General features: G+C 41.0%; 1 protein-coding gene across 6 annotated transcripts; it reads right to left on the minus strand.

Moving 5' to 3' along the window:
• Nucleotides 1–11,194: 11,194 nt before the first annotated feature.
• On the minus strand, nt 11,195–100,774 carry cep43 (centrosomal protein 43). Of its 6 annotated transcripts, none has more exons than XM_080200256.1 (19): nt 100,419–100,772; nt 83,051–83,104; nt 82,113–82,167; nt 77,024–77,112; nt 72,612–72,749; nt 67,247–67,273; nt 65,156–65,212; nt 56,071–56,141; nt 55,902–55,963; nt 48,949–49,010; nt 46,602–46,685; nt 32,935–32,994; nt 31,510–31,718; nt 29,220–29,291; nt 28,553–28,636; nt 16,016–16,137; nt 13,171–13,207; nt 12,053–12,155; nt 11,195–11,635 (listed from the first exon to the last, which is right to left on the minus strand). In XM_080200256.1, exons 1-19 carry the CDS (start codon nt 100,497–100,499, stop codon nt 11,558–11,560), a joined length of 1,545 nt encoding a protein of 514 aa, XP_080056382.1. In that variant the 5' UTR covers nt 100,500–100,772; the 3' UTR covers nt 11,195–11,557. The 6 variants fall into 6 exon arrangements, with proteins under 6 accessions (XP_080056382.1, XP_080056381.1, XP_080056383.1 ...); XM_080200255.1 differs by having other exon boundaries at nt 13,171–13,213; XM_080200257.1 differs by lacking the exon at nt 67,247–67,273 and having other exon boundaries at nt 13,171–13,213; nt 100,419–100,774.
• Nucleotides 100,775–123,198: the final 22,424 nt, after the last annotated feature.

Consider the following 123,198-nt stretch of genomic DNA (forward strand, 5'->3'; position numbering starts at 1 on the left):
GATGGCTTGGTTGTTCTCTCCCTCCATTCGGTAGGAGAGCTCACCTCATTGGAGCCTCAGGTCCCACAGAGGACCTTAATGAGATCCAGGGAAAAGCTTTCCCAAGTTTCCTCCCATAAATTAATTAAGAACTGCTAATCGTCACAACGAGTAATCATAAAAATCATTCACTTCAGTGTTCGTTGAAATCCGTAGCTAACAAAATTGCCATGTTTGCTTTGATTATATGGAAATATTATTAACCTTCTGTGATAGAACATATTTGATTTGATTTATTATTGTCTTATGTATTGGGATACAGTGAAATGTATTGTTTCTTGCATGCTATGCAGACAAAGCATACCATTCATAGAGTACACAGGGGAGAAAGAAAGCCTGCAGAATATAATGTTACAGTCATAGAAATAAATAAAACATCATCAAAGAGTTTGAGTACAGTTTTAAAAGCATAGAATGAGAGTAATAGATAGAATGAGAGTGTATGTCGGGGACAGCTCGCAAGAAGTCCCCAAGCTCTGGTGCCATATAGAACTAAGCATTTGAATTATACCTGTGACATCAGAACAGTCATCAATATTACTTGTTTTCCATTGAACAGTACATTACCATCTCCCCACCCACCTTTTCGCAGTATAGCAGTTGTTCTCATTCAATTACTGCTTCTCATGCCCACAAGAACAAATACTTTTTGTTTATTTTACAAAAAAGAGAGATACTTTGATAAACGTGTTGTCCGTTCAGCTCTCTAAGTGTGCTCCATCATTTTGATACCAATCCCAATCCTTTACTTTCTCTCTTTATCTCCTAATATCTTTATTTTCCAAGTATATATATCTGCCTCTTATTCTCTGATGTAGTGAATTCTATTCTCTTAATCAGTTCTGTGAAAGGGGTTTCCAAGCATTCTTTGAATTTTCTTTGAATTGCATTTTCAGAATAACAGAAAGTAGGTCAAAACTAAATGCAGAGAATCTATGATCAGATTTGTTAAAACAATTGTATCAAGGGAAGAAAGAGTATTATTGAACTCAGCACTGGGTAAATACTCACCAAAAGCATTTAACATAAAACTCTAGTTTCTGCTAGCTGATGAGATCTTTGGTAGAACGTTTGGAAAAATTATCACACTACTCTTCGCGGTTTACCTCAAGACATATTTCTGGTTTGTATGACTACAGATTATCGCAGCATGAAACCTCACAGTCAGATTTGGAGCTGAAATGCCTTGTCTGCCTGGTGAGACCAGATGAGTCTTTGCTCGATGAGGTGACCTACATTTACTTCGACAGAATTTAATAAAATTTGTGCGTTTGCCACCATTATTACATTATATTCAGTGGTCCAGAATAGAAACAAAACAGAATGGAAATGCCATTTTAATCTGGGGCTAATCTGTAATTTATATAGATTACAAGGTCCCGCTGAGGTTTGTCAATCCCGACATGCATCATGTAACAGTGTGGAAGACAGTGACAAAGTATGAAGTATCAGAAGTAATATCTTTTGGAAATGACAGGTTTATGTACCAAAGCAGGATTTGAAAGAAACTGTTCAGTGACACATACATTTATTGTAATACAAAGAACAGCTTTGTGCCAAAGTTTGCAAAGATTGGCTGAAAAAGCAAAAGAACTTGAAATGTATGCGCTAAACATATAGAAAGAAAATAAACTGAAATGTATGTGATATTTTCTTACATGTCTTAATAGGCTCCATCCTGAGCTCAATTCATCTTTGTAATGGAGCAGTCAAATAAACTTTCATTGATGTACTAGTTGAAAAATCTGCCGTGGGCTTTCTCCTGCAAACCCACTTTCACTGGTCAGTACACACATTGGATTTTTTTATAGCTCTATGTGCTTTAAGATTTGTCTTTTTGGCAATCTTGTAAGTAAGGCCCAAGTTATTTGCTCACCATGTGAGCTTGATGCTGAAACAGGTATCACATCAAAGATATCTGGCAAGGTAATGGCTACCCCAAGAAGGATCATTTGGCACAAACTTATGAATGGCCCAAGACCCATTTTAGCCCAGAAAAATGCCCTGTCAACCTCAGATTACCCTGGAAGGCCAAGATATCTCAAAGATTTGAGCAACAGGTAAAGCTAGCTGTTTCCTACTGCTACTGTGCAGTGGTAACCCGACTGGTATTCAGCACTAGCAGGATGCTGCCATCAAGTCAAAAAGACAGTCTGCCAATCACCCATATGAGTAATGTGATATATGAAGTGCGATGCTAGGTATGTAGGCTGTACACCCCAAAGACTGGTGGATTTTATCAAACGGTTTGTTCCTTCCAATGTTCACAATGGGCAAGGTACAGGCCATATCCCACCAACCTGTGCTTGCAAAACTCAAAACAGTGTCCCAACGTTTAATTTGTCAGTCACCATCATTTTTTGTGTTGTCCATAGTAAGGGCTCTATCAGAGTGTAAATGCCAACCAATCAGCACTGTCTTCTCATACAGTATGAATTTGTTGATTCCCTTTGCATTATATTTTTGTGAATTGTCCTGATGAGTGCAAGTTGAAAAGCTTTGACAAAAACATTTCTTTTCTCAGCAATATCCAAGTTCTGTGCTGCCAAATGACTGTATCCAATTAGTCCCACTATCCCATTCAATACCATATCACTATATTTTGTTTTATTTACAGGCATATATTGAATTTGTTTTTGAAAGCTGACATTGAAGTACTTGTTTCCACCATCCTTTTGGGCTGTGCTTTCAAGACCATAACAACTTACTGCTTAAGAAAATTACCCCCTCTGGTTCTTTTGCCAATTATCTTAAACCTGAGGTCTTTTGTCTTTTGCTCTCCTGCTAATGATGGTTCCTCTTTCTACTCAACAAAACCATTCATCATTTTGAACAAAAGCAAAGGCAAAATACTGCGTGTGAATGCTGGAAATCTGAAATAAAAACAGAAAACACTGAATAGACTCAGCAGGTCTGGCAGCATCTGTGGAATGAGAAACAGAGTTAATATTTCAACTCCATATGACCCTTCTCCAGAACTGAAGGGGGAGAAATGTGGTGAATGATATAGTGGGAGAGGTGGAGGAGGGTGGGGCACAATAGAAGGGTCAGAGCAAAGGAGAGATTGACAAAGGTGTCACAGACATGCAACAAAAGGCTGGGGGGTGGGGGGTGGGTATTGTTGATGGTGCCATATTTGAATAATTTTGAACACCTCTATCAACATTTCTCTTCACTTTCTTTGCTTTACCAAGAGCAATCTAAGCTTCTCAGGCATCTCCAAATAGCTGAAGTTCCTCCTGAAGCCTACCACACATCTAGCTGTTTACTGAATTGCCAAGTTTTGTGTTACTGCAGATTTTGAAATTCTGCTCAGTATATTTAAACCCAGGTCACTAATATATATCAGTAATTGGTGTGGTCGTAATATATACCCCCAGTGGAAATTAAATCTCCTTGCATAGCTGACAAAGTTGCGATGCCAAATGTATTTATTCACAAAATGAATTTTGGAGCATTCACCATGATGAACAAAAAAGGTGATAGCAACTGCTGCTTTCATTCCCAATAATTCCATTCATGTTTCAATGGCGTGACTTCAATTCTCATTTCCAGATGATGAGGTATAAACACTGGTGGGGAGCTTTGAGATATCATTTATTTCTCATCCATGCATAATCATAAAGAACAGATCAAAGATGAGTCATCAGGCCAGCCCAACTGTGGGATATCAATCACGAGAGGAATTGTGCTCTGCATTTTTCTTCCTCAAACAAAGGGCCCCCAAAATATTTTATCAAGGTGAATCTATGTAAATCTCTAACATCTGAGCTTGACAGACTGCAAAAAACTGGCTAATTCCATGCTTTAGCCTTTCCCATAACTTATCGTGCATCTGCTGTATCTTGTATTTTTGCAATGACTAATTCTTTCCTTGACCAATGTACCACAGCATCATTAGATCAGAGAAGCAGTTATATTCTCATTTTGGATGACGTGCAATCATACACCCCAGTTTTAAATTAAATTGCATGTTGTTAAATCCAACAAATAATGTAAATTAGTCACACAGAAATACAGAAAACCACAGCACAGGAAGGCCAGTCAGAAACAGTCCATGCTGACACCATGTTCCACTTGAATCATCTCTCATTCTTCCTTATTCCCTTCTCCCACATTATCCAAACTGAACACCTTTGAGATGCACTCAACCACCAAATCCAATGTTCTTGCCAAGATTTTCTGTAGGATTCTGAGCATGGGCCAAGAAGTGGGATGAAAACAAGAGTCCTTCTTGGATTTATTTTCTCTCTGTTTGTTTGCTTTTTTGTTTGGCTTTCCCCATTGAGTATAATTTTGGAAATTCACACCTTCTGCTAAAGAGAAACCACAACAGTGAGAAATGAAATGGAAGTGGTTGACGGGTGGTGTAGGCATTTTAGTTAGCTACATATTTACGACTGTGGTTGCACATGGTTTATCTCATTGGGAGGAAAGGAACTTATGTAGAATGTGAATTTGAAAACAAAAATGCTTTGGATTACCTTTTGCAACAGGTCAGATTTTGTGCTGTGAAAACAAACAGTTCCTTTTCTGCCCTGTTGATGTTAATATATAAAGCGTTTTAATATTAACCAGACTAGTATAAACCCCTTACTTCCCACTTCATAACAATATTTTAATTAAAATGCAAATCAAAGTAAGAACACAAATTATATGAAGATACTCTTAGAGGAACCTGTTTGATTAAAATGAACCAAAAAATTCTCCCATTATCTATAAATGCCTTAGTGGAAACTGCAGGGCTCCTGTTATGTGGGAAAAGAATGATTAACAGGCGGCCTGCAAACTTACAACAGTAATACACATTTCAAAAGCAAGATGTGACATTTGTATCCATATTCAAGTTAATTGAACCAGATTCTAATCCCTGCCAATACGCAAATTAGAGGTTTAATCTGAATGAGAATAATGATGCCTAGGAGAAATGCAAAGTCTTTCCTGCAAATTTTGACAATATGTGACACTAGTATACCTTTAAGAATTTTTTTTTTAAATCATGTTCTCTGCTGGTGTAAGCAGGCCTTTTGGTTTCATTGTTGCCAAGCTGTCTGCTAAAAGTCTTTTGATTGCTGCTTCAATGGTTTAAATAGGGTTTTGTTTATGGGATTTGTTTGGTTGAAATGGTGGTTAGCTGTTAAGGTTTATACAATATCCTGATTTTTTTTCTTGTTTGTAACTGGTAAAATGTATTGCTAACTTTCTTTCTATACATGCTAACTGTATTCTTAAATAAACTTTATTTGACAAAAGCTCCCTAGTGGGTCATTTGAATCGTACCTAAAGTGAAGCATCTCATGATTACACCAGCCAAATTCAAATTGCAGAAAACTTATGGTCTAAGCTGGTTTCATAAAATACCTTGGAATTTCTGACCTAGATTATAACAAATATCACACACCAAATTCAGTTGTCTGCACAGGAGATCCATTAGTATGTTACAAGTGGCATAAATTGTATATCCTACTAATTTTTGATTATGCCATTGGTTAGAAGACACATCAGTGAATATTTCAGTCATTTGGAAATATGGAAACTCCACATAGGCCCAGCTATTCAATGGACAAAATCTCAGGAGATAGTCTCTTTAATACTTTGAAAAAGGCAGTGACTGATTCATTACTATAACTACTGAATATGCCCCTTCTCCTTGTATGCAAAGTGGACAAAAAGTACTTCACAGGCAGGAAATTCTTTAGTGGGTCCATTGTTCAGGTTAGAAATTGGGGGGTAAAGTAACAGGATGGTGAGCAAGCTAGCTACAAAACAGAAAACAGGGAGGAGGGTTTCACAATAGTTATTCAGACTTGCAAAAGAAGAGAGTGATATTCCTCTTTATCTTTGGTAGGCCTGGTCCAGGGATCACTGCTAATTACAATTTACATAAACTATTTGTATTGAGGAATTGGCAATACAAAATTGTGGAAGGCACCATTTAATAAACTTGCAGAATGGAAATGTGATTGGTGATTCAACACCAATATAAATAAATGCAAAGGGGTACAATTTGGTAGGAGGAATAAGGTGGCTGCATACAGAAAATAAATGTTTAAAAGGAGTATAGATCAGAGGGATCTGGGCGTTCAAATATGCAAATCACTGAAAGTTGGAACACAATAAGGTCACAAAAATAAAGCACCAGGGTGTATTTCTAGTGGAATAGAACTGAAAAACAGCCAAGTCATTAAACTTGTATAGAAATTTCATTAGAACATACTCGGACAGTTTTGATTTCCAGATTTTAAAAAGAATAGAGGCACTACAGAAAGCACAATAAAGATTTAATGAGATGTTATGAGAACTGAGAGATTACACCAATCAACAAACATTGAGCAAACTGTGGATCCTTTCTTTATGAAAGGGAAGACTGAGGGGGTGACTAGACAGAAGTCTTTTAGATTATGTAAGCATTTGATATAGAAGATATCTCCACTGGTGGGGGAAACCTGAACTAGGGACCTTAAATGTAAGAAAGGCATTAATAACTCCAACAGGGAATTCAGGGGAAACTTCTTCAATACCACAGTAGTAATTAAGATGAATAGCAAAGATGTATTTAAGGGGAAGCAGAATATACAGAAGGGAAAATAGAATAAAAGAATATGTTGATAGGTTAGGTGAAGAAGGATGAGAGGAAGCATGTGTGGAAAATAAGCAGGATCAAGGACTTGTTGGGCTGAATAGTCAACACTGCGCTAAAAATACTATGAAATCATTTGCTAAATATATTTTCAAGAGAAATAAGACATGAGCTGTGCAGGTGTAGACAATCCTATAGTCAGAAAAATGAGGAAACACTACATTCAGAAATCAGGTTAAATGTCTTCCTCATTCAGCCATCACGTACAGACTTAGAGAAAGGATATAAATCGAGCAGTGTTTGCATTGAGTCCAACTCCCGCAACAAAACAGAAAATGTGAAAATACACAGCACGCCAATCAGCATCACTGAATGGAAGTGGAAAACAAACATTGAGTATATATCTTTCATTAAAATGTTAACATACTGGTTTTTAGATAACAGGCTGAATTTTAACTTGGAAAGAAACATGGATGTGCGTGCAAGGGAGACGTTAAATACACAAAAAATGTCAATCTACCAACTTCTGCATTTGCTATGTACATGCTAGGTTATATTTGCACAACCTTCTCAGTGCAAGCTGTTTGTCAATTAGAATCACTCAGTTCCTGGCTTGGTTATAGAAATTGCTAGAATGACTTACTTGGACTTCAGTCCATATTTGGGTTTCAGTCCAGTTTTTTTCAGGGTTTCTTTCTTTCGCCTTCAACTCTCCTGAGGTACCCATGAGACCATGAAGCTATTCACCCATAGCTGGGACAAAAACAGAAAATGCTGGAAGAACTCAGCAGGTCTGACAGCTTCTGTGCAGAGGGAATGGAGCTAACATTTCGAGTCAGGATGACCCTTTGTCAGAATTGGAGTTTGGTCCGTGAGTATCAGGGCATGTTCACATGCTCATAGATCTGCACATTGTATTTCTGGGGGACAACCCTCCAACAAATTCCTCTAAAACTTAGCCTGGAATCATGAAGGATCCAAGAACAGAAGCTTCACAATGAAATGTTTTCTCAAACACCCATTTGCATATCCTTGTGTAACTACAAAGTCTTACTATTCCTTTTGAAACAATTCTTACAGCATAGACTGCTCCAATTCCTGCTCTGACTGATGTCCTCAGGTTTTTGGAGAAAGTGAGGGCCAATCTACATGCCACTTCAGCTGCATTTGAGTAGGATCAGACCCAGCTATCCAGTAGTGAGGCAGAACGCAGGAGACTGACAGAGGTGGGCCATAGGTGAGAAATGAAAATGCTTTGAGTAGATTCAGTCCCCATTACCGTGATTCCTCTCGTCATTCATCTTCTCTTCACTGCCATCACTGCTGTGCTGGAACATACTTTAGTGCAGATCAGTTTTGCACTGAGAGGCCAAAGTTTTTAATGTGAAACATGCTGACGTCTGGATTGCGCATTCTGATATTAAGATGCATAGAATCATTTAATTGTAAAATAAGACAGTCCAGAAGAGGTGTAGGAGCAAGATAAATGGTAGGTGTCCATACTATGGATAGAGTGCATTTTATGAGGTTGACGAGAAGGCAGATGCATGATGTTGGATATAATGTGGGTGAATGGGTGTGGTGGCTGACACGATACAAAAGAAGTGCATCTGGAAGGTAACTGGGTGTGAGGATTGTTGACTTGAGAAGATAGAGTGAGTGGTTAGGCTGATGATATACACAGCAGCAATTTGGAGAATGTGGCAAGGTTCTCAACTTTCCTGACCTTAAATCATTAAATTGCTTCTTAAATTGAATCTACTGCTGAGCTACTCTGCTATCTTAGTCTCAGTATCAGGCTTAATAAATGGAACATTAGAAATAACTTCAATGTTAAACTCTTTAATTTAAATCCTAAACTCCTGTGGCAAGTCAAATAGGATTTGAGCATGTATGACATTTAGTGCAATGCATCAACTTAAGGGGAGCAGGAGACAATAGAAGTTGAAACCTTCAATCCTCTATGTTCCTCCCTCTTGATTTTACCTGACTATACCTGGTTTATATTTCCACGTTCTTGTATTGCCAGAGACGAGCTGTCCAGCATACCATGTCCTAATCTCCTCAAGGTCCATGGGTCCTGAGATCCCACTCTTCCATTAATCTCTTATGTCCAATGCAATACTCTAAGGCTGTCTCCACCCGTGACCCCCCCTCTCCCCACCGTCCACACTCTGCAGCCCTTTCTTACAAGACACCACTCCTATTGCTCCCTAACCCAGAATCTCCATCCCTGTCAACACGGAGCAATCCTTTCTTCAATATTCCCAGCGAGTAGACATTATCATTGCCATTGGTTTACACTGACCAAATTAAATTGGTTTTATCAAATTATATTTTTGGGTTTGAATTTCACAACTCTGTTTTTCAATGAAAACTGCAAAGTTGAGGCCATGATTATTATATGTCCTTTTTGACAGCACTAAATCTGATCGAATTCCATTGTCAAGGTTCAAGATACAATGCAAGGTGGTAGAAAACCAGGTTGAAGGTGGATTCCTGGAAATGACCACTTCCTGTTCTTATCAGGACCTTTACAAGTGCAAGACAAAAAGCTTTGATAAAAAAAAATTTTTCAGCAACACTAAAATATTACAATTTGCCTTTTTTTAATGCAGTGGATTATCTCACATTGAACTACATCACCGTAATTTGCCCACTCATTATAACCCAAACATTTCCTTTAGTAACTTCCTGATTCTATAAACACAATTCACTGCCCCTCCCAATTTAGTGTTATCTATAAACTTGTATATTCAGCTCCGTAGTCATTCATTTGTCATTGAACTATATGGTGAAAGGCGGAGATCCCTGTACAAATCCAGCGAATACTACTTGTCACATTTTCTTTACACATACCACCCAACAAATAGTGCCCAATTATATTTACATTAAAAGTACAATCGAATCAACACATTTCGTAGGTTTCACGTCACTTTTTTCTCAATTATTGGTTACTTATGAAAATTTTAAATGATGAGAAAATGAAGAAATTACATTTATATCTTGTCCTTTATGACCTCAGGATGTTCCAAAGTGCTTCACAGCCAGTTAAATAACTTTGAAGTGCAATATATATTGGTGCAAATTTTCCAGTCTCCAAGACGTGCATCAGGATCTTGTGAAGGCCCGACACATGGACCAAATTGGGAATTGCCTGAGAAAGTTCAGTTTCCAATGGGCAATTCCCCTGCTCCCTGTGCAAATGTCTCCAACTCTGAGTCGTCAGAGACTTCAGAAATTTCCATAGTACTTACTTGGATAACTATCCAGGAAATGTTAGATAGGTTAAAACCTAGTCTAACTCCTGGGCAACTACACAACTGGCCCCAACAGCCCTGATCCCTCCAACTGCCTAACATCCCCCAAGTAGACTGCCGTCCTGACCTAACTGAATTGCCCCCTGTCCACCCATCCCCAACCACCATCCTGACCCAACTACACACATCACTCACTTACCCACTTCACTCACCCTAATTACCTCACCCACGCACCCACTAGACCATTCACTAATTTACTGACATTCAAACGGGACCTTTAATCTTACCATGCAGCAACTAGTGCTTTAAAAAAGGGGACTTGTGTTGTTTTTTCCCCCTGACTCTGCTCCATGTTGGCAGAGTTCTCTGAGGGACAATGCACTCCACATTTCTGGAAAAACCAGGCTCAGAATATCCCAGAAGAGGTGTAACAGATGACTGTATTTCTCAATGTTTGCGATATTGATTGAGGGTGAGATATTGGTGAGGACAGCAATAGATTTTTCCTGTTGTTCTTCGAATAGTGCTGAGAGATGTTGTACTTTTATCTGAAAGGGTGGCACAGTGATTAGCACTGCTGCCTCACAGCACCAGACACCTGGGTTTGATTCCCAGCTTGAGTCACTGTCTGTGTGGAGTTTGCATGTTTTCCCCATGGGTTTCCTCTGGGTGCTCTGGTTTCTTCCCAGTCTGAAAGATGTGTTGGTTAGTGTATTGACCCAAACAGGTGCTGGGCTGTGGCGACTAGGGGGATTTTTACAGCAACAGTTGCAGTGTTAATGTAAGACCTACTTGTGACTAATAAATAAACTTTACTTTAACTTTAAATCTCTCACCTGCATCATTCCTTCAGTACTACACTGCATAACCAACACAAAGACCCAATTTTAATTTTAAGTGAATGGATTTTGAAGAAGTTAAATTCTTGCCCCATAGGGCAGGGGTGTGTGTGTGCGTGTGCATGTGTATGTATGTGTGTGTGTGTGTATGTGTGTGGAGCTCTGTCTGCACCCACCATGTTTTTTCCGTTCTGTCTGTCTCACAGTTGTGAACAATAGCGTTTATATATTTTCACTGATGGTTAAATACAGATGATATTCAAGATAACAAGTATGCTCTGACTTGCCAAATAATTCTGAAAACAATCATTTAAGATTTTGTTACAGAAGCTTTCTAGCTTTAATATTGATACATTCTGGGGAATTATGCACACAGCACATTGCTTAAGATGCATGACACACATTCAGCTCCAAAAAAGCTACACAGATTCTTGATGAGACTTTATGCAATAAAAACACGTGGAGCATTCAAAAAATAAATTTGCATTAAAAATATCTTTTATTTGATATATTTCTTTACACATTACAATCGAGGACCAAACTGATCCCCTCTAAATGAATTTAGGCCTTTTCTACTGGATCCTAGGAGATAATCTGAAGAATCCATGCTCCTCCTGACTACCCTACTGGCACCAACCCAGTACCATTGCATTCGTTCTTAGTGTTAAATGTGGTCTTTGGTTTTCAGTTGGATTAACACAAGAAATTCAACCAATTTGTGCTATCCGAGAGATCCATTAGTCCAATCCCACCTTCATTGGTTCAGAGTTCCTTCAGAACAACAGAAGCAGCAAAAACTACCCATTTACTGTATACTGAATTATATATTAATGCCCAAGTTACTCCGCAACCTCCTCTATATAATCTGCCACGTCACTGCAGTGTGAAATGGTGTGGTCCAGTGTAAAATCATCAAGCTGCAAGGAAATAATCAAAACAAGGATTATTAAAACATTTTAACAAAAATAATCAAAATTATCACAAAATTAATTAATATAAATCTTAAAAATGACATAAAATATTCTAACCCAATTTGGGGAGAAAATATCAAGTTCACACCAGTTTCTTTTTCTATAAGAATGAAACTAGATTAAAAATGGGGTAGGCATTCATAAAAATGGCCAAAGTTATAGGCTGCCATTAAAGTTTGCAATAAATGTTTATTGGATTCTTACATTCTTACTTATTTTCATTTGCATACTGCATCTGTCACCATTCCATTATTGAGAGCAAATTCTGAATTTGTTTCTGGATGTTCCCTTTTCTGGAACTTAGAAAGTTGTAAAACACTCCCAGTTCTTCAATATTTTTTACTAAACCTCAGTTCTACAAACCTTGTCATCTGGACAAAGATCTTCCGCTTCCACAGAAATATCCTCTTCAATTTCTTCACCAATGCTCACTTCACTCTTGGTTTTATCTGAACGCTGACTGCCACTAAGCCAAAAACATATTGGTGGTGATTACAACACAACTCGAGAATGAAAATTAATCCATACCGAGAACCCAATTTAACGGTGCATAACAAATAAATCTTACTACTAATAGTGTATGTCTATTTCTTCAAAAGAACTTAATATAAGCATGCATCACAATAGCAATCAACTACAAATTCTCAAATATAACACAATCTTAATTTAGATGTGTTATATCCAATTTGTTAGTTGAAGACAATAAAAAAGCAACCAAATTCAACACGTGTTCAGCTGACACTACCAGGCTCAAACACCTGTGACCGCTAAGCAAGAGTGTTTAGATTTGACAAAAAAAGAACCTCAAAGCATGGCTAAAGGAGCAAGGGTATTCTCAAACAACTCAGTTTGAGCAATGTGGTTTGTCAAAAAGTAACATTTTTTATGGTGTTATCTAAGCAGTGGGATATAGGTGAATACTGTCTAAAAGTTTCAAGTATCATCATGTTACTAATTCTGATTTGCAAGCACGTTTTCCCTTTTCTCTTTCCTCATAAATGTTTATCTTTTTTACAAATATGATGGCCAAACCTGAACACAATACTCATTATTTAACTAATTTACCATTTTATGAATACATGCCTGGTTAAATTTACAAATCATCCTACTGTTAATTTTTTCTCTACCACAGTAGTGCTAAATTAACCAACACTTCCAGCATATGGTCAATTACTGACTGATTTGATTTACTCATTGAAATTTTTCATTCATCCTTATTTTTAGTGCAAATAAATATTAGCATACTGTTCTCAAAACTGAAGTCTGTTTTTAATTCACGTGCCTAACTGGAGATATTTTACTTTTTACCTTCACAGTTCAATAGCAGACTCTAATGACACAGAAACCTCACTGCATTTTGAAAACAATTCAGGACTGAAGCATTGTATTGGTCTCAATACAGACCAAACTATGTAATCAACTTCTGAAAATGTCAATATACCTTACTGACAGAGTATAAATTATGATGAAATTTGCTTTACCTGATAAAATCATCATCATAATACTCTTCTTCATTCCCTGTTCCTAAGATACAAATTAGAAATGAGAATTTGTGCAATAAGTCATCATTTTAAAATATTGTTTCTATTGACTGCTTATGCAACTATATTGGATTGCTCATATTATTGTTACTGGCCTGGCGCCTGTGAATTTTTTTAATTCATTACATTAAATTATAGCAATTTCAGTAATGACTATTTGCATCAGCTCCTGTAAAAATGAGAAATATCTAAAGAGCAATTTTACACAAATTAGTTCTGCAATGACCAACGCATATTAGCCATTCATTCACCATGAGGTAGCATGCAATTTTCATCACTTATGTACCCAAAATATTATTAAAATGTGAACATGCAAGCTAGGACATGAATTTTTAAAGACTGATTATATTTGTCAGATCAAATGTTTGAGAAAGTTAGGACAGAGAAAGAGAGAACGCTCTGTATATATGTAGAGTAGTTGAGTGGAAAAACTCAGCTAGAAAGGAGTGAAGGAAGAAACCATAAAACAGTTAGCAATGACAGCATTATAGAAAATAAAAACATGAGGCTCAACATTAACAGGATGAGGATGTGAATTTCATTGTCTCTCAATTAATGATGAATCAATTAGCTGTCCAGATGACAAAAAATTGAGGAGAAATTCCCTTTTAACACATCCAAAAAGCAGCTTTAGTTTTAATGAAAAAAAACTAACTTCAGAGGCGACAACAGAACGTTATTTTCAAATTGGTATCAAAAATCAAGAATAAGAAATCAGCCTTCATGAAGTTCAACACACCCCTTTCCCTCGCTCCCTCTCCTATTCCCTGCTCTGCCATCATTCAAGAAAAACATGTAAACTTATGTGAGCTATTCATATAGCATACAGAAAATTAAGAAAATAAAATCTGGACTCTTAGTATTTTGATACACCATGGACCCTATTTTACCATTTTGATTATAAGTGCTGAATCTGGGCGCAATTCAGATCAACTTGGGAACCTGTTCTCAGGCACCCCCATATGCACTTAGCTGGAACAAAAAAAAATTATGAATCTGAATTGTGCTGTGGGCACAGTTTATTACACCTGAAACACTGCTACTCTGATTAGACCTTTGAACTGCGCATACACAGTGAAAAAAAAATTAAAAACATGCCTCTGTCACATCGCTCTCAGGCTACAAAAAGCGGATAACGCGGCCGGCAAGCGATGGCCCCTACAGACATCGCCCCACCCCCACAACGTAACTGTCCCCTTATCACCAACCTCCCCTGCTACCAGACCGATTGCATCCCCTGCCCCCTTCCTCCCTATCCATCGCCCGCAGAGTGGCAGCGGTCTCCCTCCCCACCCACCCCACCAGAGAACAATTGGGCCTCCCCCCACACCCCTCACCACCACAGAGCCATCGCCCCCCCACACCAACTAGAAAAGCATTTGGCCTCCCCCCGCCACCACCCCACAGCAGAAAGTCATCTGGCCTCCCCCCACATCCACCCACCCACCCTGACCAGGAAACCATCCGGCTTCCCTCCCCCAGCCCCCACCACAGAATGATTGGGCCTCCCCCCTTCACCAGAGAACTATCTGGCCTCCCCCTTCCCTCCCACTCACCAGAGAATGATCGGGCCTCCTTTTCCCTCCCCCCACCAGAGAATGATCTGCCACCACCCCCCTCTCCCTTCAACCAGGGAACGATCAGGCCTCCCTCCTCCAACCCCTCCCTTACTGAAGAATGATCTGCCCCCCACACCAACCAATGATCTGAGTTAGAGAGCCGTTGGAAGCTCTGAACTTAGCTCTTCAGGAGGTGGAGAACCCGAAACAGACTTCTGCCGAGCATGTCTGTTTAGCGCCAAATCTGGATAGGCGAACGCGATGGTAAAGGGGGATATGCAGTTAAGATTGGGCATCCAACTCATTAAGTCAATTTAAATGCATGTGGTTCCGATCGCAGCCTTTTCAGGCCTTGGTAAAGTGGGAATCTATATGGATGTGGGCAGGGATCGCACTATTTACCTCATGCCTGATTTACCAAGTTTTCATGCCCGAAAATGGGTGCAACGCAATGGCAAAATCGGGCCCCATGTATAGGATTTTCTGATGACAGGGTTTTCTGTTCCACCATGTAAAGGGACAATGGAGAATACAATCCTGCTGATACTGGCTGTGGGTAGCCCCACAGTCATTTAACGTCTGGAGCGGTTGCCACTGCTGACTACAGTCAGTCCCACGGCAACAGACGCAGGTCAGGGTTGTTCACAGGGCAGCTGATGGGGGCCTGGTTTGAGTTTCCAGGTGCCATGGATGGTGTATGCATGTGTGCGCGCGTGTGCATGCATGTACGCGCACGTGCACTGTCGATAAAATGGCAGTGGAAGCCAGTTGAGGCACTTAAGTGGTCATTCATAAATCACAAAATGATAAGTACAAAGGGCCTCAAAAGGTCCAAGGTGGGTGGGCTGTCCAATGGCAAGTTGGAGGTGGGCAGGTAGGTTGACAGGCAGATCACCCACTGCATTTTACAAGTTTCCTGTCTTCAGATCCACTGGATGAGCCATGAAGTTCCTGCCATGGTTTTAAAGAATAATCTTTGAAATGTTACGTACTTGAAGACTTTTTTTTTCTTTTTGTGAGGCAATACAGGGAGAGACAAAGACAGAGAGAGAGAGAGACTGCATATCTTAGTGAATTAGAACATACATCTCCAGATTCTGTGTCTGAATATAGCCCATTGATAAAATGAGATCATAAAAGATGTTACACAGTGACAAGATTCCAGACTTAAATATTTAATATTCTTAGCTACCACAATTAAAAAAGGCTAAATTATTTCTTGCTACCTTTTATGTCAGCTTCTTTTAATGGGGGTCCTTTTGCCAGGGACTCCAAATTCGCAGTCAAAGGAGGAGCATCGGAAAGGGACGTAAGACCACCTGTTGGTTTGCTGTTCAAATCTGTATGCCTAGTCACCAAAAAAGATCAAAAACATTTTAAAACAATGATCGGATTCATTTATTTAGAAACTTATTATTTCAAAAACAAAGAATGAGAATTTATCAGAGTTTCTGGTAAATAGGGAAATTTCAAGAAGTTACCACCGACTACCATTCCAGTGTTGTAATTCAACCAGTGAAAGATACTCCATCATACCTTCACATAGTGCTTCCCTCAATTGGCTTAGCTAAGCAGAGGAACTCTGGTTTGGGAAAAGCTCAGGACCTTAACACTTGTTAGTACAGCACATCAGAGAGTGCAAGTGTAATGCACTCTGGAATACTGAATGGAAATACAATTTAAGCATATGAGAACTGCAGAATTTCATCATAAAATCCATTCAAAACTACAGAACAGAGAATCTTTAAACTGAACCAAACTGGTTACCCAAAGCAAGTAGCAATTAAACCAAGATAACAAATATTGAAACCTTCTGACTCTGCAATTGCCCACCATGGTAATGATAAGCTGAAATGAAAACTATAATAGCGACTTTACAGTGCACTTAGAACTCATTTTAGTTCTAAATGAACATGATTGCCCCAAGATTGATGGCTAAAGGCAATTATAATAGATTGTTATATAAAAATGATAACTTGGCAATGATAATAGACAGCTGTTCCTTTCAGGGTTTTGAATATCATGAACTGCAATAAAGCTCGAAAGATCTCTAAATCAACTAAATTTCAAGAAAACATACAGCCTTGAAATCACTCCAGAATGCAAACATTTTAATCCACTACATAATCTCCCATGGCATTACTGAAGAGCAAAATTAATAAGTTTCTACTGCACAATTAGAAATCAAATAAATTTATGCACAACTATTTAATTACTGAATTCTGATTTGCAAAATGTATTCCACATAAGGATTTTGAAATAACACCAATTGTTTGCACTAAATTAATAATTAAATTCAAGAATCATTACCAAATGGATGAAATAAATGGCAAGATTTTAGTGAAAATGCTTTTGCGTTACAGAATCAGTGCCTTCTACATTTGGTAGCTGCAGAATTGTATTCAATATGACCACACATGTCCCTCCCCCTAGCACTATTATCAAGCCAGTGCATCAACTCTGGTTCCATGAAGACTGCAGAACAGCGTGTTATGGAGCAGGGCCTGGTGAAGCTGTAACACAGCAATGTGCATGCTAAACAGCAGAAGCAGCATGATATAGACAGAGCTTAGTGATTGTTTAAAATTCATTTATGAGATGTGGGTGGATCACTGGCTAGATCAACATTTATTGGCCATCCCTAGTCGCCCTTCAGAAGGTGGTGGTCAGCTGCCTTCTTGCACTGCTGCAGTCCCTGAGGTGTAGGTACATCCACAGTGCTTTCCCAACCCAGAAATCAGATCAAAACTCTGCAATCCTGCTACACCCAATTGTGAATGAAGGTGGTGGGCCCAAAAACATCTCCATGCTCATGGCAGAGTAAAAGACAGGGCTGACGCATTTACAACATTTTCAGCCAGAAGTACTGAGTGGCTGATCCTTCTCAAGTCTTCTAAGTTCCCACCATCATAGATGGCACTCTTTAGTCAATTCAGTTCACTCCAAGTGAAATCAAGAAATGATTGAAAGTACTGGACACAGCAAGTGGGCCTTAACATCCCAGCTGTAGTACTGAATACAGGTGATCTACAACTAACTGCATCCATAGCCAAGTTGTTTCAGTAGTCCAGCACAGGGATCTAACTGATAATGTGGAAATTTCTCAACAATGACTGTTGAAAAAAGGCAGGGTAAGTTAATCAATTACAGTTCCATCAGATCATTTGGAATCACTAGAAAAGTGATGGAAGATGTCATCAACATTATATCAAGTGATACTTACTCAGCACCAACCTGCTCACTGTTGATTAGTTTGGGCTCTGCAACTGCAGACCATGTTACAGCCTTGGACTAAGCATGCACAAAAGAACTGAATTCCAGAGGTGAGGTGAGTGTGTTCACCCTTCTATTATTGGTAGCAGCAGTATAGTATTCAATATGCTCACATATATCCCTCACTCTAGCACTATTATCAAGCCAGAGGACGAACTTTGGTTCCACAAAGACAGCCCATAGAAAGCATTCTTTCTGGTTCTATTACAATTTAATATGGCTCCTGCTCTGCCCAAGACCACAAGAAACTACAAAAAGTCGTGAATGAAGCTCAATCCATCACGCAAACCAGCCTCCCATCCGTTGACTCTGTCTACACTTCCTGCTGCCTCAGCAAAACAGCCAGTATAACTAAGGACCCCACGCACCCCGGACACTCTCTCTCCCATCTTCTTACATCAGGAAAAAGATACGAAAGTCTAAGATCTCGCACCAACTGATTCTTCCCTGCTGCCATCAGACCTTTGAATGGACCTACCTTGCATTGAGTTGATCTTTCCTTACATCCTAGCTATGACTGTAGTAACACTACATTCTGCACTCTCTTGTTTCCTTCTCTATGAATGGTGTGCTTTGTCTGCACAGCGTGCAAGAAACAATACTTTTCACTGTATGCTAATCCATGTGACAATAATAAATCAAATCAAAACCTTGACATCAAGACAGCATTTAATAGGGAATGGCATCAAGGAGTCCTGGAAAAATTGAAGTCAATACAAATCGGGAGGGGGGGGGTTGCTTTCCATTGTTTGGAGACATATTTGGTACAAAGAAAGATGTTTGGAGGTCAATCAACATGGTCCCAGGACATCACTGCAGGGGTACCTCAGGGCAGTGTTCTAGGCCCAACCACCTTCAGCTGGTTTATCAATGACCATTCTTTCACCATAATGTCAGAAGTGGAGATGTTGGCTGATTGCATGTTTTTCAATACTATTTGAAAGCCAAGTACAATAAATCCCATTTTAATTTGTCTTGATTGACATTGTTTCATTTCAGTGTCATGGATACATAGGGCTAGTATGCATAATTAGTAAGATTCTGCTTTACCTTTGTTTCACAACTGGCATGAATCTGAACCCCAATTCTCTCCCACTCTCTGCTTTCCTTCTGACTTTCCCACTCACCACTTCCCACCCGATTCCCTCCTGGTTGCCACCTCCCTCATCTTCCTGCTTCCCTCATTAATCCTCCCACTCATTGTGCCTGTTGTTCGCCTCCTTCCTCATGCTGCCCATCTCCCTATCCCTTGTTTACAATGATGGTTTAGGGGAAGAGTGGAGAGGTCAGCAAACTGGAGAGAGTCAGAGAATTGGGGAGGGTGAGAATGGAGAGTGCAAGTGACAGTTTGCAAGAAGAAAGAAGGGAGAATGAGAGAGAGAGAGAGAGAGAGAGAGGGAGAGATGAGGAGGAGGAGAGGGGAAAGGGAATAAAGTAATTTAGGAATGCACAGTATTTCAACCTGTAGAGGACAATCTTTTAATTTTTTAAATTAAAAACGGTGTTACAAAACCTAATGGCATCTTTTACATTGGTAGTGGTGGTAGTGGGAAAAGCTGTTTCGATTAAGTTGTTTCACTTGTAGTTGCATTTCTGCAAACCTTAAAGGTTGTATGAGGAATTATTGTACTGAAGCACCTTCAGCGAAATCTGGGCAAGTGCCAACATTTAACAATATTACCATTGCTAATTGTTCCATCAAAAACACACGGGGGTTACTATTGATCAGAAACTTAATTGGACTGGCTATATAAATATCTTCACAACAAAAGCAGCCAGGAATTCTGTGGTGTGTATGCTCCACACACAAGGTATAAGCCAGGAATATGATGTATACTCTCCACTTGCATAAGTGCAGCAATTCTTGATACCATCCAAGACAAAGCAGCCCTTCTTATTAGTACCATCCACCACCTTAAATATTCACTCCCTTCACTAAAAGTGCACAGTGGCAGCATTGTGTATTATCTACAAGATGCATTGCAACAACTCACCAATGTTGCTCCAATAGCACCTACCAAATCCACAATCTCTACCAAGTAGAAGAGCAAGGGGCAGTAGATGTATGCAAATACCATCACCTGCAAGTTCTCCTCCTTCTATCTTGTTGTGAAAGTATGGGTGGAACTTTCTTTTTTTGCGTCAACTCAGGTGAGAAAAGTAGTGTGAAGCCTGCCAGCTAAACTGTTGGCTTTTCCTACCATACTTCTTGACATTATTAAAACAAATCCTGGAGGCATGGCCCAAGATGTCACTCTGAATGAGCATACCCTAATAGCAACATCGGTCAAATTCTTGGAATGCCCCCCTAATATCACTATGGATGTGTCTATACCATATGGACTGCATTTGTTCAAGAAAACAACTCACCACTACCTCCAAGGGCAATTAGGGATGTGTCCCACCATCAGCCATTCCAACATCCCAAAAACAAAAAAAGTCACTGTCTGGCTTAATGCAACCTCATGTTGGATCCAATGTGCTGCTTGAGTTCTTCAGTTAAAAAAAAGTTGTGAAACTGGCAGCACAACAGTGTTTACATATCTGTGGAGCACCCAAGACAATCATGGGCTTAGTAACAAATAGGTTGTTCATATGTTGAGAACCTGAAGCACCAGTACAGTCCAACCCACAAATTAATTACTGATCAGAACATAGTGTTTAAGATAATAAACTCTACATATTCAAATCCTCTTCATACATTTTCCAAAAGCTTTCCCTGTTAAAATACTTAAATACTTAAAATACTTACAATAGTCTGCATTTATTAAGCTAAATTGTTTTACTGCCCTAAAGAAGATGTATTAAGCTCTCTTATTTGCCAGTCATTGTATTAATTCTTTCTTTAAGCATTTTTGTCTAAGTTTAAAAGTACCTCATGACCAATTGTGATGTTTCCTTTCCTGTCTTATTAGGTCCTAAGGTTCAAGCACTTTTAGCAATCAATGGGACAAAAAGTAGTTTAAGTGTGAAAACTATTTTATCAGATGCTGATACCCAATCTTTGTGACTCTCATAAGTGACACTGTGTGTCAGTTTGTGTGCCAGTTTTACTTTACACACGCAAAAACTACTGCAGAAACAAACTGGGCTGAATTTTAACTTGTTGGTTTGCTCTCAGCAGTGGAGGTCAGCTGCAGGTCGTAACCCTGAAAGTTCACGAAACAGTTTTATCATGGCTCTTTAAGTGAACCACAGCATCAGCATCCCACATCCTAGTTTCCTGGCCAATTGGAGTGGGTGCTTATGATTATGACCCACCACTGACTTTTGAAGCCTCAGTAATTAGAGAGACCCCAGACAGAGACATAATGGAAGCATTCTACAATCCTGCTGAGAGACAGTAACTGGATTGATGGAGTCCAAAGAAGGGAAAGCTGTCCACTCTGGTTCCCCAAGACATCACTGGAGTTCCTGCTGTGGATTGAAAGGGATTGTTGATAAATATTATTCCCTGTGGACAGGGTGAAGAAATTGGCTTCTGAAACTAAGCAGACAAGGTTAGAAATCACCAAGGAGATGGTGTTCTCTCACTGATGGATGCAGTGCTCAAGAGGTTTGATTACCTTATCAGGGCACATCATATTGAAATACCAACTCTCTCACCCTGATTTTCTCAGCCTTCTGCACACGTGTCTCAGACCAACACACTTCGCATCCCTCCCTCTCTTTCTCTCGAGGCACCTTCTCACATATGAGCAATTAGCACTAACATTCACCTTCATCTTGTCAATCTCATCCAAATCCCTCAGTTAGCCTATGCAAGTGTTGCTATTTAATTCTCATACACATTCCAATCCTCACATTAATACTTCTTCCTATAAATAAAATGGAGAGTGCAGAATATCAGAATGAGGCAAAGAAATGGAAAGGCATGGTAGTGGTTAGCCCCTTCAATCATGGACACACATACAGGTGCAAAGGATAAAACACAGGAGATAACCAGCTTCAGGATGCATAACAAATGCCAATGGAGAGATGTAGGTCTTGCAGTTACATGGTGACTGAATGCTATCACTGAGTGCTGAGTGCTATCACACTACCATCTTGGCACAAAACAGTTGCTTGTATTAACTAGATGTCAACAGCCAATGAAAAATTATATTCAGCACTGTTTACTTTGGATTCTTGTACCTTGTGTGAGCAATAGGTAAAGATGTTGTTAACACATATATTTGTAGAGCATAGAGAAATAGCTTGAAGTTAAATAGATTGGATATAGTTAGGTATATTGATAACCCACTTTATGGAAACAACTGTGAGTTTAGTCACAAACATAGGACATAGGGTTCGATGCTGCTAACACAGCAATAATTAGGGATAATAAAAAGACTGCCTGTAATGTAGAGATAACATCAGAGATGTGATGTGCAGTGAAGCATACACCACATCCTGCAGGAATGTAAGAGGCCCACGTTATAAAAAGCAAATGGTCTGCAAGATGTGTTGTTTATACAACTAAGCATAAAAGGGGGAAGGGGTCACTGAGATGGTTGGGACAGCAGTGATTAAGTTGGCAAAGGATTGATTACCGCCAATCTGAACTGGACATGTAACAGTATTGGATAAGATGGATGAGTTTGCTAATGCACTCTTGTGATAACAGGAGACATTGTTAGATGGGATAGGAACTTAGGGCACCTCGAGCCAATAGGAGAATGTCAACACATAGATGGGACAGGGACCACCAATTAGGAGAGAACATCACATTGCAAAGCCATCACAATGCTTGTAAAAAAGGTATAAAACGTGCTGTAAATCTATGTGAAGTGTGCCTATTTCGCTAGACACCCGGTCTTGCAAGAACGTCAAATAAAATCTTGCTCCTTCAGAACTTGACTTGACTAAATTGTTTAACTGTGAGCTGTGTTTCTCACACTTGTCAGTTCCAAATTATGAATTTCATCTCCCACAGGTTCTTCATGCACCACTCAGGAATTAGTGATGGGGAGGACAAAGACTCCTCAGAAGAGGGTCATACACCTTCCAGGGTGAAGGATAGGATGCTGAGAGCTGCAAACAAATTCCTTTTTGTTGTGGAACCTTTTTTCGATTATTCAGGGATCTGGTCATATTCTACATCTATTGCTGCGTCAGTTGTGACACCTCCAATGACAATCTGTTTGGAAACATTGAAAATAGGCAGGAGGAGGCCATTCAGACCTTCAAGCTTGCTCAGCCCACCATTCTTATTATTACGGGTGATCATCCAATTCAGTAACCTATTTTTTCTTTCCCTCCCCTCATATCCTTTGATCATGTTAGTCCCGGGTGCTATATCTATCTTCTTGAAAGTATACAATGTTTTGGCCTGAACTGTTTTCTGTGGCAGTGAATTCCTCAGGCTCATTATTCTCTGGGTGAAGAAGTTTCTCCTGATCTCAGTCCTAAATGGTCTACCACATAGCCTCGGTCTGTGATCCCTGGCTTTGGACTCCCCTGCCATCGGGAACATCCTTTCTGTATCTACCTGTCTAGTCCTGTTAGAATTTTATGGGTTTCTTTGAGATCGCCCCTCATTCTTATAAACTCCAGCAAACACAATTCCAAGTGACTCAATCTCACCTCATACGTCTGTCCTACCATCCCAGGGATCAGTTTGCAATCCCTCTATAGCAAGAACATTCTTCCTCAGGTAAGGGACAAAAACTGCATATAATATTCCAAATGTCATCTCATCAAGGCCCTGTATAATTGCAGCAGGACACCCCTGCTCCTGTACTCTAATCCTCTTGTTATAAGGGCCAATATGCCATTTGCCTTCTTTACTGGCTGCTGCATCTGCATGCTTACTTTTAGCAACTGGTATACAAAGACACCCAGGTCTCATTGCACATTCCAGTCTTTCAACCTATAGCCATTCAGATAATTAATAATTCTGCCTTCCTCTTTTGTTACTGAAATGGATAACCTCTCATATTTTACTGCAGCTGCCTTGAATTTGCCCACTCACTCAGCTTGTCCAAATTACTGAAGCATCTCTGCATCCTCCTCATAACTTACCCTCCCAACCAGCTTTGTGTCATCCGCAAATCTGAAAATATTACATTTAGCTCCTTCGTCTAAATCATCTATATTGTAATAGTTGGGGTTCCAGCACTGATCCCTGCAGTACCCCACTAGTCATTGCCTGCATTTGGAAAAAGATCAGTTTATTCCTATTCATGTCTGCCAACTCCTTTTCCATTCATCTCAATACACTACCCCAATCCCATGCACTTTAACTTCACACGCTAATCTCTTACTTGAGACTTTGCTGAAAGCCTTCTGAATGTAAGCCACATCACTGGCACCCCCTCATCTCTACTAGCTACATCACTGAAGAATTTCAATAGATTTGTCAAGCATAATTTCCCATACTAAATTAATGTGGACTCTGTCCAATTCTGCCACTATTTGTTAAATGTTCTACTATTAAATCTTTTATATAAAACTTTAGCATTTTCCCCAATACCGACATCAGGCTAACGAGTCTATAATTCCATTTTCTCTCTACCTCCCTTTTTAAGTAGTGGTGTTACATTAACGACCCTCAAATCTGGAGGAATTCCAGAGTCTATAGAATCTTGGAAGATTCTAATGCATCCATTATTTCAAGGATGACTTCAAGTACTCTAGCATGTAGATTATCAGGCCCTGAGGACTTATTGACGTTCAATCCCATTAATTTCCCCAACACCATTTCCCTACTAATGCTGGTTTCCTTCAATCAATCCCTCTCACTAAACCTTGTGTTGTTATTTGTGTCTTCCTTTGTGAAGACAGAATCAGCCATTTCTTTGTCTGACATTATAAATTCCTCTGTTTCTGAATATAACAGGCCTACGTTTGTCTTCATCGATCATTTTTTCTTCACATTCCTACAGAAACTTTAACAGTCAGTTTTTATGTTCCCCGCAAATTTAGTCTCATTTTCTATTAATTCTTTGTCCTCCTTTGCTGAATTCTAAACTACTCCCAATCCTCACATCTACTGTTTTTTCTGGTCAATTTGTTTGCCTCTTCCTTGGATCTAATATTCTCCTAATTTCCTTGTAAGCCATGGTTTGGCCACCTTTCCTGTTTTATTTTTTATTTTAAGTAACATTTCCCCTAAACCATCAATACCAATTGGTGCCTCAGACCATCATAGTATCCTTTATTTAAATTCAGGATCTTAATATAGGATTCTCCAAACTTGTCTGTGTCCGGCCCACTACCAGCAAGAATAGAGAATTTGGCACTCAGCCAAAAATCCATTCACTGCAGCAGCACCTAAGAATCCTAGTTGCGAATGAGGTTGGAGGTCTTTGGCGCTAGTCTCAGAATCAAGTACCTTACTATTCATCTTGATGAAGAATTCTGTCATATTATGGTTGCTCTTCCCCAAGTGGCTTTGCACAATGCCAATTATTCATTTCTCGTTACACAATATCCAGTCTAGGATGATTCCTTAATGAATTGGTCGAGGAAACCATCCTGAATACACTCCAGTCATTCCTCCTGGATGGTACTGTTACTAAATTGATTTGCCAAATCTAAGTGCAGATGAAAGTCACCCATAATTACAGACGTTCCTTTATTGAATGTGTCTCTAATTTCCTGTTTAATGCCATTCCAAAGATCACCACTGAAGTTTGGGGGTTTGTATGTTTTTTTGGCCCTTGTGCTTCTATCCAAATATTGGAGCTAATATCATCCTCATTATTGCATTAATTTCCTCTTTAACCAGTAATGCCACTCCACTGCCTATTCCTTTGCCTGCCCTTCCTAAATACTGAACATCCCTGAATGTTCAATTCCCATCCCCGGTCATGTAGTTGGGACGTAATGAAAACCTAGGGTCATGGGATATTCAGAGAGCCTGCATTCAACTCAACACCACAACCCACACAGAATTACAATGGCAAATTGGCCATGGATTTTCAAGGTAATATCTTTTGTAAATGTCATTGTTCCCTGTGGTTTGTGCAAACTGATCTTTCTTGATACAACTTTGGCACAGATTTTTAGGTGAATCAGTTTAGAAACCTAGTTCAAAAGGAAATCTCAGGAATATGACAAAAATCAAAAATAAAAAATAAAAAGTGCTTGTGGTCCGGGGACTTTTATCCTGCTTTTGACTGACAAACTGATGAAACCATAACGTGTAACCGCCCCTTTTGCCCATGCGACAAGCATGATATAACCCAGACAATGTAAAATCTTGGTCAATAGGCTTTTTAATTGCTTTAATTGGCTCTTCAATTGTTAGCGGCCATGTCTCCTATTTCCATGCGCACCCATCGACCTCAATAATACGCGCATGACTGCATACCCGTTGGATATGCGCCCAACTTTGGAACATAAAATTCAAGCTGCGATTTTTCCCTTTTGTATATAAATCTTTTGAGAATAGTCGCATGTTAGAACTTTGACGGGAAACCATGTGTATACTTCTTATCGAGAAAAAACGTTGTCCCATAGGATTGATCTTCTGCTTTTGTGGTGATTGTCTTTAGTGAATCGAATTTCTAAGATTTCTTAAGTGAGACAGAAGGTAGAATCTTTGAGGTGATACATTTTTATTCTTTGACCAAAATGTCCATTAAATAAACCAGCATGCCAACGTACCAAAGACATGTTGCCAGATGCAAAACTATTCAAATACGTAGATATGCACAATGTATTCTGAGGAGGATTCTATACCAAGACATTGGGATACAGATGAAAATCGTTAAATTAATAATGACTTTGTACTTATATTCTCTTAACTGTTTTCTTATTCTGTTTTCATTATTGAATCAGTTTTGATTATTTTGTTCAATTTTGAGATCAAGTGGTTTTGACTTCTTTATTGATATAATAATGACAAGTCAATGAAAGTGTATAAAGAGATGATCAACAGTTGAGCATCAAGAAATAAAACAGTAATCTAATCAAGTGTTAGGAGTTTAATTTAGATAAACGCGAGGCATTTTGGTAGTTTGAACCAGGGCAGGTCTTGCTTAGTTAATAGTAGAACACTGGGGAGTGTTATAGAAAAGAGATCTAGAAGTACAGGTTCATAGCTCCTTGAAAGTGGAGTCACAGGTGGACAGAGTGGTGAAGAAGGCATTCGGCATGCTTAGTTTCATTGGTCAGAACATTGAGCACAAGGGTTGGAATGTCTTGTTGAAGTTGTACAAGACATCGGTAAGGCCAACTTGAAATACTGTGTACAGTTTTGGTCGCCCCATTATAGAAAGGATATTATTAAACTAGAAAGAGTGCAAAGAAGATTTATTAAGATGCTACTAGGACTTGATGGTTTGAGTTATAAGGGGAGGCTGGATAGCCTGGGACTTTTTCCCTGGAGTGTAGGAGATTTAGGGGTGATCTTATAGAGATCTATAAAATAATGAGGGACATAGATCAGCTAAATAGTCAAAATCTTTTCCCAAAGGTAGAGGAGTCTAAAGCTAGAGGATATAGGTTTAAGGCGAGAGGGGAGAGATACAAAAGGGTCTAGAGGGGCAATTTTTTCAGAGGATGCTGAGTGTCTGGAACAAGCTGCCAGAGGTAGTAGTAGAGGTGGGTACAACTTTGTCATTTAAAAAGCATTTAGACAGTTACAGGGATAAGATGAGTATAAAGGGATAGGGGGCAAACGTGGGCAATTGGGGCCTGTTTAGTAGTTTAAAAAAAAGGGATGGTCTAGATAAGTTGGGCCAATGGGCCAGTTTCAATGCTGTAAACCTCTACAACTCTAAGTGGTTCAGGCCAAATCTCCAATGGAATTTTTGATTTCTAAACATATGTTACAAGAAAGTCTTGAACTTATTTTGTTTTGTAATCATTTTAATTTTAATTTATATATCAAGATTGTATTCGATCTTATCAGTTTCCATGTCAGAACACTGTATTCTGCATTCTTGAAGTTTTTTAAAGAAATAAATTGTATTTACTTATTCTGCAAATCAGTGTATTGTAGGAATAGACAACAGATACAATATGTTATGATGCTGCTTAGTCAGTAGTTAAATAAAATTAGAAAATGATACATATAAACTCTAGTATTTTTCCAGTCATCTAAAGTTCAGCTTGAGGCAGTTTTTTAAAAATATAAATGTATTTTGATATGTTTACATTTTCAAGGAATTACTGCTTGTTATCATACGTTTTCATTGCTGACAGCAAAACAATTACAGCGACCAAATTTTCATTACACATCATGTAACAGGAAAAGGTGTGCAATATATTGCAAAACCAACCAATTGGTATAATGAGGTCAGCTGGGTTTAACAGAAAAACAGCTGTTTTCAAGGTACTGAGCCTTCAAAATATAGATATAAGAGTTTAATTCTTCTGACATGATCAAATTTAAGGACTGCTGAGATTGATTCTGTTTTCCTATCTTGCCATTTAAATTTTAAATTCAATGATTTCAAGCTGTATTTATAAGCTTAACGTTTTTCCATCGGACATCCCCTGTTGCATTTCAAAAAGTCTCCATCAACAACAAAACCATCAAATCATGCTGGTGATCTCACCTTTCTAGAGAATTCGGTCTACCACCTGCCTCTATAAAGGGATCCTCTGCATCTTCATCGGTATCACTGTTTTTAGCAGAGATACTGCCTCATGAGAAAGCAATAGAGCAGAAGCAGAGTAAAGGAAAAGAAATAAAAACTTGACAATTGCGGACAGTGAGATGTCATGCACATTATATTATATATTATAATAATCATTAACTAGAGGTATTGCATCAGGAAATACTTAGAATCTTTAAACCTGAAACAATTCAAATCAGACTAAAAAGGGAGTAGCTATGAAATTACTTTTCAACTATATGAACTTGTAAGGCATATAACTGAAGTGTGGTTGAATACTTTGATGCATCATACACAATACCAAATCCATCCATTTAAGAATATCACTTAAATTCATATTCTTTAAAAATCTTTCAAATGACAATGCAAAAATTAAAATTGATGTTCAGCTCAAGAAAGAGGTCATTAGAAGTGTGTAAGCCACAAAACTTTGAATATTCAGTTCTGGGTCTTGACCTGACCTGACCTGATTTTCAGAGACTCAGAGGTGATAAGTTTTTTTTGTTCTTTTTGCACTTTAGTTCTACTTTCAGATCATTGCTCAATTCTAAACTATCGCTACATTATGGATTACTTGCAAATAGGTATGAATGAATGATGTACTTACGCTTTTTGAATGCCATTCTTTTTGCTATCTGAAGAGCGCAACCCTGAAACACTTTTATCTCTCTGTGATGGACTGATACACCACAGTAAAAAAATTAACAGGATAAATGGAACCAGATTATGCAACAAATAAGAGAAAAAGAGCAGAACAATAATGAGGTCAGCTGCTACAAGATATCTAAAAAGTTAATAACAGATCTTTAAATTTATAGAACAAAAAAGGTCTGGGGGTAAGGTTCATAGCTCTTTGAAAGTGGAGTCACAGGTGGACAGAGTGGTGAGAAGGCCTTCGGCAAGCTTGGTTTCATTGGTCAGAACACTGAGTACAGGAGTTGGGATGTCTTGTTAAAGTTGTACAAGACATTGGTAAGGCCACACTTGGAATACTGTGTACAGTTCTGGTCACCCTATTATAGAAAGGATATTACTAAACGAGAAAAGCGCAGAAAAGATTTACTAGAATGCTACCGGGACTTGGTGGTTTGTGTTATAAGGAGAGGCTGGATCGACTGGGACTTTCCTCTCTGGAGTGTAGCAGGCTGAGGGGTGATCTTATGGAGGTCTATAAAATAATGAGGGCATAGATCAGCTAGATAGTCAATATCTTTTCCCAAAGGTAGGAGAGTATAAAACTAGAGGGCATAGGTTTAAGGTGAGAGAGGAGAGAAACAAAAGTGTCCAGAGGGGCAGTTTTTTCACACAAAGGGTGGTGAGTGTCTGGATCAAGCTGCCAGAGGAGGGTAGAAATGGGTACAATTTTGACTTTTAAAAAGCATTTAGACAGTTAAATGGGTAAGATGGGTATAGAGGGATATGGGCCAAATGCAGGCAATAGGGATTAGCTTAGGGGTTTAAAAAAAAGCGTCATTGACAAGTTGAGCCAAAGGGCCAGTTTCCATGCTGTAAACCTCTATGAGATGTGCCCCTCAAAAAAAAGTGATCTACTCCCTGCTAACCAGGGGGGCACCACCAACTCCTCAGCAGCATCCTCCCCTCCCAAACACTCAAATAACAAGTCACCTCCTCAAAACTATGTAGGCATGAGTGTAACCCCATCTGACCCCACCTTCCTCCTACCTACCTAACCACCCCCCCCCCACCACCAAACCTCCACTCAGCTGCCACTCCCCCCCCCATAGGGCACAGTTTCAATCCAAGGAGGTGACCATTTAGGACTGAGATGAGGAGAAATTACTTCACTCAGATATCCCAGAAGGTTGTGAAATGCTTCATCTTTGAAAACATTTAAGGCTGGGATAGACAGATTCAAGTCTTTCAGGGAATAAAAGAGTATGGGGGAATGGGCAAGAAAATAAAACTGAAGCCCAAGATCAGCCATGATGTATTGAATGGTGGAACAGGCTTGATGGGTTTTGGTCTATTCCTGCTCCTATTTCTTAAGTTCTTCTGTTCCCAAGGACTATAAATAATGGCTTCAATATTCTTCTACCATGGAAGCACTGGATAATGTCAATGATATGTAGACTTGGGAATAACCAAGCAATATTTGAATCATGTGGACCAAACATTAGGAAGGAAGCAAAACGGTCTGTGACAATAATTTATACTCAGGGCACAAGGAAATTAAGGGACTTTTCATGCAGGTTTATTGCCTGAAAATATTCTGAAAAACTATTCAAATGCAGTGGACTGGCTGCCATGGCAAGTCTGCAGCTACACTGCAAAGCTTCACAGTATGATTTCAAATTCATATATTGAAAATAAATCAGCAAAAACAAGGTAATAAATATATTGCTCAACTTCTACCCTCCATAAATCTGACTCATTCCAAAGCTCTGCTGCTCATATCCTGATTTGCACCAAGTCCTGTTCACTCTTTACATCTGTACTCAGTGATCCACAATGGCTCTTGGCCCATCAATGCTTCTATTTGAAAATTCGAAGTGTTTAAATTCCTTGATGGTTTTGCCCTCCTCATCCCTGCAAACATCCTCCAACCCACCAGCTCCTCCCATCCATGAGCTAAAAGTGCTATTTCAATGCTGGCCACATGTGTATCTCCCGTTTTTATTGCTCCATTATTGGTGGCAATGCCTTCGGTTGCCTGGCATCTAAGCTTTGGAAATCCTTCCCTAAATCTCCCTGCCTCTTGCTTTTAAGTTGCACCACAAACACATCTCTTTGGCAAAGATTATGGTCATTTGTGCCAATAACTCAATGTCTGTGTCACATTTTACCTGTTATCACTGCAGTGAAGCGCCTCAGGATATTAAAGGTGTTATATTAATGTAATTTTTTGCTGCATTTAGTATGTCCTTAGTTTTGCTTACCAGCCATAGATCTTCATTTGCTCAGGCAATGGGTCATCAAAGAATGAGTCTTCATCATCAAGGTATAGCTTTTCATCTTTCTTTAATTCTGGGAGACTGGTGGTTGTGTTGGGTATCAAGTCTTGCTTTGGCTCACCAGTAGACAGATTGGTTGCATTTTTAATGTTATCTGAAGTTGCGCCAGTATCTCCAGGACTGCTGTCAGTGATCTTTGGAAAAGTAAATAGAAAGATAATGACTGTAGAAAAATAACTGATTATTGTATGAAATGAATATGTTGAAGCTCTCATATATAAAGCAGCAAAATCCTACAACCTACTGCTCTTAGATTAACTAGATATTGCTTACAAAAATAGATGGAAAAATACATAATTCTAATTGTAAAGCAATGGCTGCGTATGCCTCTCAACTTCATAGGACTAGGTTTCTATGCATTTTAACCTTGTTGCAAAAAGATTTGTGTTTACATTAATAAATAACTAACAGAATACCGAAGGAGTACGTATTAATGGAAGTTGTTTTCGGATATCTTATCAATCTCAAGTTTTAGTGGGTCTCGCTGCAATGGCACAGGATATAGTCGAGTACAAAATACAGAATCCCCAAATCCATTAGAATTATAATGTCACCAGCTGCAACTTTTGATTAATTTTGAACACCAATGTATTGTAGTTAACCCTTTTACAGATTTCAGAGTTCATGCCTATAGCTAGCTATTCACCTTAGTAGTGCATTAGCACAGGTCTGCACATAATATTAAATTGGCAGGGAAACTAAATGTAACAGTAGTAACTCACGGCAACTTCACAGTATAACAGCATATTAAATATCATAGTGCTAATGATGATTATGAATTTAAAAGTAAAGAAAGTTTAAGATCTTGGGTGAGATCTTCTGCCTGTTCAGCTGGTGAGATCTTCTGGTCCTGCTGACAACACATCCCTGTCATGGGTTTCTCAGAGGCATGGGTTGGATTCGATGGAAAATAGTATCAACAGTGGCAGGACGAGAAGATCCCGCCATCGGCCAACAGTGGGTCGCATCCTGGTGGTGTTATTGCAGGAACAGACCCTTATTAAAACAGTTTCCAGCATAAAACAAATGAGAGTCAGTAAACATCTTCAGTTCTGAAAAATATATATTATAACTGCATTGTTGGGAAACCTATGGATCTATCCTGGCATGCCAAATTCTACTGACAAAAGTTTGTTCTTGCTCTTTAAATTTAGCTAATAATTTTTGCAACTGCCATAAAGCCTAGTAACCAAATTATAAAATGGGATATACTCAAACTGTATGATTTCCCCATTTTCTGTAGTAGTCATAGGTGTTCCCACTATACTTTTTTTCAAAGAAGTTACGTGCCGTGCCTGTGCAATAAGTAATGTTTGAGCAATTACCAGGTTTGGACCAACATGCAATTACCTTCTCATCAACTTTGTCCCCACTCTCTTTAACTTTGCCAGTTCCTTTGTATCTAGGTATCTGAATGCAAACAGAAAAAAAATTAACTTGTCCTACATTTGCGATAGAATGAGTAACTTCAAAGCAGTCAGCAGGTGAAAAGATGAAGTCATTGATAATAAATTCTAACTTCACTGAAATTTCCTTCGAAGGAATGAGTTTATGTGAAATAAAAGTTACTGTTGAATTAATATGTACCAGACAAGAGAGCACTTAATTCGATACTGTGTAACGAGGCAGGTAGAATTAGGGATCTTCTTGTGAGGGATCCTCTTCGGACGAGTGATCATAGTATGGTTGAATTTCTGATGCAGATGGAGGATGAGATAGTAGGGTCCCAAACCAGTGTCCTCTGTTTGAACAGAGGGGAGTATGATAAGATGAGGACGGAATTGGCAAATGTAGATTGGGGGTGCAGATTGGTTGGCAGGACAGCTGAGGAACAGTGGAGGATTTTTAAGGAGATCTTTTTTGGTACTCAGCAGAAATATACGGTAAAGAAGGACTGTAAGAGAAGGGGTAACCAGCTGTGGTTATCGAAGGAAATAAAGGAGAGTATTAAACTAAAAGCTGATGCGTACAGAGCAGCTAAAAATAGTGGCGAATTAGAAGATTGGGAAAGATTTAAAAAACAACAAAGAATGACTAAGAAAGCGATAAAGAAAGGAAAGATAAAGTATGAAGTTAAACTAGCTCTAAATATAAAAAATGATAGTAAAAGTTTTTACCAATATATAAAGAAGAGACTGGCTAGGATGAATGTTGGACCCTTGGAGGGTCCAACATTTAGCAGTGAGTAACGAGGAAATGGCTGAGGCTTTAAATAAGTTTTTTGCGTCGGTCTTCACGGAGGAGGACACAAATAGCTTACCGAATATTAAAGATAGAGGGATGGTAGGAGATGAGGTCCTTAATGCAATTACTGTCACTAGAGAGGTAGTGCTTGGTAGACTAACGGGACTGAAGGTAGACAAGTCCCCGGGACCGGATGGAATGCATCCCAGGGTTCTGAAAGAAATGGCAGAAGTAATAGCGGATGCTTTAGTAATTATTTATCAAAATTCGCTGGACTCTGGGGAAGTGCCAGAGGATTGGAAAATGGCTAACGTTACGCCACTGTTTAAAAAAGGTAGCAGACAAAAGGCAGGGAATTATAGGCTGGTTAGCTTAACGTCCGTAGTTGGAAAAATGCTAGAATCCATCATCAAAGAAGAAATAGCAAGACACCTAGAAAAGAACAGTTTGATCAAGCAGACGCAGCACGGATTCGTGAAGGGGAAGTCATGTTTAACGAATTTATTGGATTTCTATGAGGACGTGACTAGTGCGGTAGACAAGAGGGGAACCGGTGGATGTGGTGTTTTTGGATTTCCAGAAGGCATTTGATAAGGTGCCTCATAAAAGGTAGCTGCAGAAGGTTAGGGTACACGGAATTGGGCGTAAAGTGTTAGTGTGGATTGAGGATTGGTTATCTAACAGGAAGCAGAGTTGGAATCAATGGGTGCTTTTCTGGTTGGCAGTTGGTGACTAGTGGAGTGCTGCAGGGATCAGTGCTGGGGCCTCAACTGTTTACCATTTACATAGACGATCTGGAGGAGGGGGCTTAGTGTAGGGTAACAAAATTTGCTGACGACACGCAGATGAGTGGAAAAGCGAATTGTGTGGAGGGCACGGAAAGTCTGCAGAGAGATCTGGATAGGCTGAGTGAGTGGGCGAGGACCTGGCAGATGGAGTATAACATTAGCAAATGTGAGGTTATCCACTTTGGTAGAAATAATAGTAGGAGGGATTATTATTTAAAAGGGTGAAAAGCTGCAGCATGCTACAGTGCAGAGGGACCTGGGGGTCCTTGTGCACAAATTGCAAAAACCCAGTCTGCAGGTGATCAAGAAGGTGAATGGAATGTTGGCCTTTATAGCGAGGGGGATAGAATATAAAAGCAGGGAGGTTTTGCTGCAACTGTACAGGGCACTGGTGAGGCCGAAACTGGAGTACTGTGTACAGTTTTGGTCCCCGTATTTGCGAAAGGATATATTGGCCTTGGAGGGAGTACGGAGAAGGTTCACCAGGCTGATACTGGTGATGAGGGGGTTAACTTATGAAGAGAGATTGAATGGAGTGGGTCTGTACTCGTTGGAGTTTAGAAGGCTGAGGGGGGATCTTATAGAGGCTTTCAAGATAATGAAGGGGCTAAATAGGGTAGAGGTAGAGAGATTCCTCCTGCTTAAAAAGAATAGCAGAACTAGAGGGCACAGCCTCAAAATGGGGTGGGGGAGGTGGGGGTGCAGTTTAGAACGGAGTTGAGGAGGAACTTCTTCACTCAAAGGGTGGTGAATCTCTGGAATTCTCTGCCCATTGAAGTGGTGGAGGCTACCTCGCTGAATATATTTAAGTCACGGGTAGATAGATTTCTGATAGACAAGGGAATTAAGGGTTATGGGGAGAAAGTGGGAAAGTGGAACTGATTCACTTCAGATCAGCCATGATCTTATTGAATGGCAGGGCAGGCTCGAAGGGTTAGATGGCCTACTCCTGCTCCTATTTCTTACGTTCAGAAATTGAGGATTTAATGTTTAGAGTATTATACTGTGATACCGATAGCTCTGCAAAGTGATAATTCAAATCTGAACCTAAACAGCAATCAATATGTGTTAATATAAAAAACAAAATACATCATGTTTGTTAGTAAGAACGGATGGAATTTTCTGTCCTTCCCACTGGCAGTACCTTCTGGTTCTGTCAAAGTCGACTCCTTGTTTAATACTCCTTGGCGCAGAATGGGGCTAGCCATGCAAATTAACATTGACTTCGGTGGGACCAGCAGATCCTGCCAGCGGTTCAATAGTGAAATACTTCTACTGCTGGAAACCTACCGCGGGGTTTGGAAAATTCTGGCAAATATTTACATAATTATCTCCAGTTTAAATTTTTTTTGTGGTAATACAACAAAAAGAGACACAAGAGAGAATGTAACACTGACCTCCTCATCCTTCACAGGGAAGCATGAAAATAAACTTGGAAGATCAGTGAAAAAATAATGCTTCAGAATGCAGACAATGAACTACGTAGATACAATACTGCAAAAACTTTGATGATTCAATAAAGAAAAGTCACGTTTGCTCATTGGAAATGGGCAGCTCTGAAATGGCTGACGTTTATTGTCCATCCCTATTCATTCCTGAAAAGATGGGCCTGAACCACCAATGTTCTGAACCACTGCAGTCCATGTGATGTCCACAAAATATTAACTAGAAATATTTATACAAGTACCTTCTTGCCAGTGGATTTAAGACCATAATCAGATCAGGTTTTAATGACAGATTAGAGTTGAGGGATCGAATGGTCTATTGTTCCTATTTCTTGTGTTCACATTGAAGCCCTTTATACAACTGCCCAAATGAACACAAAGAAAATACTATTATATCCCTTTAGATGCTCAAAACAACAAAAGGATAAAATTTTGAAGAAAAATTATGCTTTCTTCCCTTTGTTTCTTTTTAATGTTCAAAAAGAAGCTTTCATGTTTACCTAATGAATTATTTACCCGGTGCAAACATCAAGTCGTTTACAGTTCAGGAAAGCTCTTTCAAATACCACAAAGGTCTTATATCCTTGTTCTTCAATTAACGTTAGTGTTAATTTCAGATGCAGTTGCAGCATTCAATTTGTCCCTCATTTCCCACATCGCCCGTTGCTTTGGTTCTGAGTGGCAAGCGTTTTGACTTGCTCAGCTCATTCCTTGTTTAATAATGCTCCTGTGAAGCACCTTGGTATGTTACACTATGTTAAATATGCTATAAGTGTGTTATTGGGAATACATACACAGGAAAAGAAAAATTTTCATTTAGTCAGTCAGATGTAAATAAAAGTGACAAGATAAAAAGGGCACAGCTAAGCTAATGCAGTAACCAGCTGTACCTTTAATCCTCGATTAGCCTTCTGTATAAAACTGCCGAATTATTGAATTGGCTTATTATTCTCACTTGCAGTATTTCTCCAACAATTTTCTCTTATGGAGCTTTTACTCCTGAAGTTGGTGGCTCATATTCGTCAAAGCTTAAAAGGTGGAAGGAAAAAAGTGTTCCTCTTTGCAAGCCTGTATAGTACATATTCATTACTTAAAATCATAGCTACGCTGAGGAAAAGCTCAACTCTGACATCAACATGTTCTCAATTAGTTAAGGACAATCACAAATAGGAACACTGGATTCCTCCCCCAGGTACACAAAAGCCAACTGGATCAAACCAAGTTTGCATAATTCAGGTCAGGAATCAAACTTTCCCCCTTTTCACAACATTATTACAATATGCACTGAGCTTCCTCTTCACACAATTACAGTAGCTTAGAATACTTCATGCTTGCAACACTTTCCTTTCTTGCATCAGCCCATTGTTAATGTAAATTTTTGTACTACCAAATTGAGTTAGTGAGAATGCTTAGCTATTTCTTACAATCTTTCACATCTAACTACAAAGATAAAAATAAATGATAAGCTTGAGTTCAAGATTTAATAGTCAGCTGAATCAATGGAAGAGTGACATGCAGAAGAAAGGAAGGAAGGAACCTTTGCAAAATTGAAACCAATGCATCTTCTATCTCACTAGCCACATCTTTCAAGACCATTTTCTGATGGATAAAAGGTTGATAAACAACCTCCACATACGCACATTTTTCCAAAAGCAAAATATTATTGATACTGGAAATTTTAAATAAAAATAGAACATGTTAAAAATATGCAGCAGATCAGGCAGCATTTGTGGAGAGAGTACAGGGCAGTCTGATGGCACAATGGTTAGCACTGCTGCCTTACAGTTCCAGGGACTTGGATTTGATTCTTGACTTGGGTCAGTGTCTGTGTGGAGTTTACACAGCCTCCACATGTTTTCATGGGTTTCCTCCAGGTGCTCCGGTTTCCTCCCACAGTCCAAAGATGTGCGGGTTAGGTTGATTGGACATGCTAAATTAACCATTAGAGTCACGGGATGTGATAGCTTAGAGGGATTAGCAGGGTAACTGAGGATAACACCTGGATGGGATTGTTGTCGATGCAAACTCAAAGGGCCAAATAGCCTCCTTCTGCACTGCAGGGTTTTTATGTAACACAGTTTAATGTTTAAGCATACCACTGATAGGTAATTGAGTAAATGCTAACTGTTTCTCTCTCCACAGATGATGCCTAACCTGCTGAATATCTAAAAAAAATCACTTTTTTTGATAAAGGATCACATTTTCTGCTTCTGGTCACCAATTTTTTCTTCTTTCCTTTGGTGTAAATAGGAGTTTGTCCCCAAATGGAAGAACTGCTTCTAAACATAAATGAGGCAAACCAAGTTTTGTTTCTTCAGTCAAGGCACAGCACATACCAAATATCAATCCTTCCCTCCACACATTCTCTGAATTTATACTTTAAATCTATTATTTTCCACCTGCAATTTCTAGATTTTACTCTGTTACTCATTTCTTTTTGCTTGGAAAATAAACCAGAGCTTGGCACATTACAAGATGAAACATTCGCATCTAATCACTTTGTGGCTGAACACTATGACCAAAATAAATAATGGATTTTCGTCTGAATTTTTCATTTGTATTTTGGATTTCTAGAAACAGAATGGAGGAATCCAAAGCCTAAAATTGTACAGGTTTTTTTTTAAAAGTAAAGCCCAATAGGGGATCTAAAGTATCTGGATTCCCAAGAAGAGTCATATGGACTCAAAACGTAAATGGTTTCTCTCTCCACAGATGCTGCCAGACTTGTTGAGTTTTTCCAGCATTTTCTGCTTTTGTTTCAGGATATCGAAGGTGCTATATGCAGATAGGTGTTATACGCAGATTTCACATTGAATAACAAATATTCCACGCCATCAAAGATTGGCTGTGCCAATATAATGTCAATAATGCAAATGCAGCAATTTGTTTTCAAAAGGTTGTTCAATCACGTATCAGGGCAGACTTTCTGCTAGTAAACACCAGGTTTTCAACTTTCCAGTCACAATGAAACTGATTTTGAAACTACTGCAAATTAGTGCCTGAAGTGAGCTCATTATCCCACTCATACTGACCTACACTTCCTTCCAAACCCACAATGCCTTAAACAACTTGCATAATATAGTACTTTTAAAATAATAAAACATTCCAAGGCTTTTCACGGGAGTGTTACTGACAAAAATTTGACATTGATTCAGGGAAGTAAATATTAAAAATTTGGGGTAGGTTTTAAGGCATGTCTCAATGGAGAAGAGGGGTACAGGGAGAGAATTCAAGAACCTAGGACCTATACAACTAAAGGCAAAGCTATGAATGGTGGAGCAATTAAAATCAGGGATCAGGGCAGCATGGTGACACAATGGTTTGCACATCTACCTCGCTGTGCCAGGGACCCAAGTTCAATTCCAGCCTCTGGTAATTGCCTGTTTGGAATTTGCACATTCTCCCTTTGTCTGATCGTTTCCTTCGGGTGCTCTGGTTTCATAGAATCAGAGCGCAGAAGAGGAACCTTTGGCCCATTGAGTCCAAACTGACACTAGAAACACCTGAACTGCCACCAAATCCCATCTGCCAGCACTTGGCCCATAGCCCTCAATGTTATGATATGCCAAGTGCTCATTCAGATACCTTTTAAAGGATATGAGACAACTCGCCTCTACCACCCTTCCTGGCAGCGCATTTCAGGTCATCACCCACTCTGGGTAAAAAAGCTTTTCCTCACAACCCCCCCAAACCTCCTGCCCCTTGTGACTGACCCTCCAACTAAGGGGAACAGCTGCTCCTTATCCACTCTGTCCATGTCCCTCATAACTTAGACAGCTTGATCAGGTCACCCCTCAGTTTTCTCTGTTCCAACAAAAATAACGCAAGCCTACGCAACCTCCCCTCATAACTTTAATGTTTTATTCCAGGCAGCATCCTGGTGAATCTCCTCTGCACTCCCCCCAGTGCAATCATATCCTTCCAATTATATATATGGTACTTTAGCAGTACTCTAGCTGTGGCCTCACCAAAGTTCTTTATAACTCCAACATGACTTCCCTGCTTTTGTAATCTATTGATAAATACAAGTGTCCCATATGCCTTTTTCACCACCCTACTAACATGCCCTTCTGTTTTCAGAGCTCTGTGTACAAACATACCAAGGTCCCTTTGTTTCACAGAGCTTCTTAGTGTCCTACCATATATTGAGTACTTTCTTGTCAAATTACTCCTTCCAAAGTGGATCACCTTACATACTTTTCGGGGTTAAATTCCATCTGCCACTTAACTGCCCTTTTGACCATTCTGTCTATATGTTTTTGTAGCCCAAGATACCTTGCCTCACTGTTAACCATCTGGCCAATCTTTCTTCTTACATTCTGAAGATGTGTGGGTTAGGTTGATTGGCTATGCTAAATTGATGCTTAGTGTCAGAGGGATTAGCAGGGAAAATATGTAGAGTTATGGGGATAGGCCTGTGTTGGATTGTTGTCAGTGCAAGCTCATGTGTCGAATGGCCTCCTTTGAACTATAGGGAATCCATGATGTGCAAGAGGCTGGAATTGAAGGACAGCAGAGATCTTTGTTAGTTTTTTATTTGTTTATAGGAAGTGGACATCCCAGTCACGGCCAACATTCTCAACTGCCCTTGGAAATATTGTGGTGATCTACCTTCTTGAGCTGTTCTTGTGTGTGTTATACATACACCCTAATTGCTATTAAGATGGAAATGCCAGATTTTGACCCATGTCATGTGTTCCTATTGGCCTACTGTCCTTAGTCTTCTACACAGTAGAGGCTGCAGGTTTGGAAAATGCAGTTAAAGAAACCTCCATGAGTTGCTGCAATGCATCTTGTAGATGATACATATTGCTGCCAGAGGTGGATGCGGAAAATGTTTTAAATGGCAGAGGGAGTACCAATCTGTCTGCTTTGTCCTGATTGGTGTTGAGCTTCCTTGAGTGTTATAGAATCTGCACACTTACCCAGCTGAATGGGAACTATATCATTACATGTAGAGTTGTGAAAAGTAGCTGGTGAACAGACTTCAGGGAGTCAAGATAAGTTATGGTTGCAAAATCCCATTTATTTTCTGCTCAAAGTGTGACCTCAGAATTTGATGGTGGGGAAATCCAACATTAGTAATGTTGTTGAATATCATGGGAGATTGTCAGATTGTCTCTTGTTGGATATGGTCATTACTTGGCATTTGTGTGGTACTAGTGTTACTTATCTGAATGTTGCCCAGGTCTTGCAGCATGCATATCATGCACTACTTCAAATACCCGAGATCCTGCTGATGGAACTGAACACTCTACAATCAACAGTAAATATTTCCACTTCTGACTGTATAATAGAGGAAAGATTGGGGGAGGGGGATAATTCCCCATCTGTTCCCATTGGTGGGATTCTCTGATCCTGCTGGCAGCCTGCCCCCAGAGAATCCCGCTACCAGTTAATAGCACGTCATCTCCCACCGCCGAGAAACACGCAGCTGGGAGACCAAAGGATTCCACCATTATTGCCAAAGTAGCAGAATGTGGTTCGGCTTAGGACACTGTTTGAGGAATACAGGTAGTGATTTTCAAAGGGTGAGAAAAGTCATCTCAACAACCATAGCTATTTTCCTTTATACTAGGTACAGTCCAACCAGTGGAGAGTTTCCCCACTCCTCTAATTCCAACTGACTTTACCTTCATTAGGGCTCCTTCATTTAATGTTCAATAAAATGCTGCCTTGATATCAAGGGCAGTCACTGTTAAACTTAGTTCTGGAACTCAGCTCTTTTGGTGGGATTTAGATGAAGACTGTAATGGTGTCTGGGGCTGAGTGGCCCTGATAGAACCCAAACTGAACAGTGGTGAGAATATTAGTGAGTAGGTGCTGCTTGATAGTACTGCCAATTACATCATCATTTTGCTGATAACTGTTGAAGGGATTGGATTTGTCCTGTTTTCTTTGAACAGGACATATATCTTGTTGGATAGATGCCAGTGTTGTAGCCTGGCAAGAGCCATGGCCAGTTCTAGAGCATAACCTTTCAGTATTACAGGTGGAATGTTGCAGGGGTCAATAATCTTTGATGTATTCAGTGCACCCAAACATTTCTTGATGTCATGAGACATGTAATTACCAAAAATTGGCCTCTACAATGCTGAGAACCACAGGTGACTAAGGATTATCCCCTCAGCACTTCCGGTTGATGATGTCCAACTCTTCAACCTTCTCTTTTGCACCAATATGCTGGGTTCTGCCATTATCGGGGATGGGAATTTTTGTGGAGCTTTCCTCCTGTTGACCACCACCATTCATAACTTGATGTGACAGTAGTGCAGATCTTTGATGCAACCTATTGGTTGTGGTCTGCTTAGCTATCTATAGCATGTTGTTTATTTTGTTTAGCGTGCATGTTCTGTGTTGTAGATTCACCAGGTTGGCACCTATGTTTAAGTATGCTTGGAACTGTGCCTGAAATGGTTTCCTGCACTTCTAAATGATTCAGGATTGGTCAGTGGCTTAATGATAGTGATAGAGTGAGGTGCTGGGCCATACGGTTACAGATGGTGATGGAATACAATTCTGCTGTTGCAGATAGCCCACAGCACATCAAGGATATTCTGCAGTGTCTCAAAGGTGCCCAGTTTTGAACTATTAGACCTGTTCTGAATCTATCCCATTTAGCACAGAGTATCAGTGAGGTTTTTTAAAAGAAAAGCACTTAAAAAATAACTCATTACCCAAAAGTGTGGCTCAAAACCATGACCCTAAGATCTATTTTGTACAAATTGAGATATTCAGTGTAGGAACATCTTGCACAAATTAATTCACAACTTGTACCCAATAAATAAAAAAAAGAAAATATTAAAATTGATTAAAATTGCAGTATTCTCTTTCTGCGATGTTAAAATGGCAGTCAGTCATCTGTACATTCCTAATTCCATTCAGTCAGCAGCTGGAGTTACAGTGGTTTTCAAAATGTTGTGCAACTAACATGAATGTTAGGAGCCAACCTATATGCTAATCAGGAGTTTAATCATTCCGAGGTTGAATCATTCTCAGAGCTGTTGCTCCTAGAGCATGTGAAACTGCTTTACCAAGATAGGTTGACCAAACACTTTAGAACCTAAACTGTCAATGTTATACTGGGTAAAATATTCCCAAAATTCTGTGTACAGTGATGCTGAACTCAGAAAATTTATTAACAATAGTTCTCATTTCCTTCATAATAACACTTCAGTTATTATATTGCCTCCCTCTTGGAGAAGGTTAATCCTACTGAAATACTATTCCAAAAACAGTAGCCTAACAGAACCCTGCACAAATTGCCATTCATCATATCTGACGTGAAACAGCAAGTTTCAAGAGACCATTTTAATGCCATGAATAACATGGCTAACTGAAATTAACTGCCTGGCTTCTCTCAGCTCATTCAGAGACTGCAATCAAATCTGGTTCGTATGGCTCAGCAATACAACCAACTGGTGGGATTTATCACAGGCCAAGAGAACCTCCTTCTATGTGTTTCTGAATTTTTTTTACATGGAATAGTTTCTGTTGATTCTGAGTGTCATGATCGGGATGTGAAAGATTAAAAAAAAATCTTCATTAGCTGGACTACTTTATAAAGTCATTTTTGTGCTCTTCAAAATGAACAATTGCTGAGCAGACAAAATGATTCAGCTGGTCATCTGATACCAAAGTAACAATGGCCATGGGGATGGTGAGTCTATTCCAGGCAACTGCAACCAAAGAAAAAGTTTTGCATGCCCAAATATCCCAATATGGTGATAATGGCCAAAGCATTAGCAGTCCTAACACAACAGTTTTGACAAAGAGTGTCGGTTAGTTAATCTGGCATCATTATCTCAAACGAAACCCTGACTCCATTTAAATCTCCAGATTCTAGTCATCAACATTGAGAAGTTATTTCACAATCTTCCCCAAGCTGCAGTCTGATATCATCTGCTGGAACTGAATTCTGGAAGTTACTGTTTGACCTCCATATGAATAGAGATAGATAGAGGTGGAGAGACTCTTCCCGCTCAAAAAAGACAGTAGGACTAGGGGGCACAGCCTCAAGATAAGGGGGAGGCGGTTTAGAACGGAGTTGAGGAGGAACTTCTTCACTCAAAGGGTGGTGAATCTCTGGAATTCTCTGCCCGTTGAAGTGGTGGAGGCTGCCTCGCTAAATATTTTTAAGAAGCGGGTTGATGGGTTCTTGATAAGAGAGGGGATTAAGGGTTATGGGGAGAGGGCGGGAAAGTGGAACTGAGCCACGACAGATCAGCCATGATCTTATTGAATGGTGGGGCAGGCTCGAAGGGCTAGATGGCCTACTCCTGCTCCTATTTCTTATGTTCTTATATTATGTTCTTATGAACAAAAATCCAGGCAATGGCCAATGTTGTCTACCACCAAGCCACTGACAGCAAAAAGAATTCTGATCATCATCAAATCTGCCAACTGCTAGAATATTGGAACTCATGTCTCCAGACTAACACATTCTATGTGCCTTCTCAGTCTGGAAAGACAGAGCATCCTACAATCAGTCAATCGCCCCTCAGAAGGAATACTCCAATTGACTTTGGATTCCGGACTCTGTGGGCACATGTAAAACCCATACTTGAACTTTCTCCCTTATTTGCTGTTTATTACGCGAGTGTTTAAAGGGATGGGTTTTGCAAAACTTGTCTCGCGTGTATCTGCGTGCGCACGCGTGCGGTGCATGTAAAATTAAACCAACTCTTTATTACACCTTACCTCGAGCTTGCTGTGCAAGTTATTAATAGAGGATTGGAACATTCCAAATTTAAGGGTTGGGGAAAATATGCCATCATTTATAAAGGGAGTAATCAGAATTTTAAAAAAAACCTGTTTATGGACAGGTAGAGAGTGGAGAAACCAGGTCACCTTAAATTGACCCCTCTCCTGTCCGTGACACTAGGATGTAATTATTGACTCTGAGGCTCGTATTCCTTGGACGTTGTGGTTGTAGAGGGGAAGAAAAAAAAAAGAGCTTGTAGGTGTGGTGAGAAGTTGTGAAAATTTCTTGCGTGGACAGCCATTAATCAGTAGCAGAATACTGAAGACCTGGTTCTGAAAACTGATCTTGATTTAGGTAACCGAGTTGCTATGCCAATGATTTATCAGGTCAGGTTGAAATGGATCACCTCAAGGTAGCATTGTGTTTAATTTATCTGCCTGCTGATGCAGATTGGCACAGGCAGTTCAAAGGAAAGGCTGTACCATCATCGAACAGGCCACTGAAACAAATATTAAAGTTATGAACTAAAAACAGGAAATGCATAACATCCAGGATGATTTAAACTTTTTCAAATATCTGTTTTAAAATTTGTTAGAATTCAACTCAAAACATAGCATTTTATATTCTGCTGATTGGAAGATTTTCATCCAAAGCAGATTGGGTTATGAGAATGATGGTGATTTTTCAACCCATATTCACTATGAGAGAACAGTGGTGCAGGCTGGAAGTCCGCAGAATCAGAAAACACGATTTTGTCAGGAAACGTCCATGATTTTCCCCATCTCTTGCTAGTGACATCATGACGTTTACATCCACAAAGGGTAAGAACCATATTTAAAATTATTTTAATATAACAGGCCCCCGCCATATTATCCCCCCAGCAGTATTTTCCAACCTCACCAACATGACATCATGTCGGCAGGTTACAACAGTTTCACTCAGAAATGAACCTGCCAAGGATATTCCTCCAGATGTGTATGGTGAGGATAGTCCGTGGGAAAAGGGCATGCGCAGGCACTGCCTCAGGAGCAGTGGCAGTGGGTGGCATGTGTATATAGTGGGGTGAAGCTGGTGATGACTGTTGGTGTAAAGCACCCCCCCCCCCCGGCTTTTTTTTTTAAACAAGGTGCCATGTCCCAAAAGCCAATAACTTGAATTAAGCAACTAACATAGTAAAATGGGAATTAATGTAATAAAACAATCCAACTAATCAGCAAGTTTGACTTCACCAACTTTGAATTAAGAGTAGATTGCACAATGGGATCTTTTATTTAGTCATATCCTAATGATTCAAAGTTGCTTAAAACCCATTTGATAATTCAATTTTAAAATCAGTAAATTCACACTTTGCTGTTGTACTGGATAATTCAAATGTAATCCTAGATCATGAAGGGATTGTGAAACATCTTACTTCCACTTAGTGACAGAAAAGGTATGCTTGATAATTCATTTTGTGGCTGTGCTGAGAAAATGATCCAGTAATGCAAACGAGACAACGTAAAAATATAGCAGGTAGTTTGAATCAAGCAGTGAAATGATCTGACTATCTAACAATAAGCAGATTCTTCCAGATCGGTTTCTCAGAGTCCAAATTATTCTTTTTTAAAAATCATTAAATTCCCACTTTACTATTATCTATTTTGTTCAGATAAAATTAGTGGTAATTCAAATTCCAAATGAGAACAAAAAAGTGTGACTGGATCTGTGCATTGTAAATACTATAAATTAACAATTTTAAAAATTATGATCCTTTTAATCTGTCAATGCTAATTAAGTGAAATGCATTTACTGCAATGATGTTTTATAGATGCTATTATTGCATTAAAAACCTCTTACAAATTATAAAAATGGTTGCTAACAGCTATAAAAATGACAGGAAATCTTTGTTCAAAGTACCTTGCTCCCTGTATTTAAAGCAGTATGTCTCCCTTCTGGAAGTTTGCGTGGAGACTGTACAATATCAGTAGCATCCTGGGCTACCTATCATAGAAACAGACAACAGCAGTTGCAAAGTTGAGTAATATTTTTTTAAAACTGCATTACAGCAACTCTATGCTGCAACTATTTAATGGGAAGTGAGCATTGCTGACAAGGCCAACATTTGTTTCCTAACTGCCCTCTGCAGTCCATATGATACAAGTATATCCATAGAGTGTTAGAAAGGGAGTTCCAGGATTTTGATTCATTGACAACAAAAGAACAACTATCAGTATCAGTGGCATAGGGAGTGAATAACTAAATTGGATGGAGAGCCAATCATGAGAGTGGATAGGATTGAACTTCTCAAATACCATCAGGGCCACACTTATCCAGCCAAGTCCAGAGTATTACATCACACTACTGACCCGTGCCACATAAATGGTGAACAGGTTTTGCGGAGTCAAGAGGGGAGTTATTTGCCTCAGAACGTTATAGATTTCCTACAGTGCAGACAGAGGCCTTCATCCCATTGTGTCTGCACCAACTTTCCGACAGAGCATCTTACCCAGGCCCTACCCCTATAACCCCACATATTTACCCTCTAATCCCCCTAACCTACAGTCTTTGGACACTAGAGAGCAATTTAGCCAATCTACCTAAATGCACATCTTTGGCCTCTGACCTATTCTTGTAGCCACAATCTTTATATGGCTGGTCCAGTCCAGTTCCTGGTCAATGTAAACATCAGGATGTTAATAGTGGGAATTTTAGTGATGGTAATACCATTGAATGTCAAGGAGCGTGTTTTCTATGGTTATTCAGTAATATCTGTATGGATATTATAGTTTCTGTCTGCTGAGACTGTCATTATTGTAAAGTGACCAGAGTAACAGCATCAATAAAACCATTTGATTGATATTTGGAAGGTTTTACTTGATTACTACAGGGTTTAGGAAAAATTTTGAATGCAGTTTAAATGAATGCATGTGGCTAGTCACCTCAGATGTAAATAATTGATCGCAAGTTTGTTCAGGTTCTTGATAATGATCTGGAGGAGGGAACCGGGTGTAGGGTGTCGAAATTTGCTGATGACACCAAGATTGGGGGAACGGCAAATTGTGTGGAGGGTGTGGAGAGTCTGCAGAAGGATCTAGATAGGCTGGGCGAATGGGCCAAGAAATGGCAAATGGAATTTAATGTTGGCAAGTGTGAGGTGGTCCACTTTGGTAGGAATAATGGTAGGAAGGACTATTACTTACGGGGCGAAAAACTGCAGCAGGCGACGGTGCAGAGGGACCTCGGGGTCCTTGTGCATGAGTCGCAAAAACCCAGCTTGCAGGTGCAGCAGGTGGTCAGGAAGGCGAATGGGATGCTGGCCTTCATAGCGAGGGGGATTGAATGTAAAAGTAGGGAGGTCTTGCTGCAGCTGTATAGGGCATTGGTGAGGCCGCAGCTGGAGTACTGTGTGCAGTTTTGGGCGCCGCACCTGCGCAAAGATATTTTGGCCTTGGAGGGAGTGCAGAGGAGGTTTACTAGGCAGATACCGGAGTTGAGGGGGTTGAGCTATGAGGAGAGGCTGAATAAACTAGGCTTGTACTCGTTAGAGTTTAGAAGAATGAGGGGAGATCTCATTGAGACGTATAAGATGATGAATGGGATGGATAGGATAGAGGTGGAGAGACTCTTCCCGCCCAAAAGAGACAGTAGGACTAGGGGGCACAGCCTCAGGATAAAGGGGGGGCGGTTTAGAACGGAGTTGAGGAGGAACTTCTTCACTCAAAGGGTGGTGAATCTCTGGAATTCTCTGCCTGTTGAAGTGGTGGAGGCTGCCTCGCTAAATATTTTTAAGACGCGGGTTGATGGGTTTTTGATGAGAGGGGATTAAGGGTTATGGGGAGAGGGCAGGAAGGTGGAACTGAGCCATGACAGATCAGCCATGATCTTATTAAATGGCGGGGCAGGCTCGAAGGGCTAGATGGCCTACTCCTGCTCCTATTTCTTATGTTCTTATGCCAAAGATGTCCACTGGTGCTGAGGCACATTGGAGCAGTAGCAGCATACTGCACCATGGATAGCAAGACAGGAGTTTGCACTTGAAGTTTCCTCACAATTTGAGCTTCTAATTTGCCTTGAATCATTTTGTCTGTGAAGGGGAGTGCTGGACTAGTTCCCGAAAGCAGAGTAGCCAAATACAGAATTACAGGGACAAGAAAAATATTGTTGCTTGTTTTTTTTCAACTATAGCAGGCTGAATGAAAGAGAGGTGCAATGTCATTGTAGAAATACATCATCACAATTTTTAAATCACAAGAACTTATCTTACCACACTTCTGCATTGGATGAATAACCTTTTGTACATTCCCAGAAACTCATCAAAATCAATCACTAATTAAATAAAAAAGACATAAAGCAATTATTTAAAAACTTGAACTGGATGAACAGATCTGAAAATCTTTCTGATTGTGTTAGTCAGCAGATCACTTAATCTAATATTGTATCAAGTTATAGAACAAAATAATAAAGTATAACAATAAAATAATGACTGTTCAATCTCTAGTCCTACACTTATTGCCAAGGTTAATTATTCTGCTTGCTTCAACCTTAAGTACACCTTTATTTTTCTTTTAAGGCCTGGACCATATATTCCTCAGGCTTTTGTCAACAGCAAAATTATAGTTTTGCATAACTGAGATAAAGCATCTTAGAAGGCTGTGCAAATGAAGCCATATGGGTAGAACTTAAAAAACGAAAAGGAGCATTTACGTTGCTGGCAGTGGTCTACAGGCCCTCTAACAGTCTGAGAGAAATTGAAGGGCAGGTAAGTAGGCAAATTTCCTGAAATGTAAAAGTAATAGGGTAATGATAGTGGGGGAGTTCAACTTCACCAACGTTAATTAGAACAGTCATAGTGTGAAAGATTTAGAGGATACAGAATTCTTAAAGTGCATCCAGAAGGACTTCTCAAGCTAATACATAGCAGGTCCTACACTAGATGGAGTGGTCCTAGGCTTAATTTTAAGTAAAAAAGCTGGGCAAGCGAAGTATCATTCAGAAGCATTTTGCAGACAGCAATTGTATCTCTGTGAGATTCAAGATTGTTATGGAAGGGACAAGGATGAGCCTGAAATCAAGTTCTAAATGGCGGGAAGGCTGATTTTAATAAGGTCAATTATGATTCGGCCAGCACAGACTGGGAGCAAACCGTTTTTGGTAAATCTTTGACAGAACAGTGGGACACATTCAAGGAGGAGATAGGATTTTATTATTGTCCCATTGTTAATTCCTGGTGCAGGTCGGCAATGAAGCATTTGGCCATCAAGTCCTAGGAATGACTTGACCCCAAAGCGAATGGAAACAGAAAACGCTGGAAAATCTCAGCAGGTCTGACAGCATTTGTGGGAAGAGAATAGAGCCAACATTTCAAGTTGAAATGACTCTTTATCATAACTAAGAGTGAAGAGGATTGGTAGAGATTTATACTAAGAGGGTGAGGTTGGGTGGGGGAAGAGAATGGGGCATAGGGAATGTAAGTGAAGATACAGAAGGCTGAGAAAAGGTGCTCAAAGTGTCCATTAAGTGATCAGAATGTGGGAATTACAGAAGAGAGGTACAGACGGGAAAGGGGGTGCAAGAAAGAGAGCTGGAAAAACAGAAGAGAGAAAGGAGGATGGTAAAATGGATGAATGAGATAAAACAAAATGAAATAAAATAAATGGAAATGGGGTGAAGGTGGAGGAGAGAAGTTGTTGAACTCAATGTTCAGTCCGGAAGGCTGTGAAGTACTCAAATCAGTAGATGAGGTGCTGTTCCTCCAGTTTACATTAGGGTTTGCTAGAACATCAAAACATCAAGGACGGCCATGTGGACAGGACAGCAAGGTGGTGTGTTGAAGCGGCATGCGACAGGAAGGTCTGGGTCCTGCTTGCAGATGTACCGAAGATGTCCAACAAAGTGGTCACCCAGTCTACATTTGGTCTCTCTGGTGTAGGGTAGATTGCATTGGGAGCAGTGAATGCAATAGACCAGACTGAAGGAAGTGGATGTGAAGCGCTGCTTCACCTGAATTGGGTGTTTACGACTTGGGATTGTGAGCAGCAAGGAGGTAAAGGGGCAGATGTTGCACCTTCTACGATTGCATGAGAAGGTGTCATAGGCAGAGGGTGAAGTGTTGGGTCTGATGGAGGAGTGGACCAAGGTGGACTAGACAGAACGATCCCTGAGGAATGCTGACAGTGCGGGGGTAAGGGGAAGATGTATTGAGTTGTAGCATCATGTTCGAGGTGGCTGAAATGGTGGAGGATAATCTTTCAAATGCGAAAACTGGTGGGGTGAAAAGTAAGGACTGGTTTTGGGAAGGTGAGAGACCAATGACCTGGGAGATGGGTTGGACGTGGTTGCGAGCCCTGTCAACCCCGTGGGTAGAAAACCCCAACTGAGGAAGACATATTAGCAGCAGCATTTTGGGAAGTGGCATCATCAGATCACTTAATGGACAGTTTTAGCACCTTCTCACCTACTATATTCTCATTTACATTCCCTTGGTCTCATTCCACCCACTGCCATCACTGACCACCCCCTCCCCCCCCACCCCTAATCTTCGTAGTATAAATCGCTACTGATTCTCTTTGCTTTGATGAAGCGTCATCTAGACTTGAAATGTTGCTCTATTCTCCCCAGATGCTTTCAGACCTGCTGAGATTTTCCAGAATTTTCTGTTTTTCTTTCAGATTCCAGCATCTGCAGTATTTTGTTTTTATTAAACCCAGAGCTTTTGACTCAGAAGCAGGATTGCTACTCACTGGGCCACAAGACCTCCAGTAAATGTTTGTACTTAGAGGATATTTAGTGTCCTTATACACTGGTCACAGAAAGTTTACATGCCTGTAGAACATGTGGTTAGGAAGGCAAACAGTATGTTAGCCTTCATTGCAAGGGGTTTGGAGTATTTAATATTTCTGTGAAGACACTTTAGGCTGTTTATTATATTAAGGATGCCATACAAATAATTTTTGTTGCAAAAGCAAAGAAATCATGCTGCAATTATATAAGGCTTTGGAGAGACCTCAGCTGGAGCTTTACATACAATTTTTACTTAAGGTAGGATGTACTTCCTTTGGAGCAGGTGCAACAAATTTCACTAGATTTATAACTTGTATCAGAATCATATAGTGCAGAAGACGCCCTCTGGCACATTGAGTCTGCACGGACACGTGAGAAACATTGATCTACCACCTAATCCTATTTACAAGCACTTGGCTGGTAACCTGCAATGTTATGACGTGCCAAGTGCTCATCCAGGTACTTTTTAAAAGGATATCAGGCAACTTGCCCTCCCTAGGCAATGCATTCCAGATCGTCACCACCTGAGCAAAGATAGCATAGATTCAGCCCATATTCTCCATAAATTAGAAAAATGATTTCATTGGAAAGTATAATGTCCTAAGAGGCTTTAACAGAGTAAATGTTATAAGGATGTTTCACATGCCTTGAGAATCTTGAACTCTGATTCTTTATCCTGAAACAATGCACATGTCATTTAGGACTGGAAATGAGATGAAATGTCACTAAAAGATTCTGAATCTTTTGTTTTCTCTATCCTAGAAGGCAATGGATTCTCAATCGATGAATATTTCCAAGACTGACATTTCTCTGGGCACCTAGGGAATCAAAGGATATGGGGGAAGCAGGGAACTGCACTGCAAAGTGAAGATAAGGATGTGAATCAGAGAGGGTGTGGTGAACTGAAGTGCATTTGTTTCAATGCAAGAAGTGTAACAGGTAAGGCAGATGAACTTAGAGCTTGGATTAGTACTAGAAACTACGATGTTGTTGCCATTACAGAGACTTGGTTAAGGGAAGGACAGATCGGCAACTTAGCATTCCAGGATACAGATGTTTCAGGCGGGATAGAGGGGGATGTAAAAAGGGGTGGGGGAGTTGCACTACTGGTTAAGGAGAATATCACAGCTATGCTCCAGGAGGACACCTCGGAGGGCTCATACAGCAACGCAATATGGGTAGAGCTCAGGAATTGGAAAGGAATAGTCACAATGTTGGGGGTTTACTATAGGCCACCCAACTGCCAGCAGGAGACTGACGAACAGATATGTAGGCAGATTTTGGCAAACTGTAAAAGTAACAGGGTTATTGTGGTGGGAGATTTTAATTTCTCCTATATTGATTGGGACTCACTTAGCGTTAGCGGCATGGATAGGGCAGAGTTTGTAAAGAACATCCAGGACATCTTCCTGATACAGTATGTAGATAGTCCAACTAGGGAATGGGCCATACGGACCAGATATTGTGGTCGATGTTTCAGTAGGGGAGCAGTTCAGGAACAGTGACCACAATTCAGTAAGCTTTAAGGTACTGATGGATAAAGATAAATGTAGTCCTCAAGTTAAAGGTGCTAAATTGGGGAAAGGCTAATTACAATAATCTTAGACAGGAATTGAAGAATGTAGATTGGGCCAATGTAAGATATAAGATGATGTAAGAAAGAAGATATAAGATGTAAGATGACGTATAAGATGATGAAAGGGATGGATAGGGTAGAGGTGGAGAGGTTCTTCCCACTCAGAAAGGACAGCAGGACTAGAGGGCACAGCCTCAAGATAAGGGGGGGGGGGCAGTTTAGAACAGAGTTGAGGAGGAACTTCTTCACTCAAAGGGTGGTGAATCTCTGGAATTCTCTGTCCATTGAAGTGGTGGAGGCTACCTCACTAAATATATTTAAGACGCGGATAGATAGGTTTTTGGTAGGCAAGGGGATTAAGGGTTATGGGGAGAAAGCGGGAAAGTGGAACTGAGCCACTTCAGATCAGCCATGATCTTATTGAATGGCAGGGCAGGCTCGAAGGGCTAGATGGCCTACTCCTGCTCCTATTTCTTATGTTCTTATGTTTGAGGGCAAATCAAGATCTGGCATACAGGAGGCTTTTAAGTGCAAGTTGATAGGGATTCAGGACCGGCACACTCCTGTAAGAATGAAGGATAAGAATGGCAAGTTTTGGGAAGCTCGGACAATGAGAGACATTGTGAGCCAAGTCAAAGAGAGAAAGGAAGCATTTGTCAAAGCTAGGAGGCTGGGAACACTGGAAGCAAGTGTGAAACACAAGGAAAGTAGAAATAAACTTAAGCAAGGAGTAAGAAGGGCTAAAAAGGAGTCATGGAAAAGCATTGGCCAGCAAGATTAAGGAAAATCCCAAGGCTTTTTACACATATATAAAGAGCAAGAGGGTAGCCAGGGAGAGAGTTGGCCCACTCAAGGACAGGGGAGGGAATCTACGCATGGAGCCAGAGGAAATGGGCGAGGTATTAAATGAGTACTTTGTGTCAGTACTCACCAAAGCGAAGGACTTGGTGGATGATGAGTCTGGGAAAGGATTTGTAGATAGTTTGAGTCATGTTGAGATCAAAAAGGAGGTACTGGGGTACTTGAGAAACATTAAATGTAGACAAGTCCCCAGGGCCTGATGGGATATACTCCAGAATACTAAGAGGCACAAGAGAGAAAATTGCTGGAGCCTTGAGAGAAATCTTTGCATCCTCACTAGCTGCGGGGGACGTCCCAGAGGATTGGAGAATAGTGAATGTCGTTCCTTTGTTTAAGAAGGGTAGCAAGAATAATCCAGGTAATTACCGGCTGGTGAGCCTTCCATCAGTGGTAGGGAAATTATTGGAGATGATTCTATGAGACAGGCTTTATTCCCACTTGGAAATAAGTGGACGTATTAGTGAGACCCAACGTGCTTTGTGAAGGGGAGGTCGTGTCTCACGAACTTGATCAAGTTTTTCGAGGAAGTGACAAAGATGATTGATGAGGATAGGACAGTGGATGTTGTCTATATGGAACTCAATAAGGCCTTTGACAAGGTCCCTCATGGCAGACTGGTGCAGAAGGTGAAGTTGCATGGGATCAGAGGTGAACTGGCAAGGTGGATACAAACCTGACTCGGTCAAAGAAGACAGAGGGTAGCAATGGAATGATGCGTTTCTGAATGGAGGACTGTGACAAGTGGTGTTCCTCAGGGATCAGTGCTGGGACCTTTGCTGTTTGTAATATATATAAATGATTTGGAGGAAAATGTAACTGGATTGATTAGTAGGTTTGCGGACAACACAAAGGTTGGTGGATTTGCGGATAGGAATGAGGACCATCAGAGGATATAGATCAGTTGGAGACTTGGGTGGAGAGATGGCAGATGGAGTTTAATCCAGACAATACATTTTGGAAGGTCTAATACAGATAGGAAATATACAGTAAATGGCAGAACTCTCAAGAGTATTGATAGGCAAAGGGATCTTGGTGTACAGGTACACAGGTCACTGGAAGTAGCAATGCAGGTGGAGAAGGTGGTCAAGAAGGCAGTCAAGAAGGCATATGGCATGAGTATTGAGTTTAAAAATTGGCTAGTCATGTTGATGCTTTATAGAACATTAGTGAGGCTGCACTTGGAATATAGTGTTCAATTCTGGTCGCTACATTACCAGAAGGATGTGGAGGCTTTGGAGAGAGTACAGAAAAAGATTTACCAGGACGTTGCTTGGTATGGAAGGCATTACCTAATACGAGAGGTTGGAGAAATTTATTTTGTTCTCACTGGTGACAGAGGTTGAGGGGAGACCTGATAGAAGTCTAGAAGGTTATGAGCTTTCTCTCAGGGTGGTAGAGTCAATTACTACGGGCACAGGTTTAAGGTGCCAGGGGCAAAGTTTAAAGGAGATGTATGAAGCAGTTTTTTTTTTACACAGAGTAGTGGGTGCCTGGAACTCGTTACCAGGGGAGGTAGTGGAAGCGGATATGGTAGTGACTTTTAAAGGGCGTCTTGACAAGTACATGAATAGGATGGGAATAGAGGGATATGGTCCCCGGAAGGGTGGGGGATTTTAGTTAAGTCGGGCAGCGTGGTTGGTGCAGGCTTGGAGGGCCAAAGGGCCTGTTTGTGTGCTGTAATTTTCTTTATTCTTTGATAATATAGACACTTGAGCATGATATTGTATGGTACAGAGATTTGAAGGGCTTATCTCTGCTCCAAAGTTCTACATTCTTATGAAACCACAAATATAATGGAGTGACAGATAATTAACATGAGGATAGAATCCAATTTTGTTCAAATGTGATTGTTTATTTCTAAATGGAATACGTTTTCAGAGAGGAATCTAATAACTTCAGTATTAAAACAAACTTGCTAGAAATGTAGAACTTAATGTTGTTAGGATCGGATAACTTCAGCAGACTAACATGTATAAAAATCATTTATAAAGCATACTTACCTTGATTAAAATCTTTATCCACGGCTTTAAATTCATCATTTATATATCCGTCCAGCATATTCCTATCAGCGAAGCAATTTTAAATGGTTAAAATTGGACAAAAAACATGGATTGCATCAAAGAGCAATTTAAAAAGAAAATACAATTTAGGCGGTACAGGCTTACTTACTTATGAAAATGCGGGAAAAGATCTATGAATAATTCCCTCAGTTCTTCTTTACTTATCTCACCATTCTTGTCCTAAAATCAATGTAGATTATGGAAATTATGCTTTTTTAAAATAACAATGCCATTGGAACACACAATGCTACACTTTTCTAAATTCGAACTTCTAGAAACAAAAAGCATTTTCCCTGGTGCATGTATTAAAATGGGCAAAAAACAGTATTTCTATTTAGTAGAACTAAAAATAGTGAAACACACAACTCAAAAAGATTCCAGTGAAATGGGTAAATTGGACAGATTATGATTTCTTGCATTAGGTAAAAATTCACTACTTATATTTTAAACAATTGACCTGGTTACAAATTGTGTGCGAATGCACAACGTGTCCACTGAGGTACAATGATCAAGAAAGCAAACAGAATGTTGAGTTATCTTGTGAAAATAACAGTGCAAATCAGTGGAAATCATGCATTAGCTGTACAGCATTCGGACCAAATGTGGGGTAGCATCCAATTTTGACCACTGGACAGAGAAGACATTCAACAGGAAGTGTCAGAGGCCTGAGTTATGAAAAACCTTGGCTTGTTAATGTTGAAATAGGTACATTTAGAAATAACAGCTGCACAATCTTCACCGGAATGGGATAAGGATGGGCAGTCCACTACTCTTGCCAGCCCCATTGCAGGGATGGGTAGTTTAAACTTGTCCCACAATTTGTGGGGTCTGGGTCCCTTCAATGAGTAGACATGATTCACATCCTTCCCAGAGGAGGCATGAACCAAGGTGGAAATCTCAGTCGCAAGTAGAAAAGCAAACACCTGTGCCTGGAATTCTTTCACTGACAGGCTTTAAAGTGCAAAACATTTGATCTTCAGTTCAATCATTAAATGCACTTTTACTGCAGTGATTGATCATAAGGATATGTCATGCAGAGATAAATTGACCTTTATGTTGTATAAGCACCGAAATACATTACACTACTTTGGAGCATAGTGCTCTCATGCATTCAAATCTGATGAAAACATTGTTTGGAGTCTCTAGGATCGAAGGCAATTTAAATGCCCAGTATCCATTTAAATGAAGAAAATACCTTCAGTAGTTTTTACTTACAGAAAATACCCACACCCCTCCCAACCTGCTTCTAGAACATAGAACATTAAAGGGCAGAACAGGCCCTTCGGCCCACGATGTTGCACCGACCAATTAAAAAAGCAATGACCCTCTAACCTAAACCAATCCCTTTCCATCCATAAACCTATCCACAGATCTCTTAAACGCCCCCAAACTAGGCGCATCTACAACTGCAGCAGGCAGGGCATTCCAATCCCTCACCACCCTCTGGGTAAAGAACCTACGTCTGACATCCGTCCTATAACTACCACCCCTTAATTTAAAGCTTTGCCCCCTCGTGCTAGCTTTCTCCATCCGAGGAAAAAGGCTATCACTGTCCACCCTTTCTAAACCTCTAATCATCTTGTATGTTTCAATAAGGTCCCCTCGTAGCCGCCTTCTTTCTAATGAAAACAACCTCAAATCCCTCAGTCTCTCCTCATAGGACCTTCCCTCCATACCAGGCAACATCCTGGTAAACCTCCTCTGCACCCTCTCCAATGCCTCCACATCCTTCCTATAATGTGGGGACCAGAACTGCACACAATACTCCAAGTGCGGACGCACCAGAGTTTTGTACAGTTGCAACATGACGTTGCGGCTCCTAAATTCAATCCCCCTACCAATAAACGCCAAGACACTGTATGCCTTCCTAACAACCTTATCTACTTGATTCCCAACTTTCAGGGATCTATGTACACATACACCTAGATCCCTCTGTTCATCAACACTATTCAGAGTCCTACCGTTAGCCCTATACTCTACACATCTGTTATTCCTGCCAAAGTGAATTACCTCACACTTTTCCGCATTAAACTCCATCTGCCACCTCTCGGCCCAGCTCTGCAACTTGTCCAAGTCTCTCTGTAAACTATGACACCCCTCTTCACTATCTACTACTCCTCTGACTTTGGTGTCATCAGCAAATTTACTGATCCACCCAACTATACCCTCATCCAGATCATTTATAAAAATTACAAACAGCAGTGGCCCCAAAACAGATCCCTGAGGCACACCACTTGTAACTGAACTCCATGACGAATACTTACCATCAACCACCACCCTCTGTCTCCTATCTGCTAGCCAATTCCTGATCCAATTAACTAAATCACCCTCAATCCCATACATCTGCATTTTCTGCAGAAGCCTTCCATGGTGAACCTTATCAAACGCCTTACTAAAGTCCATATATACCACGTCAACTGCCTTATCCCCATCCACCTCTTTGGTCACTTTCTCAAAAAACTCAATAAGGTTAGTAAGGCACGACCTACCCTTCACAAAACCGTGCTGACTATCTCCAATCAATTCATTACTCTCTAAATAACAATAAATCCTATCCCTAATAATTTTTTCTAAAACTTTGCCCACAACAGAAGTAAGACTCACCGGTCTATAATTCCCAGGGAAGTCTCTGTTCCCCTTCTTAAACGGTGGGACAACATTCGCTATCCTCCAATCTTCTGGCATTATACCTGTGACCAACGACGACCTGAAGATCAGAGCCAGAGGCTCTGCAATCGCCTCTCTTGCCTCCCAGAGAATCCTAGGGTAAATCCCGTCCGGCCCAGGGGACTTATCTATTTTCAAACCCTCAAGAATATCTAGCACGTCCTCCTTATCAACTGCAATACTATCCAGTTTACAACCCTGTAACCCAGTGTTCTCCACAGCTACATTTATGTCTCCCTGCGTGAATACCGAGGAGAAATATTGGTTCAATGCCTCTCCAATCTCTTCCGGTTCCACACATAACTTCCCACTGCTGTCTCTAACTGGCCCTAATCTTGCCCTAACCAATCTTCTGTTCTTAACATATCTATAGAACGCCTTAGGATTCTCCTTAATCCTATCAGCCAAAGTCTTCTCGTGTCCTTCTGGATTGCTTTGATTAACAAGGCATCTTAGGGGTAAGTCTCCCACCTCCTCAGATGGTCAGTGGGAATCCTGATGCCCCAGTGAATGGGTTTTTGCCCAAAATATTTTTTAGAATCAATTAATTGGGATTCTCGGTTGGCGTAAGGGCCGTTGGATTCACTCGCTCACTCTGCTGGCGCTGATCGGGCAACTTGATAATTATGCAAACCCGCTAATTTGTACGTTATTAGCAGGTTTGACACGATATTCACCAGCTTCCTATCATAGCGAGGGGGATTGAATATAAAAGTAGGGAGGTCTTGCTGCAGCTGTATAGGGCATTGGTGAGGCCGCAGCTGGAGTACTGTGTGCAATTTTAGTCGCTGCACTTATGCAAGGATATCTTGCCTTGGAGGGAGTGTAGTGGAGGTTTACTAGGCGTGGTTAGTAAGTTTGCAGATGACACCAAGATTGGTGGCATAGTGGACACTGAAGAAGATCATCATCTTGGTTTGCAACTGGATCTTGATCAATCGGCCAGTGGGCTGACAAATGGCAGACAGAGTTTAATTTAGACAAATGCGAGGTGATGCATTTTGGTAGATTGAACCAGGGCAGGACTTACTCAGTTAATGGTAGGGCGTTGGGGGAGAGTTATAGAGCAAAGAGATCTAGGGGTACACATTCATAGCTCCTCGAAAGTGGAGACACAGGTGGATACAGTGGTGAAGAAGGCATTCAACATGCTTGGTTTCATTGGTCAAAACATTGAGCACAGGAGTTGGGACATCTTGTTGAAATTGTGCAAGATATTGGTACGGTCACACTTGGAATACTGTTCATCCCATTATAGAAAGGATATTGTTAAACTAGAAAAAGAGCGCAGAAGAGATTTACTAGGATGCTACTGGGACTTGATGGTTTGAGTTATAAGGAGAGGCTTGATAGACTGGGACTTTTCTCTGGAGCATAGAAGGCTGAGGAGTCATCTTATAGAAGTCTATAAAATGATGAGGGGCATAGATCAGCTAGATAGTCAACATCTTTTCCCAAAAGTAGAGGAGTCTAAAACTAACCTCACATAGGTTTAAGGTGAGAGGGGAGAGATACAAAAGGGTCCAAAGGGGCAATTTTTTCACAAAGGGTGGTGAGTGTCTGGAACAAACTGCCAGAGGTAATGGTAGAGGCGGGTACAATTTTGTCTTAAAAAGCATTTAGACAGTTAAATGGGTAGGATTGGTATAGAGAGATATGGGCCAAATGCAGGCAATTGGGATTAGCTTAGGGGTTTAAAAAAAGGCGACATGGACAAGTTGGACTGAAGGGCCTGTTTCCATGCTGTAAACCTCTGAGATGTGCCCCTCAAGAAGCATTTAGACAGTTACATAGGTAAGATGGGTATCGTGGGATATGGGCCAAATGCAGACAACTGGAACCAGCTTAGGGTTTTATAAAGAAAGGCAGCATGGACAATTGGGCCGAGGGGCCTATTTCCATGCTGTAAACCTCTACGAATCTATGACCCTATAAATGCCCTTATTAGCATTTTTCAGGTGGGCGAATCCCACCAAACAGATGCTGCCAGCACCAGCATGAAAGCCAGCATGGGTACTTAGTGCCAAAATGGGAGATTCAAGCGCCTTGTGTAGCTTTAAAAGGCCATCTGTGGCCATCAGAACCATCATTGAATGCCCCTCTATCAACATCCTCAGGATCACCATTGATAAGAAACTGAACTGACTAGCCATACAAATACTGTGGCTACAAAAGCAGGTCAAAGGTTAGGAATCATGCGAAAAGTAACTCAGCTCTGCCCCATCCCACCTCCAAGCCTGTCATCCATCAATAAGGCATAAGTCAGGAATGTCATGGAATACATCCCACATGTCTGAATGAATGCAGCTCCAATCAAAAAGCTCAACATCATTCAGGACAAAGCAGCCCACCTGATTGGCACCCCACCCACAAACGCTCACTCCCTCCCTCCACACCTACAAACAGTGGCAGCTGTGTGTATCACTTACCAAATGCAGTGTAGGAACTCACCAACACTCCTCAGACAGCATCTTCCAAACCTGCAACCATTAAGGACAAGGCCCTGGGAACACCACCACCTGGAATTTTCCCTCCAAGTCACTCAGCACCCTAACTGGAAGTACTTCACCGCTCCTTTAGTTTTGCTGGGTCAAATTCATGGAAGTCCTTCCCTAACCGCATTGTAGGTATACCTACTTCTCAGGGACTGCAGTGGTTTAAGGTAGCATCTCACCACCTTCGCAAGGGCAATTAAATACTGGCCTAGCCAGCGACGCCCATATCTCAAAGAAATAAAAAGAAATGTTTGATGGTTCAGGAAGTTTCCCAACATGACTTTCCTACCTCCTCCACAAAAATCTGATCCAAGGAGTCACCAACACAGTGGACTTGCAGATAAGAAAATAGGGGAAAAAGTTATGGAAACAACTGGAATATGGATGCGCTCAACAATTCACCTTGTTTACATTGATAGCACCTATCAGACCTGCAACCACTATCATCTAGGGCAACAGTAACTAGCATAATTGCTTAGATATAACATGAAGCATTTGATAAAGTGCCAGTCCAAAGGAAATTCATCAGGCAAATTCTTGGAATGAGAGGATAGTCTTATCAAGGGAGACTAAATAGTTTGGGTCTGTATTCCTTGGAGTTCAGAAGAGTGAGGGGTGACTGCATTCAAACATATAAGATCCTGAAGGGACTTGATAGGGTAAAGGGTAGATGGCAAGATGTTTTCACGAGTGGGACAGTCTTGAACAAGGTGACATAGCTACAAGATAAAAGGGCCGGTCATTAAAGCTGAGGTAGGTAAAATTTTTTCTCGCAGAGGGTGGTGAATTTCTGGAATTCTCTGCCCCAAATAATGGTGGTGGATGGATCATTAGAAGTATTTAAAGTGGAGGTAGATAAATATTTGATAGATCGAGGAATAGAAGGCTATAGGGAAATGGTGTGGAGATGCTGGCATTGGATTGGGGCGGGCGCAGCAAGAAGTCTCGCAACACCAAGTTAAAGTAGTACAAGCTTTTGGAAAGTTGTCTCTTCATCAGATGAGTGGCATAGGGAAATGGCACATAAAAGGAGTTGAGGCTTGCATCAATTAGCAGTGACGTACTGAGTGGCAGAACAAGCTTGAAGGGCCTAGTGGCTTACTCCTGCTTCTATTTCTTGTGTGTTGTGTTCACATTTACTGTGAAAAATAAAAGCTCAAGGTATGGGGGTGACACATTGGCATGGATAGACGATTGGGTGTCAAACAGGAAGCAGAGTAGGCATAAATGTATCTTTTTAAGGTCATTAAGATGTAATAAGTGGTGTACACAGAGACACCAACTGAGACCTCAACTGTTTACAATTTATATAAATGGCTTGGATGGTGGGATGAATGGGATGGTTGCAAAATTGGCTGATGACAAAAAGATTGGCAGGAAAGTAAGCTGTGAAGAGGTAAGAAGAAACAGACTGGTTAAGTGAATGGGCAAAGATTTGGCAAATGGAGTATAATGTGTGAAAACATGAAATAGTTCATTTTGGCCAGAAGAATAAAAGAGAAAATGATTATCCAAATGGCGAGACAACGCTCCAAGGTGCAAAGGGATCTGGGTGTCTTCGTGCATGAATCACAAAAGGCTAATATGCAGGTACAGCAAATAATTAGGATAGCCAATAGAATGCTATAATTTATTGCGTGGGAAATTGAATACAAAGATAGGGGAAGTTATCCTTCAGTTATACAGACTAGTGAAATCACATCTAGAGTACTGTGTATATTATTGGTCACTTTATTTAAAGAAGGACGTAAATACACAAAGTTCAGAGAAGGTTTACCAGGCTAACACTTGGAATGGATGAATTGTCTTGTGAGGAAAGCTTGGACAGGTTAGGTTTGTATCTATGGTTGTAAGGTGACTTGATTGAAACATATACGATCCTGTGGGGTCTTGACAGGTGGATATGGAGAAGACATCTCCTCTTGTAGGAGAACTGAGAACTCGGGTGTCACTATTTTACACAGGCGACTTCTTATTTTTATACAGTGATGAAAAGAAGCTTTTTCTGAGGGTCGTGAGTCTTTGGAGCTTTCTTCTTGAAAAGGCAGTTGAAGCAGTCTATGAATACTTATTTTCAAGGCAGATGTGAATAGATTCTTCGTGAGCAAGGCATCGGAGGTATTAGAGTTGAGCGGAAGCAGATTTGAAGTTACTACCAGGTCAGCCATGATCTTATTCAATGGTAGAGTAGGTTCAAGGGGCCAAATGGCCTAGTCCTTGTCTCTATGTTCATAAACTAAAACCTCCTCAGTAGCTTTCTATCAGCCTAGGTGGCTTCTGTCAATTTTCTGTTAAAGTGCAGTTTATAATCTGAAAAACCCTTGAGAATATAGATAATCAACTAAATCGCCATGCCTTCATTGGGTCAAATCCTAGAATTGCCTAGCATACAAGTTGCTAAAGAAGATGGCCCACCACCACCTAAACATTATCTAGCAATACAGGATGGTCCTTATTTGTGACTGTGCTAGACTGTCATACCTAGAGAACAAAATCAATCATGTAAGAAACAATTGAGTGGCATAACTGGGAGGATGCAGAGTTTTTCTAGATGTATGAGTTAATATTTTATCTCCTATTTCTAATTCTCAACCTGGGGTCAAACGTGAATTAGAGAACATTTTTGCCCATGGAGAAAGTGCCAAATTTTAACATCTTAATTTCAACTAGGTATTTCAATTGATTGCAGCATGAAGTAATTGAAATTCAACAGGTGATTCCATAAATATGTTTCTGGTAAGGAACGGTGTTAATAGCAGGATCACAGGTTGATCATCACAGACTCATGGGTCACAATCATCTATCCATTAAAGTCAAAAATCATTCCTGATCTGCTTTCCCTGCAGATATTCACTAGAAGTGCCCAATCATAGAACTGAACTTTATAAATACAATTCATCTAAAATTTAAGCATACTTTAAAAATGGGATTGTCCCAAAAAAATTCTAAGCATCAAATTCACGGGAAAACTGGAAAATTGCTGTTCTTCTCAGCGGGTGTTCACACTAGAATCTCTCACACTCTATGCAGTACAGAGGCCGCCAGCGTGAATATGATTAAATTTCGGGGGTCAGGGCATATTAACGCTGGAGAGGCTGAAATCAGTGGACATCTGCATATGTGCACTGACCTTCAACTGATAGCCTCCCAATTGCTGCCCAGATCGGGACCCCCCGCAGTGCTGCCCACCCCCCCCCAAACTATTCCCAGACCTAGCTCCTCCGACTCCCAACCATTTCCAGGCCCAGCTTCTTCCCCCACCCTGCGCCTTCCAGGCCCAGCTCACCCACTGCCCCCCCCACCCCTACCTCCCCACACATCCACCCAATTTATTCCCAACCTTCTCGCACTGGTCAATGCCCACCCCAATCTCCAGCCCCCCTCCCTTCCGATGCCCCATTGATCCTCCTGCAGGGTGGCAGCAGACCCCCTACCGCCACTGATTGCCCCCCAATACCCTGCCCCATGCCCAACTGACAGTGCCAAAGTGCTCCCTGGGCATGGGCACCTTGCCCCTTGGGCAGTGTCAGGGCTATAGACTGGCAATTCCAGGGTGCACTTCCCACCACCTGACCTCCTGGGGGACCCAGATCGCACCCCCTCACTCCAGCAGGGCATCCCAATAGTTCCCCAAAAGTAGGGACCTACTGTAGAGTTAAACACTCTGGTGGGATGGGAGGGGCTAGCGGGCCCGGATTATTCAGTTCCGTGCCCACTAATCACATTAAAAATAGATGTAAGTAACTTACCTGGTGATCCTGCCGGTTTCCAGTGCAGATCTGATGGCGCAGAAATCTGGCACTGGGAGATGCGTGCGTGCATTTCTGGACGTGAGATTCTCCCACCATGCCGTGCTAGGAAGCTAGTGTGGCGGGGTGGGAGAATCACCTGCTGTATCTTGATAGTAATAACCATACAGCTTTGATTAGTTTAGTTATAGATCGTCTCTTAACAAGAGTGCATGAAAATATACATGAAGTTGCATTTAAGATATGTTTGAGCATGGATTAACAATCCAAGTTAAATACTCACTCTATCATAAAATTCAAACTTTTTCTTGGCTTCTGCTGTGTGTTTTGCTGATAACTCCTGGAAAAGAATAATCACAATCAATCAGTCTTGAACCCAAATGCAGAAAAATATGTTGGTGTTGTTGTAGAATTTATAAAATAAAATAGCTTTACACTTATTACTACTTTGTCACGAATGCTTTATTGTATACCAAAACCATAATGTCATGTTTCTCAGTAACTATGATACTTGAGTGGCAACTAGTTACCTACCATGGAATAGTCCACTACAGGAAGCCATTCAGTCCATCTAGTCTGCACCAGATTTTTGAAAAGCAGTCCAGTTAGTCCCATTCTCCAGCTCTTTCCCATATCCCTGCAAATGTTTTCTTCTCCAAGTATTTAGCCATTTCCCTTCAAAGGCTATTACTAAAACTGCAGTCAACTCCCTATCAGGCATTGCAATTCCAAATTCTAAACAGTAAAAAAATGTAGGAGGGCAATTCTTCCAAAAGTATTCTCAGTGTCAAATTCACAGGAAAACTGGAATAATTCTCGCTGTTTTCTTTCAGTGGGAGTTCACTCTCTTCCAAACATTGTGCAATGCAGAGGTCACCAGCGTCAATCTCATTAAAAACTTGGAACTGAGGCCTAGTCCTGCCCAGAAGGCTGAAACCATCAGGCCGCTGCACATGCGTAGTTGCCCAAAACCATCAGTTTGGAACCCTGCCACCGCCCCCCTGATCGCGACCACCCCCCGACCATTTCCCCCACCTGATCCCACCTCGTGCCCCGATCGATCCTGAAGGCAGAGTGGCAGCAGGACCTTCACCCCAATGATTGCCCCCTAAGCCCCACCCCCTCCATCAGGGCCCACTCCCTAAAGGCCCTGCCCCCTTGGCACTGCCCACATCTGATGGACAGTGCAAATGTCCTCTGGGCATTGGCATTTTGCCCCTTGAACAGTGCCAGGGCACAGGTTGGCACTGTCAGGGTGCCAATGCCCAGGGGGCACCACCCACCTCCACCTGAACCCCACCACCCCCACCCTCTGGGCCCCAGTTGCCCCACATTCACTCCAGCAGGGTCATTCCAATAGTTCCCTGAAAAGGAGGGACTACTGCAAACCTCACTGAAGCAAAACATTCAGATGGAATGCAGGGGTTAGTGGGCCCAGAGAATGCAGTCCCGGGCCTGCTAATCACATTAAAATGACATTAAAAATGGATGTAAACCTGGAGTTCCTGTCGATTTCTAGCGTGGATCTGATGGCGCTGGAAATCTAGCGCTGGGAGATGAGTGTGCATCGGGAAAGCGTGCGCAAATCCTGCACATGCTCGGATGTGTGTTTCTGCCACTGCGCTGCACTAGAAAACTGGCACGGCGGGGTGGGAGAATTGCTCCTGTGCTTTTTCATGTCACCTCTTTTTCTTCTGCTAGTCACTTTAAATCTGTGCCCTCTGGTTATCAGCTACTTTGGATGAGTGAAGCTCCAATAATCAAGGAGCTCAACACCATCAGGACAAAATAGCCTACTTGACTGCTACTCCTTCCACAAACATTCACTCCCTCTACCATCGATCAACAGCGGCAGCCGTGTGCACCATCTACAAGTTGCTCGGCAGGAACTCACCAAGGTTCCTTAGGCAACACTTTCCAAAACCATGACCATAACCATAGGTCTAGAAGATGAAGAACAGCAAATAACTTGGGAACACCACCACCTGGACGCTCCCTTCCAAGCCACTCACCATTCTGACTTGGAAATACATAGTCATTCATTCACTATTGCTGAGTCAAAATCCTGGAACTCCTTCCCTAACAGTGCTGTGGGTGTACCTACATCTTAGGGACTGCATCAGTTGAAGAAGGCAGCTCACCACCATTTTCTCAAGGACAACTAGGGATAGGCAACTAGCAATGGTCTAGTCAGCAATGCCCACATCCCATAAATGAATTTCTAAAAATTGAACTATTAAATTTATAGTAACATAAAATAATTATGAAGGTTGAGTGTACAAGACTATATTCTGATGAAAACCCCAGCAACACAGTAGGATTCTATAATACTTTTCACCAGTCAGCAGAAAGTGAGGCACAAATAATCTAGTACCTTTGGAATATAAGTAAGTTGGTCACCCTGCAATAAGAAGAACAAACGATTACTGTTTTATTCTTATTCATTAGGAATTCACATTTGGGTTTCTATTTTCCCCATTCTTGTGCATGTTTAGCAAATACATTTGGTTTCTGCTTAGATTTTTAAACTAAATTTTTATTTAAAAAGTTTTTCAGATTTTGCATTGAATATTTAATCTTAAAATGGAGTACCCACAGTATTCAAAATTCTACAGAACTGTACACTGTATTTTATCACTGGAGACAAAAAAACAACAGTATGATGTTTTTCCGACCTTTGCATAAAATGTACATCTTCACATTTAAATATTCAATCAAGGGGTTTTCTTGGTGGCATTGAAGGCAAAGAAACCTCTAGGACTGCATTGACCCACCTAAAGCATAAGATAGCTGATTTCAATTAGAGCAGCAATGAAGAGCTTCAGCATCATGGAAAGGGGGAAGGGAGTTGAAAATCAGCCAGCATTTTCCTTTGATCATTATCTAACAACTGCCAACTCCTGCTGAAAAGTGTGAGAGACAGGGAAGATCACGGTTAGATGTAATTGTGATGTCAACTCTCATTAAATGGAGTGTTAAGGAAAGAAAGTGCTGACTCACTACCAATTACTGAAATGCGAGCAATTGCTCCAAGGATTGTAAAATTAAATGCATTAGAAAGGTTAAGGAATTATTACATATGAATAAATTTGAAACAGACAAACACAAGTATATTGGTCTAAAATCTAAAGTAGGTAAAATAATGGAATTCAGTCTGTGGATTATTTTAGAGTACAATTAATCCAGGAATAACTTAAGAACTGTTAACTTGATTTAGAATGGATAGGTTCTGAGCAACAAATTGCCTAGAAAGGGTTGGAAAGTTTATGGCAAGAATCCTATAATACATTTATTTTGGATTTTTAGAAAGCTTATGACCAGGTTTGACACGTGAGTAATATTAAAAACCATGGCAATCTAGGATAGATCATGGAAATGGGTATGATGAATCAAAGGAATAGGAAATGGAGTACACTCAATGATCTAAGAACAGAAAATGTTGGAAATATTCAGTAAGTCTGGCAGAATCAGTGGAGTAAGCACAATAAGAAGTCTCACAACACCAGGTTAAAGTCCAACAGGTTTATTTGGTAGCACAAGCTTTTGGAGCAATGCTCCTTCTTCAGGTGAGTGAAGAGTTGTGTTCTCAAACAGGGCATACATTGACATAGGCTCAATTTACAAGATAATGATTGAAATGCATGTCTTTACAGGTAATCAAGTCTTTACAGGTATAAACAATGAGTGGAGAGAGGGCTAAGCACAGGTTAAAGGGGTGTGAATTGTCTCAAGCCAGGACAGTTAGTAAGATTTTGCAAACCCAGGCAGGTCACTGGGGCTATAGATATGTGACATGAACCTAAGATCCTGGCTGAGGCTGTCCTCACGTGTGCAGGACTTGGCTATCAGTTTTTGCTCAGCGATTCTGCATTGTCGAGTGTCGTGAAGGCCACATTGGAGAACACTTACCCGAAGATCAGCGGCTGAATGCTCTTGACTGAACATTGAAGTGTTCCCCAACAGGAAGAGAACATTCCTGCCTGGTGATTGTCAAGCAGTGTACATTCATCTGTTGTCGCAGCGTCTCCATGGTCTCACCAATGTACCATGCCTCTTTAACCTCTTGTAAATTGAGTTTGTGTCAGTGTATGCCCTGTTTGAGAACACAGCTCTTCACTCACCTGATGAAGGAGCCTGAGACTCCGAAAGCTAGTTCTGCCAAATAAACTTGTTGGACTTTGTGAGATTTTGTTGCGAGACTTTTTACTGTGCTTACCCCAGTCCAACGCCGGCATCTCCTCATCATCCTCACAAATCACAGCAGAACTCCATTCTACAACAGGATTTGCTTTTGAATGATTTCAGAGGCCTCAGGTGTTACCAAACCTCTTTGAAGTATTTTGATTGACAGGAGAAGTCAGTTTCACCAGGAGTTTGGAGGCTTTTGGGTGGTCAGATACATGGCTGGAGACTGCCCTGGCTGTATCCCCTACAACTCTGCCATTGCCACTATAGGGTGGCAGGGCCAGGCAAGGCCTTGGACTGGGGATGATGGAGGGAGGCTAAGATCTCTCTCATGCCTGCATGGTTTGGGGAAGGTTATCCTTCTGTGGAAAAGGGTTAGGGTCCTCCTCTCATTTGCAGAGGGTTGGGAAGTCCATTGATGGGAAAGGACTTTACTATGGGATCAGGGTGCCCTTTAAAAATGGTACCCCAATCTTTGTGAAGCAGGGCTTGCTGAAGTGTTTAATGTTGAGGATTTATTTGCAACAAAAAAGTGATTGAATCCAGACAATTTTTCCCGCTGGTGGCAGCATTTCAATTTGGGAATCACAGCCAAGGTTAAATTTTCATAACGATAACCACCAGGCCTATTAATTCAGGTTTACAGCATTGGCTTTTGTATGACGTGTTGAGGAAGAGAAAGGGATTGAGTTCCACAGTGATCAGTACCTGTACTTCACGTTTTCTAACTACATAGTTAAGATGAATTTATAAGCTGCTTCAATTTGCAGACTGTTTTGAAAGGGAGATACAATAATGAAATGCATGGAATTCATATCCTTTGTATGAAATGAACAAATTAATTTCAGTATTGAGTTAAAGGAACATGTTGACATATGCAATGAAAGGAACAAAATTAAAAATGACAGACCTAGGAAAGTTACAGAAGTGAACATATTGCCTACAATTTCAAAATATTAAGAAGCAGATACAGCAACAAATAAAATTTTAGATCAAGAATGTAATGTAGAAGACTATATGGGTAATGCGCATACTTTACAATACATTGGCCAGATCATACCTGTTAAAATGGTACACTTTCTATTCAGCATGCATCAAGGGGGATAAGCGCACACTGGAGACAATACAAAGTAGAGCAACAACTATGAATGGTTAGATATAATGAGTCAAATGGTCTTTTTAGATATTTTCTTACTGACTGTCTAAATATGAGAAATAACAATTGGAGAGGGTAACAGAAAACAACCAACAACCCCACCACAGTAAGAGTCACTAGCTTCAGGAGAGAAAAGAAGGTATATCAGAATCACTTCTATTTAACATTCCATGAATAAACTCAAGCTAGAAGAGGCTAAGAACTCAACAATTTATTTAATATAAAGTATATTATTACCTTTGGTGTCCTCTAAGGATCTATCCTCAACTCTCTCATCTATATCTTGCTCCTTGGTGCCATCATCCAAAAACACATCCATAGCTTGCTGACAACAGCAAGTTCTACCTCACCACTATTTCTCTTGACCTTTGCACACGCTAGCATTGAGTACCTGATGAGTAGAGATTTCTTCCAACCAAATATTGATAAAAGCAAAGCCCTCAGCTCTCACCAGAAACGCAAGCACTAATTTCATCTTTCTCACTACCAACCTGTCTTACATTGACCCAGATCACTTGCAACCTTGGTGGGCAGGATTTTAAGGTTTGTAAACAACACAAAACTAGGAGATACAGTAAATACTGTTGAGGATAGTGACAGACATCAAGAGGATGTGTATGGCCGATTGCATATAGATAGGGACATATCGGATGAAATTCATCATGGGGAGGACGAGAAGCACAAGAGATAATGGAGAATAAATGTTGGAGTTAAGGTGCATGGGAGATGAATGGTATTTGTGCTTTGTTAACCTGTCCTGTCACCCTTAAAGCAGTTAATAAGGCATATGATAACCTTGCCTTTGTGAATATAGCACACTGTTCTGGTCCCAGCTGGTGTGTTGTATCAGTAATGGGCCTTCCCCAACGATCAGGGACAAGAGCACAGATGTTCCACTCGCCAAGAACTGCCAGCCAATTACCTGAGGCCTAGCTTCGCTGCTGGATCGCAGATAAGAGTTGAGGAACAACAGGATAAGGTAGAGATGTGAGAGACAGTCAGCTGCAAGAAGCGGGTAGTGGCTATAAGCAATGCCCCGCTACCTAATAATGCATCTTGCTATCAGGTACTGAGTCTCTGCATTGCCCACTTCAGGGCCTCAAAATGCGGTGGAGCAGGAAGGTTGTCCACAGGCCCAGGACTTAATTGGATGGAGGAGGGAAGGTGACAGGGCTCCACCTACCAATCACCTGATTGATTGGGTCCTGTCACAAAATAAGCAATGGGATACAGCACAAGATTTTGCTTTCCAATTGTAGCTTTATTTCCAAGATGATGGAAAAGGCCTGAAAAAACCTACAACTGGACAAGACAGGATGAAACCTTTGAGGGAGCAACATTAACGCTCTGGGACAAAAATATTTTGGGTGGAATTTTATTGTTTTCAGTTGGCGAGGGAGGCAATGTTGGTCCTGCCTCCACTATCTCAATATTGTGAATTGAGTGTCGGATAGCCAATTAACGGCTGCCTGATGGAAAGGTGGCCAATTAGCCATGTGATCAGGGCCATTACATTCAATTGGGAGTCTAGGCCAAGATGTCTCACAGGGTTGGGACTATGTGGTGAACAGGAAGTCGGTTAAGGCTATCAATTAAAAGATACCCTGTCCCCTTATAACCACCTATTGCAGGCTCAAAACAGTCAATGAATGAAGTCAAAAATGTACAACACTGCCACCTTCATCAACACCTGCTACTATATGCAGCCATGGTCCCATTGGGAGGATTTCTTCTTCAGCCCTGGTGCCATTTCCTCATTCCTGGAGTTAAGCATTCCCAAATGTTTTGCTGTCTGACACCCAAAAATTGGAGTGGGGAACAAAAATCACATACAATTGGTTCCTTAACAAAGTCAATAACTGGTTAACTGACCATATCAAAATGGTGGGTGGGCTTCGGATTTCCATACCCGGATTGTCTGCTGTAATATCGGAGACTGGCTTGATGACATTAGAATGCTGATTTACAGCAAAATTCAGCCCTTTCACAGAATTCTACAGTGCAGAAGGAGGCCATTTGGCCTGTTGAGTCTGCACCAACCACAATCCCATCTAACCCTAGCCCCATAACCCCATACAATTACCCTAGCGAATCCCCCCGACACTAAGGGGCAATTTAGCATGGCCAATCCATTTAACCCACACATAGTTGGACTGTGGGAGGAAACCCATGCAGACATAGAGAGAACGTGCAACTCCACACACGCAGTGACCCAAGCCAGGAATTGAACTCCCGCCCCTGGCACTGTGAGGCAGCAGCGCTAACCACTGTGCTGCACTTTGGTTATGAATAATTGCTTATCAATCCTAATTACATCTTGAAGCTTAATACAAAAGGCAGCAGCTAGGAAACAGGAATATCATTTGAATATCTGTTATCCATTATATAAGTTACTTACATCAAAAATGCAATTGTCTTTTTCTTTTTGTTGCCCCCTTCTCATCACCTCCAACAGTAGTGGCGCTCCTTTCAATTCATTTCCTTCATTGATTCCCAGCTCCCTGGCAAGATTATCTCGCCCATCAAGTCCACTGAACTAAGTCCAAAACAAAAGGATCGAGATAAATTAAAGACATGATTATTTATCACAAACGTTGATGATGTTGATAAGATTTGCAAATGTGCATTTTTTGGCTGATGGTGACATAGTGGTTATGTCATTGGACTGAGGAACGAAGGAGTTCAGGGGACATAGGTTCAAATCTCATCATAGTAGCTGCTGGAATTTAAATTTGTTTAATTAATTGTTTCTGTGGATTTTGCATGTTCTCCCTGTGTCTGTGTGGGTTTCCTCCGGGTGTTTCTGCTTCCTCCCAATGGATTAGCCAATGTAAATGCTTGGGAATAGGTCAAGGGAATAGGTTTTTCAGAGAGATAATGCAGTCTTGATGGGCCAAATAGCGTCCTTCTGCACTGTAGCGATTCTATGATTCTGAATAACAAATCTGGAATTGATGGTTAGTTTCATGGACACCACATATATCAAGTGGTCATAATAACCCATCTAACTCATTATGGTCTTCCAGGAAAGAAAATCTGCCTTTTGAAATGACCCAGCAAGGCAGACTTACACTAAACTGTGACAGAAAAGTCAAAAATGAATTAAACAAGACTTCAATCTAGACTTCAATCTAGACCCCAGAAATAACAAATGTGCACTCAGTCCTGTCAACCCTCCTTACTACTACAGGTGGGCGCCAAAATTGGGAGAGCTGTTCCGCAGACTGGTCAGACAACAGGCTGACATAGTCATATTCATTGAATCATACTTATAATGTCCCAGATATGTCCATTATGAACCTTAGGCATATTGTGTTGCACTAGCAGGTCAGACCCAGCAGTTCTGGTGGTATAGAGGTATATGGTTGAGGGGGAATTGCTTGAGAGTACCCAAGAGGGAGCTGCTTGTGAGTACCCAACAATGACGCCAGACTCCAGGAAGGCTTTTGGTATCAGGTTAAACATAGGCAAGGAAACTTCTCGATTACCACCTTCTTTCCTCACTGAGCTGATGAATCAATATTCCATCTACCATATTGAACACCTCTTGGAAGAAGCACTGAGAATAGCATGGTACAAAATGTACGCTGGGTAGGAGACCTCATTGGCTTGGTACCACCACTACTAACCATGGTGGCCAAGTCATGAAGGACATATCTGTTGGGCTGGGTCTGTGGCAGGTGTTGAGGAAGTCAACAAGGGAATAATACCTACTTGACCTTGTCCTCACCAATCTGCGTGACACAGGTGCATCTATGCACAATATACAAGGAGATCATTGTACAGTTCTGTGGAGACAAAATCTCACCTTCACACTGCAAATACTGTCCTTTGTGCAGCAGAAACATCAATATGTAGATCAACCTTAACGGTCAACTACATACCCACTGAAACCGGGAGCATGGTGACAGAGTGGTTAGCACTGCTGCCTCACAGCACCAGGAATCTGGGTTCAATTACGGCCTTGGACGACTGACTGTGTGGAGTTCTCAATCTCCCTGTAACTGGGTGCATTTCCTCCAGATAGTCCAGTTTCCTTCTACAGTCCAAAGATGTGTAGATTAGGTGGATTGGCCATGCTAAATTGCCCCTTAGTGTCCCAAGATCTGTAAATTAGGGGAACAACAGGATAAATATGTGGAGCTCCAGAAAAGGGCCTGGGTGGAATCCTCTGTTGGAGAGTTGATGCCGAGTAAATGCTGAATGGCCTCCATCAGTACTGCAGCAATTCTATTCTAATCCTATCAAAAACTCCAACTGATGAACATAGTCATCTTCACCTCAAAAGATGAAGAACATCAGATAGGAGTGACCACCACACAGTCCCATCTTCATGCTGAGGACACCCTCTGGCATATTGTAGATTCAGAACAGATATAGCAGCTCAAGAATGGGCATCCATAAGGCATTCAGCAGCAGCAGAAGAACTGTATTCAATCACAACCTATAACCTCATGACCTAGCTCAACCATTACCACCAAGCCAGGGGATCAACCCTGTCCAATAAGGAGTGCCAGAGAGCATGCTAGGGGCAGCACCAGGCATACATAAAACTGAGGTGCCAACCTGGTGAAACAACACAGGACCACAGCATGCCAAATCAATATGTGGTAGGCAGAGCTAAGCAAAACCATAAGCAACTGAACAGGTCCAAGATCTGCAGTCCTGCCATATCATAAATTGTGGTGGATAATTAAACAACTAACCGGAGAAGGTGGCTCCTCAAATATCCACATACTAAATGATGGGAAAGGCCTAAAACATCAGTGTAAAGAAAAAGCTGAAGCATTACAATCTTCTTCAGCCAACGGTGATGGATCATCCACTCATCTCAGCCACCTTTTGAGGTTCCTATCATCATTGGTGGCAGTGTACAGCCAAGTTGATCCACTCCATGCAATATGTGGCAAAAGGGATTGGATATAGCGAAGGCTATGGGTCCTGGTGCTTTTTCAGCAGTGGTACTGAAGATATGTGCTGAAGAACTAGTTGCATTCCTAGTCTGTCCACAAAAAGGAAGACAGATTCAATCTGACCATTAACTGTCCCATCAGTCTACTTTCGTCACTAACAAAGCTACAGAAGATGTCATCACCAGTACTATCAAGTGGCACTTACAGAGCAATAACCTGCTCACCACCCAGCTTGGATTCCACCAGGGCTACTCAACTGCTGCCCTCAATGAAGCCCTGAGCAAAAGAGCTGAACTTAAGAGGTGAGGCAAGAATGGCTACATTTGATTTCAATTTAAAATTTGATAAAGTGTAGAATCAAGAAGCCCCAGCAAAATTGAAGTTAATGGGAAGAGGGGAAACTCTCCAATGATTGGAGTCATACCTAGCACAAAGGAAGATGGTTGTGGTGTTGGGAGACCAATCATTTCAGTCCCAGGGCATCCTTGAGTCCTCTGGATAGAGTTCTAGGCTCAACCATCAATGATTTACCCTCCATCATAAGATCAAACATGGGGGTGTTCACTGATGATTGCACAATGTTCAGTACCATTTGCAACTCTTCAGATACTAAGGCAGTCTATTCCAACTGCAACAAGACACGAGCAACATTCTGGCTTGCACGGATATGTGCAAGCAAGAGTCATGTCCCACACAACTGTCAACAAGAGAGAATCAAACCATCACGCCATGACATTCAATGGCATCATCATCAAATCCCCATTATCAACATCCTGGGTGGGAGTTTTGTGTGTGTGTGTGTGTGTGTGTGTGTGTGTGTGTGTGTGTGTGTGGGGGGGGGGGGGGGGGGGGGGGGGGAGAGAAGGTTGGTGTTTACCACTGGCCAACCCTGAACCGGACCACACATGTAAATACTGCGGCTAGAGAAGCAGGCTGTAGACTGGGAACTCTGTGATAATTAACTCACCTAATCCCAAAGCCTGCCCACCAACTAACGCAGCACAAGTCAGGGTTGCGAAATAGTGCTTTGATGTGGTCACATCAGATTTGGTGATGGTTGGCTAGACAAGTTACCTTGGTAGGGTGCTTAAGTTTTTATTCTTTAAGAGACATTGGAGCTCTATTAAGTACAATGACAGGATAGGTGACAGTAATAACTCTGCTGAGATTAAAAGCATGGAATAATTAAGTAAATTGACATTGGCAGAGGCATCATATCTAATCTCAGAATATTTGATGCTGGTACTCTGGACCCACAATTGATGTTGCATTCCCTAACATGTCAATGAGTACAAAGTGAGCAGCAAACTGCAGTTTTAATTTAACCCTTTACTTCTGCCATTCTAGCGAATCTGCATGGTTCCCTCTTCAAGACCTATGGGCTGCACGTTGGTACAGTGATTAGCACAACTGCCTCAGCTCCAGGGATCAGAGTTCAATTCTGGCCTTGGGTGACTCTGTGCAGAGCTTGCACATTCTCCCAGTGTCTGCATGGATTTCCTCCAGGGTTTCAGTTTCCTCCTACAGTCCAAAGATGTACAGAATAGGTAGATCGATCATGTTGAATTGCCCCTCAGTGTCCCAAGATGTGTAGGTTGGACAGATTAGGCATGGTAAAATGTGTGGGGTTATAGGGATAAGGCAGAAGCCTGGGTAAAATACTCTGTCAGAGCATCAGTACAGAATTGATGGGTTGAATGGCCTCTTCCGCATTATAGACATTCTATATTTTCATTGCTTTTGTAAAAATGACAAATATAAACATAACATTGATTAGTTTTGTTTAAATTTGTCAGAAAAAAACTTGAAAACTGTACCAATCTCAAAATATTTTGAACAAGCCCAAAGTCTGATGATGAATTTGTTAAAAATAAAAAAAAACGTGAAATTAACTTACAGTGTTTGTTTCTGGCTGAAACACGGCCAAGGTAAAGTCCAGATTGAAAAACTGGAGAAATTCAGTAACAAGACCAGCCACCAAACGACCTGTGAAGGAAAACTGTGTCAATTTGTAAACAAATTTATTATTGTTTTCATAAATAAAGCAGTTGCAACACAAAACTGTCCATTTTGGTTCTTTGTACGAACAGTTCAGCTACTCCCACACCTCTATCTTTTCCCTGTAGCCCTCCATATTTTCCTCTTCAGATAATTAGTTCATTCCCTTTTGAAAGCCAGGGTTTAATCTGCCTCCACTTCACATAAACAATCATGGTGCAAAGCTTTTCGTGTCACCTTTATTTCTTTTGCCATTCACCTTCAAGTGATGCCCTCTGCTTCCCACCCCTTCTTCTAAGGGGGAAGCTTTTCTCTGCCTAGACCTATCATTATTTTGATCTTTTCTTGAAGGAGAACAACTTCAGTTTCTGCAATCTAACCCCATAACTCAAGTCCTTAATCACTGGAACCATTTTTGTAAATCCTCTCTAATGTCTTTACATAATTTCTATGATGTGATGCCCAGAACTGGATATAATACTCCAGCTGAATATTTTGTAAAGGTTCACCATAACTTCCCTGCTATTGCACTTTATGGACGATTCATATAGTATATCTCATTATTCACTTTCGCAACCTGCTTGCGTTGACTTGTGCATAAATACCCCCAGGACCGTCTGCTCCTGGGTTCCCTTTTAGAATTGTATCATTTGCTTACTTTATATTTCCTCACCTAACTCTTTCTTTCAAAATGATTTCCTTCATGTTTCGCTGCATTAAATTTCACTGACTTTTTGCCACTCATTCCACCATCCTGTTGATGTCCACCATCCTGTTGATGTCCTCAATGTCTAAAACAACTCTCCTCCTCTTCAGTTCAATGCTTCCAAATTATTCCCTTCACATCCAAATCTAGATCCTTAATATAAATCTACGTAAGCAGTGACTTCAGGGTCAATCTTTAAGGAATCCCCACTTAATACCATCTTTCATTTGAAAAAGCACTAGTCAGAATTAAAATAGCAAAATACTACAGATGCTGGAAATCGGAAATAAAGTCAGAAGACACGATTCTGGCTATACTCAGTACATCTGGCTGCACCTCTGGAGACAGGATCAACGTTTATGTCAGATGGATGACCTGATCATAGTGACACATTAAATTTGTTTCTCACGCGACAAATGTAGCCTAGTCTGCCGAACATTTCTAGCATTGTGTGTCTTTGTTCACTACTTTTGTTTCATCAGTCAACCATGCTGTTACTGTCCCTTTATAACATTATTGTCATCTGGACTACTGGTTCAACAAAAGTGACGCTGACAAGCAGCCTTCATTGGACCTTGAGTTGTTCTGCCAGACAAAGTCAATAATGTGACATTGCAACAGTTCAAAGCTGATACCCAACGACTAATCCAGAAGAAAAAGGAAATTGTGGTGGGAAGAGAAACCCTGAGAGATACAACAATACGCTGATCATCATGATAGACAAGGTTCTTGAAGCCAAGGTTAAATGGACAAATTTCCCATCGCTTACAGGATGGTGCTCCTCTACTCAAGGGTGACAGTGCCATCATCAACGCTGGAAAGAACCTTTTCAACTACTCTTCCAATCATAAATCTATGACACCAGAAACTCTTCAAGGCAGCCTCCAATGGTAAAATCAATAGGTGAACCATAGATGGGAGAGCTGCAGCAAGCAATCAAGCAGATGGAAAACAACAAAGCCTGTGACTCATCTGACAAAGGGGCAAACCCTGAAAGCTTGTGGGTTTACTATCAAATAAACTTGTTGGATTTTAACCTGGTGTTGTGAGACTTCTTATTGTGTTTACCCAGTCCAATGCTGGCATCTCCACATCACTGACTTTGTTGCCAGACAAATCCAAGAAAAAAAATGTCAAAACCAATACCAGGTATTGTACACTTGACCAAAGCATTTGACTCAGTAAATCATTAGGTTCTGTGGATTGTACTCTAAAGATATGTCCAAGCAACTTAATTACAATCCTTCAATGGCTTCATGATGATATGACTGTAACTATCTTGAGTAGGAGATCTGAAACAAATGCCTTCAAAATCTGTACCTTGATCAAGCAAGGGTGTGTGACAGCCACGATCAAACAGGCATGGATTTCAACCCTTCCAAAATATTACTTGTGTGTACAACTTCATTTTCAAATTTGCTGATGACATCACCATAGTGAGTTGGATCTCAATGACGAGACAGAGTACAGTAAAGAGATAGAGAATCTGGTGAAATGGTGCAATCTCTCCCTCAATGTCTGTAAAATGAGAAATAGTCATTGACTTCAGAAAGCATTGCGGAGGACATACCTCTGTCTACAAAGGTGATTAAGTGGAAATGGTCAAGGATCTTAAGTTTCTCAGTGTCCAGATCACCAACAACCTATCCTGGTCTCTCCATGTAGTCGCTTTGGGGAAGAAAGCCAACCAACGCCTTTACATTCTCAGGAGGCTAAGAAAATTCAACATGTTCGCCAAGACTCTCACCAGTTTTTACAGATGCACCATACAAAGCATGCATCACAACTTAGTATGGCCCCTGCTCTGACCAAGACTACAAGAAACTACAAAAGGGTTGTGAAAGTAGTCCAGTCTACCATACAGACCAGCCTCCCACCCATTGACTCCATCTACACTTCCCACTGCCTCGGAAAAGCATCCAGCAACATCAAGGACCCCAGGCACCCTGGGCATCCCTTCTTCCATCAGGAAAGACACACAAAAGTATCAACCGACTCAAGAACAGCTTCTTCCCTGCTGCATCCGACTTTTGAATGGACTGAACATATTTTATACCGATCTTTCTCTACACCCTAGCTATGACTGTAATACCATGTTCTGCACCCACTCCTTTCCTTCTTTCCTATGTGCTCTATGAACGGTACGTTTTGTCTGCAGAGCGCGCAAGAAACGATACTTTTCACTGTATGCCAATACATCTGACAATAATCCCCTTGCTCAAAGATCTGGGCTCAAAAAGTTGATTTTTACATAAGCATAGACAGTATCGCCTCTTTTACTATGGTATAAACATACCCAAGTAGCCCACAGCAGATTTGGTTGTGGATAGGTGCAGTGAATCTGATGGAGGTCAAAAAGCTGGAAACTGCCTGCTGTAAAATCATGTTGTAATTTTCCTAATGGCAGGTTAACACAGGTCAATCTTCTTTCCCACCGGCAGGTGGTGTAAAAACCATTTACATTCATTTGCAGCTCATGAATGCTCATTAAAACAGCTGCTCGCCAGCAAAAAATCCGATGAGTGCTGTGCACAAGGCAGCCCTCAGTTCACCAGACTCTGGGGTAATGAAAAAACTTTCTGCCATAGTGCTCGGTTGCTCCTGGTTAAGGTTATTTCATTAGTGTCACAAGTAAGCTTACATTAATACTGCAATGAAGTTACTGTGAAAATCTCCTCGTCGCCATATTCCAGCGCCTGTTCAGATACACTGAGGGAGAATTTAGCAGGCCAATGCACCTAATCAGCAAACCTTTCCGACTGAAAGAGGAAACTGGAGCACCTGGAGGAAACCTACTCAGACATGGGGAGAACATGCAGACTCCGCAGAGGCAGTGACCTAGGCCAGGAATCAATCCTGAGTCCCTGGCGCTGTGAGGAAGCACTGATAACCACTCATGAAAACCTATAGCGGAGCACCATCTGTCACAATTTGTAACACCCGGTTAGGGAATAAAACTCCACCCCATCGCGTGACAGGCTGGGACATTAAATGAGGAGCTGCCTTGCTCTGCTATTGTTGATGCTCTGCTCACCACTGCCGAGTAGGCTGGGTTCCTGTGTCCATTTCCATGCCAAGCTGGTCTTCATGGATAGCACCATGCTACTGGACACCGAGTCGGATCAGTACTATGTGTGGGGTTGGGGAGTACAGGGATCCCCTTGCCGCTGGTGTCACACTTTAGTATTGGAAGTGGAAGGATGGTTGAGAGGCTTAAGTGTTCTGTGGATTCCGAAAGCATTGTCGTTAGGAGTCTTCCAGTCCTGGCAGAATCAGCTATGACGGTAAAATCAGAGGAGAAACCAAACAAAGCATTATCCTAAACAAGCCCTTAATGATCGATCAGATGGAAAATACTCACGCAATATCAATGGCTGTGATGGCAGATGAAGGCTGTAGCAGTAGGGAGATTCTCCAGTCAAGGTTCCCTTGCTCCTTAAACTGGTCCTACATTCTTTCAAGGACCATGCGTCTGCTGATGTGCAATGGCAGTCCCGCATTGTCCTACACGACATCTACCTGCAGGAATCTTATGTCCACAGACCAATTTCACCTCTTGGAAACACCTGCGTGTGCAGTTGGAGAAGCAGCATGCGGCTCTTTCATATCTCAGCCACATCTTCTATCTGCATGCATTGATTACCTGTTTGATTCCTACTCTGTCTCACCTTTATTTTCCTATTTAAATGCCTAGATAAGAGATTTGGATTCCCTTTTATGTTGGTGACCAGTCTCTTCTCTCTTGGCTTCCCTTCTTTTACTTTTCTCCTTGAACTTTCTTGATTCAGCCTGGTTTTCACATATATTAATCAACCCAACATCTGTAATCTGCAACCGTTTTGCTTTCTATCAGCTTCTTCATCCAATGAGTTCTAACTTTGTTTGTGCTACCTTTCTTCTTTCATGGATTGTATTGACTGTACCCAAACCATCTCACCTTTCAAGGAAGTCCATTGTTCTGTTAAGTTTTGCCTGTCAATCTTACATTCCAATTTCCTTGTTCTCACCTGACTGAAACTGGACCTCCCCCAATTATTTTTATTCTTGCTTTTTTCCTTCCTTTTCCATAGCTAACTTAAATCTTATTACAGTATGACCATTGCCACATGTTTGATCTACTTGACCCATCTCCTTACCCAGTTCTAGCTGCAGTGATGCCTCCTTTCCCATTGGTTCACAAGCACACTTTAAAAACTCTACCCCCCCCCCCACTCTTTACACTGTTATTATTCCAGATAATAGTGTCCCTGTTTTATTTGACAAAGTCAGTTAAAACACTTACCATCCTTTGTGTTCAAAAATTTTTTCAAGCTCTCATTAACCAATGGTGTTTTGTTCTGTAAAATAAATTAGAATAAGTTGCTTGAAGGCCAAATTCTACCCCATTAATATTTTCCTCTTTTTCTAATTAAATTCATGGGTTCTTTTTTACTTAATGCTTCTGTCAGCTTTGCAATTTATCATCTTCTCATTTGTTTTTCTGTTCACTTTGTCCTCTATTCTGTCAATTTTTTTTGGCTTTCCAGTTTTTCTGGTTAATCTTTCCTTTCTTTTGCGAACTTTATTCTGATAATTGTAATTGTGAACTTTTGTTATCTAAACTTAGGGCAGTGAAAGCCAGACTCTATTACATAAATATATTTAACAAGAAATGCTAAGAAAAGGACAAGAATAAATATATTGGACAATGTTTGCACATTAGTTGTGCAGAATGGTAATGGAAAGAAGCTGAAGGACAAAGAATTGCATGGAAATTATTATTTTTGATAGTGGCATTTAAACCATGTCTTATCCATCACCAAAACTAATCTCTATACACATTTACCCAATCCTTTTAACATTGATAAGCAAGTTAGGTTACCTCTGGTACTTTCAGGAATGTAACACTGAACATTAATCAAATTTTAAGTCATAACACCTGCGAATATTCCATTTGGCCATGATTAATTGGTTAGTTTATTTGATTTGACTGTGGCACAAAATGGCTGCAGCATAGCATAACATGTCACTGCTCCTGTAGATGGAGCATGTTGGTAACTCAGCAAGCATTATATAAATACAATTTCCATTTGCCTAATCCCAGCGATGAAATAGCAATTTCTTCTGATTGTTTTCTATCCTCATTATCTGCAAGCAAGATTAGAGGATATAGGGATCTTCAAAATTTATGACAAAAGTTTATTAGGGTCGATGCACACAAGATATTTCTGCAACTCGTACCTCTACTTTCTCCTGTTCTTCAAGTGCCAAGAATACAGCTGCCCGTAATTCAGCCTGAAATAGAAAATACTCAGTTTAATCCGCAAAGAATGAGAAAATAAGTTAACTCTCCACTTTAATCCTTCGGCAGCTCAAGATTTAGACTTAAAATGAGACTGGCAATGAAACTTTGTGACATTTTTCAAATTTCCTTATACTCAATATATGTTCCATCTAGATTAACTCTCAACTGACATTTATTCTTACTTTACACAAAGAGTATATCTTTAGAATTTGTGTGTAATAATACTCAAGCTTTTGTCTCCCAGGCTGTTTTGATTGGTTAATTTGAGGGGCAAGTCTGTTTGAGAGTTTATTTAGTGCATGGTGCCTGGTGTACGTGGAGGACTAGAGTGTGTGCAGAGTGGGTGATTACTAATGGTTGTTGGTGGTGCAGAAGCAGAGTGGGAAATGTTGGCAGAGAACAAAAGCAACAGAAGGTAAGAGGGGTCCAACAATAAAGTTAACCTGGATGGAGAGACTGGTTCTGTGAGCAATGGCTGAAGATTGCAGGAATGGAACGGGAATGGCATCAGAGGAATGGAATGTGGGGGCAGATGAGATAAATGCATTTTTTTTTAAAAGGAATAGAAAATTGGCAAGGGCAATTACTTGGTACAAATTATTGAAAAGCTATTTTCTGTACTAAAAATCAAGATTCACAAGATTTGAATGAAAATGTTTTTGAAAGTCTGTCATTTGAATTAAAAGAATACATCAGCATAGGCTGGGTAGAATGTCTGGAGTCAAGGGCCAATGAGCATATGACCACAAGATTCTGGAGGAGCAGTTATAACATTGCTATGAAACCCGAATCCGAAACAGGGCTTTGGTCATGGAACAAGATTAGTTAGGAGGTTTTTCCTCTTCGATGATAAATGCTGGTAGATTTCAAACAAAAGGGCAATCTCAGCAAAAAACTGAAGAGAATCACGTCTATTTTTTGGGCGAGCTCCCAGTTACAATTTTAAAACATAGGTGTGATTTTTGTCAGTAGGGGTGGAGCCTACTCTCACTGGGAAGCAGGCCACCATCAACCATTACATATGGACTGCTTTATGTAGCTTTTTCTAAACTGAGAAGTTTTGATTGCATTACAATCTCTGGCAAAATAATAACTAGAAATGTTGTAATAAAGATACTAATTTGACCACAAATGCTTTGTGAGTCTCTCGTAAGAACAAAAGTGATAGAAGCAGGTGTAGACCTTACAGCCTCTAGATGTTGCTCCGCTAGTCATGGCTTCAACTTCACTTGTCTAACTGGTCGCCACATCACTCAATTCTCCGAGAAACCAAAACTCTGTCAATCACAGCCTTAAATATATTCAACAATGGAGAATTCACAAAACTCTAGGATAGATAATTGCAAAGCTTGAGTGAAGAGATTTCTCCTCATTTCAATCCTATACGATTAGGCTTTTATTCAGGGACCGGGCCCCCATGTTCCAGATTGCCCCATCAGGGGAAACAATGTCTCAATGTCCACCCTGTCAAGCCTCTTTAGAGTAGTATATGTTTCAATTTGATCATTTCTCATTTTTCTAAACTCCAAAGTATAAGCCCAGTTTACTCAGCTTTCCATCAATAAATCCTTGTTATATATTTAAGTAGGTGCATGATTGCTTGAACAGTAGGTCACATGATTTGATAGTGATGTCACTTGGTGTTTCAGAAACTCCTACTTTTAATTTTAGTTTGTACAGGCAACAGCTCCTTCAATAAATTTGTTGTTGTTAGTTCGAATCTAAGTACGCAAATCGCATTTTTACTTCTCGTTTAAAACCCACAATCCCTAACATCGTTAAGACATTACACCCTTCTATAACTTCTTCCAACATAAGTGTATCCTTCCTTAAATACGACAGAGGCCAAAACCAGTATGCATACCAGTATGGACTCAAAGCCTAACACAATAGTGGCATGACTTCCCTATTCCTGCAACCAAATTCCCTTGTAAAAATTAACATATTATTTGCATTCCTAATTGCTTGCTATGTCTATATGCAAACTTATCTATTCCAAGAGTAACTCACAAATTTTCAACAGCCTCACCTACTCTGGATGCAATAACTGCATACAAACAACAGTGCTCTAAGCAATGATAGTCCATGACAGAAGCAAAACCAACTTCACTGTTGATATGGTATATGAACTTTTTGAATTAATATAGAAATCTTTTGCAACTTTGAACACAATCATTTATAGAACATCTGCATTGTGATAAGCACTAAACTGTGGTGCACAATTAATAGAAAAATGAGAGAAGCTTCAATTCTTAATAGTTCTTTCCTAACAGCTAGAAAAGAGACCACATTGAGGAAAGTTGAATCTAGGAGGTAGAGCTGCACTTAATTTGACCTGTCCATTTAGTACCACAGAGTTCTCAGTAAGGAAGTGTTCTGGTGTGTACATTTCCCTCTAGCTTGCCAACTTCTTTCAAATTTCCAACATTCTCCCCCCCGCCCCCTCCACAGAGATATCAAGTCACAAAGATCATCGGAAAACAACGCTTAAAATAAAATGCTGACTCTTATCTGTTAAATTGTGATTGCCAAACGTGATATGTAAATCATGAAGAAAACAGTAGCATAGTTATTACATAACTGGAGGAATGCTCTGGAAACATGAATTGTAATCCCATCATGACAGCTGAAATATTTAAATTGAATAATTTGCAAAGAAAACTAATTTTAGTGATGGCAACCTTGAAACTACTGGATCATGGTAAAAACTCATCTGGTTTATTAACATCTTGTAGGGAAGAAAATCTGCTTGTCTTTTTCCTTTCTGGCCTACATGCGAGGCCAGACCCACAGCAATGTACTTGACTCTTGACTGCCCTCTGATGTTGCCTAGAAAACCACTCACGTGCATCAAACCATTATAATAAAACAATCTGGTCCACTAGACATCGACCTGAACACTGGATAAAGGCACACCCAACTCCCTCACAAACATCTGGGAAACTCTGCCAATATTGGGAGAATCCCACCAACTAGTCAAGTAATAGCATGACAGTAATATTCACAGAATCAAGTCTTTTAGCTAATACCCCAGACTCCTCCATCACCAATCCTAGGTATGTCCTGTGCCTTTCAGATGGCAAGACAGTATACAATATGGTATACAATAAGGGGTGACTCAGGGAATCCTCAATATTGAATCTGGGCCCCACAGCGTTGAATATGAGCAAAGAAACTTCCTTCTGATTACCATCTACTACCCTTCAGACTCTTCCATGTTGAATGCCACCTGGAATGTCCTCTGGGTAGGAGGGGATTTCAATGTTCTTCAACAGAGTAGCTCAGCAGCAGCAATACTGGCTTAATCAACTGCTTCCTGAAAAACATATCTGCTAGACTGGGCCTGCTGCCAATGGCAAGAGAACTAACACGAAGGGAAAGAATTTCTGATCTTGTCCTCATTCATTCACCTATCTCATTTTCAGAAAGGGTGATCAGCACATGGCCTCTGCAGAGGATTTCCCATACATTGAGGACACTGGCCATCATGTTCTTTGACACTATAAATGTGCTAAATTTAATAGATTCAGAAATGACCTAGCAGCTAAAAATTGAGAATCCATGAGACAATATGGGTCATCAGAAATAAAGACTTCCATTTATGTAGCACTTTTCAATAACCACCTCCTCAAAGCACTTTACCATCAATGAAGTATCTTTCAAATGTAGTCACTGTAGGACATGCAGCACCCAACTTGAGTACAATAAATTTCCACAAACAGTAATGCAATAATCAGATGGCTTGATTTTGTGATGTTAACGGAGGAATAAATATTAGCCAGGGCACCCAGGGATGACACGCCAGCAGTAGCAAAATTGTGTTCCAGCACAATCCATAAATACATAGCCTAGCATAGCTTTTATTTTACCATTACTATCATGCCACGTCCAACCCCACTAAATAAGGAGCTAAGTCACACACCATCCTGACTTGGAAATATATCATAGTTCCTTCACTATGGCTGGGTCAAAATCCTGAAACTCCCTTCCTAATGCCACTAAGAGTATTTGTTCACTGCACAGACTGAGGTAACACCAGGTTGAAGTCCAACAAGTTTATTTGATAGTAAACCCATTAGCTTTTGGGGTTTGTCCCTTTGTCAGCTGAGTGGAGAGTTCTGGTCACAAACAGAGCATATAAAGGTACACGTCTGAGACTTCTTACTGTGTTTACCCCAGTCCAACACCAGCTTCTCCACCTTAGACTGAGGTAAGCACAGACTCAAGAAAGCAGTTCAGAACTATGTTCTTAAGAGTATTTAGGAATGGACAATAAATGCTGGCCTTGCCAGTAACGCACAAATCCTGTGGACAAATATAAAAGAAAATCTTTAAACAGGGAGGGCACTGATGAATCGATGCATAACAGAAAAATAGGTGATGCAATTCCAATAACTTGTGCTCCTGGCATCAACATGTTCATCTGATTAATGCATCACTATTTGTGTTACTGCCCCTATCAATCATTTAGACCAACAGCTCAGTCAGATTTTTTTGAATTATAGAGAGAATAGATTCCAATTTAAAGTGAGAAATCAGTTGCCTTATAGTTTCTCTCAAGTTAATTTGAAGTCAGCTCCCTGACGTTGACTGGTTCTAATTAACACTACCAGAAACAAGACAGGCCCTGCTAGGCTGTCTCCAAGCTTCCAGGACATTTAAATCTTAAAAGTTCAGTCAATGCCAAATTGGTTAAATATTTCTTTACCTGAAAACTTTACTTCCCCTTTAATATTATTATTTCAGAGAAATTACAAATACATTTCTCAAAACACTGATGCTAAATGGGAAACTTTTCTGGTCATCCACATAGCAGTAAAGGGCACTCATAGCATCTTTTAATGCAATACACTGTCCCACAATGTTGCTCCACTTATTGTGTCTCAACTTGCATAAATAACAAGTGCACACCGCATCCTCCTTTAATTTCAACTTTCTCAAATGGTAGGTTTTGCCTCAGGTTTCCATTGCCTCAAGATTGTATGGAACCTCTCAAGTAAAATCTTTCAAGCAGAGACTCCACATTTAATCTGGAGACAGGAGAGAAAGTAACTGTAGCCCACAATACCAAAAATCATTAAAAAGAGTATGGGTACTATATTCCATAAATTATACTGTTGTTTGCATCTACAGGATAAAGTTAAAACCCCCTCACAATAGGAAGTGCCACAATTATTTTAATATTGATATCATTTGCAAAGAGCTGTAAGCTAACAAATTCTCTGAGTTGGTACATACCCAAGAGCATGGTGAGGTTAAGGACAAAGTCTACAAGGAACTAATTGTGTTTATTGTTTCCTCATTATGACAAAGGAAGTCCCAATGGATTGCAAGAAAGTCACCAGGGTACCCATTTTTTAAAAAAAGGCAAACCCAGATAACTAAAGCTTCATTAAACTTACATTAACAGTTTGCAAAATAATGGAACTGATCATTAGGTACAAATATGAGGATTACTTATGTGAACAACCTAGCAATTAGTATCAACATATTTTTGGAGCTCTTGATCCCACCTGCTCAACTAGTTTTGAGGAACCGTTGTGTCTTTGGCATTTCATTACTCCACTTATTGTTTGATTTCTGTATCTCAGGATACACTGGCAGTCAAGTTCCAGCTTTGTATGTTCCAGAATGTTTTCATGAGATCAGATATCCAAGCAAAATTCATTGTCATGATTTGCTCAGGATATCTTTTTTAGATTATTTCCTGTTTCCTCATCTTTGGAAAGTGACAGGGCACACATCAATGGACTTTGACTTAAGATTTAACTATTTAACAAACTTGTTAAACAATAAATTGAGCAAATAGCTGCAGTCATATATTTTTACAGAATGTATTAAATCTCACAAGCTCAAGTAATGCAACATAATATGGGTACAACTGTTTCATTAAACGGTGATAAAAGTTAAATATTTTGCATCTACTCTTTTTCCCTTTGTTTAACTTTTGTCAAATGCATGGGACTAACTCCCCAATTTGAACAAGATGGGTTTAATGACTATATATAAATAATTTGATTTAAATGTATGTCTGTTATGTTTATAAAAGCAAAATCAGATTCACATTGGAATTAATTCCACAAAATGTTAGCACTTGAATCGAATGGCTTAGTTCTTCCTACATATTTACCTGGCACAAAAAACTGAAACTAAATATGTCAAATAAAGGTATGATTTATACAGGTGAAGTTGGTTTTTAATCTATTACCTACCATAACAAAATTAAACACACTAAATTCTATAGATGAAAATGCTTCATCTCAAGTAAATATCAAAAAGGCATAAAATAAGCATTCCAAATCTCTAGGAAATATTGTTAGGGGTCAGATCAGAAATGCCAAAGGTACATTATGATGTCAGCTTAGACCCTTTGTTTTAAACTTTGGCATTAGTACGAGTATAAGGTGTTTTGCTCCAGGTGTTGACGCTGTTGATCCAGTAGGAAGCTTTTTAATAAAACAAACTGTATTTAACAACCAAGTTAAAATATAACAAAAAAAAAGTAGATTTTTTACCAGTTGAAATACTTGGACATGACATGATTAGAAAAACGCTAGCAGTTAAGAATTCTATCAGTTCCAATTTAAGCAATATCCCCATAGATGTATTCCTCTTCAGAATGAGTTAGTAAGACACACAGGCTAATGCAAATTCCCAGTCCTCTAGCTTTTTAATCTCTCTGGCAGAGATACACCTGTCTTCTGAGATGAAAATCTGTCTTTACACAGCAGAACTCTACTGAGAGAGTGGGCGAGAGAGTGAGAAGACACCTCTTGCCTTTTGCAGACTCCAGACTCTAATTCCCAGAGAGAAAATAAGTTATTGCTCTTTTATGATCTATGATCTTTTTCAAATTCAAACTGCAACTGCCTGCTCTTCCTTTATGCAGTCCTACTTCCACCCACACAGATGATTTTCTTGTCAATTAACCCATCAAACCCTACTCTGAAACCTCAGGCAACTCTAAGAGTAACAATATGCATTAGCCCAGATTAAAGCAAACATTCCAATAATTAGGAGCAATTAACCTTCTGCAGTATCAGCAGGTTGGCTGCTGGCTGTAGACAACTGACACCATAATAAAAGTTGAAGTATAAAACAAAACAGTCTCTTCAGAAGGATGATGGCACAAATAAGAACATAAGAAATAGGAGCAGGATTAGGCCATCTAGCCCTTCGAGCCTGTCCCGCCATTCAATAAGATCATGGCTGATCTGAAGCGGATCAGTTCCACTTTCCCGCGTTCTCCCCATAACCCTTAATTCCCTTGTCTATCAGGAACATTTCTTAAAAGGTACAATATTTAAATCCTCCATGAAATTTTCACAAAACTTCAATGTGGAATTTGGACTGGGGTAGACTCACAACACCAACTTAAAGTCCAAATAAACCTGTTGGACTTTAACCTGGTGTTGTGAGACCACATACCTTACAAAACTTTAAGGCAATGCAAGTCTGGGGTAAAACTTGCTATTTGAGAAAGTTGAAATTAAAAGAGGGTGAGGTGTGCACTTGTTATTTAAGCATGTTGAGACACCGCACTGCATTAAAAAGATAATATGAGTACACATTACTGCTGTATAGATGACCAGCAGAGTGCTCAACTTTTCCCATTTTAGAATTGTAAAGCAAGAATATAAGTAAAAAGAAAAATTGAAATATGTAACTTGGCAAAGGGTGAAAATACCTTAAATTGATTCACATGATGAATCACCTTTCCGTAATGTAATTAATATTATACAAAGCTACGAGTCGATTTTACACATACAGAAAACATTCCACACACCAAAAATAAATGATCAGTTATTTTTATCTACTGTCCTGGTTAATGGACAGTATTGGTCATGAACATCATGAGAACTCCCATCTCCTAAAGGTGATGCTAAATCACAGTCTCCTGTGAACACAAAATGGCCACACAAGATGTCACTGATTACAGTCTGACTGCGCATGTGCAGAAAACCAATGATATCCTTTGCAGGAGACACTGTGCTGGCAAAAACCCATACATCATGGAATAAAACACCATTTTAAGCAGCATGCATTGAAAATAAAAGCAGCAAAGATTAAGAATGTGTTATAAATTTGGCTAATTCATAGAAACAAGCAGCAGGAGTAGTAGGCCTTTCGGCCCTTCAAATCTCCTCCGCCATTCATTTTGATCATGGCAGAGCATCAAATTCAATATCCTGATTCCCCTTCCCCCTATTGCCCCAAGAGCTATATCTGACACCATCTTGAAATCAGACAATGTTTTGGCCTCAACTACATTCTGTAGCAGTGAATTCCACACGTTCACCACGCATTGGGTAAAGAAATTTCTCCTTGCCTCAGTTCTATAAGGTTTATCCCTTATCCTCAAACTATGACCCCTCATTCAGGATTCCCCAACAATTGGGAACATTCTTTCTGAATCTACCTTGTCGCACCTTGTAAGAATTTTATAAGTTTCTATATGATCCCTTGTCACTCTTCTAAACTCCAATGAAGATAATCCAACCGACTTGGTCTCTCCTCATGTGTCAGACCTGCCATCCCAGGAATTAGCCCGGTAAACCTTCGCTGTACTCTCCCTATAGCAAGGACATTCTTCTTCAGATAAGGATACCAAAACTGCACATAATATTCCAGATGTGGCCTCAGCAACACCCTATACAATTGCAGCAAAACATCTCTATCCCCATACTCAAATCCTCTTGCTTTGAAGGCCAACTTACAATTTGCCATCTTTACTGCCTGCCGTACTGCGCACTTATTTTCAGCAACTAATGCACAAGAACTCCAAGGTCTCACTGAGCATGCACTTCTCTCAATTTACACCCACTCAAGTAATAATCTATCTTCCTATTATTGCTATCAAAGTGAATAACCTCACATTTTTCCACATTGAATTGCAACTGCCATGCAAATATCCACACACACAGCCTGTCCAAATCGCACTGAAGCATCTCTGCACCCTCCTCACAGCTCACCCTCCCACCCAATTTTGTATCAGCTGCAAATTTGGAGATAATACATTCAGTTCTCTCTTCCAAATCATTAATATATAATGTGAACCATTGGGATCTTAGCACAGACCACTGCGGAACCCCACTAGTCTTATCTGCTAACCAGCTTTCTATCCATCTCAAGACATTACCTGCAACAATAAAGTGCTTTAACGTTACATAGTAGTCTGTTACGTGAGATCTTGACAAAAGCCTGCTGAAAGTCTAAACAAACCACATTCATTGGTTCTCCTCAGTCAACTCTATTAGTTACATCCTCAAAAAATTCCAATAGGTTCGTCAAGCATGGTTTCTCTTTTGTAAATCCATGCTGACTTTGCTGATTATACCACTGCCTTCCAAATGCCGAGTTATGAAATCCTTGATATTAGACTCTAGCAATTTTTCCAGTACCGCTGTTAGGCTCCCTGGGCTACAGTTCCCCGTCTTCTCTCTACCTTCCTTTTTGAATAGCGGGCTTATATTGGCTACTCTTCAGTCTCTAGGAACTATTCCAGAGTCCAAAGAATTTTGGAAAATAGCCACCTACAGATCTATCATTTCCAGGGCCACTTCCTTAAGTACTCTGGGATGAAGATTATCAGGATCTGGAGATTTAGAACAAAGAAAGGTACAGCACAGGAACAGGCCCTTTGGCCCTCCAAGCCTGAACCGATCATGATGCCTGCCTGAACTAAAACTGTATGCACTTACGGAGTCTGTATCCTTCCATTCCCATCCTATGTATGAAATTTAATCCCATCAATTTCCCCGAAACCATTTATCTACCAACACTGATTTCCTTCAGTTTCTTACTAAAACATGTTTCTCTCAGCACTTCTGGTACATTGCTTCAGTCTTCACAAAGGAAGACATGAATAAAGTACAAATTTAATTCCTCAGCCATCTCTTTAGTCCCCATTATGAATTCTAATTCTAAATTACCCTCTTTACCATCAGTGCCCAAGATGTTTGCGTTTTCTCACAGCAAGTCTGCTGCTGTAATTTGAATCTTAAGATTGCTAGAGGATAACCTTGCGGAAACAAGTCACTCCCCAAAATGTCTTTAAACTCTCACATCTTTAGCCACCTCACTAACTGTAACCTCACTCAACTTCTTATAATCTCACCAGAGCACTAATTTGACTTGCAATAATTTCACCAGAGCAGTGCTTTCACCTGCAGTAAGTCAGGCCCTCAAGTGGAAAATGGCCCCAAGCAAGGCTGTCAACTGAATGCCAAACTATGTGAGAAATAATAAGGAGCTGAATTGATAATGTAAGCTACATGGAATGGATGCAGAGAAAGCGTGTAGGAGAAGGAATGTTTAGCCAGTGGGATGGGATGGGGAGTGCAGGGATCACAGAGCATAATTCAGCACACTGTTACTGTTTAAATGCTTAGATCTCTAATCTGCCATGGTTCATTTTCCACTAATAGGTTCAACAGTTTAATTCCATATATACTGTGTAAGAAAAGAGTAAATTACTGAAAAACTTTTTCCACCTTTTAATTGGGGTGGCTGTAATCGCTCATGATTGTTATGCTACATTTTTACTCAACTTATAGATTACTTTTGTCAAATGCATGGGACTAACTCCCCAATTTGAACAAGATGGGTTTAATGACTATATATAAATAATTTGATTTAAATGTATGTCTGTTATGTTTATAAAAGCAAAATCAGATTCACATTGGAATTAATTCCACAAAATGTTAGCACTTGAATCGAATGGCTTAGTTCTTCCTACATATTTACCTGGCACAAAAAACTGAAACTAAATATGTCAAATAAAGGTATGATTTATACAGGTGAAGTTGGTTTTTAATCTATTACCTACCATAACAAAATTAAACACACTAAATTCTATAGATGAAAATGCTTCATCTCAAGTAAATATCAAAAAGGCATAAAATAAGCATTCCAAATCTCTAGGAAATATTGTTAGGGGTCAGATCAGAAATGCCAAAGGTACATTATGATGTCAGCTTAGACCCTTTGTTTTAAACTTTGGCATTAGTACGAGTATAAGGTGTTTTGCTCCAGGTGTTGACGCTGTTGATCCAGTAGGAAGCTTTTTAATAAAACAAACTGTATTTAACAACCAAGTTAAAATATAACAAAAAAAAAAGTAGATTTTTTACCAGTTGAAATACTTGGACATGACATGATTAGAAAAACGCTAGCAGTTAAGAATTCTATCAGTTCCAATTTAAGCAATATCCCCATAGATGTATTCCTCTTCAGAATGAGTTAGTAAGACACACAGGCTAATGCAAATTCCCAGTCCTCTAGCTTTTTAATCTCTCTGGCAGAGATACACCTGTCTTCTGAGATGAAAATCTGTCTTTACACAGCAGAACTCTACTGAGAGAGTGGGCGAGAGAGTGAGAAGACACCTCTTGCCTTTTGCAGACTCCAGACTCTAATTCCCAGAGAGAAAATAAGTTATTGCTCTTTTATGATCTATGATCTTTTTCAAATTCAAACTGCAACTGCCTGCTCTTCCTTTATGCAGTCCTACTTCCACCCACACAGATGATTTTCTTGTCAATTAACCCATCAAACCCTACTCTGAAACCTCAGGCAACTCTAAGAGTAACAATATGCATTAGCCCAGATTAAAGCAAACATTCCAATAATTAGGAGCAATTAACCTTCTGCAGTATCAGCAGGTTGGCTGCTGGCTGTAGACAACTGACACCATAATAAAAGTTGAAGTATAAAACAAAACAGTCTCTTCAGAAGGATGATGGCACAAATAAGAACATAAGAAATAGGAGCAGGATTAGGCCATCTAGCCCTTCGAGCCTGTCCCGCCATTCAATAAGATCATGGCTGATCTGAAGCGGATCAGTTCCACTTTCCCGCGTTCTCCCCATAACCCTTAATTCCCTTGTCTATCAGGAACATTTCTTAAAAGGCACAATATTTAAATCCTCCATGAAATTTTCACAAAACTTCAATGTGGAATTTGGACTGGGGTAGACTCACAACACCAACTTAAAGTCCAAATAAACCTGTTGGACTTTAACCTGGTGTTGTGAGACCACATACCTTACAAAACTTTAAGGCAATGCAAGTCTGGGGTAAAACTTGCTATTTGAGAAAGTTGAAATTAAAAGAGGGTGAGGTGTGCACTTGTTATTTAAGCATGTTGAGACACCGCACTGCATTAAAAAGATAATATGAGTACACATTACTGCTGTATAGATGACCAGCAGAGTGTTCAACTTTTCCCATTTTAGAATTGTAAAGCAAGAGTATAAGTAAAAAGAAAAATTGAAATATGTAACTTGGCAAAGGGTGAAAATACCTTATATTGATTCACATGATGAATCACCTTTCCGTAATGTAATTAATATTATACAAAGCTACGAGTCGATTTTACACATACAGAAAACATTCCACACACCAAAAATAAATGATCAGTTATTTTTATCTACTGTCCTGGTTAATGGACAGTATTGGTCATGAACATCATGAGAACTCCCATCTCCTAAAGGTGATGCTAAATCACAGTCTCCTGTGAACACAAAATGGCCACACAAGATGTCACTGATTACAGTCTGACTGCGCATGTGCAGAAAACCAATGATATCCTTTGCAGGAGACACTGTGCTGGCAAAAACCCATACATCATGGAATAAAACACCATTTTAAGCAGCATGCATTGAAAAAAAAAGCAGCAAAGATTAAGAATGTGTTATAAATTTGGCTAATTCATAGAAACAAGCAGCAGGAGTAGTAGGCCTTTCGGCCCTTCAAATCTCCTCCGCCATTCATTTTGATCATGGCAGAGCATCAAATTCAATATCCTGATTCCCCTTCCCCCTATTGCCCCAAGAGCTATATCTGACACCATCTTGAAATCAGACAATGTTTTGGCCTCAACTACATTCTGTAGCAGTGAATTCCACACGTTCACCACGCATTGGGTAAAGAAATTTCTCCTTGCCTCAGTTCTATAAGGTTTATCCCTTATCCTCAAACTATGACCCCTCATTCAGGATTCCCCAACAATTGGGAACATTCTTTCTGAATCTACCTTGTCGCACCTTGTAAGAATTTTATAAGTTTCTATATGATCCCTTGTCACTCTTCTAAACTCCAATGAAGATAATCCAACCGACTTGGTCTCTCCTCATGTGTCAGACCTGCCATCCCAGGAATTAGCCCGGTAAACCTTCGCTGTACTCTCCCTATAGCAAGGACATTCTTCTTCAGATAAGGATACCAAAACTGCACATAATATTCCAGATGTGGCCTCAGCAACACCCTATACAATTGCAGCAAAACATCTCTATCCCCATACTCAAATCCTCTTGCTTTGAAGGCCAACTTACAATTTGCCATCTTTACTGCCTGCCGTACTGCGCACTTATTTTCAGCAACTAATGCACAAGAACTCCAAGGTCTCACTGAGCATGCACTTCTCTCAATTTACACCCACTCAAGTAATAATCTATCTTCCTATTATTGCTATCAAAGTGAATAACCTCACATTTTTCCACATTGAATTGCAACTGCCATGCAAATATCCACACACACAGCCTGTCCAAATCGCACTGAAGCATCTCTGCACCCTCCTCACAGCTCACCCTCCCACCCAATTTTGTATCAGCTGCAAATTTGGAGATAATACATTCAGTTCTCTCTTCCAAATCATTAATATATAATGTGAACCATTGGGATCTTAGCACAGACCACTGCGGAACCCCACTAGTCTTATCTGCTAACCAGCTTTCTATCCATCTCAAGACATTACCTGCAACAATAAAGTGCTTTAACGTTACATAGTAGTCTGTTACGTGAGATCTTGACAAAAGCCTGCTGAAAGTCTAAACAAACCACATTCATTGGTTCTCCTCAGTCAACTCTATTAGTTACATCCTCAAAAAATTCCAATAGGTTCGTCAAGCATGGTTTCTCTTTTGTAAATCCATGCTGACTTTGCTGATTATACCACTGCCTTCCAAATGCCGAGTTATGAAATCCTTGATATTAGACTCTAGCAATTTTTCCAGTACCGCTGTTAGGCTCCCTGGGCTACAGTTCCCTGTCTTCTCTCTACCTTCCTTTTTGAATAGCGGGCTTATATTGGCTACTCTTCAGTCTCTAGGAACTATTCCAGAGTCCAAAGAATTTTGGAAAATAGCCACCTACAGATCTATCATTTCCAGGGCCACTTCCTTAAGTACTCTGGGATGAAGATTATCAGGATCTGGAGATTTAGAACAAAGAAAGGTACAGCACAGGAACAGGCCCTTTGGCCCTCCAAGCCTGAACCGATCATGATGCCTGCCTGAACTAAAACTGTATGCACTTACGGAGTCTGTATCCTTCCATTCCCATCCTATGTATGAAATTTAATCCCATCAATTTCCCCGAAACCATTTATCTACCAACACTGATTTCCTTCAGTTTCTTACTAAAACATGTTTCTCTCAGCACTTCTGGTACATTGCTTCAGTCTTCACAAAGGAAGACATGAATAAAGTACAAATTTAATTCCTCAGCCATCTCTTTAGTCCCCATTATGAATTCTAATTCTAAATTACCCTCTTTACCATCAGTGCCCAAGATGTTTGCGTTTTCTCACAGCAAGTCTGCTGCTGTAATTTGAATCTTAAGATTGCTAGAGGATAACCTTGCGGAAACAAGTCACTCCCCAAAATGTCTTTAAACTCTCACATCTTTAGCCACCTCACTAACTGTAACCTCACTCAACTTCTTATAATCTCACCAGAGCACTAATTTGACTTGCAATAATTTCACCAGAGCAGTGCTTTCACCTGCAGTAAGTCAGGCCCTCAAGTGGAAAATGGCCCCAAGCAAGGCTGTCAACTGAATGCCAAACTATGTGAGAAATAATAAGGAGCTGAATTGATAATGTAAGCTACATGGAATGGATGCAGAGAAAGCGTGTAGGAGAAGGAATGTTTAGCCAGTGGGATGGGATGGGGAGTGCAGGGATCACAGAGCATAATTCAGCACACTGTTACTGTTTAAATGCTTAGATCTCTAATCTGCCATGGTTCATTTTCCACTAATAGGTTCAACAGTTTAATTCCATATATACTGTGTAAGAAAAGAGTAAATTACTGAAAAACTTTTTCCACCTTTTAATTGGGGTGGCTGTAATCGCTCATGATTGTTATGCTACATTTTTACTCAAGTTATAGATTTGTTCATGTATTCCTTCCTCCACATCCCCTTCACTATTAGGTAATCTGTAAAGTACTCCTTATTTCACTCCACATGGATCTGGTTTCAAAACGTCCCTTTTTTCTATTGTTATGTTATTCCTCAATTAGTACACAGTCATTAGTACAACAATCCTTCTCATATTATACCCTGTAACATTTAACTGCCGTCCTGTTCTTTGTTTTGTCATGATTCAGTTAGCCCTACTGCATCAGGCTCCTCACTGAATTATTGCCTCGTTTCACATTTTGTTTTAGTTGCATATAACTAGCAATTTGATTTGTTTTTATTCACCATTCCTATCATATTTAAAAACTTATCTGTTCCCTGACCACTTTTTTTTTAACCTCGCTTTTTTTTTAATCTTCAAGCTTTTGATATTTTTGCCAGATCTAACACCACTTATCATTTAAAATTTTATCCATAGCTTTATTTATCCTTTCCACTAAAATGTCAGTTCAGTTAAGCTATCCCAGAGATACAGCTCAAGCCTTTGCCTGTGCCATTACTGGTACCACCAACATTCCAGTCATGCAATTGTAGAATTCTACAGTGCAGAAGGAGCTCTTCAGCCCCTCGAGTCTGCACCAACAACAATCCCACCTAGGCCTTATCCCCATAACCCCATGCATTTACCCTAGCTAGTCTCCCTGACACTAAGGGGCAATTCAGTATGGCCAATCCACCTAACCCGCACACCTTCACTTTCCTGACTGTGTGAATTAGCACAAGTATGAGACTCAAATAGTGACCTCTGCTTATGATCATAGAAAACTGCAGTCAATTTCGTCACTGAATGAAAGTTGGCTTGTTCGTACAAAGATAACCTTTCCAATACCCAATTTTCAGAATGATTTTTGACCACACAGACGTCAGCCAATAGAAAAAAAAGTTAAATTATTGATATGTATACTTCAGAGAGTTTAGAACACAACCCAAACAAATTTAGTATTGTTTTAACATTTGCCGAGTCTCAAACAATGTTGTTATATAGCTGACAGCTGCACGATCAATTGAAGTTGATTCTGGTGAATCAACATATTCATCAATTCAGTTGGCATTTGATCTATTTGCAAGTTCAAAATTTTGATTGAATGCACATCTACCAGAAACGTTTTCATTGCCATATTTGTGTCTTCAGAAATGGCTCCAACTTATTCAATGGAATAATCTTTAATGTTTTGAATCCACACAGAACTACTGAAAAAAATCAGTTGTGATGGGAGGGATGCTGCCTAACCCCCATATTACCAGCATTTTCAGTTTTTAACATCATTTAACGATGCTTTTCAAGCAAAAGAATGTCAAATGTTGTGGTGGTGGCAGCTGAAGCATGAAAGTTGACAATGATATCAGGTGCTTTTACATCTGAGCCAGAAAGACAGACCAGGCATCAGTATAAACATCTCATTTACAAATTAATACCTTGGAAAATGCAGCTCTCCCTCATACTGCATTAGGATGTCAACTAGATGTGTGTACTAAAAATATTGTAAGTTCACTACAAGTGCAGAAATTTCTGCACTAAACTGTCAGTCAGTTTATGTGCGAAAGACATGGCATGCATTAAAAGTTGAGAATCTGTCCCACTGATTTCCTTGCGAGCTGACATACTTGGTACTTGTTAAGAACCTGTGCTGTAGAAAGATCATAAGGGCTCGAAACGTTAACTTTGTTTCTCTTGCACAAACGCTGCCAGACCTGCTGAGTTTATCCAGCATTTTCTGTATTTATTATGGCCCTTGGTAAGGTTTCCTTTCGTAATCTTTCACCAGGGAAACTTAAGAAGGGTGCACAACGAGTACTGTGGATGCAGCGTAAGTGAGGAGACGCTCGGACAGTGAATTGGTCGGAGCGGGCTGTCGCTTATTGGGAAAAGTGGTGAAAGGCAGAAGGGGGAAGGAGGGTTTGAAATGATGATAAAACTCAGCTTGCCGCCTCAGAGCCGGCTACATCAGTAAAAATAAAGATAGGTGAGTAGTCCACCGGCTCCATTCCGTCCATTAAATTAACTCATCACAGGGTGATCAAACTTCACCGTCGGTTTGGGCCTCTGTGAACCGGGGGTTTTGTCGCGCCTGCGGCCTGGTCGGTGAGGCGGCATCTTACCTTGATTTTATTGAGGACGCCGCTATTCTCTAGGGTCTGAACCAGCAAGTCGCGCAGCTCCGTGTCCTCCTCCGCCGACATCTTACCAGGACAACCGACCAAGCCTCGCTAGTGCTCCATTCGCAACAGCTCTTTAACAGCGCCACTCTTTAATGTCTCTTTAAAAATACATAAATTATTTATAAAATTGGACGTAATGTTTTCCTAATCATCACCGGCGGCGCCTGCGTGTTCAGTGGAAGGGTTGTTGACGAATAAGGCGGTTTGGCGAAATGTAAAGCGCGAATGGAGCGCTAGTGGTAACGGTCTGTGAAGTGGAGCGCGCGAGTGGACCTGCAGGCGGCGGCACGCGGAGCCCGGAGCCGGGCGGCGGTCGGCGGCACGCGGAGCCCGGAGCCGGGCGGCGGTCGGCGGCACGCGGAGCCCGGAGCCGGGCGGCGGTCGGCGGCACGCGGAGCCCGGAGCCGGTCGGCGGCACGCGGAGCCCGGAGCCGGGCGGCGGTCGGCGGCACGCGGAGCCCGGAGCCGGGCGGCGGTCGGCGGCACGCGGAGCCCGGAGCCGGGCGGCGGTCGGCGGCACGCGGAGCCCGGAGCCGGGCGGCGGTCGGCGGCACGCGGAGCCCGGAGCCGGGCGGCGGTCAGCGGCTGCTCTTCCTCGCTCTGAATTACTATATTGTTATGGAGCAGAGGAAATCATTTGGCCCATCGTGTTTACAGCCGCTCCTCAAAGGACGACACGACTCTGTGCTTTCCCCTTGCATTCTACGCCACGCTCTCAAACTGTTTCCATTCAAATATCTAATACCCTGTTGAATGCCTCCATTGAGTATGCCTACACACTTTTAAGAGCGAGTGGTAAAATGGCATTTTAAATGTGCCACTATTTGCTATTATTATTGTATTTAATCCTACTCGTACCATTTATTGTTAGATTAGTTGTAATTTGTTTGGACAGCATGTCCTTTTGCAAGTACCAATATCGAATCCATTTTGTCACAAGTAACATTGTAATTGTTATTATTCCAGTATGATTTAGGAATTATGGGCGCAATCTTCTTGCAGTTCACACAGGTGGGATCTTCTGGCCCTGCTGACGGTGCACGCCAACCGTGGATTTCTTGGCATGGGGTGCAGTCAATGGGAAATCTCATTGACAGCGGCGGGATCAGAAGGTCCTGTTGACTGCTTTCCGCCTCCCACTGTGAGAAAGATTCCGTGGAGAGGCCAGAAAATCCCCTCTCCCCACATATGTTAATGCTTATAAATATCCAGCATACCATTCTCCTATCTTAATTGTCTCTTTCCCAATATTTGTTGAAGAATAGTCATATTGGACTCAATGTTAACTGTTTTTCTCTCCATAGACTTTAACCTGCTGTTGTGAGACTTCTTACTATCCGTAGATGCTGCCAGACTTGAGTTTTTCTAGTATTTTCTGTTTTACTTTCAAATCTGAAACATCTACAGCATTTTGGTTTTATTTCATTTTCTGTATCTTTATTTAAATATAATTTAGTCTGCATACCTTCTGCGTTCACTTCGTCCATGATCTGTGCATTTGATTATTTCCATGACCTGGCTGACCACCCAGTTTTTCCTTCCATGTTAGCTGAAATTGTCAATGGATGTCTCTTCAGGTGGTGTACCTCTCTCAATCTGCCATTGCTCTTAATAAAAAGTCTTACTTTCCTTAAATTACTACCCTATCTCCAATCTCCTTTTCCCCAAAGTCATTTGGGTAAATTTCCAGTCCCGCCTGCCATGGGAATTGTCATGGACAGGAAGAAAATCTTGTGGATCATTTAAAGGTCTGTTGACCTTGGGTGGGCATGAAGCAGTGGCATGATGGGAAATATGGTCAAGTATTTAGTATGAAATAAGGACAGCAGACCAAGCCATTTCAAAATGCCAGACTCCTGTAAAACTGACTGACTCTGAACAAAGAAATAACTACAACCAGTGAAGGCCAAATGCTTGGCCTCAGTCTGTTTTGATAAGGTTGACTTCACACAGCCTGAGTGAGACATGATTAACACCAGGGAAACTTGTCTTAACACAGTTGACTCCATATACCATGAGATAACATACGAGACATTAGATACGGTTAGGAAGGAGGGAGTCACAGAATTTGTTACAGAAAACAAGGCATAAAGGAGTCACAGAATTTGTTTTGTTCAATGTACCACTGCTTGTATTACTAAAATCATGTAAGCTGATAAGAAAATGTATAATTATTGAATTGATCCTTGTAGTGGGCGCAGTCTTGGGATAGAATCACCAGTTAGTGTGGACTGCTCTCTCTTTCCAAGATTGGCCATATACTGCATGCAGTTTTGTGATAATAAAAACTAGTTGATTTTTAGAAAAGCAAACATTGTTAAGTTTAATTATCACAGTTCAGGAAAGAAGAAATTCTCCAGTACAACACTTGCTTACCAAACCTGTGCCGATCTTTCCTGGATCGTTCCTGCAATGTTTGAATCCATCCGATCAAGTTTCGGTTTCTGCCGCAGTACCGAAACAGTTCTTTATCAAAGTCACAAATGACATCCTATGTGCAAGATTTTGATAGTACTGCTAATTTTTAGGGTTTGTTATTGGTCTGTAAAATCAGTGGATTTTATTATAACCATTTCTTAACTATTTCCGTTAGTGAGACAATGAGCAGTCAAAACAGTTGGGGAACAGGAATTTATGAATTTAAGTTGCTTGAGGGTATGAGTTCAGCAGTTGGATGTTTTAATTGTATTGTGGGCAGTTGAGTATTGGTTTTGAAGAAATGGCTAAAAAGTAGGTGGAATTTAGGGTCTTGCTAACTTTAAATGAAACCCCTCCATTGATTTAACTGATTAATCATATTTAGAGGGTACAACGTATAACAGGGAAGGCTTTCTGTTTTGAAGTTATGGTTAGAAGTGTTTTGAACATTCGTTAATAGTTTCTAGAATATTGTAGAAATGGTTGGAGTATGTTGATGTGAATGTTTATGATAGATGTATTCTTGAGATGATGCGACTTTGTAACTACTGTATATCAAAAACAAATGTATCATGTGTTCACAATGGAATGTAAATTCTGGGGGCCCAGGAGATAAGACATTTGTCTTTGATCTACATGACTTAAGTTACAGAGGTGAGGTGACGCCAGATGATCTGCACCCGAAGCCAGCGGAAGAGGTGAATATGGACCATTTCCAAATGAGTTCCAAAATAATAAGTGGGATAAAAGTTGGAAAATCAGAGCCTTTGGCACAGCCCTACCATTACTTCTATGGTACGATTCTTCTAAGAGACAATTCAGACTCAGATAAAAGAGGAATACATCACCTGTGATGGTGACCATAATACGTAGCATCATAATAGGCCATTTGGCCCATCAAGTCTGTGCTGCCATTCAATAAGAACATAAATAGGAGCAGGAGTAGGCCTTCGAGTCTGCCCCGCCATTCAACAAGATAATGGCTGATCTGAAGTGGCTCAGTTCCACTTTCCCGCTTTCTCCCCATAACCCTTAATCCCCTTGCCTACCAAAAACCTATCTACCCGCGTCTTAAATATATTTAGCGAGGAAGCCTCAACCACTTCAACGGGCAGAGAATTCCAGAGATTCACCACCCTTTGAGTGAAGACGTTCCTCCTCAACTCTGTTCTAAACTGCCCCCCCCCCCTCCTTATCGTGAGGCTGTGCCCTCTAGTCCTGCTGTCCTTTCTGAGCGGGAAGAACCTCTCCACCTCTACCCTATCCATCCCTTTCATCATCTTATACATCTCAATGAGATCTCCCCTCATCCTTGTAAACTCTAACGTGTACAAGCCCAGTTTATTCAGCCTCTCCTCATAGCTCAACCCCCTCAATTCCGGTATCAGCCTAGTGAACCTCCTCTGCACTCCCTCCAAGGCCAAAATATCCTTGCGCAGGTGCGGCGACCAAAACTGCACACAGTACTCCAGCTGCAGCTTCGCCAGTGCCCTGTACAGTTGCAGCAAGACCTCCCTACTTTTATATATAATCCCCCTCGCTGTGAAGGCCAGCATCCCATTCGCCTTCCTGACCACCTGCTGCACCTGCAAGCTGGGTTTTTGCGACTCATGCACAAGGACCCCCAGGTCCCTCTGCACCGTAGCATGTTGCAGCTTTTCACCCTGTAAGTAGTAGTCCTTCCTACCATTATTCCTACCAAAGTGGATAACCTCACACTTGCCAACATTGTATTCCATCTGTCAGGTCTTCGCCAATCGCTCAGCCTATCTAGATCCCTCTGCAGACTCTCCACACCCTCCGCACAATTTGCCGTTCCACCAATCTTTGTGTCGTTGCCAAATTTTGACACCTTACACCCGGTTCCCTCCTCCAGATCATCTGTATAAATGGTAGATAGCTGAGGCCCCAGCACCGATCCCTGGGACACTCCACTAGTCACCAACCGCCAATCCGAATAGCACCCATTGACACCCACTCTCTGCCTACTATTTGACAGCCAATCCCCTATCCACGCTAATCAGATCAAGGCTGATCTGACATAATCCTCAATTCCACTTTTTCTCCTTATCCACTTAACCTTGATTCCCTTACCGATTAAAAATCTGTCTTTTTCAGCTTTGATTATATTTGACTCAGCTTCTGCAGCTCTCTGCGATAAAGAATTTCACAGATTCATTTGCCTCAGAGAAGAAATTCCTCCTCGACTCTGTCTTAAATTGGCAACCCCTTGCTCTGAGATTATACTCCTGGTCCTAGACTCTGCCATAAGAGGAAATATCCTCTCAGTATCAAGCCTCTTGAGAATTCTATATGTCTCAAAGGTTGCTTCTCATTCTTCTGAATTCCAATGAGTACAGGGCCAACCCACTTAACTTCTCATAGGAAAATCCCTCCATGCCTGGGACCAACTAGTAAACCTTCTCTGGACTGCCTCCAATGTTGCTACATCTTTCCTCATCAGGGGACCAAAACTGTTCATAGTATTCCAGGTGCAGTCTGACTAGTGCCTTGTATAGTTTTTCAAGATCTCCCTATTTTTAAACTTTGTTTCTTTTGAAATAAAGGTCAAAGTTCCATATGGCTTCACAATTACCTGCTGAACTTGCATGCTAGCTTTGTGAGATTTATGCATGAGGATCCCCAAATTCCACTGAGCTGCGGTTTTCTGAAGTCTTTCTGCATTTAAATAATAATTCAGCTCCTTTGTTCTTCCTATCAAAGTGCATAATTTCACATTTCCTATATTACATTTGCCAAGTTTTGGTCCATGTCCCTACTCTGACTATATGTCCTCTGTAGACACTGTCATCCTCACCACTTGCTTTCCCATCTATTTTTGTGTCATCCACAAACTTGGCAATAGTACATTCACTTCGTTCATCTAAAATTGTTGTGCAGCATAAATCCATGTGGCACATGACCAAATCCTAAATAGCCTGATCCCTGGTCGGATCCACATCAGGTTGTTCTCAGAAAGTGACTGGCATACAGTCTATGACTTATTCCTTATCTCTGCCAATTTATCTTCCCAATCTACATGAAGATTAAAGTTACCCAGGATTAAAGTACTAGCTTGTTTAACATGTTATTATTTCTTGATTTATTCTTCATTGTACAGTATAAGGTACTGTTTGAGGATCTATAGACTGCAGCCACCAGTATCTTTTGTTATTTCTTACTTCCCACCCATTTGGATTCTACATTTTCTGATTCGAACTATCATGGCTATTCCATCTCATGTTAACAAAGCCATCCCACCACACTTCCTGCCTGTCCTGACAAAAAGTTACATACCCATAAAATTTAGTTCCCAGTTTTGATCTCTTTGTAACCACATCTCAGTAGTGATACAAGATCATAGCCATCAAGCTGAATTTGTTCATTTATTTTGTGCCGACTGTTACATGCATTTAAGTAAAGAGCCATTAATTTTGCCCTGTTACCATTTTTTTCCTTTTTTGACCCTATTGCAGTTTTTAATGTTTGTACACTCTGTGTATCATTACCCAAATAACTGCCTTGTAATGCTGTCAGATTCTTTTGCTTTGTCCTCTTTACAGAATTGCCCCACCGCACCCCCCTCGCTATGTTGTTGAAAGCCCTTTTATGGTTTGCAAGAGCACTGGTCCCAGCATGGTTCAGATGTACCCAACGGTACAGTCCTCACTTTCCCTAGTACTGATGCCAGTGCTCCACGAATCGAAACCCACATCCCATTCCAGTTTTTGAGCCACATTTTCATCTCTCTAATTTTCTAATTTAATGTATCCTGTGTAATTTTGCATGTGGCTCAGATAACAATCCAGGATCATAACCTTGGAGGTACTGTTGTTTAATTTAGCACCAAGCTCCTCAAACACTTTTTTTTGCAGAACCTCTTTCCTTGTTCTATCTATGCCATTTGTACCTAAATGGACCATGACAATGGGACCCTCCCCCTGCCACTGCAAGCAAGTTTCTCTTTAGCCTGGAGCAGACGTACTGAACTGTGGCACCGGGTGACAACATAGCCTTCTGAAATCTCGATCCTGGCTACAGAGAACAGTTCTATTCCCCTAATTATACTATCTCCGTTTACATTTCTGTTTTCTCCATTTGAATGACTCCCTCTGCAGTGGTGCCATGGTTAATTTGCTCATCATACACTGCCTGCTTTCGTCCACGCAGGGAACAGGAATCTCAAACCTGTCGGACAAGGACAGGGGCTGAGGCTCCTTGTAGTGCTACGCTCAAGGAAATGTAAGAACTTGAGACTTTTATGTTGTCTTCATTTTTGGTTTTTGTTAAGTATCTATAAAATGCTTGTTAAATGTGTTTTAAAAATAAAATTGTTGCCAAATATATTTTTCTTGATTCATAAATACTAGATATTTGGACTTTATTAGGTCAGGCTAACTGAGGACCCTAGTGTTAGAAATTAAGAATTTAAAACTTAAGTTTTAATTGAACAGGTTTTATACCTCTAAACTTGTATATGTGACTGTGACAAAGGCAAATTATACCTCTTTGCTCTTCTTGTCCTGCCTACAGCCTTTAGCATTGTTGACCATACCACTCCATCCTTTTCCAACACCTCTCCACATCAAGTTGGGTGGGGTTGCTTAGCCGAGTTCCATTCTTATCTATAGAGCCAGAGTATCACTTGCAATGATTTTCCTTTGGCAACATCATTCAAAGCACAGAATTAGTTTTCACTTGCATGTTGATGACACCCAGCTCTGCCTCATCACCATGACTCCTGCACTGTGCATTAGCCAGCCTCCAGTGGTGAATGAGTAGACATTCCCTCTAATTAAATAATGGGAAGACTGAAATCACTGTTTTCCATCCCAGCTCAAAAACAGTTCCCTCTGTAAGACTGACTTTGAACAAAAACAAAAAATTGTAGCACAGGAAGAGACCTTCAGCCCTCCAAGTCTGCACCAACCATGCTGCCCAACTGAACTAAACCCCCCTACCCTTCCAGGGACCATAACCTTCTATTCCCATCATTTGTCAAGACGCCCCTTAAAAGTTACTGTCGTATCTGCTTCCACTTCCTCTCCTGGCAGCGAGTTCCAGCAACCCACCACCCTCTGTGTGCAAAAACTTGCCTCGTACATCTCCTTTAAACCTTGCCCCTCGCACCTTAAACCTATGCCCCCTAGTAATTAACTCTTCCACCTTGGAAGAAAGCTTCTGACTTTTTCACTCAGAGGGTGGTGAATGAGTGGAATCGGCTGCCGTCAGTGGTGGTAGAGGTGAACTCACTGGGGTCTTTTAAAAGACTTCTGGATGAGTATATGGGATTTAATGGGATTGGGAGTTACAGATAGTCCTATGGCTTGGGAGGTATGGATGTGATCGGTGCAACTTGTGGGCCTGTTTGTGCAGTAGTGTTCTATGTTCTATCCACTCTTCCACGCCCTTCATAATCTTGTAGACTTCTATCAGGGCTCCCCTCAACCTCTGTTGCTCCAGTGAGAACAAACCAAGTTTTTTCCAACCATTCCATATAGCTAATGTCCTCCATGCCAAGCAACCTGTTAAATCTTTTCTATACCCTCTTCAAAGCCTCCATATCCTTTTGGTCATGCGGAGACCAAAATTGAACACTGTATTCCAAATGTGGCCTAACTAAGGTTCTAGAAAGCTGCAACATGACTTCCCAATTTTTAAACTCAGTGCCGTGGCCAATGAAGGTAAGCATGCCGTATGCCTTCTTGACAATCTTCTCGAGCTGCGTTACCATTTTCAGTGACCTGTGTACACCCAGATTCCTTTGCCTTTCAATACTCTTAAGGGTTCTGCCATTTACTGCATATTTCCTATCCACATTTGTCCAGATTAAACTCCGTCTGCCGTCTCTTTGTCCGAGTCTCCATCTGATCTGTATCCTCTGACAGTCCTCATCACTATCTGCAATTCCACCAACCTTTGTATCATCTGCAAACTTACTAATCAAACAAATTACATTTTCATCCAAATCATTTATTTATATATTACAAACAGCAAAGTTCACAGCACTGATCCCTGAGGAATGCCCCTTGTCACAGCTCTCCATTCAGAAAAGTACCCTTCCACTGCTACCTTCTGACTTCTATGACCAAGCCAGTTTTATATCCACCTTGCCAGCTCACCTCTGATCCTGTGCGACTTCACTTTCTGTACCAGTCTGCCTTGAGGGACCTTGTCAAGGACCTCACTGAAGTCATTGTAGACAACATCCACTGCTCTACCCTCATCAATCATCTTTTTGATTTATCAATTTGCTTTAGCCTCAGCTCACCTGCTGTTGAAATCCTTAATCCTTTCTTACCTTCACATTTGACTATTGGACCACACTACTGGCTGGTCTCACACATTCTAACCTCTGTAAATAGGTCATCAACAGCCATCCTGCCCATGTTCTTAATGATGATTGGTTCCATTCACCTACTCATTTATATTGGCTTCCAGTGAAGCATCACCCTTATTTAAAAATTTTTAGCCTTGCTTTCAAATCCTTCCTTGACTTTGCCCTTTTCCCTCAAGCCCCCAAATACCTGGTGTTCCTCTAATTCGAGCCATTTGACGATGCCCAGTTTTAATTACTCTATAATTGGTGGCTATACCCTCAGTTGCTTAAGGTTCACGATTTGGAATTTTTCCCTGTACATCTCTGACTGTTTACTCCTCTTCTCCTTTAAGATGCTCTTTAAAACTTACCTCTTTGAACAACCTTTGGTTATCTCCTCATGTGGTTGAATGTCATTATTTAAGTTTATAATGGTCAAATGAGCACCTTGGGACATTTTTATAAGGCACTATATTAATGTAAGTTGTTGTTCCTAATTTAGACTTGTGCCTTAGTGAAAATTCATCAATGTGATTTAAGAGTCTTGCTGTTTCATGCCTTGTTCACGTATGCCACAGTTCCCCTGAAGAGGGCAGTGCACCTAATTAAACACCCAATGACTGCAGTGCTGAAAACCCATAAAGATCTGTGGGCAGTTGTTTGCATGCCAAACAGTGAGTGCCACGCCTTTATTTCTGACCACAAAATCCAGGTCATTATAGATTTCGCAGTCAGAGGCATAGTAATACGCTCTCACAAATGACTTAAAAGAAAGCTGCCCAAAATGATCTTGTGAGCTCTGAAACATAGTTTTCCACTTACCTGACGCCAATTTTAATCTCATGGAAAGTCACTGGGATCTTCAGGTGTCAGCAGCAATGATGTCAGAAAACATGGTAACATTTCAAACGTGAGTGAGTGAATTAAGATAGTAGCTACAATATAAAACTTTTGATTTTTGTTGTATCATTAGGGAGAAATTACATTTTCAGGGCCAGCGAGGATGCTTCGCAGTGACCTGTTGAAAAACCCAAATGATACCTCATTTAACAAAGTGTACCTTTTTCAAGGTTTTTAAATTGAGAAACTAACAGTAGAAGAATGGAAGTTCTCATCAATTCAGTTGATTTTCCATTGATTGCAGATTGGAGGTGCCTCAAAAATGCATCCTTTGGATAAGTATAGAATCACTAACAGCAACTGCAGGATTTCCCTATTATTATGTACTTGAATGGTCTCCCAATGTTGCTACCAGTTTCAGTGGAATGATTGCAAATGGACTTGTATCAATTAAGGCCTAAATGTTGCAGTGGTAATGGTAAAACTATCAGTGTTTGCTAAGCTTGCATTCTCTGTTCCAACCTATCTCTTTTGGATTCACTGATGTTTCCCTTCTCCCATCAGTTACGCACTTTGCATGAGGTCCTCACCCTAGCACGAAATAGCAAATAATCCAGTAGAACGCTTTAATAACATACACACTTCTTATAACTAAACAAGCTACTTCCACATGAAAGGCTAAGTAGTATTCCCTTTTCTGTTTTTTTTCAGCCTCCAGTAGTTAATCATAGAGATATATAGCACAGAAACAAGCCCTTCAGCCCAACTCATCTATGCTGACTGGGTTTCCTAAACTGAACTAATCCCATTTGCCTGTGTTTGGTCTATATCCCTCTATCTTTCCTATCCATGTACCTGTTCAAATGTCTTCAAATGTTAACGTTCTTGCGTTTACCATCTTCTCTGGCAGCTCATTCCACATACGCACTACCCTTTGTTTGAAAAAGTTGCCCCTCAGATCCCTTTTAAATCTTTCCCCTCTCACCTTAAATCTATGCCCTCTAGTTTTGGACTCCCCTACCCTGGGGAAAGACCTTGGCTATTCATCTTATCTATGTCCCCACATGATTTTATACACTTCTATATGGTCACCGCTCATCATCCTTCGCTCCAGAGGTTCATCCAGCCTCTTCTTATAATTCACATCTTTTTTGTACCTTTTCCAGTTTAATAAGATCCATCCTACAGCAGGATAACCAGAATTGTACGCAGTGCTCCAAATGTGGCCCTACCAATATCTTGTACGGTTGTAATGTAACATCCCAATTCCTGTACTCAGTGCTCTGACTGATGAAGGCAAGTGTGCCAAACATCATCTTCACCGCCCTAACCAACTGTGATGCCACTTTCAAGGAACTGTGAACCTGCAAGCACCCCCTAGGTCTTTGTTTGACAACACTTCCCAGGGCCCTACCAAAACTGCAACTCCTAGAAATGTAGAAATTGGAAGCAGGAGTAGGCTATTCAGCCTTTTGAATCAGCTCCGCCATTCATTTTGATCATGACATCATCAAATTTAATCAAATTCCCCCCTCCCCCAAAATCCTTTGATCACTTTAGACCCAAGAATAGGGGCAGGACTGAGTAACTCCTGCCCTGAGTTGGTGAGTTTTCCTTAACAAGACAAGGGTCAAGGTAAGAGAACAGTGAGTACAACTTCCTGTTATTTAAGTGGTGTAGGTTTTTAACTAATGAACTAAAATAAGGTTGGATAAAAATGGCAGTAGGTGGTGCCATGACTGCAGAATGTGGGAACATGTAGAATGTGCTATAATCCCTGACAATCATATCTACAGTAAGTGTCTGCAGCTTAAGCAACTTCAGCTCAAGAGTTGAGCTGGAGCCCGAGTTGCAGACATTGTGCGGCATTAGGGACAGGGAAGAATTACCTGAAGACTTTGTTCCAGGAGGCCATCATAATCCTTAGATTAGGTTGAACCTCAAAAGTTGGTCAGTGGCCAGGGATAGGAGGATGTGACTGAGACTCACACAGGTATGGAGAACCAGCAATATTGAGGAGCCTCAGTCCCTGACTTTGTCCAGCAGGTGTGAGGTGCTTGCTATCTGTATGAATGAGGATAAGGACTGCAAGATGGTTGGCCAGAGTGAAAGATGCCAGTCAAGTGGGGTGGGTGGGGGTGATAGGAGTGAAATGTTATAAGTGACAGGAGACAATATTGTCAAGTAGATAGATACATTTCTCTGCAACTGTGCCAGGAATGCTGAAAGTTTTGTTGGTGGTCTGGTGCTAGGGTTAAGGACATCTTACATTTGGAGAGGAATATGGAGTGGGAGGGGGAGGATCCAGTTGTGGTGTATGTTGAAACAAATGACAAGATGGATCTAGGTCTGATTTTCTAAAAAAAAATTGGAAGAATTGGGAACAAATTAAAATGCAGATCAGCTCTGGATTGTTACCTGAGCCACGTTCCAATTGGCATAGGATCAAGCAGATTAGAGAATTAATTGCATGGCTCAAAGAGTGGTTATGGGAAGAAGATTTTCCAATTCATGGAGCCTAGCATCAGTACTCAGAAGAGTGAGCTAATCTGTTGGGATGGGCTCCACTTGAACTGGGCTGGGACCAGTTTTCTTGCCAGTTATATAACTAGGGCTGTGCCCGAGGCTTTAAACTATGGAGGAGTGATCCGACTGAAGGGAGATTTAGGAATCCAAAGACAAGGGTCAAGGCATGAGAACAGTGTAACAATGTGGGTGAAGATGAGAATGGAACAGGAAGGAACAGAGACTTTAATAAAAATGAATTGTGGAGGAACTTTCATCTTCATATAATGTGGAACAATGAAATTGGCAAGAGTGATCTGGAAGATGAGTTTGTACAAATTTCTTGGAGCAATATATTGTGGAAGTGACTAGGGAAAAAGCCATTCCAGATCTAATATTGTATAATGAAGCAAGGTTAATTGATAAGGTTATAGTAAAAGATCCACTGGGAAGTAGTGATCATAATATTATTGAATTTCATGTTAACTTTGAAAGTGACATTCTTCAATCACAAACAGTAACCTTCCAATTAAATAGGTATGCTGGGAGAACTGGGTTAATTGGGTAAATAGACTAAAATGTTTGGAAGTAAATGAACAGGAGGCAACATTTAAAGAAACAATTAAAATCTTCAAAGAAAAACGCAGAAAGAGAATTTTAGGATTTTGACTAGCGACAGTAAGGAACTGCAATATATTTCCAAGTTGGAATGATGAATGTCTTAGAGGAGGACTTCCAGGTGTTGGTGTTCCCACGTGTCTGCTGCCTTTATCCTTCTAGGTGTTAATGTCCTAGATTTGGAAGGTGCTGTCTAAGAAACCTTGGTGAGTTCCTACAGTGCATCATTCAGCTTTAACTTTTGTACTGAGGTGCCGGGCACTCCCATCATTAGGGATGGGATAGTTGTGGAGCCTCCTCCTCCAATATATTAATTGTCCACCACCATTCACAACTGAATGGTAGGACTCAAAGCTTAGATCTGATCTATTGGTTGTGGAATCACTTAGCTCTGTGAAACTTGCTGTTTGACGTGCAAACAGATCTGTGTTGTAGCTTCACCAGGTTGACACCTCATTTTTAGGTATGCTTAGTGCTGCTCCTGGCATGCCCTCCTTCACACTTCATTGAACCAGGGTTGATACCTTGGTTTGGTGGTAGAGTTGTAGTGTTGCAACAAAAGCTGGGGATTCTTTGTACAATGGGTACAAGTAAGTTAACTTTGGATGAATGGCTTTGAATTAATTTGCCTTTAATTGTTTGCTAACAGGCCTAAAAATAAAATGTCTCTTGTGTTGTGTTTTTGCATCTATATGTTTTTATAATGTGAACATTCCTTGGATTGCTGTAATTTTTATGGTTAATAATGGGAAGGGGTTGGAGTGGCAGTAAGGGAAAATTCGTAGATGCATTAGTTTGCAGAGCAAAGTACTTTCATTTTGTCTTTAATATTCATTCATAAATACAGACATCGCTGGTTAAGCTGGCGTTTTAATACTATTCCTAATTGCTACTGAGAAGGTGGTGATAGGCTGCCATCTTGAACTGCTGCAGTCCATGTGATGTGGGTACACCCACAGTGCTGGTAAGTAGTTCCATGATTTCAACCCAGTGACTGTGAAGGTATGCTGATATATTTCTAAGCTGGGGTATGTTTCCTGGAGGGCAACTTTAGGTGGTGGCATTCCCATGGTTGTGCTGCCCTTACCCCACACCCCAAAGATGTGCTGTTAGGCTGACTGGAGGTAATAAATTGTCCCTAAATTACTTTCCCTCAATGTGGAATGCCATAAGCATAGGTAAGAGTCATGGGTGGAGGAGGGACTGGTAATGTTAAAATGGTGGCGCGGGCTCGTTGGGCCGAAGGACCTGTTTCCCGGGCTGTTTTTGTTCTTTGTACAAGGGGTTTCAGGATGCCCTCGACGTAGATGGAGAGGTTCTCGCACAGGGTCCCGTTGCCTGAAAGGGTGGGATGATAGGGTGTGTTTGCCTTGTGTGTCTTCGGGAGGCAGTAGACATGGGGAGTACGTGGGATGGGAGCACAGAGGGTGCTCTGAAGGTCCGGATCAAAGGTCTTGATTAGAGTGTTGAGTTGACGGGTGTGTTCTTTGGTCAGATCTGCAGGTAACTGTCTATAACAACTGAACTGTCTTGTTCAGTTGTTAGTATACTTCTTTGCAATAACCCATTGTCATCAAACCAGCAGACAAAGAAAGGGCATTGTCATACTGAATACAGTGTTATGGGGGTTGTCCTATCATATCGGGCAATGGGACCCTGAGCGAGAACCTCTCTGGCTACATTGAGGGCATTCTGAAACCCATTGTACAAAGAACCCCCAGCTTTTATCACGACACTACGGACTTCCTACGGAGACTCGGCACACATGGAGCAGTTGAACCAGGAGCACTCCTCGTCATAGTGGATATCTTGGCGCTCTACACCAACATTCCTCCACGGTGATGGCATTGCTGCAACTGCCTCAGTACTCAACACCAACGACTGCCAGTTTCCAGATGCAATTTTATAACTCATCCGCTTCATCCTGAACCACAATGTCTTTACCTTCAACAGCCAGTTCTTCGTCCAGACACTTGGGACAGCCATGGGGACCAAATATGCCAACATCTTCATGCACAAGTTCAACCGAGACATCTTCACCGCACAGGACCTTCAACCGATACTATACACTAGATATATCAATGACATTTTCTTCCTTTGAACTCATGGTGAACTATCACTGAAACAACTACATAATGACATCAACAAGTTCCATCCCACCATCAGACTCACCATGGACTACTCTCCGGAATCGGTTGCAATCGGGTACGTGCATCACCATTAAGGACAGTCACCTCAGCACCTCACTGTACCACAAACCCATGGATACCCTCACGATTCTCCACTTCTCCAGCTTCCACTGTAAACAGATTAAAGAAGCCATCCCCTACGGACAAGCCCTCCGTATACACAGGATCTGCTCAGATGAGGAGGATCAGACACTTTCCAGACACTGAAAGATGCTCTCATAAGAACAGGATTCATTGATCAACAGTTCCGATGCGCCACAGCGAAATACCACACTGACCTCCTCAGAAGACAAACACCCTTCGTTGTCCAGTACTTACCCGGAGTGGAGAAGTTATGACATCTTCTCTGGAACCTTCAACATGTAATTGATGAAGATGAACATTTTGCCAAGGTCATCCACACACCCCCATTTCTTGCCTTCAAACAACTGCACAACCTCAAATAAACCATTTGTCTGCAGCAAACTACCTAGCCTTTGAGAGAACAGTGACCATGACACCACATGCCGGATCATCGACATGGATGCCGTCATCTCACGTGAGAATACCATCCACCAGCTACACTGTACGTACCCTTTCAACTCGGCCAATGTTGTCTACCTGATACACTGCAGGAAAGGATGTCCCAAGGCATGGTACATTGGGGAGACCATGTGGACGCTACAACAACAGATGAATGAATACCACTCGACAATAACCAGGCAAGACTGTTCTCTTCCTGTTGGTGAACACTTCAGTGGTCACAGGCATTCGGCCTCTGATCTTCAGAGTAAGTGTTCTCCAAAGCAGCCTTCATGACACACAACAGCGCAAAGCGCTGAGCAGAGACTGATAGCCAAGTTTTGCATACATGAGGATGGCCTCAACCGGGATCTTGTGTTCCTGTCACACTATTTGTAACCCCCATGACTTGCCTGGACTTGCAAAATCTCATCAACTGTCTTGTCTGGAGACAATACACATCTCTTTAACCTGTACTTAAAGCTCTCTCCACTCATATTGTCTGTACCTTTAAGACTTGATTAGCTGTAAAGACTTGTATTCCAATTATTATTCATGTAAATTGAGTTTGTGTCTTTATATGCTCTGTTTGTGATCAGAACTCCCACTCACCTGATGAAGGAACAGTGCTCTGAAAGCTAGTGGCATTTGCTATCAAATAAACCTGTTGGACTTTAACCTGGTGTGTGAGACTTCTTACTTCGTTTACCCCAGTCCAACACTGGCATCGCCACATCATGACTTTAGGACTGTGCCAGCTTGATGTGTAGTGGTGTCACTGAACTACTCTTGAAGTTCCTCACCCCCTTGTCCTTCCTTCAAGTAGTATTCAATGTGGATTACTAATGCAACAGCTCAGTTGGCGGGGGCGGGAAGGTGGCGGGCGTTGCGTTGCAGGGAGAAAAAGGACTGGTAAGCTATTCTATGCTCCACTTGAAATACCAAAGTTTCAGAGTTTAAAATCAGCCTTTATTTCAAGCAATAACAGGCATATGTGGCATACAGACTCCCCAACCAAAGGACCACAATAGCAATTATATCATCTGATGCATCTGCAAGTAATTAACATATACCAATTGAAATTGTACACTTATTTGAACGTGACCAATATCCAATCCCAACTAATAGTTTGGATCAACCAAATAAAGCAACTTGCCCAATTACAGTATTTAATCATTAACATTGTACATGCACATAGTTGCATTATCAATAAATATGTCTATGGTCCTCAACTTTGACACTGTGGGTAGTGACTTAAAACTTCTATCAAAACACACTGCAGTCTTGGGCTGTTATCTAAAGTAGTGATTCATGTAGTTACACCCTCTTGTGGTTTATCCAAATCTATTGTTTTGTAGATGTAACTTGGAGCTCTTGTAGTCTTTCAGCCTTTGCTGCACAGGATAATTTTTAACTGGTACATAGTAAGTAGCAGATTTCCTTGTCAATGTTTAACCTGCTGTCATGAGACTTCACAAGGTCCAGAGTTAACGTTCAGGACCCCAACTGTATAACACTATCGCCATTGTTGCTGGGTCTGTCCTGCTGATAAAACATGAAGTACAGTAAGAAGTCTCACAACATCAGGCGGAAGTCCAACAGGTTTATTTTGTAGCAAAAGCCACTAGCTTTCAGAGCGCTTCCTGCCCCTTCCTGTGAATGGGATTTCAGTTCACAAACAGAGAACAAAGACACAAACTCAATTTACAAAATAATGGTTGGAATGTGAGAATTACAGGTAATCAAGTCTTAAAGGTACAGACAGCATGAGTGGAGAGAGGGTTAAACACAGGTTAAAAAGATGTGTATTTCTCCAGCCAGGGCAGTTGGTGAGATTTTGCAAGCCGTGGGGGAAGGCAGTGGGTCACAGATTGACATGAACCCAAGATTCCAGTTAAGGCCATCCTCATGTGTACAGAACTTGGGTACCAGTCTCTGCTCAGCAACTCTGCATTGTCATGTGTCGCGAAGGCCGCCATGGAGAATGATTACCTGAAGATGAGGCTGAATGCCCGTGACCGCTGAAGTGTTCCCCAATAGGAAGAGAACACTCTTGCCTGATGATTGTCGAGCAATGTTCATTCAGCCATTGTTGTAGTGTCTGCATGATCTCCCCAACGTACCATACCTCGGGACATTCTTTCCTGTAGCGTATCAGGTAGACGATGTTGGCTGAGTTGCAAGTGTACGTAATGTGAGATGATGGCATCTGTGTTGATGATCTGACACATCTTGCAGAGGTTGCTGTGGCAGGGTTGTGTGGTGTCATGGTTACTGTTCTCCTGAAGGCTGGGTAGTTTGCTGAAGACAATGGCTGTTTGAGGTTGTGCAGTTGTTTGAAGGCAAGAGGTAGGGGTGTGGGGATGGCCTTGGCGAGATATTCTTCATTAATGACATGTTGAAGGCTTTGGAGAAGATGTCATTACTTCCCCAGAGTGGAGAAGCTTTGGACAATGAAGGATACTCTGTCTGCTGTATCCCGTGTTTGTCTTCTGAAGAGGTGGATACTTTAACATGTTTAGGGTGGAAGCTGGAGAAGTGGAGCATTGTGAGATTATCCATGGGCTTGCAGTACAGTGAAGTGCTGCGGTGACCATCCTTGATGGAGATACTTGGAGTTGCCTCAGCAAAAAACCGCACCAACCTTCTCAGAAGAGAAACATGGGACACGGTGGACAAAGTACCCTTTGTCATCCAGTACTTCCGCAGAGCGGAGAAGCTGTGACATCTTCTCTGGAGCCTTCAACACATCATTGATGAAGACGAACCTCTCGCCAAGGCCATCCCCACACCCCACTTCTTACCTTCAAATAACCACACAACCTCAAAACACACATCTGTCCGCAGCAAACTACCCAGCCTTCAGGAGAACAGCAACCACGACATCACACAACCCTACCACAGCAACCTTTGCAAAACTTGCTGGATCATCGACACAGATGCCATCATCTCACATGAGAACACCATCCGCCAGGTACATGGTACATACGCTTGCAACTCAGCCAACATTGTCTACCTGATACGCTGTAGGAAAGGATGTCCCAAGGCATGATACATTGGGGAGATCATGCAGATGCTACAACAACGGATGACCGAATACTGCTCAACAGTCACCAGGCAAGACTGTTCCTGTTGGGGAACACTTCAGTGGTCACAGACATTCGGCATCTGATCTTCGGGTAAGCGTTCTCCAAGGCAGCCTTTATGACACATGACAACGCAGAGTCGCTGAGCAAAGACTGATAGTCAAGTTTCACACACGAGGACGGTTAACTAGGATCTTGGATTCACGTCACACTATCTGTAACCCCCACGACTTGCCTGGGTTGCAGAATCTCACCAACTGTCCTCACTGATGATAATGTACATCTCTTTCCCCTATGCTTAACCCTCTCTCCACTCACACTGTCTGTACCTTGATTACCTGTAAAGACTCACATTCCAACCATTATTTTGTAAATTCAGTTTGTCTTTATATGCCCTGTCTGTGAACAGAACATGGGTTGCACAGTAGCACAGTGGTTAGCACTGTTGCTTCACAGCTTCAGGGTCCTGGGTTTGATTCCTGGCTCGGGTCACTGTCTGTGCGGAGTTTGCACATTCTTCTGCGATAGCTTACCATGGGGAATCTTATCAAACACTCTACTGAAATCCATTCTTTACTCAGAGGGTAGTAAGGTCGTGGAATGCCCTGCCTGCAGCAGTTGTGGACTCACCAACTTTAAGGGCGTTCAAATGGTCTGTGGATAGGCATATGGAATAGTTTAGGTTAGTGGGTCATTAGATTGGTTCCACTGGTCGGCGCAACATCGAGGGCCTAAGGACCTGTACTGCGCTGTAATGTTCTATGTGCACCACATCAACTGCTTTAACCTCATCCACCTCTTTGGTCCCTTCTCAACTCAATAAGGTTTGTGAATCATGACCTAACCTTCACAAAACCGTGTTAACGATCCCTAATCAAATTATTCCTTTCTATATGATTATAAATCCTATCTCTTATAATCCTTTCCAAAACTTTGCCCACAACAGAAATAAGGCTCACTGGTCTATAATTACCAAGATTGTCTCTACTCCCCTTCTTGAACACGGGGACAACATTTGCTAAGCTCCAGTTTCCTGGCACTCTTCTTGTAGATAACGACAACCTAAGTATCAAAGCCAAAGGCTCTGCAATCACCTCCCTAGCCTCCCAGAGAATCCTAGGATAAATCCCATCTGGCCCAGGGACTTAACTAGTTTCATACTTTCCAGAATTGCCAACACCTCCTCCTTATGAACCTCAATCCTGTCTAGTCTAATAACCTGTACCTCAGTATTCTCAACAGCGTTGTCAGTATTCACACAGGAGAAAGACAATATTCATTTAGCACCTCACCTATCTCTTTGGACTCCATGCACAACTTCCCACTACTGTCCTTGACTGGCCCTAATCTTACCCTAGTCATTCTTTATTCCTGACATACCTATAGAAAGCTTTAGGGTTTTCCTTGATCCTACTTGCCAAAGACTTCTCATGTCCCCTCCTGGATCTTCTTAGCTCTCTCTTTAGTTCCTTACTGGCTAACTTGTAATCCTCAAATGCCCTGAGCCTTCACGTCTCATCTTGACATAAGTCTCTTCCTTCCTCTTCACAAAAGATTCAACTTCTTTAGTAAACCACAGTTCCCTCGCTTGACCACTTCCTCCCTGCCTGACAGATACATACTTATCAAGGACATGCAGTAACTGCTCCTCGAACAAGCTCCACATTTCAATTGTGCCCATCCCCTGTAGTTTCCTTCCACATTCTATGCATCCTAAATCTCATCTAATTGCATCATAATTTCCTTTCACCCAGCTATAACCGTTGCCCTGTGGTATATACCTATCCCTTTCCATCACTAATGTAAATGTAACCAAATTGTCATCACTATCACCAAAGTGTTCACCTACCTCCAGATCCAACACCTGGCCTGGTTTATTACCCAATACCAAATCCAATATGGCCTCACCTCTTGCTGGCCTATTTATATACTGTGTCAAGAAACCCTCCTGCACACATTGGACAAGAACTGACCCATCTAAAGTACTTGAACTATAGCTTTTCCAGTCAATATTTGTAAAGTTAAGCCCCCATAACAACTACCCTGTTACTTTCACTCCTATCCAGAATCATCTTTGCGATCCTTTCCTCTACATCTCTGGAACATTTTGGAGGCCTACAGAAAACTCCCAACAGGGTGACCCCTCCTTTCCTGTTTCTAACCTCAGCCCATACTACCTCAGTAGACGAGTCCCCATCAAACGTCCTTTCTGCCACCATAATACTGTCTGTACATTACTTAAACTTTTCTAAGACATGCTGAGACACAAAATAATGACTTGGTACTGACTTGAGTGCCATTACTGTTCAAATGCAAGGGAAGAATGACAGGGTTACAATGATAGAGAATCCAATAGTGAGGGGAGCAGACAGATGCTTTATGGCCACAGAACAGAATGCAGGATGGTGCGTAGCCTCCTTGGTGCCAGGATAAAGGAAGTCTCGGAGCAGCTGCAAAGCATTCTAAAGGGAGGGTAAACAGCCAGCAGTCATGATATATATTGGCACTGATGACATAGGTTAAAAAAGTGAATCCGTCCTACAAGCAGGTTATGGGCAGTTAGGACGTGAAGTAGAAAATAGGATCTCAAAGGTATTAATGCAAGAGTAAAAATAATAGGACATACCAAATGAATATATGGCTGGAGAAATGGTGTAGGTGGGATTCAGATTTCTGGGACATTGGGATCGGTTCTGGCAGACTGGTCCAAGTAGAACAAGTTGCAACCGGGCAGGACCAGGACCAATATCTTAGTGTTTGCTAGTACTGTTGGAGAGGATTTAAACCAGAATGGCAGGGGGGTGGAACCTGAGCAAGGAGACAGAGGGCAGAGGAACAAGGATAGAAACAAAAGATGTAAGAAGCAAAAGTAAAAAGCAGAAAATATAGGGGGAAAAATAAAGCCAAGATGACTAACAATGGTAAAAATAAGTCTAAAGGCTTTGTGCCTTAATGCACAGAGCATTTGCAATAAGGTAGATTAATTAGCAGTGCAAATAAATATAAACTATGGTTGCAATTAGAGACATGACTGCCGGGTTCCCAAGGCCAAGAAATGAACACCGGAGGGTATTCATTATTTAGGATGGACAAACAAAAAGGGAAAGGAGGTTGGGGTAGCACTGTTAGTAAAATAGCAAATCAATGCAATAAAAGGATATTGGTATGAAAAATCATGATGTAGAAACTATAGGTGGGGATAAGAAATACCAACAGGCTGAAAATAGGTTTCAAGGCAATTAAGACAAGTTGAATGAGTTTGCAAACACATGGCAGATTCATTACAATGTGGCTAAATGTGAAGTTATATTCTTTAGTGTGAAAAAGAGTGTGGATGCACAAAGGGATCTGATGTCGATGTACATCAGTCAGTGAAAGTGGAAAGGCAGATACAGTAAAAATTAGGAAGGCAAATGGTATCTTGGCCTTCATTACAAAAGAATGTGAATTCAAAAGTAGGGATGTCTTGCTGCAGTTATACAGGGCCTTAGTGAGACCACACCGGGAGAATTGCATGCAGTTTTGATCTCCCTACCGAAGAGATACTTGTCAAAGAGGCAATGCAGCAGAGGTTCACTCAGCTGATACCGGGACTGTACTATGAGAGAGATTACCAAAGAACATAAGAAATAGAAGCAAGGCCATCTAGCCCTTCGAGCCTGTCCCGCCATTCAATAAGATCGTGGCTGATCTGAAGTGGATCAGTTCCACTTTCCTGCTTTCTCCCCATAACCGTTAATTCCCCGGTCTATCAGAAACCTATCTACCCGTGACTTAAATGTATTTAGCGAGGTAGCCTCCACCACTTCAACAGGCAGAGAATTCCAGAGATTCACCACCCTTTGAGTGAAGAAGTTCCTCCTCAACTCTGATCTAAACTGCACCCCCCCCCCCTTATCTTGAGGCTGTGTCCCCTAGTCCTGCTATCCTTTCTAAGCGGAAGAATCTCTCTACCTCTACCCTAAACATACCTTTCATTATCTTATACGTCTCTGTAAGATCTCCCCTCATCCTTCTAAACTCCAATGAGTACAGACCCCAGATTAGTTCAACTAGGCTATATTCACTGAAATTTAGAAGGATGAGAGGAGATTTGATTGAAATCCATAAAATTCTAACAGGGCTGAACAGACTAGTTACAGGGAGGATGTTTTCCATGGTTGGAGAATCTAAATCCAAGGGTCACAGTCTTAGGATATGGGGTAGACCATTTAGGACTGTGATGAGGAAATATTTCTTCACTC

This window comes from Carcharhinus amblyrhynchos, chromosome 12 (genome assembly GCF_965287045.1).
Source record: "Carcharhinus amblyrhynchos chromosome 12, sCarAmb.v2.hapA, whole genome shotgun sequence".
Taxonomy (NCBI): Eukaryota; Metazoa; Chordata; class Chondrichthyes; order Carcharhiniformes; family Carcharhinidae; genus Carcharhinus; species Carcharhinus amblyrhynchos.

Bases quoted from the DNA above. Each gene is read 5' to 3' on its own strand.
- cep43 (XM_080200255.1), bottom strand. From the start codon at position 100,499: ATGTCGGCGGAGGAGGACACGGAGCTGCGCGACTTGCTGGTTCAGACC. The intron at 65,213-67,246 runs GTACTAGATTAT...ATTCTTTTCCAG, and splicing joins AACTTACTTATATTCCAAAG to GAGTTATCAGCAAAACACAC. The intron at 31,719-32,934 runs GTAATTGCATGT...ACTTTTCCAAAG, and splicing joins GGGACAAAGTTGATGAGAAG to ATCACTGACAGCAGTCCTGG.